The 112,583-nt window shown below is 44.8% G+C and overlaps 2 protein-coding genes across 4 annotated transcripts; one reads left to right on the top strand and one right to left on the bottom strand.

Moving 5' to 3' along the window:
• The first annotated feature begins 11,261 nt into the window (after positions 1 to 11,261).
• On the top strand, positions 11,262 to 58,443 carry Stxbp3 (syntaxin binding protein 3). Its single transcript, XM_038311467.1, has 19 exons — positions 11,262 to 11,404; positions 22,567 to 22,616; positions 23,094 to 23,175; positions 24,254 to 24,330; positions 28,334 to 28,412; positions 29,054 to 29,154; positions 33,404 to 33,558; positions 36,520 to 36,610; positions 39,569 to 39,693; positions 43,688 to 43,783; positions 43,908 to 43,965; positions 47,364 to 47,429; positions 48,461 to 48,541; positions 49,911 to 50,049; positions 50,648 to 50,754; positions 51,900 to 51,992; positions 53,951 to 54,036; positions 56,811 to 56,962; positions 57,767 to 58,443. The coding sequence occupies exons 1-19, from the start codon at positions 11,356 to 11,358 to the stop codon at positions 57,859 to 57,861; spliced, it is 1,782 nt and encodes a 593-aa protein (XP_038167395.1). The 5' UTR covers positions 11,262 to 11,355; the 3' UTR covers positions 57,862 to 58,443.
• Positions 58,444 to 68,552: 10,109 nt separating this feature from the next.
• Positions 68,553 to 103,369, bottom strand: Aknad1 (AKNA domain containing 1). Of its 3 annotated transcripts, none has more exons than XM_038311777.1 (11): positions 102,377 to 103,369; positions 99,082 to 99,121; positions 98,602 to 98,747; positions 98,278 to 98,340; positions 89,020 to 89,147; positions 80,476 to 80,573; positions 76,590 to 76,712; positions 76,393 to 76,500; positions 72,926 to 73,004; positions 69,752 to 69,881; positions 68,553 to 68,927 (listed from the first exon to the last, which is right to left on the bottom strand). In XM_038311777.1, exons 1-11 carry the CDS (start codon positions 103,367 to 103,369, stop codon positions 68,793 to 68,795), a joined length of 2,043 nt encoding a protein of 680 aa, XP_038167705.1. In that variant the 3' UTR covers positions 68,553 to 68,792. The 3 variants fall into 3 exon arrangements, 2 of the variants coding, with proteins under 2 accessions (XP_038167705.1, XP_038167706.1); XM_038311778.1 differs by lacking the exon at positions 68,553 to 68,927 and adding an exon at positions 68,962 to 69,195; XR_005283149.1 differs by lacking the exon at positions 68,553 to 68,927 and adding an exon at positions 74,647 to 74,821 and having other exon boundaries at positions 69,833 to 69,881.
• Positions 103,370 to 112,583: the final 9,214 nt, after the last annotated feature.

The raw sequence follows: 112,583 nt of genomic DNA, 5'->3' as shown, positions 1-112,583 counted from the left end.
TAGTTGGAGTCACACAGCAGTGGTTGCTAGGGCAACGCGGGGTAACAAACGCCCTCGGCACAAGTTCATCTAGTCAGAGCAGCATGTGAGCAGCCATCTGCCTCCAGGAAAGCAGAACTGTAGGCCCGTGGCTGGAAATATCACCATCAGGAGGGAGCGAAGATGTCAGGTAGAGCGGTAGCCAAGGGCAGAGTCTTACTCAGACCGTGGCAGACTGACACACACAGCTTTTCGGGGGCTCAGCGATCTTGTAGTCTGTTTTCTACAGTCCCTCACCTTGTAATGGCTTCTTTCCGGGTTTGGGTAGGAAAAACAGCGGTAGATAACATAAATCTGTTGCATCTGGAACGGTGTGTGTCTGTCTAACGCCAGAACGCTAATTTTAGAGTAGTGTGAATAAGATTTGTGTCACGCATGCGCACGCGGCTGTGGCGCTTACTCCTTAGAGGAGTGGCTGGAGGGTCCAAAGAAATGTCTCAGTGGTTAAGAGAACAGGGCTGCCCTTACAGAGGACCTAGGTTCCATTCCCAGTCCTCACGAGGTACCTCACAACCGTCTCTCACTGTTGGTCGGTGGCGGTGGTGGTCCATACCCTCCTCTGGTCTCTTGAGAGCGCTGGGCCTGTAAGTGATGCATAGACCCACATGCAGGAAAAACACCCACACTTATAAAATAAATAAAAAAAAACCATGGCTCTGGAGTCAAGAATGTATATGTTTGGAAGCAACTCTAAAAGTCTACCCAGAGAACTGGAGCATGAAGTTAGGTACGAGGCGGGGCAAGGAGGAAGGAACCAGTTCCCTTCCTATATCTCCTTTACAAGGAAACCAATCAAAGTCCAACAGAGAGGATGATATTTCTAAGACTGACCAGAAAGCCAAATATGAGGGCACATGCTGGTAATCTCAACACTTAGCAATCTGAGGCAGGAGGATCATGAATTCAAGGTCAGCATGGCACACATACAGAAATATCTCAATAAATCAGAGATGTAAAATGATAAAGAGATCTTTATAATAAATATCCAACCTTTAAAAGACTTATTTTTATTTTATGTGTATGGATGTTTTGCCTGTGCATCACGTGTGTGCCTGTGGAGGCCAGAAGATGGCATCAGATCCCTTGGAACTGGAGTGGTGGTCATGAGCTGCCATACGGGTACTGGGAACTGAACCCAGGTCCTCTACAAGAGCAACAAGTGCTGTTCACCAAGAGCCGTCTCTCTAGCCCATCATTATTATTGTTGTTATTATTTTACAATTTCACACATGTGTACTTTTCCCAACCATCCCTCTCCACTCTCCCCACTTCTCCACAAAATCTTCATCCTGTTCATGTCTGTTTTGTTTAGTGACCCACCAAGATTTGCCAGTGTGACTCTGGGTTGGGTGTTATCTGTTTGGGTGTGGTGGGCTCAGCAGAGGGTACACAACTAAAAACAGCACCCTCCTCTCAGAGGCTCTACTGATAGCCAATGCCCCAGAGGTGAAGGGTGGGGCCCCGGAGCCCCTAGATAAAGAGAAGCCAGGCCTAAAGGTGGAGTTTAAGGCTTCAAGTGCACAAATGGAAGAGTTGAGTTTTGTTCACTTAAAAAAAAATTGCTTTTGCCATCCACGATAGTGCACACCTGTAAGGCTAGCACTCAGGAAGCAGATGTAAGTGGATCTCTGTGAGGTCAAGGCTAGCCTTGTCTACATAGGGGGGTTCCAGATCAGCAAGAGCTAGATAGTTAGACCTTGTCTCAAAAAACAAAAATCATTTTTAACTGGGCATGGTGAGGTACACTTTTAATCCTGGCTCTTACGAGGCAGACGCAGGTGGATTTCTGTTAGTGCCAGGACAGTCAGGGTTACATAGAGACTTCCAGGACAGTCAGAACTGTGTAGCGACACCTATCACAAAACAAAAACAAATATTTGTGTATTTTAATTAGTTTTTGTTAATGAACAACATAAGCGTCATTATGAAAACACATGTATATTATACTTAGCTCACGTTCAGCCCCCAATATCCTCCCTTGTCCCATTCCACAGGGCTCCTTTCTCCTTTTGTTTGAATACCAGGGATACAAAGGCAATCACAGAGTCCCGGCTGTCACTCTAGAGACTTGAATTAATTAGGTATGGGGTCAGGCCCCCAAATAGTTGTTGGGTTTGTCTGTCTCATGCTCACCATGCACTTCTGACATGTAGGAGTTTGGGAGACTTTCTGTCCTTGCCTAGGTGAGTTTCTCGAAGTCAGATTTCAGTGGTTGGACACTGAAACCATGGAGAACGGTGCCTGTGAGGAAACACTGGTGAGACCCACAGTGTTCAGAGGAGGTGTGTCCTGGTGGGGAAGCCTATTCTGGACTGTGGGGTTCGCACCCATGTGAGACTGTGTGGTACACTCAGTTGACAAAAAATGTGTCTTTCAGAATGGCACCTCAGCATCCGGTCGATGGCTGACTGGAAGAGAAACTGATACACCTAATGGAAGGGCAGGATCTCTGCCTTCAAAGATCAGCGCAAGAAAATGGCCACATCCGCTGAGTTATGTGTCTGAGGTTAAGATGCACTGGCCAGAATTCCACAAAAGGCAATGTGGTCCACACTGGGCGGGGCCCAAATGAGTGTTTACTTAATTTTTACTTAGTCTGTATGATGCACACACTGCTAAGAGCTTTCTGCATATTCATTTCGCTTCCACAAGGACCGCACAAGCTAAATAAGAACCTCATCCTCTTTCCACAGATGGAGAAAAGGGGCCCAGAAAAGATTAGACACTCACCCGTGTTCACACAGTTCACTGGTGCAGACACCTCCAGGGGGTCACATCAGGAGTGCAGGGGCTCACACCTGCACATCAATATTTTGTTTGTGCAAAGTCTTTCACTAGATTTTTATGATAACTTCATCATTTGCTGGAGAGAAAGACCAGCACTGGATAAAGGGAAATGAGCTCAAAGGTGGGCAACCTGCTCTAACTCCACTGCCTGAAACTCAAGCTATTTTACCTGTTCAACGGCTTTATGGCCTGTGCAGCTTTTCATCTATGGCCAGTGTCGGTGAGACACTGTCATTTTGCCTTCATTCGGCGGTGTCATATTTGAGAAATACAAACACACTTTTTCATCTGTATAAGGTAGCCAACTAGAGGAGACCTGGAGAAACAGCTCAGGGAGATTATGCAAAACTAGGGAATGTGGGAGGACAGCCGATAGGTTGCAAGAGAAGAGGCCGTTATGATCTTGAAGCCAGACAGCTTCAGGTCCTAGCTCATCCGGAGATTTTTGTTTTGTTTTGTTTTGTTTTTGTTTTTGTTTTTGTTTTGTTTTTCAGGACAGGGTTTCTCTGTGTAGCTTGGAGCCTGTCCTGGAACTCGCTCTTGCAGACCAGACTGACCTTGAACCCACAGAGATCTGCCTGCCTCTGCCTCCTCACCCCAACAGTACCTGGATTAAAGGAGTGTACCACCACCACCCGGCTTGATCCAGAGATCTTACGAGATGTGCTTAACCTTCCTCGGCCTCACTTCTCCCATTTGTAAACCAGCAGTGAAGATTTTCATCTTGCTGGGGTCTACAGGGTTTTAGATATGTATTCAAGAGCTGAGGAGACAGCTCAGTTGGTAAAGTATTTGTGAGTGAACATAGGACCTGAGTTTGGATCAAAACCTGGGAAAAAGTTGGCTATGGTGTTGTGTGCCTGTAATCCCAGTCCTGAGAGGTGGAAACAGGAGGATCACTGAGACTTGCTCACCAGCCTGGCTGTTCCAAATAGGTGAGCTACAGACTTGAAGGGACTCAGCCCACTTGAGCGTGTGGCTCTGGCAGGCCTTGCCCTTCTCCCCCAATTCTCTTTGCCTTGCCAAAAACCATTAGATTACATCTCTGAAGCTAGCCCCTAAAATGTCTAATCCCATTTTGGGTCAGAGCCGCCTCCTAAAGTTGACTACCAAGGTCCAGCTATCAAATTATTGAGACCCAGCAATCAAAAGCTCCCTTGGCTGACCTAATGAACATGCCCAATTCAAACTGAATACCTCACTATACCTCACTCTAACACAGGGTTTGCCCTTGTGCGGTGTTCCTGCCAAGTCTGTCTCCACTCTATCCAGAGGCAGTCCTTTGTCCTGCCCCCTTTCCTGTGTTCCCTTTCCCTTCTCCTCCTTCACCTTTCTTCCTCTGTCTTTGTCCCTTATCCCTGCCCTCTGTCCCTCTGGGGCAAATAAATCTCCTTCATGCTGAGAACTTGGTCTTGGGGATCCTGAGCCAATACTTTCCTTTCAAGGTTTAGCAAAATCCTACCTTAAAAATCAAAGGCAGAGAAGTAACTGAGGAAGGCACCTGACATCGGCCTCTGGCTTCTGCACACACATGCTCCCACACACATGCTCCCCCAACACACAAAGATAATGTATCACACACAACACAACTGTTTTGAATCCACACTGCTAGTAAGAATCAGAGCTAGCAGCCTACAAACCTCAATCCCAGAGAATTTAGACAACAATACGGACACTAAGAGAGACTTACATAAACATAATCTACATGTGAAGTAGAAAGTATAAAAAGACAAGCTCTCCTGAGTAAATTGGGAGCATGGAGACCTTGGGGGAGGGTTGAAGGGAGGAGGGGAGAGGCAGGGAGGGGAGCAGAGAAAAATGTAGAGCTCAATAAATATGAAAAAAAAAAAAAAGAATCAGAGCTAGAGTTTGCACATTGTGAATTTGTGCATGGGTGCACCAGGGCCTCTGCACTGTCCCTGGGCCTTTAGGGACACATGTCATAACCACAGCTCTTGTGACAGTATTCCCAACTCTGAAGGGCATTTTGTGTCACTTCCTGACACCTAGGCTTTTGAAGGGCGGACATGGAGATATCTCACCCGCCCCACTTCCTCTGCTTGACCCCCAGGGTAAGCAACTCCAGAGAGATCTGCTCCGTGAGGGTGTTTCTTAGGGGTTGGGCTCCACCCTACTATACACACTAAGCAGAACTAGATTTAAATTTGAAAAGGGAGTGGGAAAGATGGTGCATATATTAAAAACTGTGAGCAACTGAATCCATTTAGAGGAGGTTTAAGGCTCCAGCTTCTATTGCTACAAAAACCTCAGACGGAAAAAAACACTCTTGACATTGTTTTCTACTCCTGGCCACTCTGTTTTCTGGGTAGCGCAGGCTGATCTTTCTTTCCCCAGTGCAGCACTTGCGGTGAAACCTTGGTCACACACAGCGTCAAGTCAGCCTTCTCCCTTCTGCAGTCGCTTGAGGATAAAAGAGACAATCCACTCTGTCTGATATGTGGTGCACACTCAGCACTCAGTCCAATTTAGACATTATTAGGAATATAGCACTTACTAACCATTTCACTGTGTGACCAGTGTGAATCTTTGAAACTAAACTCCTGTAGGAATGCTTATGTCTGCCAGTGTAAAAACCGCTGTCAGGGCACTCAGTAACTGAGCTGATTAACTGCTTTGCTTTCAGATCTCAAGACTGGTTCTCAAGTCGGCTGCTGCCTAAATTATCTTGGTATGAGCTCAAATCAGTTCCTGTTCATCTGTTTTTTTTTTTTTTTTGTTTGTTTGTTTTTTTTTGTTTTTCGAGACAGGGTTTCCCTGCAGTTTCTAGAGCCTGTCCTGGAACTAGCTCTTGTAGACCAGGCTGGCCTCAAACTCGCAGAGATCCGCCTACCTCTGCCTCCCAAGTGCTGGGATTAAAGGCGTGTGCCCTGTTCATCTGTTTTTGACAATAATTTTAGGTCTCTTAAAAACATCGATAATCTTCTCCATGCATTTTTCTTTTTCTTTTTTTTTTTTTTTTTTTTTTTTTTTTTTTTTTTTTTTTGCACAAACTTGTTAAATAACAGAGGATTGTTTTCTTGGTGATTTTTTTTTTCTGTTCCTATGGCATTCTCTTTTTTAGGGCAGTGTCGGGACCACGATCTCTGCTCTTGGTTGTGTTAATCCCACTGGTAGAGAATAAGATCACTACCACAATTTAAAGTCAAATTTGAAGCAAGCTTTAATTAAACACTGGCCAGGTTGATGGACTCTCTGGCTAGGTCCATCGCTGGGTTTCCAGAAAATGGCTCCTAGTCATGGTTTGCAGGGCTTAAAAAGGCAAACCCCACAATTCACCACATTTCTTATCGGGTCCAATCAGGAGAAAGCTTACATCCTGGCACATTTCCTGCCTATGTATCTCCCGTCTACACGTGACCAAGCACATCCTGTGTAGTTGGATCAAACTCTTTTAGGGAAGTGAAAACTCGCGGCTTGTTATCTCCCCATAAACAAAAGCCTCCGGCATTTCAGGAAGTATTTGTCCTTGGGAAAGGGGCACGTGGGTCAGAGACATTTTTTATTTCATGGATCTCTTAGGCACAGCAATGAGAATGTTAGCTCTCACAGTTAGCCTGAGCTGGGTATGTAGCCAAGGCTGACCTTGGCCTCCTCACCTCCCTGCTTTCATCTTCTGGGTACTAAGATTGCAGATTTGGGTCACCACTTCTGGTTTTAAAGCATTCAATGTTTCAAACCTCTTTTGATGACTACAGGAGGCTGAGGAGCTGCCTCACTCCATTTTGAAAACAGGAGCCATTATAAGTTTCCATTTACTCTAAGGGCTGCGTTTCTGTTTCCTGGATCCTGACCCAAGACCTTGACTTGTTTTTGAGAACACCCTAACCCTTGTAACTAGTGACCACATGGTGATGGCTGTTTCTTGTTTTTGAGATTTTCTGTACATCCTAACTGCCCTATTGCCTATAAACCTGCTATGCAACTACTTGTGATTTTACTCCTTAAAAGGGCCCTGAGAAAAGTACACTCAACACTTCTCTCTCTAACCCAATTTAGGAACCAATCACCGGCCAGCTTTCTGGTACACCCAAATAAAACAAAGTTTGCTTCAAATATGGCTCAAAAATTATGCTAGTGGGCCTGTTCTTACCCAGAGAAGTACCATTTTCTGGAAGCCTCAGTGAGATAAAACCACCCACCCAAATTCTTTTTTTTTTTTTGTTTTTTGTTTTGTTTTGTTTTTGAGACAGGGTTTCTCTGTATAACAGCCCTGGATGTCCTGGAACTAGCTCTGTAGACCAGGCTGGTCTCAAACTCATGAAGATTTGCCTGCCTCTGCCTCCCTAGTACTGGGATTAAAAGCATGCACCACTACTGCCCAGCTCCCACCCAAATTCTAAAGTCAGATTTTCACTCCAGGACCTCAGAGTTGAGGGGCCACCTCAGGAGGTGTACACCTTGAGAAGTTCCAAGGCTTCGAGGCATGCTTTTGGTTTCTAGGACTACCAGAGTGAACTACCATGCTGAGAAAAGCAGCAAGCATCAACGGAGGACTCCCTTGATAAGTCATAGTAATTTTCTGTGACATTTGGTTCTGCTAAGATCCAGATCTAGAATGAGGAGGGTATGGCAAGACCCAGTACTCTTCCATCCAGAACAAAAAGCAGGACATCACACTGCGCACCTGAGGTTCTTGGTCTGGTTTTGTGTCTTGTTTGTCTTGTGTTTGTGTGTCTTATCTTTGGCCTCATTTTACTGTCCAAGTCTAATGTTCTTTCTCTGTCCTGTGTGAATTGATTTATCTTAGACTTGGAATAACTGAACAGATGGACAGTCTGGGTAATAACTAGCAAATCCAAAAGCCCCCTAGCCTGTGTTCTAAAGAATTATAGCAAACTTTACCCCTCCCCGTGAGTCAAGGGAGATTATGATTATCCCATCACTATGAACTACCTCCCAACATCCTGTGAAACTGAATGACCCACATTCAAAGTTGACTGGCCCCTCGATGGCACTTTGATTCTCAGATAGCCTAGGAGGTGGTGAACGTTTCCCTTAGCAAACCCAACCACCCAAATTATATTGAATACATCTTGCCCTGGCCCTATGCAAAAATTTGGGCCCCACATTGGGTGCCATTTATAGTTAGAATTTTCTTTGCGCCACCAAAGAAATATCTGCTCCTTCAAAATCCAATCCATTCTCTGGAAGGGGAATGGAAAAAGCTGTTGGTCCAGGAAATTCCTACAGTTTGGGCAGAGGACAGTCCTCCTGGCTTGGTCAAACATGTGCTGCTCCTTATAGTGCAACTAACACCTGAAGCTATTCCCTTTTGAGTCAAGCAATACCCCATCAATTCAGAAGCCAGTGAAGGGGATTAAGGTTTGCACCGGGTGCCTTCTTGAGATAGGCATACTTACTCCTTGCCATTCAGTCTAGAATACCCGTTGTTTCGTGTTCAAGAGCTTGGAACTAAAGACTACACCAGTATAAGACTTAAGGGAAGTGAAAACATGGGTAGTAATCATTTGCCTGACTATTACAAATCCCCATAGTTTGCCAATTGATTACAACCAGAGCGTAACATTTACACTGTATCAGACTTAAAAGATGCATTCTTCTTCATCCCCCCTCTCAAAATTAAGTCAGCCCATCTTCACATTTGAACTGACCATCCCTAAACTCAGGATTTTGGGGCAGGTAATCTGGACCAGACTGCTTCAAGGATCCAAAACCTCTCCCACCACCTTTGATGAAGCATTCAACCAAGAATTAAAACTCTTTTGTATTAAGTACCCCGAGGTAACTTTGCTTCAATATGTGAATGATTTACTATTGACTGTTAGAGATGAGGAGGACTATTTGACAGCCACCTAAGGACTTTTGGAAACTTTAGCCCAATTAGGCTGTAGAGTTTCTAAAAAGTAAGTCCAAAGTTGCTCACTCCAGGTTACCTACTTGGGATATGAACTGAGAGAAAGGAAAAGACTCCATTTCCCAGGCCGTATAAAGGCTATAATGCAAATCCCAGCTCCAACCACCAAAAATGTTAGGGAGTTTCTGGGAGCTGTTGGATATTTGGATACCTGGGTTTGCTAAAATTGCCAAACCCTTGTACTTTGCCAGGTGGTAACACCCCTTTGGGGGAGGACTGAGAAACATGAACAGGCCTTTAATAAACTTGTACAGGCCCCTGATTTAACTCCTCCTGATGTCTCCAAGCCCTTTCATCTTTACGTCCATGAGAGAAAGAGCATTGCCAAGGGAATACTGATTAGATCCTTGGTCTAAAAGGATAATAGCTTACATCTCAAAGAGACCAGATCCGGCAGACTCTGGATGCCTCCCTTGTTTAAGAGCCTCGGCAGTCACTGTGATTCTTGTAAGAGAAACTGACAAGTTCACATGTTTCTAAATATAACAGCCCCACATGCCACAGAAGTCCTGTGAGAGATGCTACCAATCTGTGGGTTTCTAATGCCTGTCTTGTAGAAAGAACGGCGGAGTTGTTTCCTGCCACCCGCCACCCGCCACCCGGCTAGCTTTACCCAAAATAATTACACGGAAACTGTATTCTTTTAAAACACTGCCTGGCCCATAGTTTCAGCCTCTTATTGGTTAATTCTCACATCTTCCTTTACCCCATATTTAGTACTCTGTGTAGCACCACGAGGTGTGGCTTACCAGGAGAGATCTTAACCTGCGTCCATCTCGGAGAGGAGCAGCATGGAGACTCCTATGGAGACTGCCTGAAGCGTCTCCCCCACTCTACTTCCTTGTTCCCACAATTCTGTTCTGTCTACTCCACCTACCTAATTTTCTCTTAAAGGGCCAAGGCAGTTTTCTTTATTAATTAACCAATGAAAGAAACATAGACAGATAACTCTCCTCCATCACTGTCTGACTCAGTACCAAACCCTTCTTTTACATAAGGACAGATTGATTTTTGATTAATCCTTGGCATCAATCTTGCCACCCTGCTGCCGGGCCACAGACGACTCTGAGGAGCCCATCTATGACTCACTAGAGATGTTAGACATCATCCAAGGTTTGAGTCCCAACCTGACAGACGTTCTTCTCATCACCAGAGATGTGATCTCTACACAGGTGGCTGCAGCTTCATTCAAGAAGGAACCAGGTATTTGGGGATGGCGGTGGTCACAGGTCAGAAGGAGGTCATTTGGGCACAAACCTTGCGCAGGGGCACATCTGCCCAGAGAACAGAAATAATTTCTCTGGCACAGGCTTTAAGATGGACTGAGGGGAATGGAGAGAGATGGCTCAGAGGTTAAGAGCACTGGCTGCTGTTCCAGAGGTCCTGAGTTCAATATCCAACGACCACATGATGGCTCACAACCATCTGTGATGAGATCTGATACTCTCTTCTGGCACGCAGACAGAATACTGCATCCATAATCCATAAATACATATTAAAAAAGGAAGATGGGTTGGAAAAAAAGGTGAACATCTACACAGACAGCAGATTTGCCACAGCTTATGCTCATGGACGGATAAGCAGAGGAAAGACTATTAAAAATAAGCATGAAATTGTCCAGTTGCATCTGTCTGCCAACTGAACTGGCAAGGACATCAAAAAGACCAAAGTCCCCCAAATTTAAGGTAACAACTATGCAGATCAAGTCACCAAAAAGGCTGCTCTGGGGGAACCCAAAGCCCAGGGCACCCTGGAACTATCTGTTGTTCCTCAGCCCCCATTCTGCTTCGATAAAGATGTTCCTGAGTATGACCCAGAAGAGATCTAGTCACGTTCTGACTAGATCGTTGGGGGCTCAAGAGAGTCGCAATGGATGGTGGATCTTGCCTGATGGAGCAATCTGCTTGCCAAAGACAATGGTCCCAAACAGGCAACTGCCTTGCAACATACCATGCACTTGTTACATAAGATCTCAGGACTCACCTCCTCTCATGTCTGGCTACCTGGACACTGAGCAAAACTTCAGAGCATTTCAGACTGATGCCTGACCTGCGCCTAGGTATGTGCAAAGAAATACCTGTTTCCTCAGGACAACAGAGTCCCAAGACTCACACTGTGGAAGATGAGGTCTTCTGACCTTCACGAGCAAGCCTGGGCATGTACACATGTGCACACATACACACAAATAAGGGGCTGGAGAGATGGCTCAGCGGTTAAAAGCACCGACACTGGCTGCTCTTCCGGAGGTCCTGAGTTCAATTCCCAGCAATCACATGGTGGCTCACAAATAATATAATTTTAAAATACAAAAAACCATATATATAAATTCATAGTTGCACAAATCGTGTTAATTCACATCCTTTTGTTTTCCCGATGCCTAGGTGGACACTGAATTTTGGTTTCCGCCAGGGGGCGCCAGCCTGCTCACAGACGTCCGCCCACACTACGCAGCCTCAGTCCAGGCGCAGCCTGGGCACGCCCGTGTTGACGCAGGTGACGTCGCCAGAGGGCGCGGTCCGCGGAGGGGCGGAGCCTTCCCCGCCGCGAGGGGAAGGGCCCGCCCCCGAGCGCAGGTTCCAGGGCCGAAGTAGGTTGCGAGTGGCAGGCGGTGACTGCGGCTCCACTTGGGGAAGATGGCGCCACCAGTGACGGAGCGGGGGCTGAAGAGCGTCGTGTGGCGGAGTGAGTGCGGAGGGGTCAGGGCTGAGACTGGAAGGCCGCGGGTCTGCCGCACCGGGTCTTGTGTTCCCGCTGCAGCCCCTCCGGGAGCCGCACGGGCAACTGTTGCTTTGGGACCAGGTCCCTGGAAGGACTCCTTCCGGCTTGCCCAGCGAGTCGGATTTTGTGCCAGCACCCGGGATGGGCGGGTTGACCACACTCGGCCTTCTCCCCGGCCTTGGCTTCGGCTCGCCCGGGTGAGGCTCAGCGGCGAAGCCCCACCCTCGGCCACTCGGGCCGCCTTTCCCTCCCGTTCCGTGCGCTGTCCGGGGACAGTGTTTCCACTCCCCCTTCGCCCCACCAGGCTGGGATGTCTCTCCTCCCGACACAATCTGACCTCTGTGCTTCTCTATCCTGCCCTCGTCCTTGTGTTTTCAGAGGCCCCTTAGTGTCCACGTTCCTGTTAGCATCAAGGATTGTACTGCCACGCTTTTCAGGGTCTTGTCCTTTAAAAAGTGCAGGCGTTGCTGTTCAAAAGAGCCTTCTGCCACAGTTCCTAGAGAACACGACTTGCTAAACAAACAAACAACAACAACAAAAAGTTTTTGAGACAGGACCATCGGACTGCTCAAGTCTGTCTAGCGTCAGCTCCCTGCATAGTCTGCTCTTTCACGGTTGTAAGTGGTCTATTTGTTGGTTCCTGGTTTTCTGCCGCATCAACCACAGCTTTTATTAAAATTACACCAAACCTAGGCCTGCCAGGTTAGAGGAGCAATGAAAGCCTCAAACCGGAAGGACCTTCCTTGTTTGGCATCTCTGGCTTCGAAGTAATTATAGTTTAGTAGTGGAAAAGGAGTCTTATTAGAGTTTCTTACTCCACCTTGGTGAGCAAGAAACAGAATAGAAATTAGTTAACAGAATTCTGTCTTATAGAAGTCTTGGTATAAAAATTAAAATCCAAATCAGAAAGTACAGGCATATACTGTTTTATAGTGTTTACCTTCTAGAACTGCTATAAAGAGATTTTGTGAAAAACAAAATTATCCTTTAAACATTTAGTTCGGGGACCGGTGAGGTGGCTTAGTGGGCAAAGAGAGGTGTTTGCTGCCAAGCCAGAGAACCTGAATTGGATACCCTGGGACCCATGTAGTGTAAGGAGAGAACTAGCTTAGGCAGCTTGTCTGTATTGACTCTCAAACAAAAATGGGTGACATTTTTGAAAACTGGGTTGTATAAATTATTTCTGAGTTATAATGGTACGTTATATCAGGGCTCATGAGAAAAAGATACCATAATGCTAGTGATGCCAGTGTCAATAGTGTGAGGGGGGGACTAGGAGATGACAGAATTTCCCTCTTACTGTTAACTTGGGGTAACTGTACAGACAGGCTGAATGGGAAGAAAACGATGTGAGGCTGTAAAATATTCTCTTAAACTTGTGTAACTAGAAATACAACCAAAAGACAAGGTAATAATAACCCAGTGTTTATTGTACAAAGTGTGTATATATATTGAGGGGCTGGAGAAATAACTAAAATATGAAAATAGCTCACATTTCCACAGGCCGATGCATACATAAACAGATACATATCTTTTTTCAATAAATATAAGTAAAGTGCCAATATAGTTTATGCTGTTGCATCTTGGAAACATGCTAAGTAAAGAGCCAGTCATGAAGGATCACATGGCATGACACCATTCATGTGAAAAATGTCCAGGACAAGCAACTCTAAAGAGACAGCAAGGAGACTAATGTGTTCCAGTCTGGAGAGATGAGATTACAGGGATGGGGTTCTGTGTTGGCTTTTGTTACAGTTATTCTTTTGCTTTGGTTTTAGTTGTTTGAAACAGGTTTCCACTGTGTGTCCCCTGGCTGTCCTGAAGCTCACTGTGTAGTCTGGGCTGGCCTTGAACTCATAGAGCTCCACCTGCCTCTGTGTCCTGAGCACTGAAGTTAAAGGTGTGCACCACCACACAGGGTTTCGTTTTGTTTTTGAAACATGGTCTCATGTCCCCTAGGCTGGCCTCAAACTCAACTTTGTAGCTAAGGATGACCTTAAACTTCTGATTTTCCTGCCCTCACCTACTGAGTGCTAGCTTTACGGGTGAATCCCACCCTAACTGTTTTTATGCAGGACTGGAGATTGAACTCAAGGCCTTTTGCATACTAGGTGAGCAGTCTACTGACTGAGCTACACATATCCCAACCCCAAAGAATGAAGTTTCTTTTTAGAGTAGTGTAAATGTTCTCACAACACTTGTGGTCATGCAGTAATGGATGCATGACCGTGAGCATGCTGAAAACCGGTAGGGTGTTCACTTTTGAGTGAGTCAATTCTGTAGTTTGCGGTTTATATCTTTTTTTTTTTTTTAAAATATTTATTTATTTATTTATTATGTATACAATATTCTGTCTGTGTGTATACCTACAGGCCAGAAGAGGGCACCAGACCTCATTACAGATGGTTGTGAGCCACCATGTGGTTGCTGGGAATTGAACTCAGGACCTTTGGAAGAGCAGGCAATGCTCTTAACCTCTGAGCCATCTCTCCAGCCCCCATGCGGTTTATATCTTGATAATTCTATTAAAATGAGTCTGACCAGCTGTTAAATCTAGACCCAAGAGTCAGGCATAGTGGCGCATGCCAGTAATCTGAACACTTAGAGGTGGAGGTGCGTATCAGTTCACCCGTAGAGCGAGTTTGAAGCCAGTCTGAACTTTGAGACCTTGTCTCAAATAAATAATAAGTAAAATCTACACCTAAGATTTACGCCTAGGTCTTTTGACTACAGTCAGTGTTAATGTTTGACACAGCTATGGCTTCTGTAATACTTAAACCTTAGTTTAGGATCTTATTTTATACACAGACTATTGCTTTAGTCTCTTAACCAAGCTTCAGAGTTCTTGCTTTTGTTTCTTGCCAGTCCATCCAGCAAATACTTGCCAGAGTAGTTTCTTTTACTAATGCTGACTTGAAGACCCGCAGAGGCTCCCAGTTGCCTAATGTTCATCCCAGCCCACATTAGACTCTTCCTAGCTCAGTCACTGTAGACTCTTCCCTAGCTCCAGTCTCCCTTGTGTTACAATATTGATTTCCTCCGTGGCCATACTGTTTCTTCTCATTGCATTATTTTATCTTCCTGTCTTATCTTGGTGGTCCACTCCTCTCTTTTGTTCGCTTTCCCTTATTTACCTACTCACATTTTAGCCTCCAAGTCCTAACTTCGGATGGGCTTCTACTTGCGTTAGTGGCTTTTGTTCCCCCCACCTTCCTCTGCTTTAGCAGTTAGTTTGCCTTCCCACAGCTGCCGAGGGGGCCTCTTTTGTTTTACTTTGCTTTGTTTTTGTCTTTTCCTTTTGTTTTATTTCCAGACAGGTCTCTGTAGCCCAGGCTGGCCTGGGATTCTCAGTAGCCCTCCTCCCTGCTGAATGCTGAGGTTGCAGGCATGGGCCACCATTTGCAGTTAGGAGTCTCTTGAAAAGCTTTTTCAGAGGGTAGGCTCACTCTTTTGTCTTACAGCCCTTTAAGTTTGTGTGTGTGTGTGTGTGCACGCGCCTGTGCAAATTCCAGTGCCCATGTGCATGCTTGCAGAGGCCAGAGGTCGATGTCACATGTCTCCATCTAATGCTCTCTACCTTAGGAGACAAAGTCTCACGGAACTGGAGCTTCCTCGGCTAGGCTGACTGGTGATCTCTGAGGATCCTGTTTCTGCCTCTCCAGAACTGAGCTTACAGAAATGCTCACCATGCTGACTTTTGTGTGTGCTCGGTGGGTCTGAACTCAGGTCCCCAGGCTTTGGATAGGCACTTTACCAGCTGAGCCCGCTCACCAGCCGCCTAGGGCTGTAAGTTTTTAACAGTCCTCTGACCCGCTCACCAGCCTCCTGTAAGTTTTTAACATCCCCAGCAGAATGTGGTGGGTAGTGTCTATTTTTGTTTTAAATAAATGACCTGCTTTCTTAAATTTTCCCATGTTCCCTACCTCAAAGACCCCATTAAAGCAGCATTGAATCCCTGTGGGAAAGTTCCCAGTGCTCTTAAAGCTTTTGTTAAGGTGGGGATTAATAGGACATGCAGAGGAAGACTCAGGGTGAACATGATTATCTCGGTTTGTGACACACAGGGAGAGGGGCTGCATGAAATCGGTGCATCAGGAAAAGTTGATCTGACGAGGTGACATTTCTCGGACCTAAAACACAAGACAGAATCAGCCATTAGGAACTACCTTAAAACTCCTTTAAAAGATGAGGGCGTGAGGTGATGGTTCAGTTGATAGGTGCCGCCTTGCAAGCACGAGGACCTGCTTTTGAACCCCCAGCACTCACGTAAAAGTCAGGCGCGGCAGCGTCGGCAGCTCGTCTAGTCGTATTGATGAGCGTGTTCGGTGAGAGGGCGGAGCAAGGCTCTGCGGACCTCCAGCCTCCTGCATGTGTGCACACACCCACTTGGGTTCTTCCGGACACCACACACAGTGCAAGGCATTTGTTACAAAGGTTGGGGGCATGTGGAAGAAAAGGTGGGTTGGAGCCAGTTGTTGAATGCTTTAGGCATGCTCTGGGTAATGGAGAATCATTGAAGATGACTTTTCCCCTTCTTCGCAAATAGCAGACAGTGGCGTTTTTGGCGTCTGTTAATGCCAAAAGGAAGCCATTTCATGTTCCTATTTCTGAGGGGAAATGACATTTAAATTTTAATTAAGTGTAATAAGCTATACTAATGTTAAGTGTACAATTAGGTAAGTTTTTGCTCATGTAACTCCCACCTAAATCAATCTGTAGAATGTCTCTAAGCATTCAGGAGAAGATAGCCCCTCCCCCACCCCCCAGTGAACACCGTTCTAACTTTTGTTATCATCCAGTAATTTATAATATAGTCTGTTTTTCTCTTGACACTCATGTTTAAGAGCGAATCCTTCATACTCTGCATTAGAGAGTGTGTGTGTGTGCGTGTGGCAAGCAAGGACTCTGCCACTGGGCTACATCCGGGCCCTGCCTTTGTATTTAGTTCTTGCAGTAGACTTTGTTTTCATAGGTTCTAGTTTCATATACTTTTTGAATTAAATATATAAGATTGAAGAAATTATCAACTAGACTTACTGTATTGATGAATAAAATAATGGCCCAATAGAAAAATGAGCAGAGGAAATAAAAAGAAGCAACCTACAGATGACATAGTCTTCTTTTGACTTGGAGAAATCCAAATTAAGACCAGATACCCCTTTTAACCCATCACATTGGCAGAATCAGGTGATTGATGTCATGTAGCAATTGGAAAGCTTGCTGGTGGGGGCATGATTAATTACAGCCTGTTGAGAAAGCGGCTAGTGACAGTTTAATGAGACAGAATACAGTACTGTGTGATTTCAGCAATCCCACCATGAACCTTTTCATAGTAAAAGTGATAATAATACACATGCAGACTTAAAATTTCTTTTCTCAAAGGACTTTTAAATTAGATTTTAAAATGTTTTCTGTACATGCATGTACGCCTGTGTATACACTGTGGCACATGTGTGGAGGTCAGAAGACACCCTGCCGGACGTGTGGGTCGCAGGGATTACACTCAGGTCACAGGTGTGCAGCAGGTGTCCTTACCCACTGAGCATCTGACCCACCCATACTTAAGTTCTTTTTTTTAACATTTATTTTTAAGTATGTGTGTGTTTGCCTGCGTACATGTAAGTGCACTGCATGTTTGCCCAGTGCCTGCGGAGGTGAGAAGAGGGTGCTGGGTTCCCTGGAACTGGAGTTACGGATGGTTATAAACCTCCATGTAGGTGCTAGGAACTACTGAACATGGGTCCTCAAAGAGCAGTAAGCATTCTTAACCGCTAAGGCATCTCACTAGCCCCATTTAAAGATCCTAAGGCAATTGTATAGTACCAAAAAAATGGGAAAATATAGCAACCTGGTGCATAAGAGAATAAGTAAGATATGTCAATATTCTTTTTAGTCACTTAAGTTACTGACATTAGAAAAAGAATAAGTTATCTTTGTTCGTTATTTATATGACAGCTATCCATGATGCATCTTTAGCAGAGAGGATAATAACAGAATAATATGTATATGACGAATCTTTTTTGTGATAATTTGATTTTTCAAACCAGGACAAAGTTATAAAAGGAAAGGGGATATGCATTGGAGAAGTTAATCAGAGTAGGATCCAGTAGGGCTGTGTTAGGTCGTGTTGTTGGAGAGAAGGTTGGGACTGTGAAAAGGTGGTGAGGAAGGCGGATGAGCTGGAGAATCTGACTGACATTCCGGTCCAGGAGACTAGGTAGTGATGCTGTTTACTGATGAAGAGAAGGAAGGGGTGAGGCTGTGGGGGAAACACAGTTCTGAGTTATAATACAGTGATTTTCCGTGCTGGTAGGCATTTGCAGATGTAAAGGTCTGCAGATCTTAGATAAAGGAGCTGGACTAAGATCAGGGCTCAGGTTATAGCCCGAGTAGTACTGAAGCCGTGGGTTACAATGAGGCGGAGCAATTAGAAACTAGTTACCTCTTCCCAGCCGAAGTAGAGATCTTTTAGAGGGAGCAGGTTTTTTCACTCTTATTCCCTTGATTATGATTTCCACATTGCTTAGGTTTTAAATGTCATTCTTTTAAAATTCTAGCTATCCATAGGTTATTTCCTGTTTCTTATATATTATCATGTTCTCAGAAACTCCTTTGTGCCTTAAGGTCATATGCAAGCGTTGCTCGTGTTGTTCTCTAACAGTTCTTGCACTCTGCCTTCCCTGTGGCCGCCTTTGCCCTTTGCACTACAGTTGCACAGATTTCCTTTGTACCTCAGAGGACCCAAGAGAGAGCAGGTGGGAGTTGGTTTTCGTGGGTCACTGTTGGGATAGTGGCTGGGCTAATGGAGGCTGAGCCTAGAGGGTAGATAGAAGCCAGGCAGTGGAGTGTCTTGAATGTAGGGTTTAGATTTTCCTCAGTGGGCAGGTGAGCGTTTCAGCACTTTTCGGGGTAGATATTGTTATAACTGTGGGTTATGTTTCAGGAAGGTGACTAGCAGGACGTGAAAAAGGAAGACAAAGGGATTAGAGGGAGAAAACAGCTAAGTCAGCTAGGAGACTATTGCCCCAGCTCAGTGAAGATGTTCGAAGTCAGGGTGGTGTTGATGGCAGTGGCCAGCTGCCAGAGGACAAGCCATAATTCCTGCTGATTGAATGTGGGGGAGGAGAAAATAACCGAAGGCTGTGACTAAGAAAATGTCCATAAAACAACAGCCATGAAGTCTAGAGCAGTTCTCGTGGAAGACTGTCTCCTTGAGGTGTGTAAGTGCCTAAACCTATTGTGTGTGGTTATGAAGTCCAGGAAAGTGTTCCGTGTGATTGTTGAGAACCTATGGACTGGGACTGACCGATGGCTGAAACTCAGCAGGGAGCATAGTCTCTGGGGGTGAGTATGGACCAGCAAGAGCACGAGGACTCAGTCTCGGGGCCATGTTAGTTGCCGAAGGACAGATGGGATGTGTTTCACTGGTCAGGTGTATAAAGGCAGTACTTAAGTCTGTAGTGCAGCTGCTGAGAGTTCCTTAGCCTCTGCTCTCAGCCTCTGTTACCTGGGACCGGTCACTTCTTATCTGTGCTCCCATTCTCTCCGTCCACAGCTCACGACACCGACCGTGGAGCTATCTATAGCATCTCGGGCTGTGCTGTCTGTACAGTGAAACTAATGTGAGCTAGGTGAGGTAGCTTAAAATTTTGTGATAGCCATATTAAAAAATAATAGAAATAGATGAAATTAATTGTAATTTACTTAACCTGACATAATCAAAAGTATTTAATATAAGAATTAATAAGGTAGGGAAAAGGAATTCATAGGATATTTTGTATTCCCCTACCCCCTTTTTAAGCCTTAAAGTCTTTCTCTGTTTCTCTTGTTTTGGTGGCGCCAGGGATGGAACCCAGGCTTCACCGACGCTTGTCTTCTGCTGCTGAGCCACATCCCAGCTCTCTCTTTTGTGTTATTTTGTATCTCGTGATTTTTTTTGAAGTCAGGTTTACTCTGTAGTCCAGGAAGACTTGGAGCTCACAGCAGCCCTTCTCATCCTCCCGTGTGCCAGAATTTTCCAAGTACGAACCACTGTGCCTGTGCTCTGTTTCCAGGGCTCCTGGTCACATGTCCTAGCTCCTGTCGTCTAGGGAGGGCAGTCCAGGTATAAGGTTCGGAGACTAGTGACGTCCCCCTGCTCCAGCAGCATTTGTTTCTGAAAGTAGTATAACTGTCGGGACCTGCATTGTCTTCCTTGCTCAGCTTGTGGTATATGCAGTGAAGGATTCTCAGTGTCTGAGTTCTGCCTTAAAACAGCCTTCATGTTTGCCTGGCGTGTGCCATAGAAACTCTTACTTTTGGTTTAATTATAGTTAAATACTTCAGAGTTTTTTATTGTTATTCCCCTATAACATAATCTACCTAGTAAGCAATATAATTGCCTTTACTGACTTCTTTCTATTTTTTGGGGGGGGGAGGGGCGGGTGTGTATATACCTGGTGATGGATAGAGCCCAGAGGTTGGCAGCAGGTGTGCTCCTCTGTGGCTCTCCACCTTAGTCTCTCCCTGAACCTGGAGCTCATCGTTCATCTAGGCTGGCCAGTGAGCTTCGTCTGCTCCCCACCCCATTCCCAGAGCTTGGGTGCAGACGCTTGCGCACAGCTGACTTCCCACATGAATGCTTGGAGTCAGGGTCCGTTCCTTGTGCTTGCACAGCCCGCACTCCTTGGCCTCCACTGGTTTTGCTTTGTTTGGGTTTGATTTGAGATGGATTTCGTGGAGCCCAGCTGGCCTCCACCTCTATGTAGCTGATGATAATCTTGAATTCTTCTGCCTTTGTCCTCCTGTTACTGGGGATTTGGGTACCATGCCTCCTCCACACTCAACTTTTGGCTGATGTTTCTTAACCCTTCAAAAATCTTCCTGATTACAAAATCAGATGAAAGGTTGTAAAATCCATGTGGGGTGTGTGTAAGATAGTGCGGGCTCGCACAGGCCACAGTGTGCCAGTGGAGGTCGGAGGATAACCTAAAGGAGTTGGTTCTCTCATTCTGTCATGGAGTCTGGGATCAAGCTCAGATGGTCCGGCTTGCTGGACAAGCATTTTTACCCACTAAGTCATCTCACCAGCCCTAGAGCACGACTTTTTTTTTTTTTTTTGGTTTTTCGAGACAGGGTTTCTCTGTGGCTTTGGAGCCTGTCCTGGAACTAGCTCTTGTAGACCAGGCTGGTCTCGAACTCACAGAGATCTGCCTGCCTCTGCCTCCCGAGTGCTGGGATTAAAGGCGTGCACCACCACCGCCCGGCAGAGCACGACTTTTGAATACTGCTTTTTCTCGGAACACTTCTAACAGCAAATATGTTATTTTCCTTCTTGCTAACTAGTTCTCCAGCTCTTCACTGCTGATGGGGTATCCTGCCATTCAGTTCAATTCTGACTCTACTCAGGGCCAGCTTTGGCACGGTTAAGGATTCAGACCCATAAGACTGCCCCAGTTCAGATGACAATAGCAAGCAGTTTCCCACACTGCCCGGCTTTGGTGTGCAGTCGGGGCTTCCTAGACTCTGACTTCCCTCTCAGGTTCAGTAACTCGGGCCTTCTAACTCTAGTAAACTACTTCTGTTACCAGGGTTTTTGTTGTTCGGTTGTTCTTTGTTGTTTTTCTAAAGCATTCAAATCCACACCCAGCTGAAGTCTGTTGGTGGAGGTCCAGAAGGGGTTTCCCTCCCTGTGAGCTGGGCGTGTCTCCATTGCTACACATGACTGCGTTCAATGACTCAGAAAGTGGGTGGGTAATGGGAGTTTCATTGTGTAGGTCTTACTGATGAAATCAGTGGCCACTGGTCATTGAACGCAATTTCTAGCCCCTGTTGTCTCCTTAGAAGTCATAGCTTGGTCTTCTGGTGAAGACTGCTTGCTGCTTGCTGCAGCTGAAAGAGTCAGGTCTCCAGCCTGCCATAGATTCTCTGTCACATAAGAAATTTCAAGGACTTTTAGATTTATGCCAGGATCTAGAAAGAACGTATTTTTTTTTGAAAGATGTATTTTTACTTTTAATTATGTGTATGCTTATATGGGTATGCATACAGAAGCATAGTTGTCTGTGGAGGTTAGAGGAGGGCTCAAGTTACAGGTGGATATGAGCCACCCGGTGTGGTGCTGGGAACCGAACTCCAGTCCTCCGCAGGGACAGCACTCGCTCTTAACCGCTCATCTCCCAGCCCCCCCCCCCGATATTTTTTATTATGTCACAGTAACGCTTACTCATTAGAGTGTTAGAATTGTCTTTCTTTAGAAAACATGGTGTCAAAAACTTGGTGGTAAACTTCCAAAAAGTATTTACTGAAGACATATTAATTTAAAAATAGAAAAGTTTAGGGGCCCGGAGAGATAGCGCAGTGGTGAAGAGCACTGGCTCCTCTTCCAGAGGACCCGGGTTCGATTCCCAGCACCCACACAGCAGCTCACAGCTGTCTGTAACTCCGTTTCCAGGAGATCCAACAGTGTCACACAGAAAGGCAAAAGAAACGCCGACATACAAATAAATCTTTAAAAAATAGGAAAGTTTAAACAAATTAAGAGGCATGGTGGTGCTTGTCTATAATCCAAACATTTGGGAGGTAGAGGCTGGAGGGGAATTGGTTCAAGGTCATCCTTGAAAGATGTCAGATGCCCTGAAACCGAAGTTACAGGTGATTATGATCTTTCTGATGTGGATGCTGCCACCCAACCCAGGTCCTCTGTAGCCAGGCGTTCTTAACCACCGAGCCATTTTCCCAGCCCCAGCCTGCATGTATTTTTTAACAGGAAAGTAATTGAGGATGAAAAACGCGTATGCAGATTTGCTTGTCAGATATAATTTACCTTGAGCCAGTGAAGGATCTTCCTATGGGTTATTATTTTTTTTCTTAAGATTTAAGAAAGAAGGAAAACCTAAGTCAGATAATAGTTTCAGAACTATTTTCTGGACATGTTTATACACATGTTTGAAAATCTATCACAGTTTAAATATGCAGGTTAGGTGTTGAATGTGTGGTATTTTTACTTAGAGCTTACTCTGCAGTGTTTCTTTAGCTCCTCCACACATTCCAGGTTGCAGTTGTTCTCAGCCGTTTTGAACCTTTAACACAGTCCTACATTCTAATTGTTGCTGTAGATTACTAACCCTTTTTTTTTTTATTAACAGAAATAAAAACAGCAGTGTTCGATGACTGCCGGAAAGAAGGCGAATGGAAGGTAGGAGTTGTGTAATTTGCTCTTCTGTGGAGGGCGGGCTTCGGAACATTGTACTTAGGGTGTTTCCATAAGGCCATAGGCCTAGAATGTCACTTTCAGACTTCATTGCCTCTGAGCACCTTGGACAAGTCGCCTAACATTTCCCTGTGTCCTTGTCCAGAGGCCGGGGATGGTGATACATCGTACTGTAGTCGCAGATACTAAATGTCTGAACAGTACTTCTTGGCAATAATTCTGTAAATGACAATTACATTTTTGGAAAATTTGGTGTTAATATTAGATATATTTAAAATGAACAAGTGCTGATTCGAAATAGAAATATTTCTATTTCTTTACTTGTATGTAATATTTACATGTATGTGTATTGAGAAAGTAAACCACCAAATTATGCAGCTGAAGAGGAATTACTAAAATCCTGTTTGTTAATTGTTCATTCTTGACAGCAGCTGCTTATGCTCTCTCTTGCTTTGTTTTAAGATAATGCTCCTAGACGAGTTTACCACCAAGCTTCTGTCATCGTGCTGCAAGATGACAGACCTTCTAGAAGAGGGGGTGACTGGTAAGTGTTGCCCTGCTCCTGAAGACTTTAGCCTCCAAGTGTGAGTTCCGAGTGTGAAGGCTTTTGGCTAGTGATACTCCTTCCGAGGATGGTATGTTTTCGTTCTTAGAGCTCTAGCCATACAGACATGTCGGTCCTCAGTTATGAGATGTGGAGGTCAGTCCAGTATTCCTCGGAAATCCTGAATATATAATATTTATGCTTTGATATTTATGAATAAGGTGATTGGTTACCTATTGCATATTCAATTTGCATTTGCTATTACAATAGCATGTTTTTTTAAAAAGGAATAAAAATTTTTACTTTTAAATTTCATCACATTTTGTTGAGTGTGTATGTGTGTGTGTTGTACGTGTGGCGGTCACAGGACAACCTTCAAGAGTCAGTTCTTTCTATCGACTGTGGAGTTCTGGGGACTGAACTCAGGCCATCAGTCAGACTTGGCAGTAGGTACCTTGACTTGCTGAGTCATCTCACTGGCCCCGAGAATTCCTAATGAAGCCGGGTAACTTGTCTAAATCCCTAGAGGCTGCTCTGGTAGAAACTAGAGCGAGACCCATTTGATAAACATGTAGAGTACTGTGGAACCACAGAGTTAATATGCGTACTGGGGGCTTTGATTCTTTTATAGACTGTTGTTTCTTATTGTCCATCCAATGTTAGTAGGAGAGGAGGAGAGAGAGAGAGAGAGAGAGAGAGAGAGAGAGAGAGAGAGAGAGAGAGAGAGAGAGAGAGAGAGAGAGATCACATCAGCCCTAGCAGTAGGTTCCTTTACTTCTGAGCCACCACACCGAGACAAGAATTATTTTACTTTTTGATGCATTTCTTGTTTCTTCTGGCACATTGATGCTTGTTCAGTACTCTGGTACCCACCTGTAAAAGGTCTACTCTGTCCCTCGGATAGTCTCAAAGAAAAGAAGATACCTTTTATTTTTTTTAAAGGATTTATTCATGAAAAAAGGTTCAATATATAAAATGTGTTTCTTTATTATTATTATAAATGTAAAATACAATGAAGTTTATTTTAAAATATCTTAAACTTTGGTTCTATCAAATGACTTTTTTTTGTTGTTATCAGTTGTAGAGAATATTTATAAGAATCGTGAACCTGTCAGACAAATGAAGGCTCTTTATTTTATCTCTCCAACATCAAAAGTGAGTATTTCCAGTCTCGAGAGTGAGGTTTGGGGCTGGGGTGTGCTCTCACATGTGCAAGACCTTGAACTTAAGACTTGTTAATTGATTTTTATTCTGTATGTATGGTAGTGTTTCTGCTTTCTTACGTGTGCACACATGTGTGCAGGTACCCACGGAGGCCGGAAGGGAGTATTAGATCCCCTCTAATGGGGACTTCAGGCAAGCGTCACTGCTGAGCGCCTCTCCTGCCCCCAGCCCTTCGTAGTGACACTCAAACAATGATCAGTTTCTTCACTAAGTAGTAAATATGCCTTAGTAGAAGATTATTTCTATTAACTGCTTTATTTATGAAAGTTTTTCTGTATTATGTTTTATCTGTATTCCTCCTAGTAGAATGTATAAGGAAAGATTTCCTTTCTTCTGTCATAAATAAAAGCAGAATTAATGCTATAAAATGGTAGTTTCTTTTACAGCATTTGAGATTCACATAGCTCCTTATTGACCCTTAATTTTGGAAGAAATGGAAATGTAGACAAATAAGTCTTTTAAAAGATAATTTTAAAAAGACATATTTATCTATATTTTATGTGTATGAGTGTTTTGCCTACATGTATATATGTGCATCATGCATGTGCTTGGTGCCCATGAAAGCCAGAAAAGGGCATCAGATCCCTGGAACTGGAGTTACAGGCCATTGTAAGCCCCTCCCCTCCCCTGTGGTGCTGGGTCCTCATGAAGAACTGTAAGCACTCTTAGCCTCTTGAGCCACCTCCCCATCCTTGAGCAATGCCTTTATCTTATTGATTTTCCTATAGTATACATGTATATATATAGATCTATGTGTGTATATGTGTGTTTTATGTCAAAGAAATTTCTTCAGTTTTTCTTTTGACAAATATGGCTTGACTTGCTTCTTGAGCCAAACTTGAAGTATGGAATTGGATTCATGTTTTTTTTCCATGCAATATCTTCTTGGTTTTTTTGGTTTTTTTTTTTGAGACAAATTCTCACTATGTGTTTTTGACTGGCCTGGAAGTCACTATTTAAAGTGACTTCAGGCTGGTCTCAAACTCATAGACTCCTGGTTCAGCCTCCTAAATGCTAGGGTTACAGGCCTAAGCCACCGTGCCCAGCTCTCTGTAATGTCTGAGAAGGCGTTTTTCCAGCACCTTTTTTCACCCCACTTCTAACTCTTAGATATTAGAGAAGTGAGCGAACAGAAAAACAATGCACAAAAAATACATCTGCATATTGGCTGCTAGGAACACAGTGGGTTTTTTTAAATAATATTTTATAGTTTATCCATGAAGTAATATAGTACAACAAGAAAAAAAATTATGACTAGAAAAAAACGCAACCTAAAAACACCATGTTTAGCTCTGCGTGTGGCTCATGCCTTTAATTCCAGATCTTGGAATGCAGGAGGAGATGGAGCTCTGTGAATTTGGGGCCTACCTGGTCTATAGAGCAAGTTCTAGGCCAGGCAGGGCTGCACAGTAAGACCCTGCCTTAGAAAAGAAGAAACGCATACTGCTTTTCACCTAGCAAATTGTCAGAAGGATTGTGTGTGTGGTCCTGCGCTCTCTCTCACACTCTTAGTTATTCTAGTTATCCACGGTAAGTGAAGCAAAACAACATATACTCTTGTGGTTTTTCGAGACAGGGTTTCCTCTATAGCTTTGGAACCTGTCCTGGAACTAGCTCTTGTAGGCCAGGCTGGACTCGCACTCACAGAGATCTGTCTGCCTCTGCCTCCCGAGTGCTGGGATTAAAGACGTGTTCCACCACAGCCCGGCTCTTAACATACACTCTTTTTTTTTTTTTTAAATATTTATTTATTTATTATGTATACAACATTCTGTCTGTGTGTATGCCTGCAGGCCAGAAGAGGGCACCAGACCCCATTATAGATGGTTGTGAGCCACCATGTGGTTGCTGGGAATTGAACTCAGGACCTTTGGAAGAGCAGGCAATGCTCTTAACCTCTGAGCCATCTCTCCAGCCCTTAACATACACTCTTATACTGATAGTAAGACTCTCTGTATAAGGAACTGGGTTCGTCATTTTCAAGATGTTTTTTAAAATATTTTTTAAATATTCAGTAAGGAATATTTAAATGGTTAAATTAAGATGATAGAAATAAATTGATTAAATTCTGAGAATTGATAAATTGTATAAAAGACCATGTGGTCATTAAAAATAAGATTTATATAGATTTAATTACTTGGAAATTAATGTTCAGTGACAAAAGAATGCACAATTACATATTCAGTAAAGTAGCAATTTAGAGAAGGCAGTACCTGACATGGCTCCAGTACTACCCACAACCAACTCCACATCTCTTCTCACCTTGAATGGGTGGCCTGCAAGTCTTTATAGGCCTCTGGGCAGGTGAGCGAGGCCTCGGAGTCTTTGGGAGCACTGTGAAGATTGTGAAATTTGCTTCCCGGGGCTGGGAGAGCCAGAGACCCGGGTCAGGGTTCCCAGGTGAGAATCATAGACAGACTCCAGGAGGTTGGCTGGAGAGGAGGCAAGGGAGGTGAGCTGGTACCAGGAGGGCCTTAGTAGTTTGTGTCCTTGGCTTTGGTGGTTTGCCCTTGGGAAGGAAAACGTCTTTGCCTTCCTGCTCCTATGGAAGTGGCAGTATTTAGGATAGTCCCAGAGTTGAGCCTAATTCATTCCTGAGGAGGTCCAGTGAGATGAAGAGAACATCCAGCTAGGGACATCAGTGCTTGAGGAGTTTGCTGTCGTGAACAGGAAAGTAGCACAGCGTGGAGAGACCCACGCAGTTTCTGAAGCCCAGAGGAGGATTGCTGGTTTAAACAGCTGGTGGAAGGAAAGGGTGCTCCCCAGAAATTTGAATTAGTGGTCTCTAAGATCAAAATGGATACCTGTAAGGCAAAAGGAAAAGCTAATCATCAGAGACTTAGACCTGTGTAGTGTTACAGAGAGGTAGTTTTGCAAGAGAAGAAGCATCAGATGGAAGGGAGAGAGCATTAATTTGTTGTTTTCATTTTCCCATTCAAATCATTATCATTTTTTTAAAGAATTTAATGATAAAATGGTAGTTTCTTTGTAGAATCTGTGGTTCACAAAGCAGTTGGTCTATAATTTTCAAGGAGCAGATAAACAGGTCTAACAGTGGGAGCAGGGGCTGTCTCTGACTCCTTTGCTGGCTTTGGGGACCCTACTAATACTGGGTCACCTTCCCCAGCCTTAACACAGGGAGAAGTGCTTAGTCTTACTGCAACTTGATATGCCATGTTTTGTTGATACCCATGCGAGGCCTGACCTTTTCTGAACAGAAAGGAAGGAGAAGTGGATTGGGGATGGGGCAGAAGGGAGGTGGGGGGGAGGGATGAGAAACTGCCTTCAGGATGTAAAATAAGTATATTTTTTAAATTTACTTTTATTTTACATACATGTATGTTTTGCCTGCATGTATGTCTACATACCACATGTGTTCATGGGTGCCTGCAGATCTAGAAAAAGGCATCAAATACCCTGGCACTGGGGATAAGGACAGCTGGGAGCTCTGCTCAGGTGCTCTACAAAAGCAGTCTCTCCAGCCCCGCTTCTCTCTCTCTTTCCGTCTGTCACATTACGGCATCACCTGCTCCCTTCCTCCTTGAGGCGCCCACCACACTCGCGGTCTCAGCAGTTTTAGTTTTCAGCTCTTCCGCAGTGATCGGTCTTGGTGATCGCACAGTCGGGTGCCACTGCCAGTGCCTTGATCTGTTGTCATCCAGTAATCTTACCCTCTGTTGTGTGTGTCCTAGACAGCCTCTTTGCGCATAACACGATTCATGTATTCATGTCACCTTCTCGCGTGTGACCTTATTCTGTGGTCTTAGCTGACACTGACTGAGAAGTGGTCAGCTTTAAAAATCCGTTCGCAGGTTAGACTTTTAGCCAGTAAGGGGTTATTTTATTGAGATATAATAAACTTGGTTACTTCAAAGCTAGCATATTGAAATTAGTATTTAATAAAATATGTGTTAACATCTCACTTCTTTTTAAGTCTGTAGATTGTTTCTTGCGAGATTTTGGAAGTAAATCTGAGAACAAATATAAAGCCGCGTATCTGTACTTCACTGACTGTAAGTGCCTTACCTCGTCGTTCAACGTCCTGTTAGCCTTAGAGTCTCTGCTTTGTAGTTAAGGTGTATGAGCATTAGGAATCTTAACCAAAATTCAAATTATCAGAAAGCAGCCTGTTGGAAGGTACCAAAGAAAATACTTGTTTGGCATATTTTATTGGAAAAAAATCTACCATATTTTCCCCATTGAGTGTGTGTGTGTGTGTGTGTGTATGGAATATATATATATACATGGAATATATATATACATGGAAAGCGGAAGAGAGGACAGAAGTCTCGAGACATTTATGTTTTATGTTCTGTTATGTGACTATATGTAAACAAGAAGTCTGAAGCCGAGTGGTGCTGGCACATGCCTTTAATTCCAACACTTGGGAGGCAGGGGCAGGAGGATCTCTGAGTTCAAGGCCAGCCTAGTCTACAGAGCAGTTCCAGGACAGCCAGGGCTACACAGAGAAACCTTGTCTTGAAAAACAACAACAAAAGAAGCCTGTTACTTCCCTGTCTGTGTCGTGCCTTGTATTGACTGTCTGTCTGCAGGGCAGTCTGCTCTATAAATCCAGCTGCTGTGCATAAGACTATGATTGCATGTTAGGATGATTTATTCAAAAGGTTTATGGATTTGTGCTTCCCCCCCGCAGTTTGCCCTGACAGCCTCTTTAACAAGATTAAGGCATCTTGCTCCAAGTCAATAAGAAGATGTAAAGAAATAAACATTTCATTTATCCCACATGAGTCTCAGGTACTGGTAATTTTTATTTTATTTTTTTATATTTATTTATTTATTATGTACACAATATTCTGTTTGTGTATATGCCTGCAGGCCAGAAGAGGGCACCAGACCTCATTACAGGTGAGCCACCATGTGGTTGCTGGGAATTGAACTCAGGACCTTTGGAAGAGCAGGCAATGCTCTTAACCACTGAGCCATCTCTCCAGCTCCTAATTTTTATTTTTTAATTTTTGCTCATAATGGATTTTCAGAATTAGTTTTATAAGCTTGTTGCTATATCGAGATCTGAGAATGTTTGATGTATTTATTTGGTGTTGGTAAATGTTGTGCCTAATCTACAAATAAATGAAGAAATATGAACAAATATTGGAATACAACATTAATAATGAAAAGAGGGGCTTAAATTTCTTATCTGGTACCACATGCCATGTCTGTTAAGATTCATCACCAGTCATTAGATTATGAAATTCAGATTTTTCTTTAGCTTTTATAATCCTTTATGATATTTAAACAAAACTTTTAAATAAATATTTGATACCATATAACTGTGAAATAAAGACTGTTCATTTGTTTTATATTTGACACAGTTAACAAGCTTGGTTAATGATGGTAATGAGGATAATAATAGTCACCAATAGAGTATTTACTGTCAAATCATTTTCTTGGTTGCTTTCCATAAATTTAGTCATTTCAGCTTTTCACCAGTTCTGCAGATACTTCTATTCCCATGTTTTGTCTCGTGGGTTTTTTTGTTTTGTTTTTGTTTTTTTAAGAGAAGGCCTCATTATGTAGCCAAAGCTGTCCTGGAACTCACTATGTAGACCAGGATGGCCAGGAACTCATAGAGAGTCACTTACCTCTGCCTCCTGAGTGCTGGGATTAAAGGCGTGTACCCATGCCTGGCTTTCTATACCCATTTTAAAGGCTGGAAATTTAGGAGGTTAAAAACTTACCCCGCAGCCAGTGAGTAGACAGGCGTTCTACTCAGTTCTCTGTTTAGATTTTAGATTACGTAGAGGACTATTTGAGATCTTTGCAACTGCCAGGTCAGTATTGGGAATAGAAAGATCCTAGAGACAGCGTTCCTCCTTCAGCTTTGCTAGTATGACAAACCCTGCAGTCCACATATAAGATTTTAAGACTCTATATAAGTTTTCTTAAAATTCATCCTTTAATACAATATATAAGTGTAGTGTAGGATGAAACTAGGCTTCCTGAAGTCATGTGTGCTATAAACAGTAGTGTAGAAAATGCTGTGGGTATTTCCAGAACATTACTTCCCAAAAGATAATAAATAGGTTTAGCCCCAGAATTCTTTCAAATCCTATGGTTGCTGTGTTTGCAGGAAGGAATTTTATAGCAACGTGACTTAAGTTGATGGCTTATGGCAAAAAATATCTGTGCATAGAAAGAAGACCCCTGAGGAAGTTTACTACCAGTCTATGAAATATGATCATTAAGGTCCTCTTTGTGTATTTTTTCCATGTTTTCTCTCCTAATTTACTTCCTTGATATACATCTTATGAGAATTTACTTACAAAAATTATTTTGAGGTAGTGTCTGATTGTACCTAATAAGTAGTAGGATTAGAAATGTCCAGTACCATGCCTGGCTTTACCTAATAAGTTTAGTTGCTATGGAAAAATTGTGATGAGACTAAAAACATATTGGAAATACATGTGACATACTGAAATGCTCTAAGCTAGGAACAGAGGCTCATCTGAGATGTAATCATAATGTTATTTCAGGGCAGGTGTCATAGTGCATGCCTCAGATACCAGCACTGAGGAGGCAAAGGCAATAGGATCCCAAGGCCAGCCTGGTCCACAGAGAGAGACTATCCCAACTAGAGATGGCTAGATTCAAGGCAGTTCTGTGAAGTGATGAGCTAATAGCTAGTTTAGTCTCATTCGAGAACAATGACAGCAATACAAAGTATTCAAAAGTTGTATCAGTTAGGATTAGGTTGAACTAAGTAGGAAAATACAAGCTTTCAGTGGCCAAAATAGTGTGAAAATGTCCTCCTTTCTGTATAAAAAGCCAGGAAATGGGCTTTATAACACTTACACAGCCTAGAGAATTGTCGGAAGCCTATTCTCTTATTATTCCCTTCATGAGCCAGAAGACTATAAAATTATTATATTCTTATTTGAGGTAGCAGGATAACAGGGTATATAATAAGTAGAGCACAATAAAATAAGAACCTTCATTTATACTGTATTTGCTAAAATTTAGTTCCATGACTACGCTAAGCACATGGGAAGCTGAAAATGTCTTTGATTGGCGTGTCTAACTGTGCTTCCCAGTGAACTGGAGTCGTCCCTGTAAAGTAAGGACATACATATGTCACAGTCAGCCACAAAAGGAATATTTACTAGGAGACTAGGGAAACATTTGAAAAATAAATACAGTTTTTCATGGTAGCAGTTAAGAGGCACATTCTACAAGGTAAGAATGACTTGAATTTTGCAAAAATGCAGAAGCAGAAATAGGTGGGGACAGCAGGAATCTGGGTCACAAGGAGTGTGGGTATAGTAGATAGGTCTTTCCGTAAGCTGGCTGTGAGTGTAGTCTGCAGGAGGCTCCAGCATCCTCAAGATAGTAGTATGGATGAGGAAGCTTTGGCCCAATCCTCAAGTCTTTAAGGAAAAGTGGAGTCTTGGACGTCACTATGAAGTCATTGTGATTGGCTGGGGTTTTATTTAACATCTTCTGTATTCTGGGACCTAAGCTGAAGAAAACAATGGAGATATGACTAGGAAAAGAAAAAAAAATGTCACTATAGTGACAGCCGCTGGGTGGTGGTAGCACACGCTTTTAATCCCAGCACTCGGGAGGCAGAGGCAAGCAGATCTTTGTAAGTTCGAGGCCAGCCTGGCCTACAAGAGCTAGTTCCAGGACAGGCTCCAAAGCTACAGAGAAACCCTGTCTCGAAAAAAACAACAACAACAACAACAAAAAAAAAAACCCAAAAAAATGTTGAAGCCAAACAATTGCTTTTGTTACTAGTCATTTTTGTTGTTGGGGATCAAGTCCAGGGCCTTGAACATGCCAGACAAGCATTCCACCACTAAGCTATTTAATCCCATCACACTCGTGTACACACACACACACACACACACACACACACACACACACGAGTGGTTCTTAGAGCTTCTTGCATGATACCTGTCTGTTCTAACATTCCATAGTCAAGACATCAGTGGGTGGGAAATACGTTCCTATAGGGCAGTGTTCTCAATCTCCCTAATGCTGCAACCCTTTAATACAGTTCTCGTGGTAACCACAACCATAACATTATTTTTGCCACGTAAGTGTAATTTTGCTACTGTTATGAAAAGTAATCTAAATACCTGTGTTTTCCAGTGGTCATAGGCAACCCTTGTGAAAGGGTCATTCAACCCCCCCACCAAAGGTTGGGAGCAGCTGCCATGGAGAGCAGTCTTTGAGGCACAGATACGGGATAGTGACATTTCTAACAAGTACAACTACCTGCTACAGTGGGATCGTATGCTATGCGGTGACAGTTCATGCGCAGAGTGCCTGTTGGTTGGTAGTTAACACAGCCGCTGAGCCTTTGAGAGCAGAGACCCTGGGTTGGCACAGCTGAACTTCAGTCTATGGTCAGGCTGCTGCTGTTGGTAGTTGATAATGTTCAGAGAGTAAAGAAAGGAAAAGCAAGGAAGTTTATTCATAACTTGTTACATAACCTATATTTGTTTTCTATCTGTTCCTACACCCAATGCCTTATCTACGTGAGAGGGATTACTCTCACTAATTTTGAAAACCCCAAACTTAGGTTACTGAACTCTCAACTCCTCTCTGCCCATCCCTCAAATAACACAGTAATGGGCTGCTAGCCCGGTTCTTTGATAACTTTCATCTGAGATTTCATTGTATTTATGTTAAGTCTTATCTTTCACAGTGACTTATGATTTGGGGAAGAAAATCTTTTAAGGATGTGATTCTGAACTAGGTTAAGATTTCTTAATTTTCTTTCTGCCAGGCATTAGATATTTTCAGTTTGATACCTCCTACTTCAGACTCCTTTTTCTGTTGCACAGGTTGTAAAACGCAGTCAGTACAATCTGTGTTTGAAACAAGAATTGAAGGCGTGAGGCAGAATAAAGAATAAAGAGAGCTGCCGGGAGTCAGCCTGCGAGCGCTCGTCCTCCCACTTCCCGCCACAGCTCTGTTTTCTTTGGACTCTGTAGTCAAGGCTCTAGACTGACAGTCTAACTTTTCTGACCTACCTTAGGTTTATACTCTTGACGTGCCAGACGCCTTCTATTACTGTTACAGTCCAGACCCTAGTAACGCCGGCAGGAAGGAGGCCGTCATGGCGGCGATGGCTGAGCAGATAGTGACGGTGTGTGCCACTCTGGATGAGAACCCTGGCGTGCGGTATAAGAGGTAAGGCTCGAGTGTGCGTGTTGTATCGCTTTGCAGAGTAGCGCTCCCTTGTGTGGTCTCCAGGCTCTGCGTAAAGAAAACTGAGAGTTGAGGCTTCAGATCGCCCAGTAACTCACAGCCTCTGTAGCTGAGCCTCAGAACTTAGGTTTGCTTTTGTTTACTTATAGAAAGTTTTGTTTGTTTGATCAGTTTATGGACTGCTTCAAGGGTTGTTTTATTGGCTGTAATCTTGGCATTTAATAATCTATCGTTACATTTACACCAGATTTAAATGGCTGTGTTATCTGAACACTTGTTTACAGTACCTAAGCATTTGTAGTATTTGTTCCCAGTGGGCATTTTAAATACATTTTAGAATTTTTTAAAAAAGGCAAAGTTCAACTTTTATACTACATACCTTTATTTACTTTTTTCTTGATAAAAACAAAGTTTGGTATAAAGTGCATTCATTTTCTGTATCAGGTTTGTGAGTTCATTTCAGTATGAACAGTATGAACCCTCATGTGAAGAACAGCTCTGCAGTATCCCACAGCCCCCTGGTTCCCCTGGCCACCTCCCCTCTCCCTCCCCAGAGCAAACTGCTGCTCACCGTTGAGGTGCGGCTTAGTTTTGCCTCATTTTGAACTGCTATAGATGAGGTCATAGGATTTTATCTGTTTCATAGTGTTTTGTTCAATGTTACTTTCTAAGAGACAGCATTGTGTGTGTTGTCGGTCACTTGGGTTGTAATCCTGGGTCTGCTGCCGGCTGTGTTTAATCTGGTTTTAGAATGTATAGTTATAAAATGGGAATGATGGCAATGGCCTTCTCATGGGGTTGCTAGAATGAAAGCCGTTCACCTGTAAATTCCTAAGAAAGGCAATGCCTCCACTCCACTGCTGCGTGTAGCAAGTGTGCCATTGACTTCCCGAGCAGGTTCTGTGTCTCAACAGTGGCCTCTGTCCAGTTGACTGGTAAACTGTTTAATTGCACATTTATGCATTGCTGCATGCTTCATCACTCTTAATGTAGGCATTTTAAAATCCGCCGTTGGTAGCTGGCAAGATGACTCAGCAGGTAAAGGGCTTGCTACCAAGGGTCTGATACTCTGAGTTTGAGCCACAGGACCTCCCTGGTGGAAGAAGGGAACTGATTGTCACAAGCTGTCCTCTGACCTCTATACCTGCACTACTCCATGCTAGAGTCCACAAGTAAACGAATGTAGAAAACAGTAAAATCCACTGCTAGTAGATCAGTAGAGCAGTATAATAAATCTCTTTAACTCAGACATCACCAAACAAGCTTTTTACGTTGGGAATTAGGAAACCTATAAATAATATGCTAATGATAATCTGGGCCTAGTGGGACTAAGCCAAGTGGTTTGGTCTTCCCGGAGTTTAGTGTCTTAAGCTTCTACTGTTGATGGTTGGTTAGACTCAGAAAAGTGAGTGAACATAAGCCTTTATAATCTAGTAGTTTGTTTACAGATATGCTTTGATTAGCTTTAAAATTTCTGGGGCTGGGAGACAGCTGCATTGGTAAACTACTAGTTGTGCAGATCCCAGTAGTCACACAGAGGCTGGTCACATGTCTCCTGCGCCCGTCTAGCTGAGAGGGTAAGTTCCAGGTTCAGTGAGAGACCCTGTCCCCTCTGGCCTCCACACACACACATCATAAATACACAAATTCTACCTGTTCTTTAACAGAATACTCCTTTATGCTATAGAAACTTTTGAGGTAAATTCTAAAATAAAATGACTTTTTTTAAAAAAAATTTTCAGCAAAAATATAAAAATCACTCTTTGTGCCTTTATTTTTAAAACCAAAAGATTCTTAAACACCTTTAAAAGCCTCATGAGAGCCCTTCCCCATTTTGCAGGTTAGTGTGCTGGCTGAAGAGCTTTTCCAACATTTTTCTTGTAGGTTTAGAAAATATACTAATACCACTAATCATGAAGTTACAATTTAAAGAGTGATGCTTCATTCTTATTTTTATTATTAAATATTTAGTTACTTTTGTTTATATGAATGTGTTTGTGCCTGCATGAATTTATGTGCACCACATGTGTACAGCTGCCCTAGAGGCCGGAAGAGGAACAGGAGTAAGAGGCTCTAGGAACAAAAACTAGGCTCCCTGCAAGAACATTAAGTGTGTTAAACCACCGAGCCGTATCTCCACCCACAGAGCATACAAGGTTTTAATCTGTAACTGTCTTAGAAAACAGTAAGAGAGGATGTGAGGAAACGGCACGTGCTACTGGGGGAGAATTGTCACTTCTTTGGAATTTGGGTTTGTTTGTTTGGGTTTTTTTGTTTTGTTTTTTTATTTATTATTATTTATTTGGTTTTTTGTTTTGTTTTTTGATTTGTTGTTGTTGTTTTTGGGTTTCTCTGTAGCTTTTGGGGCCTGTTCTGGAACTCGCTTTTTTTTTTTTTTTTTTTTTTTTTAGACCAGGCTGGTCTCGAACTCACAGAGATCTGCCTGCCTTTGCCTTCCACGTACTGGGATTAAAGGCGTGCGCCACCGCCGCCCGGCTTTTGGAAAGCAGTTTGGTAACATTTAGAATGCATATACCCTATGGTCCAGGATTCTTACCTTCATTTGCAGTGCACCTAGAGAAATGTGTACGTGGAGAAATGTGCCAGGCATGTTTGTTTCTGTGTAGTTTATAATGGTATGAAATTGAGAATGATTTCAGTGTCCCTCCACTTTCAGGGGAATGAATATATAGACTCCAGTGTAGTGATAGGAGGGATACGGGAATGGCATCTTTATATTTAATATTTACTACTCCTACATATTAAAATTTCTGAAGCACATGCTAAGGCTATGGCATATGTGACATGTTTGATAGTTTTCTATGTTTGTAAATGTTTGCATTTTATAAACAAAGTTGTAAAGTCTTCTTTTAGAATTTACCTTTATAATATTGTAAAGTATGTCCTGAAAGATAATTGTTAAAACATTTTTTCCATTTCTAGTAAACCTCTAGATAACGCCAGTAAGCTTGCACAAATGGTTGAGAAAAAGCTTGAAGATTACTACAAGACGGACGAGAAAGGCCTGATAAAGGTAACTAAGCAGCAAGCAGCAGCTCTGCGGAAGCTCTGCTGCTTCCCTGACCAGAGCAGCCTGTGCTCATCAGTTTTCTAGTGCTGATTTGGGGATCACTAAGATGGATCTTCAGTTCTGACTTGAGAGTCCTCAGCGGAAACTTTAGTAGATCGTGTGGTTTGACAGTTCTGTCTTGAGGGAGGCTGGAGGCTTTGAAGTCAGCAGTGTGTCCACATCTTGGCTCTGCCATTTAATGAATAATTATTTTAATTAAGGCATCTTTGAACTAAATTTTTGCCTCGATAAAGTGGAACTAATAATGCCTATTTTTAAGCTAATGAAAGGATTAGATGAGTTAAATTGTATGAAGTCTTTAGAATAATGCCTTCCACTGAGTTAGTATTTAATAAAGGCTGGGATTCCTGCTATTACTAGCTCTGCAGTGAATGATAACGTGTGCCTTGCTTGGTTGGTATGAAAATTAGATGAGGTAACATCTAAGTATTTTGTACATGTAAGAGGAATACATAGCCACTTTTGTTATTGTCTGCTTAAAACAATGTAATGTAATCAAAGCCTAAAGTTGGAACCTAGGGAATGCCAGCATGTAGGCGTGGCTAGAGAAGGAAGAGCTTGAGGAAGGAGATGGACGAGTGGTGTCAGAGGCTGGGAAGCCACAGAATAGCTAGAGCATAAAGGCAGGAACTGCCCTAGTCAGAAGAGGAGAAGGCCAAGGACAGTGATTGGCCGTGCTGTGCAGTGGGCGGCTTGAGAGGAATGCACAGAATACAGTGCAGCACAGGCTGGAACTTATCTTACTCTAAACCTGGCTCAGAGGGTATCCTGCAGGAGGAGGCCCTGAGCTTCAAGAATGACTAGAGCATAATAAAGATAGTAATACCTTACTGCAAGAGTAACAGAGTTCTTTGGGTGGAGACAAAAAAGGATAAAATTCAGTGTTAAACATGAATGGAAGATGTCAATTTAGAAGTTACGCTGGTTACTTGAAAAGTTAGTGGCTCTGGGCATAGAGGTCTAGTGAAAGCTGTGATTCTACAAGGGTGGAGTGGCTTAATAACCATGGTAGGCAGTGATGAAAGTGTTTGTTATGGCAAGGAAGTATAGTGGATGTCTCTTTAGTCCCATAGAGGTTCAGTGGGAAAAAGGCAGATGCTCACTCTCTCCTTCCCTCTCCTTTTACTCTCTCTCCTGGAGAACTGCACATCCTTCAGGTGGCACCGTCCTTTATTCAAGCACCTATGAGGCTTACCTTGCTTTGAAATCTTTCTTGGTTCTTCAAGCCAAGTGATACCATGGTCTTTCAAATATTTCTATAAATGCCCAGGATTGCCTTTTCGTTTGTGTGTTTCTGCAAACTCTCAGCTCAAGTATGTTGTATTTCATTGTAAATACATTTAACCTTCACAACAGTCTCCCAAGGGAGAGGTCCTGCCATTTTATATAATTTTTACCAAGTGAATACTAATGTAAGAAAGATTGAGAAACTTAATCGAGGTCACACAAGAAACCAATCAGCTGAACTCCGCCCCATATTGGGTCCCACAGTAATTCTCACTGCCCTACTGCTTCACCTTTATCGGGAGAGGCGGTGATTCACACGTCTTCTCAAGTCTAGCTACGTGATTTACCTGTCTGCTCTGTGCAAATACATAGGAAATGTTGTCTGAATTGTAGCTAGTTACCTCTTACTTATGTCTTTGACTAATAAGCTAAAGAGTTAGCTACTTCTAGGAGTGGAGTACGAACCAGGATTGGTACCACAGGGCTGTAATCCCAGTTACTCTGGAGACTAAGGAAGATCAAAGTTCAGGGCCTGCCTGTGGTACAAAGTGAGCTCAAAATCAGAAGTGAATAATAGCTTAGGGGGAGAGCACCTGCCTAGCATGAAAGTCTGGGTTTGGGTCTCACTACCACACTCCTCACCCTCTCCAAAGAGAGAACTGGAGAAGATTCAAACAAACATTAGCAGTGGAATTTCAAACACTGCTCCTCGCCCACTGTTTAGTGGTTGATATTGTTTTTGAATTAATGTTAACAGGGTTTTTTATTACAATTTATAGTCTTGGTTGTCATTAATATAATCTCTACTTTTTTGTTTTGTTTTTGCTTTGTTTTTTTCAAGACAGGATTTCTCTGTGTAGTCCTGGCTGCCTTGGAACTCACTCTGTAGATCAGGCTGGCTTTGAACTCACAGAGATCCTCCTGCCTCTGCCTCCCAAGTGCTGGAATTAAAGGCATGTGCTACCACTGCCTGGCTAATGTAATCTCTACTCTTAAAATAGCTAATTTAATGCTGAACATTAATGGCCTCTTTGTCATGTGGATATGATAATGTCTGTCTCAAGGGCACCATAAGAACTGTGAGGTGGTATCTCTGTGAAATAAAATATGCCTTTCTTGACTAGCAAATATCTAACACAAAGAACTCAGGTAGTAGCTGCTGTTCACAGTTTGTGTCAGCCTTATCATTTGTAGAACTGAATGCACGAGAAGCTAACTTCGGCCAGGTGTTGTAGTAGTGTTTGTCTGTAGGCGCAGCATAGGGGAAACTGAGGAAGGATGGGGAGTCCAAAACTAGCCTGGCTTAGCCACATAGTGAGATCCCATCCTAGAGAAAGAGAAAAGGAAGAAGGAGTATTTAGGGAAAGGTAGATGTTACTTCTTCAAAGAAAATTAGGGAGTCTTAAATTGATGTATATAGCCTCAATCTGATTATGAAAATGTTAGTTGCATAGCCTTGTTTTTCCCTACTGTGCACTCATGCTTTTGTTTGTTGTAATATAATTTCACATCTTAGGACATTCATTTGTTTTGTTGTGTTGTTATGTTTTTGTTGAGGGACAAGATTAAACTTTTATTAGATACCAAAATGATTATTAAAAGTTTTAAATATTAAAAATGTGTTCACATAAAGATACTGAAATTTCTCAAGATACTTTTATCTTGTTATTCTAGGGTAAAACTCATTCCCAGCTCTTAATAATTGACCGTGGCTTTGATCCTGTGTCCACTGTCCTGCATGAACTGACCTTTCAGGCAATGGCATATGATCTACTACCAATTGAGAATGATACATACAAGCAAGTATAACTGGAAGGGCTTTAAAGGGCTTGTAGACAGACTATCTGATGAAACCTGAAAGACCTGCAACCTGTTTATCCAGAGACCTTCTCTCTCTCTCCCTCTCCTGTAACTGTAACCTGACAAGATGTTCACTTTGTAAGCTAATGTGCAGCTTGCTTCAGAGCTTTGAAATGGATTTGCCTCCTTACCTGTTCTACAGTGGAGGTGCTATTCAACAAGTTGGCAGGGGTTTTCACTCATTCAGAGTAATGTCAGGCTCATTATTATCATATTTCTTTTTTTAATTTACTTTTATTTTGTGTACTTGATGTTTCACCTACATGTATGTCTGCATGAGGGTGTCGGATCCCTGTATCTGGAGTTACAGACAATGGTGAGCTGCCATGTGGGTGCTGGGAATTGAGCCCAGGTCCTCTGGGAGAGCAGCCAGTGCTCTTAACTGCTGAGTCATCTCTCCAGCTTCCCATTATTATATTTCATGTGTGTTATATTGAAAATGAGTAGGCTGTGTTAATTCTAAATCATATACCCAAAAGTGTTTTGTCGATGTAATTTATTTTAAGACACCCAAAACCCAGTATAACGCTGCTGAGAATGGGCACAGTTTTACTGTTTCCATAGTTACTGATGTAATCTCTAAGCAAGGATATTAGGACAAGTGAGTGACATGAGACAGCTCTTCTCAAGAAGCCATTTTACTTCTCATCACTTAATTTACACGTATACAAACACACTCACTGTGCTTTATGATACCATGATATCTAAATCCAAGTAGTAATTTTTCAGACAAGATTTGCTGAATGTTTCTAGCATTTGCAAACGTTTAGCAGAAAAATCATGAATTTGATGCTAGCCTGGGGTGCATGGCAGGTTTAAAGCCAGACAGATTTACTACTTGAACACAACAGTAATTTTTTTATGAAATTTTGTTTATATTAATTTAGTAGAACTGGATCCAGTGGTTCAGACCTATAATCCAGCTGCTTAGATGGCTTAAGGAGGTTTAGGCAGGAGAGTCACGTGTTCAAGGCTAGCCTAGGCAGTGTAGTAGGCCCCTTACACAAAAAAAATTTTTTTTATTCCTTTAAATAAGTAAATAAAGAGGACTTAGTTATTGAGCACTTGCCTAGTGTATATGGGGCCGTACATTAAATCCATTGAACCACAAAGATAATTAGTAGTAGTTTTATTAAAATACTGCAACTTTTGATAATTATGATACTTTGCAATTTTCTTAAATTGTGTATTTTCTATTGTGTTTTTATTTGCATTCCAGTTAAATCCTAATTTTTTTTCTGTCTTGTTTATATCAATTTTAGCCAGGAAATCAACAGAGCCATTATCTACACTCCTGTTACTCTATAGGTCTCCAAGCTGCATTGTTCAGTAGATTTGAAAAGAATCTACTATCAGACAATAGAGAATTTTGTTCTAGACTTGCCAGAAGTTTAGAGAGTACTGACCTAGTATTAAAATATGCTCTTTCCAGATTTGCTGGCAAACAAAGGCAGGTTTAATTGCTTGGGGGAAAGAAGGCAGTTAGTTTTCACAAAGAGCGATACCCTCTTTCTCCAAGCCCCAGAAGTTGAGAGAGAAGACTGATGTGGGAGTATAAACTACCCGTGCTCCGTCGGTCTTTACATGGGCATGACTTCTTATTGAAAATAGTATTGTAGTATTTGCTCTGTGTGTGTGTGTGTGTGTGTGTGCTCGTGCACATGTGCATACACGTGAGCACAAGCACACACATGCCTCAGCATGCATGTGGAGTTCTGAGGACAGTTATGCAGAGTGGGTTCTCTCCTTCCTTCGTGGGTCCCAGTGGTCGACCCCAAAACTTCAGCCTGCCATGCTTCTACTGCGAGTACTTTCATCCACTGAGCCAGCCCAGAACCTCTACCCCTCTGTCGCTAAATCCAAAAGTCTGGTCTCACTGCTTCCTTCTTAACCCCTGCTTCCTAGGGTTGGAATGTTCTAGTGCTCAGTTTGTGGACTCTTTATATACTTTTGGAAGCACAGTTAGTCTCAAGGTTTGTCTGTCATTGGCGAGCCTTCTGCTTTAACTTCAGATTCACACCAACTCCCTAGTGAATATCTTTATTTGTAATGGCTGGTGAGCATCTTCAGTGTGTATGTCCACACCTGAGTTGCTGGTAGCCCCCTTGAAAGTGCACAGTGCTCCCCATAGTAAATGCAGCTCCTATCTCATAGCTACTTCCTCAGGCCCAAATTTCAGTCGTGGCCAGTCAAGTTCAAAAACACTCAATTCAATAGTAAATCTTTATAACTACATTTTAAAGAAAGACCCAGTTTTCCAGCTTGCTTATGACACCAGACTCAGCCTGAAGCTCACGATGTTAGCCCTCTGACCTCCCCATCGCTGTCTTCCTGCAGACTTCTCACTGACCTCTCATGCTCTGCTTCTGTCTTCGGGCCCCGCCCCCGTCAGCTTTTCCCAACTCGGAGAAGGAGAATCTTAGTAAGAGTCAGGTCAGCACGCCTCACTTCACTCAGAACCTTTAAATGGCTTCCCATTATCCTCAGAGAAAAAGGAAAAGTAGGTACAGCAGTCCCCAAGCCACACATTACCTGTGTCCCCCCATTTTAGTTTGATTTGACTGCCTGTTCTTCACCCCTGTGTTCAACACACTGTGGAGGGACTCCCCTCCCTGCTAATCTCCATCACATATATCCTCCCAAGGTCTCATTATGTACACCAGGCTGGCCTTGAACTCTCAGAGGTCCAAGTGCCTCTGTCTACCAAGTGCTGGAATTAAAGGCATGTGTCACCCTGCCTGGCCTCCATCACAAGTTTTGCTGGAACCAGCAATTTTTCTGCTTACTCAGACTGTACTTTCCATCGTAGAGACTGTAACTGTACTCTAATGGACTATTGTGTCTTGGAGTGTTGCCCTCACGCTACTGGTTTGCTTATAAGCCACTTAATGGCAAAGGTATTACATAAGTTCACACTGGTATTTTGCATAACAAAGGACTTCCATCCTTAGGTTAGCCTTGTAATTAAACACAGCCATTTATCTTTGGGTATCTCAGACCACATTGTTTTGTAAATGAAGCCTATAATTTTGGGGTTATAGAAACTACTGTATTTATATAACAGAAATCAACATGTATTGCCCATAGTTCAGAACTAAGAAAATGCTATGTAGTCCCTATCTGCACGAGGAAATTGACATTCCCAAGGACAGCTGAGTCTTTCCTACCTCCACAAGGAAAAGGGTATCTGCATTAAAAAAGGAAATTACGTTGAGGAACTCAGTTAAAAAAGCCAATATCGTGGTCCCGTGAACCTCCTGAATTGCTACTTACTCCAGTAGATCTTGGTAAAGCTGTCACAATATTTTTACAGCCATATTAGTTTTCCTCATTTCTTTCTATTCTTTAAAGGAGATGTGACTTTAGGCCTGGTTAGGAGCGAAGCTGCAGATGCTGTGTTTGTGACTCTACACAAACACTGAGCAGGCTAACTAGCGCGACGGCTCTTGACAGGTGTGTGGTGGCTGCGCTGTGGATCGCTAGCGTATCATGATGATTTTAAGTGATTAAAGACGCAGCTGCTTGTGTATTCAGCTTTGCTGCTTGATTGGTCTTTGTAGTCTTTGTATTTGAGACCGGGTCTCCTGTGACCCAGGCTGGCCCTGAACACCGTTGTTGGGGTGACCTTGACTCCGGTCCTTCTAACTCTGCCTTCCAAGTGCCAGTCCACCTAGCTGCTTCTGTTCTTAAAGCTCACTGTGGGATATTGAATTTTTGCTTTGTAAGATGGCATTCTGCCAAGACTATAAACCTAACATTTGAGATGAAAAAGATGTTTTTCCTAAATTTCTATTAGAAGGGTTCTAATCTGCTTTAGGTTTTGACCCCCTTAAGTAACAGGCTGAGTCTACTTTTCAGTGCTATTGTTTAGAAAAATGTTTTTTCTACTTACTGAGGAAGATATTCCAAAAATGTTCTCCCCGGCCTATTTAGATACAGAACCGACGGGAAGGACAAGGAGGCAGTTCTCGAAGAGGACGACGACCTGTGGGTCCGGGTCCGGCACCGGCACATCGCGCTTGTGTTGGAGTATGTGAGCCTGTTCTAACTTTGTTCTGTAGTTTTTAGGTACTAAATTATTAAAGTCTATTTTATAACTTTAAAAGAGTTTTGTAAAAAAGTAACTTAGAAAATTCTCTAATATATCTGACAGGGAAATTCCAAAACTTATGAAGGAAATTTCATCAACAAAGAAAGCTACAGAGGGGAAGGTAAGATGATAGCAAAGGTGCATTTTGACTTTAAAGACAAAGTCTCATGAGTTGAACTCAGGTTGATGGCAAACTCACTGTGTAGCTGGGCATGACCTTGAACAGGAGGTCCTGCTCCATCACTCAGGTGCTAGGATTGCAGTTGTGTGCTGCACAGGTCACTTCATAATTGTGTGTTGGGGGGTATATCTGCTTGTTTGTGTCTGTGTGTGTGTGCCTGTGCAATGTGTGTGTGTGTAGTGTGTAATATGTGTCTGTGTGTGGTGTGTTACATGTGTGGTGTATGTGCAGTGTGTAATGTATATGTGTGTGGTGTGTGAGTGATGTGTATTTGTGTGTGGTGTGTTCTTGTGGTGTGTGTTTATGTAGTGTGATATGTGTGTGGTGTGTATGTCTGTGTATCTGTGTGTGATGTGTATGGTGTGTGTATGTGATATGTGTTTGGTATGTGTGATGCATGTCTGGTGTATGTGTATATAGTGTGTGATATGTGTGTATGATGTGATGTATGTGGTGTGTGTATGTAGTATGTGATGTGAGTGTAGTGTGTGATATATGGGTGTGGTGTGTGTAGTGTGGTGTGTGTGATGTATGTAATGTGTTGTGTGTGGGTGTGTGTGATGTGTATGTATGATGTAGTGGTCACAACTTTTGGGAGTTGATCTCTCTCCCACCTTTACATGGTTCCAGGACTCAAACTCCGGTTGTCAGGCTTGCTCAGCAAGTGCTTTTACCCACTCAGCCTTCTTGTCGGCCCTGCAAAGGCAAATTATAAACAAAGTTGAAAGGAAAAGGATGAAAATTACTGGTAACTTTCTATTTGGGGCTATTCTAACACAGAGAGAGAAATAGAGAGGTGCCTCTGTGCCTGTTACCTCATTTTTATCTGTGCTACTGCCGTTAAAATTTAGTTTTTAAAGACCATTTAGTCATTTTCATCAGCACATAGATGAGGGGTTTTGTTTTGTTTTGTAAGAATCTCACTATGTTGCCCTTGCTTGTTTGTAGACCAGGCTGGCCTTGAACTCACAGAGATCCTCCTGCCTCTGCCTGCTGAACTCTGGGATTAAAGGCATAAGCCACCACCAACAAAAAAGATTGAATTTTTTCATAATACTTTGTATAATAATATAACCAGTAAATAAAGAAAATTTAGTCTCTTTTTGCCCAGCTTAACTTTCATAGACTTGAAACTATTTTTCTTACTAGTTAATACCTCCTGGCTCTGGCTAATCTCCAGGACCCGAGGACATAGCCGTCTCAGGCTGGGGAGCGTGCTCACCCTTTGTCATCGAGCGTTGTATTCTTTGTGGGCTATTTAGTCACATCCTTAATGAGATTCATGCAGCTCTGTTTTTTCTGTTCCACCAGCAGACCTTTAAATGTTTTGTTTTTCTTCATTTTTGTAGAGGTGAGGATCAAACAGAGATAGTGCTAGGCAAGCACTTATGCATCCTACCTCAGTGGTAGTTTGTTTCTCTTTGAGAAAACATTGTACTTCATCATCTACTACTTCAGTATTATGTTGCTTTCTCTTTTACTCTTTTTGTTTTTGTTTTTGAGACAGTTTCTCTGTGTAATATCCCTGGCTGTCCTGAAACTCACTCTGTAGACCACATACCACGTTAGCCTTGAACTCACAGAGATCCACCTGCCTCTGCTTCCCTACTGCTGGGATTAAAAGTATGCACTACCACGCCCGGCTTCTTTCTGCATTATTCTATTAACGTAATGAATTATATTCACTCTTTTTCTGATGTTAAACCAGCTGTCTTTCTAAAATGAACTCCACTTGGTCATGATGCCCTATTCCGAGGCTGATGGATTCTGTCTGCTGAGCACTTGGTTTGCTTGTTTCCTGTCTATGAGAAGTATTTCCCACAACATGACTCTTTTGTAACAGTCTTGTGCAATTTTCATATAAAAATTATGTTAATCTTATAAAATGAGTTGTGCTTCTCTCATTTTACCCTGAAAGAATTTGTGTAACTTAATTGCTCTATTGTGATTTGAACTCACCATTGAGGATAGAGTATCCTTCACAAAGAAGTCTTTAGTTATAATTAATGTAAATTTGTTAGAATATATATATGTTACATGGAACACAAACATTGCATGCATGTGTGCCTTTACCAAATTTTTGCTTGTGTCAGTTTAGAAAGACTATTTTTCAAAGAATATGTCTACTATCCTTAACTTTTGAATTTTTTTCTTAGCCTCTCTGTGAATAGAAGCCATGCTAATGTTCCGGTTATTAATCTTGATTACTGATTTGTTCTTCACACGATTTTTAATGCTCCTACACTTAATATCTTTAATATTTCAAAGAGCCATGGATATAGCTTAGTGGGCAAACGCCTGTCTAACATAAATGATTGCCTGGATTCAAACCCTAGTAGTGCAAGTATATGTATTTTGATTTTGTTGATTTTTCTCAGCTATAGGTTTATTTTGTCTGTTACCATGTGTTTGATGTCCGTGTGATGCGTGAGTGTCGTGGTGCGCATGTGGAGGCCAGAAGACCTTAGTAAAGTCACCTCTCCTTCCGTCTTCCAGTGGGCTCTGGGACCAAACCAGATGGTCGAGCCCTCACAGCCAGCAGTTTACCTGCTGAGACATCTAGCTGGCTCTTTGTCAGCTAGTTTTAGATTTAGTTCATTTATACACAGTTTTAATGTCTTTCAGTTTTGTTTTCTTTAACTTTTTTCTAGGTCCTTTTCTAGTTGTACATTTGGAGTACTAACTTTTAACTTCTCTCCTATTGGGTCTATTTAGAGTTATTTCCTTCTCAGCATTAGCTAAATCCCAGGGGATTTGAAATAGCTTTTTACCTCTTTTGGTTTTAGTTTTAGTTATTTGAGATGTGGTCTGGATGTCTGCAGTGTTTACTTAAATCTTTTTGTTTTGTCTGTATCAGAGAATGCTACCATGTTCTTAGCACTGAGACTCTTCTGAAATCTCTGTCTGAGCTTAACTACCACGTTAGTTTTCTCTGCCGGATCCTTGAGCAGTGTAGGGGCTAAGGACACCCACCGCACATGGTTATATTTCCGTTGGTTCCTTCCTCTCCATACATCTTAGCTTCAGAAGCCGGCCTAGGCAGCCAGCAGTAACTGTGCCTGGGGACAGGAGGCTGAGCTCAGTGATCACCTGCTCTGCGTCCGCCGTCTCGCTGGTTGTCCGCTGCCCAGAAGGACTGTTTCTTCTGTCCACAGGGAAGAGTGTGACAGAGTCAGAGGTCTCCTAACATTGTTTTAAAACTTTGCTCATTTATTAAATTAGCTGGGTTTATTAGGACTTAAAAGCTCTGGATTGGAAGCTATAATGTAGAGTAACTGAATCATGGGCTTGCTTAAGTTTATTTGTCTTTTGTGTGTTTGTTTGTTTGTTTTTCTTAGACATCACTTAGCGCTCTCACCCAGCTGATGAAAAAGATGCCCCACTTCCGAAAACAGATGACGAAGGTAAGCAATGGCCTGTGTGAGACTCTGCCTTTGACTGCTTGTCCACTCCTGTGGTTGGGCTTAGCCATGCCCTGGAATAGTTAGTTGTTGGTAGTTGTCCTCCCAGTCTTTCCTGTAGAGGTGAGAAATTCCCAATTAACCAAACTAGCCTCTGACTTTTCTAGCTACATCATCTGTATTGTAAATCTTTTTTAAAAAAATTTGTCTTAAACAGCTAAACAATAATTTTAATATTTCTCAACCTCAAAGAAAAAGTCAGTATGAGATTATCTAGTGGCTGTTTCGTTTGTTTCCTGTGTTGGGCACCAACCCATGCATTTCCTTAAATTAATAGTAACAAATTAGATTTAAAATCATTTAAATCCAGACAAACTCACTTGCTTTCTTTCCATTCTTTTTTCTCTGTCCCTCTGTCTCTCCTTCCATCTGTCTGTCCATTTATCCACTGGCACATCCATCTCTGGTAGAGCTGGGTTAAGACTCATTCTAGTTCCCACTGAACTGGAACTCCCCTAACTCAGGCTTGTGTAAGACTTGAGGCAACCCTCTGACCTCATCCTTGAGATTGCTGGTACTGTAAGTGTGAGCCACAGCCACAGCTAGCCCAGCCTTTCCTAGAATAGCTATCTTTTCACATATTTATAATGTTGGAGCCCAGTTAAGAACCAGTAATGTAAAAGAAACCTTTTGTTTTGTTTTGTTTTTTTTGAGTCAGGGTTTCTCTGGCTCTGTAGGCCAGGTTGTCCTCGAAGTCACAGGGATCCACCAGCCTGTCTCCCGAGTGCTGGGATTAAAGGCGTGCACCACCACTATCCGGTTTAAAAGACACCTTTTGTTGTTCTTCAGGAGTTGACTTTCCCCCTTATCCAAGTTTTAGTTACTCTACAGACTCCACACGGATTCAGCACTGTGTTGTTTTTGCTGTCTGCAGGCAAAAAAACCATAGACAAAATTTTTTTAAAGAAGTTGAATATCAGTTACACAAAAAGTAATTAAAATGTTATAAATAATTACTTTCCTCTGTTTTTCAGCAAGTTGTCCATCTTAACTTGGCTGAAGATTGCATGAATAAGTTTAAGCTGAGTATCGAGAAACTCTGCAAAACTGAGCAGGTATGTGCAGGGCCAGGACACCCACTTCTGCGGTAGAGTTCCAGAGCAGCTGTAAGCCAGCGTGCAGCCTCCGCTCAGTGCAGCAGCTGAGCTCCACATGGTCACGGAGTCTTAGACAGGGACTGACCTAGGCAGTATTGATGCCTGCTTCCCCGCTTCCTTACTCAGCTTTGTGTCACTTTAACAAATACCTGAAATGATAAACTTATTTTAGCTCACGGTTTTGGTTGGTTGTGTTTGTTTTAGATGTTGGGGGCACACTTGTTTGAGAATACTTGAGATTTACAGGGTTTTGTTCTTTTTTTTTTTTTTTTTTTTTTTTTTTTTTTTTTGCTTTTCGTTTTTCGAGACAGGGTTTCTCTGTAGCTTTGGGGCCTGTCTGGAACTAGCTCTTGGAGACCAGGCTGGCCCTGCTTCCCATTGCTGGGATTAAAGGCGTGCGCCAGCACCGCCCGGCAAGATTTACAGTTTTATGATCAATTCACTTCACTGGTTTGGGCGTGTGGCACATTATAGCAGAGATGTGTGCTACAAAGAAGCCAAGAGATAGACACACATAGATAGGCAGTTTTATTGTCCCCTTCAAAGGACAACCCAAAGACCTGACGACCTCCTTTAGCTCCCTGCTCTTAATTCCCTCCACCTCTCAAAAGCACCAGAGGACAAAATCCTTACCACGTGGCCCTTTGGGGCCATTCCAGGTCCAAACTGTAGACGCACCAACATTGACAAGTTGGTCCTCCTGCTCTGTGGTCTTGCAGTGTGCGTTGTGGAGTGCTTTAAATTACTGGAGCATCTTTTCACGGCTCTGTCAGGGTTCAGGGCAAGTGCGCTGTCCTGCAGCAGTCTCCACAGCGGCACACTACACAGCTCCTCAGCCGTGCAGAGCATCGCGCTAACAGAAATCGAATGCGAGTTGCATGCACTGTTAACTATCCTAGTAGCCACATTACAAAGGAAAAAAGTGGAGTTAAATTTGGTAATAAATTTGACTTAATCTAATATGTTTGCCCTATTGTTTCAGCATGTAATTAATATAAAAGCTGTTAACAAGATATTTTCTGTTCTTTCACAAGTGTTCAGACATCCATTGTTTGGCGCCCAGAGCACATCCTGACTAGACAAGCACATCAGAAGTGCTCACACCCTCATTTGTGGTGGCTGCCGCAGTGCCCAGCTCGGGTTGTCATGACTGTCTTCCCCTCTGATTTGCTTTATGGCCGTCTATGTTTTGTGCGATAAATAGTTTGCAGCTAACGTTCACATTTCCTGTATTACGTCATCAGGGTTCCAAAACTAATGGTAGATACTTTTGCCCAGAAGGTAAATTTGGGTTGTGGAGCACTGTCTGCATTTTACTGTCCTTCAGGACCTGGCACTGGGAACAGATGCGGAGGGGCAGCGGGTGAAGGACTCCATGCTGGTGCTCCTCCCTGTGCTGCTCAACAAAAACCATGACAACTGCGACAAGATCCGCGCAGTCCTGCTCTATATCTTTGGTATCAATGGTAACGGACGCCTGCTCACCCCTGTGACTCTGTTAATGTAGTTGCTCCGAAATCACTTAGATTCTTTGTACATTTAGCTACTGTATATTATTTCTGTGTGTGTGGTGGGGATCGTAATGTCATGGCCTATGACTAGAGATCATTTTATATCAAGGTTTTAGCACCCACCAGTACTGACCATTACTTAAGTGGTATCTACTCTGTGGTCTTGCAGGTTGGGTACACTCTGAAGTCCTGCTTTCTCCTTCCACCATGTGGGTTCCAGGGACCAAACCCAGGTTGTCAGTCTTAGCAGCAAGCATCACAAGCACCTTTACCGACTGAGCCATCTCCTTAGCCCCCAACACATTTTTAAAATAGTTGTTACTCGCAGTGAGGGGGTCTTAGGAAACCCGGAAGTAAATGCTAGTTAAGGTGACTAAAAAGAAGATAGGAAACTGAGAGAAGACTAGAAGGGACATAAGTTCGGGTGTGTATGTGTGTGTGTGTGTGTGTGTGTGTGTGTGTTTTAAGCTTTAGTCCTCATACTAATTACTCCAAACCTAGAATTAGTTACAGTAGCAGTTATCTGACTGCACTGTGCTTTCCCTTCCTTAAGGAACGACTGAAGAAAATTTGGACAGACTGATCCACAATGTGAAGATAGAAGACGATAGTGATATGATTCGGAACTGGAGTCACCTTGGCGTTCCCATCGTTCCCCCAGTAAGGGAGTGTGCACGGAAGTGTGTGCACACGCTTGCACACGCGAGTATCTGTGTGTCTGAAGGGGAACGCACCAGATGAAGGGGAATGTGAATAAAGTAATCCCACACTAGCTCCGGATAGGGTATAATAAGGGGTTCTTTATTTAAGAGGGGACGCACAGATCACAACAGGAAACAGGAACAGAATCCAGCATCCAGGTGTGAGAGCAGAGAGAGTGGGGGGGGGGGGAAGCCCGTGGGCCTGGGTCTTTTTGGTACCCAAGGCCACGCCCAACCTGGTCCAGCCTCTCAAAGGCCATTGGCTGAAGGAGGTTCACCGTGTATCTGTGTGTGTATGCATGCATGAACTAATTTTGGACTGTGTGTACGTGCATGTGTACGCGTGCATTAAAGACTTTTGGGCTTAGGCACACTGCCATTGCACCATCAGGTCCTTACATTAACTGTTTTTGTTTATGGGAATCTTACAGATGTTCTTGACTTCATCTTATAGAATTTGATTATTAAATAAGCAGTTGGGATTTTTGTTTTGTTTTTGTTTTCATTTTCTGTGTCAAGGTCTCATGTAGTCCAGGCTGGTCTCAAACTTACTAACCTTTCTAGCGCTGGGTTACAGTTGCGCCTACCACACCGTCGTATGTGGTGCTGGGACTGCTAGGCGAGCGCTCTGGCCACCTGAGCTGCGCACCCACCCTGGTGTTCTTTTCTGAACACTTTTCTCTCTTCTCTGTGCCAGTAGCGCAGAGAGAAATCACATCCTCCGGAAACAGTTTAGGCTCAGACTGGGCACGCAGCTTGCTGGTGTGGCACTTGCCTAGTATACCCGAGACCCTTGGTTCAGTCTGCAGTACTACAAATAAATGATAAATAAGCAAAAATAAGGCTCAGAGTCAAATTTGAAAGATCTCCACTTAGAACACTCTTTCCCACCAAGCTTTATGATACTTTTATGTAAATTAACCCTTATGACACTCTCAAATTTACTGCCAAGGTGCGGATACTGTTAAGTGACCTCACATGCACCAAGTTGGTGTGATTTCTTTCTTTTTTTTTTTTAAAGTAGGTAGAGTTGTTGGTAATTAAACCTTCTTTAGAAAATGTAAGTGACCTTACTGAAATGATCTGTCCCTTTAATTCTGTCAGTCCCAGCAAGCCAAGCCAGTAAGGAAAGACCGGTCTGCAGAAGAGACCTTCCAGCTCTCCCGGTGGACACCCTTCATCAAGGACATCATGGAGGTAAGATGGCAGCCCCCACTAACCTGAGCGCCGCCTGTGGCTACTACGCCCTACTCTTGTCGACTGTCATTGTGAGCATAGCTCGCGTGCAGGGGTGTCTGGAGCGCTTGGGGGGGGTCACAAAAGGAAGTTTATCTACTAGGATTTCATAGGCAGAGAAGCTTTGAAGTCTTAGGGTCCTCGGGAAATTCGTTACTATCTATAAAAAAAATAAGCACAAGCATTTCATGAAAAACATTGCTGTTCCTTTAAATAACTATGTAGCATAAGTTAATTTGAATGACAGTTGGACACAATGACATTTTGATATTACTTAGTTAATGTTAAGCTGGGCAGTAGAGGCGCATGCCTTTAATCCCAGCACTCAGGAGGCAGAGGCAGGCAGATCTCTGTGACAGCCAGGGTAAATAGAGAAACCCTGTCTCGAAACAAAAAGGAAAAAAAAGTATGTAATTAAACTGTAGTTTGTTGTTAGAGTCATCAGGTGGATGTGCTTTTTTAGTGCTGTTTGCTCTTAGAAAATATTAATTTATAGGAATTATAAACTAATTTTAAAATTGCCGTAGGAGCTCAACAAAAGGCATTCCTCCAGCTCTCCTTGGACTAATCATAGCTCTGATGTCTGCTGTCCTTCCAGTGCTAACGCTTCTTACTACTACTCTGCTTTTCACAACTAATGTTACGTCACTTGTAAATGCATGAAGACATCCGAAAAGTAGAAGACTTTTAGACTTTGTCTTCTGCTGTGTAAGTTGCCGTCTACCCAACAGTGATTATCCAGGAACAGTTTCTTCATAATCGTCTTGGTTGTAACTCTTTAACAGGTTTTCATGCTAAATCCAGAACCTGCACATTGGCTCTGTGTCTGTCTTTGGCTTCTAGGGTTTCTCCTAACTTAAAACATGATTTCTTCCTCTCTGGCAGTCTTGTTTGTTTGTTTGTTTTGTTGCTTTTGTTGTGAGATAGGGTTTTGCTGTGTAGCTTTGGAGCCTGTCCTGGAACTCACTCTGTAGCCCAGGCTGGCCTCGAAACTCACAGAGTTCTGCCTGTCTTTGCCTCCCGAGCACTGGGATTAAAGGCGTGCACCACCACTGCCCAACTCTCTAGCAGTCTTATTAAAATCCCCTTGAATTGCTTTGTCCTTCTGGGTCCACTTTTCTTTGCCATCATCTGTAAAGCAAATTATATTGACTAATAAAAAATGGAACCATAATAAATTCTAAAATATGAGCATGAACTTGTTAGTTGACCGAATATATACTGCTGTATTAATAAAGCATTCATAATCTGATTATATAATATAAACATATACATAGTATATCATAAAATGTAGCATTGAGAAAAGGGGGAGTTTTTTGTTTTGTTTTGTTTTTTTAAAAAAACAGTGAACAGAAACCCATTCCATAGCCACTGGATTGTCTTCAGTGTCTCAGGGTTAGGTCTGTGCATTCTGTTTCAGAGGTACTGCCATGAGGGACAGTGGCCTGGGTACCACTTAGGAACTCCAGTATCCCTAGAGCTGAGGTTCTCAGACCACTGCAGACCCCCCAGTAAAGAAAGGCAGATCTGAAGTGTATGTTGGTTTATTATGTGAGTAAACTAGTACATTCATTTTTTTAAGTTTACTTTTATTAATTTAATTGTGTTTGTATATGTTTGTATATGTGCACGTGAGTACAGGTGCCCATGGAAGCCAGAGGCATGGGATCCCTGGAGCTAGAGTTACAGGCAGTGTGAGCTGATGTGGGTGCTGGGAACTAAATTTCAGTCTCCAGAAGAGCAGTAAGTGCACTTTCCCACCGAGCCATCTCTCCAGCCCCAATCCAGTATATTGATTTTTACTGCAAGACTTACGGGTGTAAACAAGGGCTGTGCATCTTTAATGTGCATTAGAGCTGTGTACAGAACAAATTTCTGGAACTACTTTTTCTTGATTGTGTTAATGGTTTTCTTCCTAGGATGCCATCGATAATAGATTGGATTCCAAAGAATGGCCATATTGTTCCCGGTGCCCAGCAGTATGGAATGGCTCTGGAGCCGTGAGGTAAACCTATAAACAACGTCACAAAAATGTTTGTGCTAGGAGGCTACAGTCAGTGATTGAAGATGGTGCACAGTGTTCTCTCTGAAGCATGTAGTAATGTAAAAGGTAGTTTTCTTCAACTATAACCTAATCAGATGAATTCGGGAAAGCATAAATTATGATACAGAATACTTTCATCATGAAATTGGCACCTCCCACACATCTGCCTCCTTTTATAGCATAGTTCCCTCCCTCTCTTCATCCCTTTCTCTCTCCCTCCTTCCCTCTCTCCCTCCATTCTGTTTTATGCTCTGATTTATTTTCCTATTTTTCTTGTCTTCTGAGTTTAGTCACTTACCCGTATGTCTATTCTTCTTTTCTAACTGTATTTCTTCCTATGTAACTTACTGAATTCTGCTTTGCAGGGCTTTGGGTTTGGGTATTTTTACTACTGTATGTGGATGCAGAAATGACACAGCACATGTGCAGAGGTCAAAAGACAAGTTAGGAGAAAGTTCTCCCTGCTACCATGTGGGTCCTGAAAACTGAACCCAGGCCATTAGGCCTGGCAGCAAGCTTAGGGACTAAGGAGCCTAAGGAGCCATCTCATAGCCTGTGTAGGGTTTTCTCTTGATATTTGGCTGCTTTCAATTTAACTGTGTTATGTCGACATGCAGTTCTCTCTTCTTTATTCTCCCTCAGGGTTTGTTGTGTTCCTTTTGTCTTTATCAAGTTTGGGGGTTTTCAGTATTGTATTTTTGAGTGTTCTGTTGTTGTTCCCTGATCCCTTCCCCTCTCATGCACTCTGAAGACTGGCGTTGTCCTGCTGGATCTCTGCTTTCCCTTGGTTCTGCAGTTGTCTCCCTGTTTACCTTTAGTTCCTTTGAGAGTCATGGATGCTTTCTGTGTGTCTGTTGACTGTATTTCATTGTGCGGCATGTCTGCAGTTTCCGCTTCTGACGTTTGTTTCGTTAGTCTGTGGTGCTGAAGGTGAAACCTAGGGCTAGCTAGGCGAGCGCTTCAGGGCTAAGTCACTGCCTGTCAGCTCTCGCGTCATTTCTGCTGAGCCTGCATTGGTTACGACATCTTTACAGTCTTACCTTCAGACAGTTTGTAGATGTGATGTAGATATAATCTGCTTTGAAGACTTTGCTCAGTACAACCTCTGCTTTTACTAAACGCATTTTCTGCCAAAGTATGGACCACACCACATTGTGTGTCTTTGTGTATTCACTACCTTTTATTGAAAATGGACCTTTTAGATAATGTAGAAGAGCAACTCCTGAGTTGCTTTCTGTGGTGACCTTTTTTTTTTTTTGGTTTTTCGAGACAGAGTTTCTCTGTGGCTTTGGAGCCTGTCCTGGAACTAGCTCTTGTAGACCAGGCTGGCCTTGAACTCACAGAGATCCGTCTGCCTCTGCCTCCCGAGTGCTGGGATTAAAGGCGTGCGCCACCACCGCCCGGCTGTGGTGACCTTTTGAAGATTTATTTTAGTTATGTGTATATTTGGGAAAGTGTGTACAGATGTCCACACATCCCAGATATATTGGATCCATCTCCTGGAGCTGGAGTCACAGGCAGATGTGAACCAAACTTGAGTCCTGCGAGAGTAATACCCACCTTCGGAGCCTCTCTCCAGCCCCTTTTGGTATAATTGTGTAGACTTAAACTGTAGACTTTTTCTCTCTTGCTGTGTAGAGTCGCATAGGCCTTTTGAGTTTATTTTCAGCTGACTTTAGCGGTTGTTTCTGTCTGTGTAGTTTAGTGATCAGCAGTTGTCTGGGCAGACATTGTCATTACTTCAGGTATGTGCCTTCCATCCCCCATAGATCACACTGAGGCCTGAAGAATGGCCAAGCTCTCAGGCCCGCTCTTTTCCTTCCCATCTTTTCCCAGGTGGTCTTGAGTCTCTCTGCGCATAAGTGGTTGAGCAGTTAGCTAGCACAGCCTACAGAGCATGTCCTTGGGTTTTGTTTTGCTGTTGTTTTTTCGATTTTTGGTTACTCAGGACATTCCTGTTCCACTTCTGACAGATGTGGTGAACATAGCAGCTGTCCTTGCTTGGGTCCAAACAGTGTTTGGCCATCATCCTGCTATGGAATTCCAGTGGTTGTCCCAGTACCACTAGGTCCTCTCCCACTTCTTGTCTTCAGATCTCACTCTTGCAGGGTTACACCCCTGATTTCCTAAAAATTTCAGCACATAGACTTTTCAGGGATAATAGGTTCTCATATTAAATAAAAGAGGAAGCTGGAAGGATGGCTCAGAGGTTAGGAGCTCTGGCTGCTCTTCCAGAGGATCCAGGTTCAATTCCCAGCACACACGTGACAGTTCACAATTGTCTGTAACTCCAGTTCCAGGGGATCCAATACCCTTCTCTGCATACATGTGGTGCACAGACTTGCATGTAGGCAAAACAGCCATGCACACAAAATGAAAATTTAAAAATATTTTAAACATTAAAATAAAATAACATTAGCCTTATAAGTAAAAATGCTGAGCTAGACTTAATGGTTTTTATTTTAGCTTTTGGAATTAAGGTGTTATATATCTATATATATATATATCCATCCATCTCCTAGGCCAGCCTTGAGTTCTCTGTCCTACTATCTTATCCTCCCAAGTAAAACTGTAAGTGATTTATTCAAATTGAAATCTGGAGTGAGGCGGGTTGCCTTTGCCTACTGTGGTGAAATTGCACCGTGATTCCTTACTTCATTAAGATCAAGATAGCTGGTTCCAAAGGTAAGTTTGAGAATGGTTATAATATGTTTGCTTTATTTTTTACTTTCTAGTGCTCGCCAGAAACCCAGAACTAACTATTTAGAGCTGGACCGGAAAAATGGGTCGAGGCTGATCATCTTTGTGATTGGAGGAATTACGTACTCTGAGATGCGCTGCGCTTATGAAGTTTCTCAGGCACATAAGTCCTGTGAGGTTGTTATTGGTAAGACTTCTGTCTCTTCTGTTTATTAAATGTTTAAGGCAATGTTTTGTAAAATTCCTGAAGTTTTTTCTTCCTAGTTTGTATTTTGATAATTTTATTTTAAAATATCCTCTTTTTAGGGGCTTGAGCTTGTTGTTTTAAACTGTGTCTTCTGATATTATTTGCTGTGGTCATTAAGTACTTTTGTGACATGTTAATGGTCATTAAGTACTTTTCAGAAGTGTTTGTTTTCACATATATGGATCTAACATGAGGCCTGTGTGGGAATGAGTCTGAAAACCAGCCTGGGCTAGCGGTGGGTAAAAAATGCTTGCCGAGCGAGTCTGGCAGCCTCCAGGCCCAGAGCCCGTGGTATTGGGAGAGAACACTCTCCTGAGAGTCATCCTCTGGCCTCCACGCCGTGCCACAGCACACATGTGACTGCATGTATGCATGCGTGTGCATACACACTAATAGTGAAGCCACTCATAGGCAAAGTCTCCTAACCCAGAGCGCTGCAGGGCTGAGTGCCGGGCTTCTCTGCGTGCAGACGACAGCTGCTACAGTTCTGTGCCGAGGACGGAGAATCCCCGTTTTTCTGTTTTCTGGACACCAGTCTGTAGCACAAATCAGACAACACTATGAAGGGAGGGGATGTTTCTGAAGAGTCACTGAGCATGCTCGATGACAAGGTTGGTGCGGCTTCTGTAAAAAACGCTGTAGGAGGTGTTGTTCAAACGCACCAGGCATTGGTGTATGGGAAGGACAAGATTTTAAGCCAAAGAAATTTTTCTAATTCTGAAAATTTACAATTTCTTCCACCAGGTTCTACACATATTTTAACACCCAGAAAACTGCTGAATGATATAAAAATGCTGAATAAATCCAAGGACAAAGTTTCTTTTCTTAAGGAAGAGTAGCTTTTTACTGCTGTCTAAAGGTCTTGTTAATATGTTCAACTAAAACAGAATATGTGGCTGTTATAATTTAAACAATGTAAATATTTTATGGAATAATGTGCTTTTCAAGTATACTTCTTAAGGGACTTTATGTATTATTGAATTTACCATTTCTAATAATTTAAATACTGTTGCTGCTTTGTACAAGATACAACATTTAAGTGCTTTCTAATCAGGAAGTTTTCACCTCTGGAGCAGAATCTGTTAGAGATATGGGTGGTTTTTACAGCCCCCTATATACATACTAATTACTTACTGGATACTTATGCTGAAATACAGTGTTTTGGGGCAAAATAATTTTGAATGAAGAGATTATAAAACTAAAAACTGTAAATGTATGTATGATAGAATTATTTCCTATAAGTGCAGTTTCTTAAAACTGAAATAATTTTTTAATGTGTAAAATAATTCCAATTATTAATATGGTTTTACTGTGTATATTACCTGCAAGATATTTCTAAAGAATACAGATCATGTCTGCTCAAGTTAGAAACCAAAAATAATCATGAACATTCTAAGAAAATAAATATATAGTTATCAGAATTTTCTGAGTTTTTTTCTCTTTTTTGACTCTGAATTGGAGCCAGAAAGAAGAAAAAGAAGAGCCTGTAATACTTCCATCAACTCAATACCTAATGGTTTTCAAAACCAGTATATTGTCTGTGTGAAGCTCATGATGCAGGTAGGTGCAGGTGTGTGCTCCATAAGGGAGCATCTTTTTCAGATCTCTGCCTGACTGTGGAGCATTCTAACTTTGAATTGCTCCTATTTGGGTTTTGTTTTTATAAGTAATGCTGCACTATCTGCCAACTTGCATAAATATCTGCATAATGCAAATACCAGCATGGTGTGCTTAGACCTTTGGTGGGTCTCACTGCATTGTTATTGTCTCCGCCAGTGCTGGGGTCAGACACAAGTGCTCCGCCGCTGAGCTGCGTCCCAGCACCTTTATAACTGTTGTAGTCGGGGTTCTCTAGAGTAACAGCTCGTAGACTGGATCTTGATCCCCCACTCTCCTCTATCCAGCTGCTCTAACACCCACTGCCTATAAACAGAAAGTCGGCGGGAGAAGGGGACGGAGGGGAACTGGGGTTACTATGTAAAATGAAAGTGAAATTTTTCAAAAATATAAAAAAAATATATAAAAAAAAAGATAAACAGAAAGCCCAGCAATCCAGCAGCTGTTCAGTCCACGAGGCTGAATGTCTCAGCTGGTCTTCAGTATTCGCCAGACCTGAAATAGGAAGGCCAGTGAAGGAGGGACTTGCTGGTGAGGGCGAGAGCAAGCCGGCACAGGGCACAGAGAAAGCTTCCTTCTCCTGTGTCTGTATAGGCTGACAGCAGAGCATGCGGCCAGATGAGAGGTGGGTCTTCCCACCTCAAAGATCAGTTAGAAGTGGGGCTTCCCACTTTGAGTGATTTAATTTAGCAAAAATCCCTCACAGGTGTGCCCACCAGCCATCTCTGGGTGTTAGTTAATCCCACATATAGTCAAGTTGACAGCAAGAACAGCCATCACAATTGTTATGCAAGCGTTTGTAACTTTTCTCTCTGGGCTCCAGAACTTCACTGTAGGAGTATAAGTTCAGTTTCTCCCAGACCATTTGACTCCCCACAGTTGCTTCCATCCGACTGAACAGACGTTCACGTATGAACGTGCTTGTTCAGTGTTGGCTCCCAGCCGTCGGCACTGTTTTTTACCCCCCTCCCCCCAATACCACTGAGAGGAAAACCTGGAAGTGAGGTTTTATAGGTTCTGAAGTGGAGGTCTGTCATTCATAAGCATCTATTTTGTCAAAATTTGGAAGGCAGGAAGAAGGCAGAGGCCATCTTGGGCAGCTGCGCTGGTGCGGCACGCCCAGTCTTAGTGCCTCAGTACCTGCTTCCTGTCTGCCTCCGTGGTCATACTGATAGTGGCCTTAATTCCTATTTTCTATATCTGTGGACTGTTCAGTGGTTTTGTAAGGATCTAATTCTATTTTCTTTTGAGATTATAATTACAACATTCTTCCCTTCCCTCCAAACCCTCCCTGCTCGCCTTCAAATTCATGGCTTCTTTTTTCACTGATTATTTTTATATGCATATTTATTCCTAAATATAACCTGCTCAGTTCATATAATGCTAATTTTCTCTTAAACCCCTTTCTCTTTAAAATAGATGTGGCCTATGCTACCACTGGGGCCTTGGTAGCAGCCCAGCCCAAGTGCTGCTGAGGGACATATCTGGTCTGTTGTCCTGCTGCAGCGGGGGGGGGGGTCTGTGATGACGGTCATGGCCTGTGTTGGCCCAGAGGTCATTGGAACCATGCTGTACTGAGCCAGTCCCGCCCTTCACTGGGTACCACAGGGGTGACCTCCCCCCCCACACCCCTTGCCACAGGCATGCACTTCACCCGGCTGCACAGGAGAGCTGACCCTGTGGTAGCCATGCAGCCAAGCCAACCCTGAGGGAGTGAGAATGGGAGAGCTGACCCTGCTCCCATCCCACCTACCCCCTATAGCAATCAGGAAAGAGGGCCCTGCACCCTGCCTGGGCAAAACAGCTGGCCCTGGTGATGTGCGAGTAGGGACCCAGATCTGAGGACCCGAAAGCAGAGAACAGGCCTTGCTCCTTGCTGCAGGCTGCAGAGGGTGAGGTGGCCGAGAGAGCGCGGGAGAGCTCACCCGGTAGTGATTCAGGCAATCACTGACAACCTAGCTACCAGCCGGGCCAGAACCAGGGCTGTGAGGTGGCCCACCCCAGCATCCACGGAATCTATGAACTTTTGGAGCACGTGAAGGGGATGAAAACAACAGGATCTCTGTGACACAGGACAGGGTATCCGGAAGAAGCCCCAGTGAGAGCAGAAACCAAAGGCCTCCAGCCAGACCAATGATATTTACAAGTAAATATGAGCGGACTAAAGGGTAAACTGTGTCTCAGTGGGCCATACTACAGCTTCCGTGACAAGGCTTTGAGTGTGTGTGTGTGTGTGTGTGTGTGTGTGTGTGTGTGTGTGGTTTTGTTGTTGTTTGGTGGTGGTGGGCGGTGATGGCAGTGGTCCTGGTGGTGGTGATGGCCGTGGTGCTGGTGGTGGAGTGAGGTAAGTAGGATCAGACCGGAGTGCATGATGGGAAATTCACAATCAATAAAAGTTTGTTGGTTTTTTTTTTTTAAAGATTATTTACCTTCCAGACAACCAGGGTTCAATTCCAGTATCCACATAAGTAGCTGCCACAGGCATATGGTACACTTATATACGAAGGTGCAAAACCTTCATATACATAATGTTCATAAATCTTTGAAAAGAAAAAAAGATATCTAGAAGAGTTTGTTTATTTCCTGTAGGCTTTGTGATCCCCCTTCACTGTTAAGGATGCCCTGGAGGAGTCTGGAGCTGAGTTCACTGCACCCCCACCTTCAGGCAGGAGAGAGCCCGGACTCAGTGTCAGGAGTACAGTTCTACACAACTAGCTGGGTTTGCTAGTGTGCTAGCAGAACAGAATTAGAAGAAAGGACATCCCTGAGCTGGGAGACAGGAGAGCACAGGTTCAGACCGAGCAAGTCTGCCACGGACCGGCTCAGGAGAGCCACTCAGACCGTGGGAGAAGCAGGGTCTTGGTAACAGGAAGGCACAAGTTCAGCGAATGACAGACACAACACAACACACAAGAGAGTGGTTGGAATCTGCTGCGATTTTACTGAATTCATGTTTTCATTATATAGTATTCAAACAAAGAACAAACCAGAAGGTCATGTGTCATCAGTTGGCACAGTATGAAAGCTTCTCTTAGTCACATTATCAGGGACAGGTGTTAGACATAAAACATCCTTAGAAAAGGAAATCTTGTCCTTGGGAACGTAAACCTCAGTCAAGTGGTTTCATCTTAAGAATAGAAAGTTTCTGTCTCATTATCGCTATCATGGCCTTTCCTCTAGTGACCAAATATGCCTAATCAGTTCTCTGCACCTGTGGAGATAGACTTTTTAGTACCTTCTTATGCAGCAGACACAATGGGGGTTGGGATGTAGCAAGACTATTCATAAAGTTCAAAGTATAATATAACAGTCTTTGTCCATCAACATTAACCCATCTATTCCCTTGCTCATCATACACCCTGTGTATGACAAGGGTTCTGCTGTAGTCTTATCGTTCCCATACTGTGCTTCCCTATCTCAAAGCTGTTCCTGAAGAGAATGATCCTTGTCTTGTGTATATAAAGCCTATCATTATTATGAAAGAAATTGTGCAAAGCTCATATCCCGCATAGCCAGCTAATCGAGAAACCTGTCTATGCCCCAAGGGCAGCCAATACCAGGCTGTCTGCCATTGACCTCCAGGAAGCCTAGTCCCATGGGACACGTTGCTCCCATCCGGCATAATGACATATGTCATGTCACACAGACGACACTGGAGTTGGTGTGGCACAAGTCCCCTTGCAGATCAGAACTTGCTGGGGTGGTTGTTTGTTTGTTTTGGAGACTGGTCTCACTGTGTAGCCTTGACTGTCTTTAATGCCTCTGCCCATTCCTTTATTTCTTGAACTAGTTGTGTTTCAGTGAGTACTCATAATGATCCAGACATTGGGGAGATGAAAGATTACACTTAGAATATGGTTTAATAAGACAAAGGTAGGATGTATTTTATTTTTTTAAAAAAAATCAAATTTGTAGGATCTAGGATTCCATGGACTTGTTTCAAGGAATCCATGTTTTTTTTTATTTATTAATATCTATGTTTACTTCGGTTGTTTCTGTTTCACCTTTGCACCACATGAGTGCGGTACCTGTGGAGACAGGAACAGGGTGTCAGATCCCCTGGGTGTCAGGTCCACTGGAACAGCAATTACAGACTACTCTGAGCTGCCATGTTGGTCCTGGAAATCAAATCTGGACACTCTGGAAAAGCAGCTGCTGAACCATCCCTCCAGCCCATATCCATAAATGCTTTAAAAATGTGCATAATTGTGTAAGTGCAAATATCCCTTCTTATAGGAGGACAGAGCACGAGGAAGGCTTGGTGACTTTATCTGGGTCTCAGGGACGATCCCCAATGTGCAGAACTGGTGGGCTGCATAAGAAAGTTTAAACAGCCAGAGACATGTACAATTAAAAATTTATTTCAACTATTTGTATATTTTGTGTGTATGTGTGACTGTGCACCATGTGCATGCAGTGTACCCACAGAGGCCAAAGAGGGCATCGGATCCCCTGGAACTGGAGATACAGACAGTTGTGATCTGCCGTGTGGGTGCTGGGAATTGAACCCATGTCCCTGGAAGAGTGGCCACTGCTCTTGACTGCTGCTGAGCCATCTCCAGCACAAAGTGTATTTCTTTGCATTCTCAGCTGTTATTTCTTGTGGAGGGCCAGTGTGAGGGAAGGGCCAAGACCACTGCAGGGTCAGCCCTCTCCACCCTGTGGATTCTGGGGACCCAGCTCAGTTGCCAGCCCTGGAGAAGGTACCCTTTCTAGCCATTTCAGCAGCCCAGGAGGGTGCAGATTTAAACCTAGGGATGAGATAATGAATCTTGGCATCCAAGATGGATCGTCAAGTTAAATTTAAATGCACTTATGCTCCAAGGAGAGACAGCCCAAGAATCATCAAGTACCCCTTTTAGTCGGAGCCTGGCCCTTGTCCAGAACCTTTTATGGTATTGCCTGTGTTACAGTCTCCTTGTAAAGTGCTCCCATAGATTATGATTTAAATACTCGTTCCCTAGTTGCTGAGGAACCTTTAAGGGGTAGGGCCAATCTGACAGGAGCAGGCTGCTGGGACCAGTGGGCCTTGAAGCTGACCCTTGGCCTGAGGTCCCTCCCTGCTGTGCGCTTTGCTTCCCAGGCCACCATGACAGAACAGCCTCTGCCACACTCATCCCTCCCCAGCTGTGACGCTCTGTAAGCCTCAGAAGCCATGGGCCAGAACAGCTCCTTCCTTGAGTTGTTGCTGTCAAATACTTTGGTCATAGCACTGAAGAACATAACTAACACAATTGTATCAAAAAATTTTTCCCATAAATTGAGTTTGACAATGACCCCATTGGCTTCAGTGCTTTCATGAATTGGGTAGCATTGAAAGCACAGGAATGCTGAGTAGAGCAAGTGAGCCTTACAGTCAGAAAGCAAGGAACAAAAAGGCCAGTTGGTCCTCTCCTGGTTAGGTAAGTCCCTTGCTGTAGAAGGAGCAGCGGGCTGCGTCCCACTGCCCAGCTCCCAGCCTGGCTGGCTGATGCCCCGAAATAACAGCACACAAATTGTATTCATTTAAGCACTGCCTGGCCCATTAGTTTCAGCCTCTTATTGGCTCATTCTCACATCTTGCTTTAACCCATATTCAGTAATCTGTGTAGCAGCACCACGAGGTGGTGGCTTACCAGGAAAGATCTTAACCTAGAGGAGAGTCATGGCGACTGACTCACTTCCCTTCTTCCCAGCATTCTGTTCGGTCTACTCCACCTACCTAATTTTCTGTCCTATCAATGGGCCAAGGCAGTTTCTTTATTACCCAATGAAAGTAACACATAGACAAATGATCATCCTCCATCACCTTGCAAAGGATAAAGCAGAGCTCTCTTTGACACGCTAGCACAGATTGACAAACCCTCTTCTAACTGATGGCTGCGAATCCCCTGGTTTAAAAAATAGATAATAACTGGCCACTTTTAAAGTTCAGTTTGACTGCTTGTCACATAGCGCTAGTGGCTTCGTTCTAGTTTGGTCCTTTGAAGTCTAATATAGGAGCTCAGTTTAAAAAAAAAGGGGGGTTGGTCAATTCCCAGAACCCGTGTAAAGGTGGAAGGAGAAAACTCCACAGAGTTGTCCTCTGACCTTCACATGTGTGCTGTGGTGTAGGTGCACCAACATATGCACAATACACAACGCATGCGCATACACACACACATACACACGTACACACACTAATAACAGCAACAATAAAATATTTAAATGATAACTCAAAAGCTTTTCTGGTATTCTGTGAGTCATGTTACAAATTTTCATAAGCCCTGTGATAGCTATTCTTGGCTGTCAACTTGACTACATCTGGAATTAACTGAAACTCAAGCGTCTGGGTACACCTCTGGGTTTGGGTTTTTTTGTTTTTTTCTTAAGTCATTTGAAGTGAGAAGATCCACTTTTAATCTGGATCTTTTGGAGTGGGAAGAGCCACCTTAAATCTGGGCCACATATACTTGGAGCCCATATAAAGGACATGGAAGAAGGAAGCTCTCACACTTGGATGCTTGCTCTAGCTCTCACTAGCAAGACCATCCTTCCCTGGCATTTGAGCCTATTTCTTTGGGATTCTGGTGTATACTGAAGACCACCTGAACATCCAGCCTCATGGACCAGCAGCCACTAGGTTCTTGGTCCTTTTGTTGATAGACAATCATTGTTGGACAGGGTGGATCCCAGCCTATAAGCCATTCTAATAAATCCTGTGTGTGTGTTCATTTGATAAATACTCTTCCTCTCAAGACTCCGACTAATACATGTGCTGATAAGCAGTTTAATGAGTTGTCTTCTAAGATGTTAGTTAGGACTGTCGCTTTATATGGTCTTGAGGTCAAGAAATCATTAAGCAACTATACTATACACATACTTCTGGTTAGTTTTCGTTAACTTGACACAAAATAGAGTCACCCAACATGTAGGCCCCAACACCAGCCGAAATAGGAACAAAGACCCAATCCATCAAAGACCCGGGCTGTGGTCCCAGGATCCAGGAAAGTCCCTAACTGTACTAACCTTGCTATTTGGCTTCTGTAATTCTGCTTCTTGCTAACTGCTCTTGCTAACAGAAGTGTGCCAAACAGGAAGTAGATGATGTGTATAAAAGACAAATAACTGTGGGACCAGGGCTCTATGAATTGGGCAAGTTCCCTGTGCAGCTGCCAGCAGGCGATACAGACTTCTTTTCAGCTTTTAGAATGTCTGTATGTGTTCTCTGGTGGACTTACCTCAGACCACAATTGCTGTGATAGACACCATGACCAAAGCACCTTGGGGAAGAAAGGACTTCATTGGCCTACAGTCGGCCCTCAAGGGAAGTCGCGACAGGAGCTGAGACAGATACCACGGAGGAGTGCTGCTTACTGACTTGCTCCCCATGGCTTGTTCAGCCTGCTTCCTTACACAAGGACCACCTGCCCAGGGGCAGTGCTGCCCACAGTGGGCCCTCCCACATGAATCATTAATCAAGAAAATGTCCCGTAGATGTTCCCACAGGCCAATCTGATGGAGGCAGTTCTTCAACTAAGCCTCCTCACTGGTGACTCTAGTTTGGGGACGTTTAGGAATGGACTAAATGCATTTTTGCATTATATGAACATAAGACGTTAGGGACCAGAAGTGGAATTTCATGCTTTAAAAAGAGTGTGTTTGGGTGTCAAGTTGTCAAGGGAGGATTTATGACAGGGTTGATCTTGGTCGTCAACCTAACAGGACTGAGATTGTTTAGGAAACTGTGGGTGTGTCTGTGAGGGTGTTTCTAGAGAGTTTAACTGAGTTGGCTCAGGCGGGAGTTCTAGAGGGCGAGACGTACTGGAGTCTGGCATGAGAGCGCCCTCCCCACCCAGTCAACAGCACAGGACAGCTAACCACTGTCCGGTGTGTTTCTGTGCCTTAATTCCACCTCACCGGTGTTCTTAGGGTACGGGAAGAAAGACTGTAGCCGGATTCCTGACCAGAATGTGCCAGTTCCCAACAGAGTCCTCGCTCCCCTCTGAAACACCCCCCCCGGCCTCCCCCCCGGCCCCCCCCCCCGGTCCACGTTTCTCTCAGCGTTCTGAGATTCTTCCTCACCCACCGGCAGCGCCAGACTCCTCCACATTCTGCCCTCAAACCAGTTCCAAAGCTCTGTCAGTCCCAGGGTCAGGTTTGTCTCAGCAATGGCTCCACCTCTTGGTTCCTGGTTTCTGTGTTAGTTATTTTTTCTCATTGCTCTGACAAAAGCAAATTCTAGAACGAAGGTTTAGTCTGCTTCGTGGTGTGAGAAGGGCTGCAGCCCTTCGTGCAAGAGAACGGCAGACAGCGGGAGTGCCAGGTAGCGGGTCACGCTAATCACAGGCAAGAAGCTATGAGGCTGTGGGAGCTCCGAATCCTGGCTCCTGCTACTCAGACAGGACCCCAGCCCAGTGGAAGCGCCATGCATCCAGGGAGGTTCATCCCGCCCCAGTTAAACATCGCTGAAAATGCCTTCCTAAACCCGCCCAGGTGACTCAGCCCCATCAGATTTGCATACCTCCCCACCACAGCTGACTCTCATAGCTCTCCATCTCCTTCGTTCCCGCGTGTGCAGACCATGCCTCGTTACCTACTGTGGGAAAAGGAAAATGTACTGTTTCCTCTGTTAAAGGATTCAAAGACGTTTCACCTTCATTGAAATGCGTAGAGACACCATGTGGAGCAAATCCCCGCCACTTTGATGTGTTCAAAGTTGCTTCCTAATCTCAAAACACTTTGCCTAGCACCTGCTTTCTTCTTTTGGGCTAGCCTTACACTTTGGTTTTCAGCTGAGCCCCCTTTGAGTTAAACATCAGCAAGTGGGGGCTGAGCTCTGGCTGCTGAGAGTGGCCTTCGCCTTAGGAATAGTGGAATGAGAGCCTGCTTCACTTGTGGCTGTACAGCTTTCTGCATAAGTACCGGAAGTACGGCTTGTCGTGTTGCCCAAGATGATGTGGCCATTCTCCTGAGACCCCACGACTCCCAGTCATCATGCAGGACATCGAGTGACCCAGTGGCCCTTCCTGTGTTTGGTAGCATGCTGTGAGCTGTCTGTGAATTTTCTAAAAGCTCTTAGCAGAAGAACTGCTGGTCAGGTAGGTGCTTTTTGGAATTTGGTAAACACAGCAATGGTTGAACTTACTTTTTTTTCCCAACTAAATGGCAGTGTAAAACTGGTGTGCATTCCGTTGAAGCTACTCCTTTCTTTTGTTTTGTTTCTTCGAGACAGGTTTTCTCTGTGTAGCTTTAGAACCTGTCCTGGAACTCACTCTGTAGACCAGGCTTCAAAACTCACAGAGATTCACCTGCCTCTGCCTCCCCAGTGCTGGGATTAAAGGCATGTGCCACCACTGCCTAGCTCTCTAATTTGAATGTTTAAAATCTTTATTTATTCTCTCTCTCTCTCTCTTTCTCTCTCTCTCTCTCTCTCTCTCTCTCTCTCTCTCTCTCTCTCTCTCTCTCTCTCTCTGTGTGTGTGTGTGTGTGTGTGTGTGTGTAGCATGCACAGGCCAGAAACAACCAGGAACTGGCTCCGTCCTTCCACTTGGTGGGTCCCAGGGATCTAACTCGGATGGTCACATCTTGCAGCCAATGCCTTTACCCAACGAGCCTTCTCACCAGCCCTCAAGTGTGGATCCCCCCCACCCCCCAGGCCAATGATAAAACAGCACAGTACTCTCGGGCTCCTGACAGCCAGCAGCAGGCCTGCAATTCCAAGGCAGCTGCGCAGTCACGAGAGACTATTTTACGTTAGGTCACTAAGCAATTATGTTCTGTAAGCAGGCTGGCATATTTCAAGCACTTTTTATTTAAAATCCTTTGACTTTACCGTGGGTTTGTCAGGAAGCGAGCCGCTGTGCGCTGAGGAATGGAGTCACGTTGCCTTACAGCAGCGGTGACAGGGTCTGTTCCCCATCTCACTGACACAGTTTTATGAAGCGTTCCGGACTAATGGATAAAAGTATTTGTTTTATTGTTTTTATTGTGAAATAGGAAGAATATAGATTTATTTTCACATAAATACCAGAGGGCTGTTTGGTTTGGTTCTGTTTCATTTAAGCACTTCGTGTGTCCATTTCTTACGGTTCTAGTGTCTTCTTCAGAAGACCATCCTTCTACACCGTGTCATAAGAAAAATACTTTGGAGAAGAATACCAAAAATGTTAACCCTTGGTTGCCTTGGCCGGCGCTAGTAGTGTTTGAGTTGGTGCCTCCATCGCTGCGCTTTGGCGAGGTCTTCGGCAATGGATTTAATCATTTGGTCAGTGGTCTTTTTCAAAATGGTTGCTGTCTTTAAAGCATGATCCAAAGCCGAGTTTAAAATCTACAGAGGGAAAGTCCACATATTTTTGTTATAAAAACTTACTAATGTCTCTGATAATTGGACTCACTCATTATTAAACATTCCGAGACGGACTTTTTGGAGCTTTCTGTTTCCACACAGTTTATTTCTGTTTTGGAGGATTTGGTCTCCTAGGAAACCAGTCTGGGATGGAATGTATTTGTCAAGGGAAGGGAGAGAAAAAAGATCAGCACGTGACTGATGAACGTGAATCAGAGGGTGAGGTCAGCAGCCTGCTGGCCTGTTCCTGCTGCAGAGAAAAAGAGGAGCTTAGGGACCAGCAGAGGGGACTGAGGATGGACACCCCTGGATACCGCACATGCGCATGGAGGGGACTGAGCGCGGACACCCCTGGATACCACACATGCGCATGAAAGTAACCCACGGGCTGGTGTTCCCAGACTGAACATAGGAAACATTGGTACCCCTAACCAGGGTCTCGGGAGCAGACTGCTGCCTTCAAGCCTGGGCCAGGGGAATCCTGCCACAGCGGCACCACCCACCAACCACTTTCTTCAGGAAGTTTCCTTCCGATCCAGTGTAGTCCTAATGCAAACCAGGTGGCTGTCGAAGCCCTGTGTTTTTAGTTAGTGCTGAGCAAAAATTGTTTCTAGCAGAACATTTTCTGAAGGCCCATACTATAGTAGCTTGAAAGCTAGCTGTTCTGTGCTTTTTTTTTTTTTTTTGGTTTTTCTGGTTTTTGTTTGTTTGTTTTGGTTTTTTCAAGATAGGGTTTCTCTGTAGCTTTGATGTTCTGTGCTTTTAAGACCACACGTCTGAACTACAAGGATCTTCTCCATCCTCACCTTAGATTCCGTTTCTTCCATGTTATTACCATCACGTAAGGATTGGATTCCAGGAATCATGAGGAAGCGGAGGTGGGATAAGGGTGTTGCAGGGTCTGCGTTGCAGGTCAGGTAAATCTTGGTATGTTTTCTAGAAGACAAAAGCACATTATTACCTGTGAATGGCACCACCGACATGTGTGCTCTCCCACTAGGCCCAGTGAAGGTTTTGTGTGTGCACACGTGCATGCGTGCACACGCAGTGTGCCCCCCATTGCCTCTGTGTGTGTGCGCATGAGTGTGTGTGTGCTTGTGTGCCTGTGTATGTGTACGCGTGCGTGTTTGTAGCACTCATGGTCCGAGGGGCCAACCACAGCTGAGCTTCAGGAAAAAGCAGTTGCTACAGCCAATGAGGCACGTCCTTTCAGAGCTGCTTTGTTGTTGTTGTTGTTGTTGTTGTTTTCTCCAGAACAGAGAGCCAAGACTCCGAAGAGATTCTTCTCTTGTCATTCTGCCTTGCATAATCATAAAACAAAGACACGCACACACACAAAATTGCCAGTACGATGCCTAGGCTTGAGTTCATTCAAGCACCAGGGACCGCGCCTGGCAAGGTAGCCAAAGCAGTGGTAAAATGAAAGCAAGGTCTCTTTAAGTCCGTGGGTCCCCACATTACCTTCTGTCCTCTGAGGAGCCATACTAAGTCTGCGCGTGAGGGATGTGGTGCCGGACCCCTGGCGTGTTCAGGTTGTCTGTTGCGTAGCTGAGGGGCTCGTGCCCTTAGCCTATGTGAAGAGCTGCGGCCACAAGCGCTCGCCTGTAGACAGGTCTGTTGTGGCGCCTCCTGCATTTGTCCCTCTGCTAAGTCTTTTTTGGGGACGGACACTTGTGAGCGATATCATCTCCAGGAGATCACTACAAATGCTTGTTGCCCCAGAGCCTCTCGGTCTCTCTGCCCCTGTTACTTTCACGTTTGTCTGTTCTGCAGTTCACTTAGTACATTGGAGCCATGCCATCCTCCGGATGAGAAGCAGTCTGTTTCAGGGGCTCTTGACTAATTAAAAACACCGGGCAGAGTGTGGCAGTACGGTATAGCCGGGAGTGCAAGAGCTTTGGAGTCCTCCCCCCCACCCCCGTTCGGAATCACCCAGTGCCTTGAACAGGACTGACAGCATTGCTGAGTACTCCACTTGTTTTAAGTCTTTTAAAATTCACTGACGACTTCATACATGTATGTAACACATCTGTACACCGCATTCGGCTCACAGTTACCCTTTCCCTCCCGTTCCCATCAGCTCCCTCCTGTCCAACCACCAAGTCCTCCTTCCACTTTAATTTTATTTTGTTCTACTTTGAGACCCACTAAACTTTCCCTATCATTTCCATTTTATATCCAGGAAAGTAAAGGCTCAGGAAGGGTAAGAAACTTTTCCAAGGAAAGAGATATGACATAAACCCAATCCAAGGAGTGTCCAAAGGCTACATTCTTTTGTTGGTTTGGTTTTCTTTTTTAATGATTTATTTTTATTTTGTGTGTGTGCACACATGTGCACAAGAGTGTTAGTGTGTGTGTATTCACAGAAGCCAGAAGAGGACCCTAGAGCTGAAGTTCCAGGCATTTCTGGGCTGGGCATTTCTGGGCTGCCTGGTGTGGGTGCTGGAAACCAAACTTCAGTAACTTGTTTTGCTGAGTTTTTTTCTTTTGTTTTTTGTTTTTTTTTTAATATTTATTTATTTATTTATACAATATTCTGTATATGTGTGTATGCCTGCAGGCCAGAAGAGGGCACCAGACCTCATTACAGATGGTTGTGAGCCACCATGTGGTTGCTGGGAATTGAACTCAGGACCTTTGGAAGACGAGGCAATGCTCTTAACCACTGAGCCATCTCTCCAGCCCCTGTTCGTTTGTTTCTTAAGACAGTCTCATTATGTAGCCCTATCTGTCCTGGTACTTGCTCTGTAGCCCAGGCTTGTCTCAAACTCCCCCATGCCCTTGCCTTCCTCTGAGCAGTGGTTACAGGCGAGCCCCACCATGTCTGACGTCAAATACTGTATTTTAAATGACTGTGCTTTTCTGGATAGCAGGCTCAGGCTTGAGGTTGAGGCGAGAAGGCTGAATTGTTGCCTCCCTGTCCTGCTGTTAATTTTGCTTTAAAGGGTTCTCAACCCCAGCTTCTGTTTCCATCACCCAAGTCAAGCTACTGGGAACCCGTGAACTCTCTTCTTGCTGCTTCCCTTGGCCTCTGTGCTCCGGTTTCTGCTCCTCTAACCCACTGCTCATTCCTCACTAGTGACAGCGACCGGTGTTGTTGGTGGTGTTGTTTTGTTTTGTTTTATGAGATGGTCTCCAGCTAGCCTGGAACTCCTTGTTACCCAGGTTAGCCAGATCCTCTCCCTAGGCCTTCTAAGTGCTGGGATTGCAGGCCACTCTACCCGACTACTTTAGGGGCCTTGTACAGTTCTCCAAATTTTCCAGTTTTAAAAGTCCCTCCTTTTCCATTGTTCTGAAGACTCTGAAGAAGCCTGTCTCCACCTGCTTCATCTTGCCCCCGCCACTCCCTTCGGGCTCCTGAAAGACACACGGACAGGTTCCTGAACTTGCCCAAGGACCTTTTCTCCTCACAAAGCCTTAGTCTAGAATGTTCTTCATGTCTATCCTGATGTCCTCTGATAGTTCATTCACACTTTCCTTTGAGCTCAGGTTCCCAAACCCCCAAATTCGGTCAGTAGCACTGTGCATGTTCCTTTCTGGCTTGCACAGCTCCTCTCGAAGGCAGATACCGCTGTTGTCTCGGCCTTGGCACCGAGCACAGTGTCCTGCGTCTGACTGTTAAATATTGACTGAATGAACACGTAGAAGACTGAAGTACCACCAGAAAGGTGTAGGCTTGAATCCCAGCTCTACAGTGACAGCGTAGGACAGGCAATCTTGTCTAGGTAGTTAACGGTACAGTGCGTGCACCTGAATAACGAAACTCGAGTGTGTGTGTGCACGCGCATGCATGCAGCATGTGTGTGTGTGTTTCTAGAGTCTTACTTTGCACTCCACACTGGCCTCAAACTCACCACAGAGCCCAGATTAGACTTTGGCTTTTTTAAGCCTCCTGCCTTGACCTCTCAAGTTTAGAGATGCTGGACCCGAGCCTCTACATCTGGCTCTGCTTTTGTTATTAGTAATAATAAACTACTCACCCTGTGCTGGAATCATGCACATCTTGAAAGGGTCCTGAATTTACTCTCTGGGAGCAGATCCATTTTGATGCTGAACAAGCTGAAAAATGTTAGCTGGGATTAAATTCAGAGTATCAAAAATGGCCTCCACAGATCTTTTGAGTTAGAGGCCAGCCTGGTATTCACTGCCAGTTCTAGGGCAGCCAGAGACACAGTGAGAGCTTACAAAACAAAAAACAAAAAACAAACAAACAAAAAAACAACCAGAAAGCTCCAAATGGTGAGAATGTATCACTTCCTCTTCCTCAGCTTTGCAGTATGGATAAAATAGTTCATAAAAATTTAACTACTAGGGCTGGAGAGATGGCTCAGAGATTAAGAGCACTGGCTGCTCTTCCAAAGGTCCTGAATTCAATTCCCAGCAACCACATGGTGGTTCAAAACCATCTATAATGAGATCTGGTGCCCTCTTCTGGCCTGTAGGCACACATGCTGGCAGAACAATACATAATGAATGAATGAATGAATAAATAAATAAATAATTAACTACTATATAAGGAACACCGTAAGCAGAATTTTCTTCGAAGAACTCTGAATTTATGAAACTTTACTTTTTAAATTTTTAAATAAAACTTATTGACTTATATACTTTAAGCAGGTGCATGCCTGCCACTGTACCCACACAGAGGTCAGGGACAGTCAATCCTCGCCACCATATGAGTCCCTGGGATAGAACTCACATCGGCAGGCTTGGCAGCAGGCACCTTTACCAGCTGAGTCACCGTGCTGGCCCTATTTCTGGTTTGTGGATAGAGTCTCACTCTCTATCCCAGGCTGGCCTTGATCTCAGAACTCACAGCAGTCTTCTTGAGTGCTGGTGTTCCACGTGTGAACCATGACAACCAACACAAAACTCTGACCTAAAACTCTAATGGAGCTCAGGAGACTGGGGCGGGAGGGTTGTCACAAGCCTAAGGCCAGCCAGGGCTACAAAGTGAGACCCTGCCTCAAAACACTGAATTTATCTGTCTATCTATCCATCTATTGGTCTGTCTGTCTGTCTATCCATTCATCCATTATTTATTAGTAGTAATTAATTAGGGATTTCTATTCCTTGGGTGTTCACTATGAACTGGCATTGTTCCCAACTGTGAGCTAATATTTCAACTAATAAGCGTCGGGAGGTACAGTTTCCTAAAGGTGCAAAGAGTTTAGGAGTCAGAAACATACCATTGTATTAGTAAGGTAATTCCAGAAGAGAAACTAAATGATGAAGAGAAGCATGGGAAGTCAATATGGAAACCAAGGAGACAGCCAGAAAGGGACAAGTCAGTGGGAAAAAAAAAAACTGCACTGTCTATTACAATGATTATATAAGATGCACTTCTGCCCCCACCCTAACCTGTTACAGTGTGTATATGAGACACACTTCCACCCCACCCCTACCCTGCTACAGTGTGTATATGAGATGCACTTCCACCCCACCCCTACCCTGCTACAGTGTGTATATGAGATGCACTTCCGCCCCCACCCCACTTGGTTGCCAGTTGCGGGGATGTTTTAGGAGGACCTTTAGGTGGTGGTAGGAACTGGCTAGAGGAAGTAGCTCACTGGAGGGTGGATGCTATGGAGTGAGCATAGGCTGACTCTGCTTCCAGCCAGGGTTCTGTTTTCTGACCACTAAAGCTGCCATTGGCGTCCTCCCACCCTCTCCACATGCTTTCTCTGCTGTGGCAGTCTACCCCTTCAGCCCATGAGCCACAGCGAGGCCTCCCTCAAGGTGTCAGGAAGAACAGGACTGCAGTGAGAAAATCCCTCCCCCCCCCACTTTCTCCTTCCTCTTCCTTCTTCCTCTTCATTCCTGTCTTAGTCACTGGTGTCTCATAGTGAAGCTCTGCTCCCTTCCAGAGGGTCCACCTGACAAAGAAAATCAGCAGAGACTGTTCCTCAAACACGGGAGACAGGGTGATGCCTGAAAGCTTGCGTTTAGGCAGCTGGACCACCCAGTGCTGGGTCATGAACACAGGTGCTTATGACGCCAGCCTCAATTGCTAGTCGTCTGTAAATGTAGCCTTGGAGTTTTCTGGAAACAGGATTTGAAATGAGCTCACTGTTGCGGGATTCAGTTCTAGAGCAGTCTGCAGTTCGACAGAGGACCTCTCAGATGCGGTACCCGACAGCTACTTCCTTCAGCTCCTTTTACTGAAGGAAAGCTGCCCTCCCGTGCTGTCTCCCGCTGAGAGAGTTCAGCATCCCATTTCAGGAATTCTGTGGCCTTTCAGTATGTGGATCAGAAGGAAAAGTCCAGGACTGGGATGTTCAGTAGCAGAGCACTCGACTTACATGTGTGAAGCTAACAGATTCCAGCCCCCACATTACAGAAGAGGAAGGAGAAAGGGGGCAAGCGGAACATGGGGTGGGAGGAGGCGGGGGAAGAGACAGAGGAGGAGAGCCCCAAAGACCAAGAAGACAGAGAAGAAATCCACTATGTGGCTTCTGTAGGATCATAGCGACTCCCTTTGAAAGAATATGTCCAATTGGAGGATTTGTCAGTGGAGACAGCCGGAGAGGAGCTGCTGATTAAGTCAGGTAAAGTCAGTCTTTGGTCTTGGGCATTGGCAGTTGTGAGAAGCAAGAGCTGTTCTCCCTGGTGCTTGCCTCAGAGAGGAAGCATTCTAAAGGCAAGGAGGAGCGAATGTGCCTCAAAGAAGCCATGGCTGGCTGCTGGAGTAGAATGAGATGCATCTTCTTCCTTGCTCCCTGTCTGCACAGCATCTTCTGGCCTTGCTTTGGTACCTACTGTGTTTGCCTTGAGCTTTCCTTACTTGGCCAAGTCCCTTTCAGTTAGGAACTTCTTGGGAGGTGGGTGCTAGGCCTTACTCATCTTTATAAATAAATGTGGGGTTTCAATTGTTTTCCAAGATCGCAAATGTTTGCATTGGAAATGAACGATAGTATGTCTAAGGAGTATGGAACCTCTGGACACACTGAGTAGGTAGTGACAGTAGGGTCACTCATTGGGTCAGAGTTTCTGCTTGCTACTGACTTGACTGAGTGCGCTAACTTCACAGCCCTCACCACCAGCCTTTCCCAGTTCCCAGCCCCGGCTCAGCCTCTGTCACCATCATACAGATCTGAATTTAGAGGTGTCAAGTAAGTGCAGGAGACCTAGGCAGCATCTATAGGGGCCTGGGAGACTCAGTTATTAGCACAGATAGGGTCACACAGAGATGTCACAGATAGGGTTGTACAGGATACATCACAGACAGGGTCATACAAAGATGTCACAGGATCATACAGAGATGTCACAGATAGAGTCATACAGAGACTTCACCGATAGGGTCACACAGAGACGTCATACATAGGGTCATACAGAGATGTCATGGATAGGGTCACACAGAGATGTCACGGATAGGGTCATACAGGAGACATCACAGATAGAGTCATACAGAGACATCACAGATAGGGTCATACAGAGATGTACTTACAAGATGAAGGCATTTTATTGCCAGGTAAGAAGTGTGACTGGGAAGCAGCACATCCTCCACTGTGGTGTAAATCATCTTGCCCTGGAGTGTTGTATCTGTAATGAAATTCTAAAAGGAGAAGGTTGAAAACACAGCCCTTTGCCTGGGATGATGACTGTCCCTGCCCACCTGCTCTGGGGTCCCCAGGTCGGTCTCACCTTTTGGTGGTTCTTCGCTTCTGACTCCCTGGGAGTTCCGATTCTTGCTGCCACTGTCCTCACCTTTATTGCACTGCAGTCCAGCGTCCGAATCAGGGCGGCAGCTGGGCCCTGGATCAGAACCTAAAAGGGTACGCAGAGCGGAGATTTGTTGAGTATAGTCAAGAGGTGTGGATGTAAATGCTGATTGCACAGTGAGCCTCAGGCACCATAGGGTGCTTTTCTCAATGATGCTCCCAAGGGGGAGCTGCCAACCAAGGGACAACAGAGACCTGATATGAAAGTCCCCAGATACACCCAGATCATGTAGACACACAGGAAAGGTCTGATCCACTGTGGGAGTTTGGTCTACTGAGTTACTGGATCCTCTTGTGTTTGTAGCTGGTTTGGGTTATTGGATCCTCTTGTTTTTTCCAGATTTGCCCCCACTGTACCCAAGTTCTTCATCTCAGATCCTCTTAGGGTCAGGACTTTTGTTCTGTCATTCAGGTGACTGTAAAGATTGTTCCCTCCTGTGTAATATTCATGAACTCGCAGGAGGATCCAAGTGGTCAGTTTGCCTAGCATGAGGCGTTAGGGACAGAGGGCATGTGGAGCTGGCACTGATCTAGAACCTGCTGGGCACACTGTGGCCTGTGGAGATGCCAGGGAAGGCCATGCTCCTTAGTACAGGCCCAGGCAGGGAAGCTTGTAAGTATAAATCACAAACTAAAGACCTGGGGTAGAATCCTGGCTCTGCCACTTATTAGCTGTAGTGACAGAAAATATCTATATTAATTCTTTTCACTTGCTCTGTCTGTCATCTATCTATCTATCTATCTATCTATCTATCTATCTATCTATCTATCTATCTATCTATCTATCTATCTATCTATTGAGGCAGGATCTCCCTACATAGTTGTGGCTGTCCTGAAACTCACTCTGTAGACCAGGCTGGCCTCAGACTCACAGAGATCCACCTGCCTCTGCCTCCCCAGTGCTGGGATCAAAGGCGTGTGCCACCACACCTGGCCGATACTTGCTTTGAGAGGCGGCACTTGGGCTAGGGGGCATTTGTCTGGCATGCACAGCGCACAACAGAGGGAAAGGAAGATCTTGGGTCCGATTCTTCTCTTTCATTATGGGTTCATCGCTAACAAAATAAAGCAGGAACAATGGTCCAATAACACCTCTCTTTCCTAGGTCCCTTGCTCATAAGGAAGCAGGCTGTCATAGCTCAGTGACAAGCACAATGGCCTATTGGAGGCTTCAGGAAGTCTCCCTGTCAAGGAGCTTGTGAGTGAGCCACTCTGGGCCCCTAATCAAGCCTTCAGGCAATCTCAGCCCTGACAGGCATGCTCCTAGGGGACGCTGGCCTGAACCATCCAGCTCACTTGCTCCCAATGCCAGGCCCACAGAAACTGTCAGGTAACAGTGTTCACTGTTTTGAAGCACTAGGTTCTGGGATACCTTGTTATGAAGTGGAATATAACTAATATACTGGGCCTTTGATGCGGGGGAGATAATTTCTTTGAGCTGTATTTCCTTATCTGTAAAATAAAGTGCTCTTTACATTAAAATCAAGGACCCAAAGGGCTGGAGAGACTCTGCTCTTGCAGAAGACCCAGGTTCGGTTCCCAGCACCCACATGGTAGCTCACAACTGCTACTCCAGTTCCAGGGGATCTGATGCCCTCTTCTGGCTTCCACAGTGCTAGAGGCTTGGTGTGCGTATATCCACATAGCCAAACACGCATCACATAAAAACAAGTCAGGCATAGTGGCGCATGCTTTTAATCACAGCGCTTGGGGGCAGAGGCAGGTGGATCTCTGCCAGTGGGAGGCCAGCCTTGTCTATATACTGAGTTCCAGGACAGCCACGGCTGCGTAGAGAAACCCTGCCTCAAATAAATAAATACATCTTTTTTTTTTTTTTTTTTGGTTTTTCGAGACAGGGTTTCCCTGTAGTTTCTAGAGCCTGTCCTGGAACTAGCTCTTGTAGACCAGGCTGGCCTCGAACTCAGAGATCCGCCTGCCTCTGCCTCCCGAGTGCTGGGATTAAAGGCGTGCGCCACCACCGCCCGGCCATAAATACATCTTTTTAAAAGGGGGATTATAAATAACGTGTTCATATGATTTTTACCTACTATATATGAGGACATAAACCATTTTTTATGCCATAAAAAAAATTCTCCCCAAGGCAGGCAATGGTTGGGAGGCAGAGGCAGAAGGATCAGGAGACCAAGGCCAACCTCAGCTACAGGAAGTTTGGGGACAGCCTGGGTCACATGAGATCATGTTTCAAAAATCAAAAAAGCCTCCCCAGTGAGAAATCACCGTAGATATTTAGTCCCCCAGCTGCAGACAGACTTGCAAAGGTGTCTCGCTATAGAATGTGTAACATATTTCAGTACCAGATCATCCTAAGGCTAAATGGACAGTTCTAAGGATTTTTTTTAAAGTTTAAACTGAGACTTTACAAATCTGTCATTGTTGTATTTGATAATAACAGGGCTGGGATGTGGGTCAGCGGCAGAGTTCTTGCTTAGCATGTATGAAGCCCTGGGCACAACCCTCTACACCATCAATGATAGCAACAAGAAGAGGGCACAGGGCCACGTTCCTGTCATCCTCACCGCCTAACTGAAGCAGGAGTGTCCGGGAGTCTGGGGACAGCATAGGCAACACAGCAATACTTTGAAAAAAAAAATAAATAAAAGTAACGAATTCATCTTTTATTAACAAAGAAATATATTTTAAGTAAAAAAATATTTTATTCCAAAAATGAAAGTCAAAGCGAATGAGAAGAGTGTCATTGTTTTATGCTTTAGTAACTATCTTTGGCTTCGGAGCTGGGAACTGGGTTCCAAGACAGCATCCCTATTGATATGTTACAATACTGGCCTTATATCCCTACAGTGCAGTGCTGTTTCCCAACGGAAGGACCTCCTTCAGAGGGCTTTGAAAACTCCTGGTAGAAGCATTGAGTTTAGCAAGTGTTCAGTCCATGAAGTCAACTATTTGAGGATTTATTTATCTATGTGAGAGTGTGTGTATGCACACGCACATGCAAATGAACATATGCACATGTATGCTCAGGTGCCCATGGAGACCAGAAGAAGGCATTAGATTTCTTGTGAGCCTTCCAAACTTGAGTGTGGGGAACTGAATTCTAATCCTCTCTGCAAGAGCAGCAAGCATTCTTCACCGCTGAACCACCTCTTCAAAGCTGTTATCTGAAAACACACCATCCTTTGAGAGGCCAATTCAGAACCATGTGGGACCTACCAGAATGCTGAGTGGGCAGGCAAGGCTCTGGGAACAGGGAGCATGCTCACAACCATGCTGTGTCAGCTCTCTGGCTTGCCCTTCCAGCTCAGCCGTGAGGGTGGTTGGTTCTATTGATGGGCAGTCCAGGAGCTGCCTGAGAAGGCAGGCGTCTTGGTCACCTCTCTCACCCTCAGCAGTTTGACCAGAGTATGTTTCTCCACTGTCTTTGGAGCAAGGCTCTTATGACTAGAGTCATTAAGTCCCACGTACACACGCCCTCTTAACTGCTCTCGCCCCCAGCTTTCTTCGCTTCTGTGAAATGCTGATGAGTGAATCAGCAACCCCTCCCACGGGGCTGGTAACCTTACCAGTGCAGTTGTGGGTCGTGCCCAGAGCCTGACGAGAGGCAGAGGGTCCATCTAAGGCACGGATTGGCACTCCGCTCTGCTTAGCCACTTCTTAGTTAAATGGCCCATTACCAGTTCTTCATGTTTTGAAAAAAGGAAAACAAAACAAACACCATCCTAGTCAAATGCCAGGCTATGACGACGGCAGGTGGCGAGCTGGTACTCGCTGTGGGCAGACCTCATGTAGAGAGACCTTTAATGACGACGCACACCCTAGTTCCTCCAACTTACTGAGAGGCGAATCTTGGTGCAGTGTTTTTTCCTGGGTGGTACTGGAAATTTTTCCACAGTTGGCTCTTCTGTGGCCCCCTTTCTCCATTTTCTGTTTCCTAGAAAGAAAGAAGGAAAGAAAGAAAGAGAGAGAGAGAGAGAGAGAGAGAGAGAGAGAGAGAGAGAGAGAGAGAGAGAGAGAAAGAAAGAAAGAAAGAAAGAAAGAAATCTCAAAATTATAGTACTGATATGGGTAAACCAAAGTGTTGAATTTCTCTGATATCCCCAGGCTGAAGAGATAGTTCAGTGGATAAGGTCACATGCCACCAAGCGTGATCCCCACATCATGGAAAGAGGGAACTGACAGTCAGGAATTGACCCCTGACCTCCATATATATGCCATGGCACATACCTACACATACACACACACACACACACACACACACACACACACACACACCTTTAAAATGTAAATACATAATTTAAGAAGAAATTTGCAGTATAGAATCATAAGAATTGGTGTTTTCTTCATAATACTATGTCAAAATCAATTTTGGGGTTTTGGGATTTTTATTTATTTATTTTTTTCCAGACAAGATCCAGACATTACTAGTCCTGATTGGCCAGTAGCAGTAATTCTGCCTCTGACCTCCAGAGTACTGGGATTTAGGCCAAGCCACCATACCTGTCTGAGAGCAGTTCCTGTCTGTAGAAAAGGCGTGTTTACATCACTACCAGGTAACATAGCTCTGACCCTCTAAGTCCAAGCTAAACAGACTCCATCAAAGTGTATTTTGTGTACCTTGAGGGTCGTTCACTTTAATAGCGTATGGCCACCAGGGGGCGTCAGAAAGACACAAGTAAAATCAGTATTACTCTGGCCGGGATAGTTTCAACCTCCTTTCACAGGGATTCTACCGCCTCCAGAAGACTTTTAATTACTAACAGCTCCTAACAGCGTGCATGCTCAGCCGGGGATACAGTAACAAGCCTTGGAGGAAAGTGTGTGTTCTAGTGTGAAGGCGTGGCGTCCAGGACATCCTGGTGCAGATGGGACAGGATGGCCCAGGGCTGGTTAAAGAACTTGAAACGTTGTGGAACAAACACATGTCCGTCCTAAGCCTGCTAGTAGTGAAGAGGGGACCCCATTTGGGGTTCCTGAGGTTTGGACCGGAAAGCCAGGCCCTTTCCAAGCCTTTCCTCCACTCGGAAAAACATGCTCTCCTCCTGAGTCATGTATTTTCTCACACCTCATTTTCTGTCTCCACCCTCTGCCTCTGGGGCCTGTGAACATCTGCTCTCCGGCTGGAAAACTTGGACGCGGTTCAAGCGAGTACAGTCCAACACATCGATCGCATTTCTGTTGCTCTTAGACTCCTTTCTGCACTACAATCTTCGGGCTAAGCAGAGCGGCCAAGAGCAAGTCTGCTGGAGAAGGCAGTTTCTCAGCCAGACAAAGCGGCTAACACATGCTCTCCAATCCCATATCCTGCATCAGAAATAGCACACGGATCTAATCCACATGGGAAGCAGAAAAAGACAAGGGCTCCTGAGTAAATTGGGAGCGTGGGGATCATGGGAGAGGGCTGAAGAGGAGGGGCAAGGAGGGGAGGGGGAGAATGTACAGCTCAATAAAACAAACAAACAAACAAACGAAACAGCACACAGGGATGTGAATTCATAGGTCACACCAGCGTATTTATATTTAGGCAATTTACTATTTGTGCTTCATCAAACTTCAGAAAGAACACAACCCACTGATAACAGTAAATTGAGACTTTTAACGAAGAGTGTGCAGCCTTAAGTGAATAATTCCTCGGGACTATCAGGGAGGTTACCCAGATAGATTCCTCGGGACTATCAGGGAGGTTACCCAGATAGATTCTTCGGGACTATCAGGGAGGTTACCCAGATAGATAGATTCCTCGGGACTATCACGGAGGTTACCCAGATAGATTCCTCGGGACTATCACAGAGATTACTCAGATGATAGATTCCTCGGGACTATCACAGAGATTACCCAGATGATAGATTCCTCGGGACTATCACGGAGGTTACCCAGATGATAGATTCCTCGGGACTGTCAGGGAGGTTACCCAGATAGATTCCTCGGGACTATCACGGAGGTTACCCAGATAGATTCCTCAGTCACTGTATTGTCACCTCCCACAGAGGAGTCACTTTTGTGATTTTACAAGCGCTGGGCTTTTTTCCCTAGCTTCTCCGTTTTAAATGCTCACTCTGGAGCACTGGTCCCGGTCAAAGCTGATATGTTTTTGTAGGCCTTAGATTAGAATTTGGGAAAGAAACAATTGGTACTTTAACACTTAATCAAAAAAAAAATTTTTTTTGAGTCAGTGTCTCACGATGGAACTAGGTAGACCAGGCTGACCTCTAACTAAGAGATCTCCCTGCCTCTCCTAAGATTAAAGGTGTATCAACCAGGCCCAGCGATCAAAATATCTTATAAACGTCAAAATATTTCATTAGACCTAATAAAAACCTTTTTTTTTTTTTTTTTTTTTAAGGATTCCCACATCTGGATTGCTATTTAATTCAATACACTAACGATCTCAAGCCTGTTCTAGCCAGGTGAGCTAGCTTCGGTGGTGGCGCCCTGTGCTTAGAGAGCTCAGAGGAGCAGCCCATCCCAGGCAACGAAGGGGCCTCTGCAGCCCAACCCCACGCTGTTTCTTTTTCTAGGGGCGGAAACTTAATAAAGCAGGTGGCTACCGCGAGGAGCGCTTTCTAACAGGAAGCTACAGGCCTCCGGACCTTGTCAGCTGCTCTTTTTGGAGCTCATTATGGACTCAAATAGTGGTTGCAAAACAGCCCCTCCCTCCTTGACTCTTGACCTTTCCAGGTAAATCAGCTGAGCTTTGCACTGGGGCGGAGGCGGCGCCTCTCTTAACTGATGAGCTATGGACAAACAACCTGAAACCACACAGGCCGGCTGCTGCCCCATGGCTGTTCCAAAGCGATACCGACTTTCCTCTAGGGTTTTGTAGCTTGCAGCTTGTTAATGCTGGATTTCTTCCTTAGGAATTCAAAGGTCCTGCACTGAGATTAGGAACGATTAGGAACGCGGCTTGTTTCCCAGGAGACTGGGGTGGGGAGAGCTCAAGTGAGACCCAATAAAAAAAGACTCTGTGTGTGTGTGTGTGTGTGTGTGTGTGTGTGTTGTAGTCACAGGAATGCGTGTGTCAATGCACTTAGAGGCCACTGCTTTCCACCTGAATCAGACAGGGTCTCCTACTAAATCAGAAGGGGGCTTTCCAGTACACATGTACCTGCTAATGCTAGGGATACAGAGATCCAAAGCCATGTCACGCTTTTCACGGAGGTTGGGGATTCGAACTCAGATCTGCATGCTTGTATAGTAAGTATTCTTACCCACTGAGCCTTCTCCACAGCCCCAGGAAAGATTTTTGCTCACCCCAGATAGCCTGCAAATGAGAGCTACTCTTTCGTGTGGATCGTAATGCCCCAGCCAGGCAATGTTCAGTCTGCAGACCATGGTGCGCATGCTCTACCTTGTTCTTCCTTAGGAACGCTCACCAGAATAGCCTGGGAAGCTAAAACGAATGGCTCCTACCAGACCACCCCTCCCAGCGATGCCCGCACAGTAGGTGGAGTGGGGGGGCGTGTTCATTATTTTAAAAACTCCCTCAAGGATTTTGATGTTCTCTGCATCTAAGAACCGGCAATGGCAGATATTCAAGGTAGGGAGAGCCCATCCCTGAGCTCCAGGCTTCTGTAGCTAGCCAGCGGCTTAGTTTAGCTATCATAGTTATCATCCATGCTCACTGGAGTTTTGAAGCCATCTTCAAGAAGCCCTCGCCCACCAAGGAGCGGGCAGCAGAAAGCACAGTGCAGATGGTGCACCGTGATGTCTGCACATGCCTGCCTTCCGCAGGCACTGCTGGGATTCTCCCGAGCCACAAAGCACAGCCCAGCACACACATAACTCAGACCTGGATAACCTCACCACATCAGGACGAGAGACAACTGCCAGGCAACTCTTACAGACAGGAAGTGGGCCCGGGGGACCGGAGGAAGGAGCGCACCCTTAGCTCTGATGTCTTACACTGTAGACAGAGCCTCTCGTGCCTGGTTTGGGGAAGGGAAGCTTCAGTCTCGGTTGCGCTTCTTTCTTCCTCCAAACATATTTTAAAGTCTGAGTACACATAAGATAGAACACTTTTCCATCCCCCCCACCTTATTTTCAAAGGCCCCCACCCTCCACCCCAAGATGAACAGATTTGGGAAGTTGTTGGGGTTTTCTTTTGTTGCAAGGATGGAGTGAACCTAGGCCAAGCAAGTCATCCGCAGCCCTACCCCAGAAGATGCTTTTAACTATTTATTTGGAATGTACATGTATGTGTGTGTGTGCATGTATGTGACATGCCACAGTGTATGTGTGGAGGTCAGAAGACAAGTTTCAAGAGTCACTAAGAGTGACATTCCACCTTGATGAGATGGCTCTCTCTCTCTCTCTCTCTCTCTCTCTCTCTCTCTGTTCTTTTTGTTCTGTTTGTTTGGTTTTTTGAGGCAGGGTTTCTCTGTGTAGACCAGGCTGGCCTAGAACTTGCTCTATAGACCAGTCTAGCCTCAAAAACTGATCTCTCTTCTTTCTGTGGATGCCCTGTGTAGTCCAGGCTAGCCAGCCTGCCCGGGCAACTGTCTCCACCTCCCATCTCTCTGTAGGAAAGCCACCCCATCCGTCTTTACACATGAGTTCCATGGATCAAATTTGAGCCTGCAGGCTCAGACAGCTAGCACTTTTACCCACTGAGCTATTGCCCAGCCTCTAGAAGAGAATTTTAAAACCAGTTTGACCACTGAGTCCTTCAGCTCAAAGTAGTATTTTGGGTTTGGTTTTTGTTGTCCAAAGCAATCATGAATTAAGCCAAGATCTGGGGACTGCTGATAGCCGGAGCGATGGGAACACACGTAAACTCCTTAAACACATGTGATCACACAACTTAGCTACAAAGGCCGACAGCACCTGCCGTGTAGTGTGCCTGTGGTCTCAGCCTTCATGAAAACAGATCATAAACGTCCCCTTTCCACCCTTATAAACAATACTGGTGCAAGCATTACTGCACACGTGGGTTTTTCCACCTTTTGAATTACTTCCTGGGGAAACATCTGGGCCAAAGGTTTTGCGCGTGCTTGTGTGATGACACACACATTTGTCAGACTGCTTTCTGCAAGTTTTGCGATTGGGTTACGCAGCTGCCAACAATGTGGGTGGCTCAGCTTGACCACACCTTTCTCGCTACCAAAAATTATCCCCTGCAAATGTTTTGGCTAGCTGAAAGTTGGGGGAGCGAGTTGTGTGCACTAGCCTCTTCCTCAGCATCACAGGAGGTGAACGCATCTCTTGCGGGTTCTTTAGCTCTCTGTCCTATTCACAGCTTTTTTATTCACGGCTTTTCAGTTCACATCCTATTTGCTCGTTATATTTTTGAAGGGCTTCGGTATTTTTTCTTCGTGGAGAGAAGCAACCACAGTACCTGCAGTTTTCCTGTTGTGTCCCAGAAGCCCCTCGAGCACCCTTGTCTGCGACTAGCTCTGCCATCTCCACCTTTATGATGGACTGTTTATGATACAGGGAGAACTTAACAAGGCCCCAGAGAGTAAGCTGTTGAGCTACGATTTACCTTCCTGGTGTGACTCATGGGTGTGTGTTCTTAACCCCTATTCTGCTTCCTTGTCAGAGTCCTGGACAGAACAAAGATTTCCCCACCGACAATATACACTCTTCCCATTTTCCCAACTGGCTGACTTAAAAAAAAAATAACTGAGGTTTTGGCATTAGATACAGGGTTGGTGTCTCAGAAACTGAGTAACCAATAAATAAAGGAACACTGGTGAATATCACAGAGGGTCAAACAGAAGCAAACAGGGAGATAGCAGTTTTTACTTCCAGAAAAGACTGTCTGAAGTGGGCTGGAGGAGGAGAGCCTGGCATTCCCATGGAGGGGTGGGTCCTGCACACTGGAACACACCTGCTTCATGAGAAGGTTCACTGTGCACCGTATGATCCATTCCCTGCAGTGCTGGGATGTGGTTCAAGAAACTAGTCCGCTCTGGACAAAAGCCGGCAAGCCAGATGATGCTACCGACAACAGATGTGTGAACAGTCCTATGCAGAGGACAGAGACTGGAAGGCTACACACTACATGCTACAGAGATGATCTTTCTCGGGGAAACTTCTTTTTGACAAAGTGTCTTGCAATGTATCTCTGGCTGGCCCAGAACTCATTATGTAGACCAGACTGGCCTCAAACTTGTAGCAATCCTCCTGCCTCTGCTTTCCAAGTACTAGAATTACAGAAATGTGTTACCATTCATGGCTGGGAACTTTTCTCTATACTTTTACCATTTTCTGAGTACTTTTGTATTAAGTACATTACTTGTTTGTTGTTTTTTGAGACAGGGTTTCATATAGCCCAGGCTAGCTCCTGGTGCCTGTGCTTCTGCCTCCCACATGTTGGGATTGCGGACATGCACTGCCACACCTGGCTCTCATATTTACAGTTCCCCTGCCATTTCCCTCTTGTTTTCTTTTATTATCTTTTTATTTTTATTATATTTATTACCACTAAGATCACAGAGTCGTCCCCGCACTTAACATTTAAACTCCATTTACAGTGGCAGGACAGAGACGTCCTCAAACATTTTGGGAGACCTGGGTTTTATTATCTTTCTTGTCATTTGTTTCATGCATGTCCTACCTTTCTAAAGTATTCCTCCTTCGTAGAAGTCTTTATAAACCAGTAGAATTATTGTATTATTATTTTCTGCCTATTACAATTAGTAATGGTTGATTTCCGTCAACTTAACACCAAGTTACAGTCATATGGAAAGAGGAAATCTAAATCGAGAAAATGCCTCCATCAGATTGTCTGTAGGTAATCCTATAGGTCATTTTTTTGATTAATGATTGATGTGGGAGGGCCCAGCCACTTGGGATGGTGCCATCCCTGGGCAGGTGGTCCTGGGTTATAAAAGAAGTAGGTTGGGTAGGCCATGAGGAGAAAGCCAGTAAGCAGCCTTCGCCCGTGGTCTCTGCTTCAGTTCCTGCTCTGACTTCCCTCAATAATGGACCGTGTCCTGTGAGGTCAAACAAACTCCGTCCTCCTCCTCACACACACACATTGCTTCTGGTCATGGTCTTTATCACGAAAATAGAAACCCAATCATGATATAGATCTGGAATATTTAATCCAAGTATTTCCCACTCGTCCACAGTGAAATAATCTCTAGATCCTGGTTCCTCAAATGCTCACTTCCAGATGGGAACTGGCACCGCTGGTACCCGCTGGAGCTTGCTCTAACTCCAGAAGCACCGGCTCATATCAGGCCAACTGAGCCAATGCCTACCTTTCAGTAAGATGCAAGGATGACTCCTAGGTACAGAGAAGCCCTGATCTAGGTCCAGGTATCCCAAGTCTCTCCAGGACCGGAAAGGTGGGAAGCACTAACTCCAGCAGCGTCACTAGCTCTAACATCAGGCTGCCCAGGAGGTACAGAGCCTGGAGCTGAGGTAGAGCTCGTTGCTAAGTGGGTTGAGGATGCTGGGGCCCTGGGGACAAGGAAAGGAAGAGATGGGAGAGAGAGAAAGGGAAAGGGATAAAGAGGAGCGTGAAGGAAGAAGGAGAGGGAAAAGCACGTGAGCCAGCTCATCTTAACAATCCCAAGGTCCATCAGATTCGACAACAGGGTTTCAGAATTTGGAAGTTTGGGCTCTGTGCATCCTAAACCTGTACTCGCCTCCTGAACCACATCCCCAGTCTTTTCCAAACATTTAAAGGTTTGTTTGTTGTTGTCGTTGGTTTGGTTTTTCGAGACAGGGTTTCTCTGCGGCTTTGGAGCCTGTCCTGGAACTAGCTCTTGTAGACCAGGCTGGTCTCGAACTCACAGAGATCCGCCTGCCTCTGCCTCCCGAGTGCTGGGATTAAAGGCGTGCGCCACCACCGCCCGACCAAACATTTAAAAGTTTGAGGCAGCTCATGAAGCTGCCCTAGCCCAGAACTCACTCAGCAACCTGGGCAGGTGAGTAGTTAGAATCGCAGGTTTGTACCACAGGCCTGGCAACAGGAATTTTAACTAAGGAGCCAACAGGGTGAGCAGCGCGGAACCGGGTGATGCTCATAGGATCAGAGCAGCCTGGTGGCCGTTCGATCCGTTTAGTCCCAGGCAGCTGTAGCCATACTTGGTCTCCTTAGGTAAGTAGGTTTGTTGATGTTTGCTTTCTAAATAAAAAGGAAGAAGAGGCAGTGTGCACCTTCACGTTAATTTCTGAACTTCCTTCTCCAGCTGGTGAAGGGCCCGTGGGAATTTAGCTCAGTGCTCCTGAGCCTGTAGAAGGAGCCACCTATGGGACAATGTTCTGTGGATGTCCTTCCTGCAGCTACTCAACTTGTATCATTCTTTGCTGTGTGGGGCCCTTGCTCTCTGCCCCTGGGCTGTGTGGCTGGATGCAGGCAGAGCCCCCAACCCACCCACTTCTGACTTGATACCGGGTGGTGGAGAGGCATCCGGGAGAGGACTCACATCTTTGGGGCCAGCTCTCTGAGCTCCTTGGAGGTGACCTCCTGTGGCCCTGCCCTTGGCAGTTCTGTCACCTCACTTCTCCGTGAGCTCCGGGATCCCGGAAGACAGCCAGCGTGCTCCTTGGTCATCTGCAGGAACACACACAGAAGGAGCCATTAGGACTGCAGGCTATAGGAAGTGACTCAGTCAGCTCAGCACCCAGACATCCCGAGGTGCCTGTACCTCCTGTCCTTTGCTCCAGTCTCTTCACCTCGCTGGGATCTCATGTTAGGACTTAGTTCAAATGCCCCTGGCCACCATCCGTCCCTTGGGATGCTGGCCTCTCACGCTTCACTTCGGTCATTCCCATTATTTAATAGGCCTGGCAGGCCAACACCCAGGCCATAGGCTGACTCTGCTCCCTGCCCTGTTTTAAGTACCTTACATACATTAACTCATCTAAACGTGCTAACCACCCTGCCAAACAGACACTGTTATGCCCATTTTCCAGAGGAGGGAACTGAAGCCCGGAGAGGTTGCATAACTGTCCCAAGATCACAAATCTGATAAATGACAGAATCCATATTCGAACCGAGGTGGCCTGGTTTCGGAGTCACGCAGAATGTTTTATTACCCCTCAAAGCTCTCTTATCATTCTGTAATCATTCTGATTCAATTTGCGAAGTACGACTCTTCCTCAGAGAGGCGTAAGCGCATCCGTGGCAGGTGATTTTCTGTTCTATACTATATTCCTAGAAAAGCGTCTGGAGTTTCCCAATAACTGCCGTAAGAATGAATGAGTTACCGACGGAATGGTCCTCTAAGTAGACTCTCTCAGGACTACTTGGAGTGTACAGATGCTGTCACTTCATTAACCATGGCTGTGAACTTAGGACCAAATAAAGAGCAAATGCAGACTTGTTGGGCCATGGCTGGGCTTACTCAGGCTCCACCCACTGCTAACTCAGGTTCAGCCTCAGCGGGGTACCATGCCACCAGCAGTGGATTGCTGGGCAGCACTGAGACTGTTGTTAAATCCAAAGGGCTCTGGGCTTCCGATATGGAACCCCCACTCCGTGTCAGATATTTAGGGTGCCAGGGCACAAAACAAGTCAGACTCAGGCTAAGATTGCACAAAGGCTGGAGCAAGGAATCCTGCTTGGGAAGGGGTGTGGGGGGCAGTATGACGCACAGAATACAGATGATGCCTCTAAAGCTGGCCTTGAATGAGTGAGAGGTGGCCAGGACGCAGGTGCCTGGAGGAGGCAGACACACATCTTTGGAAGAGTTTGCACTTATATAAATAATATCTTGGCTTTAGCTGACAAACGCTTCATTCAGATTTTGAATATCTGCTTCAGGCTGGGTCTTCAATGCTTGCATGAAATCAAAGAGTCTATGGAAGGCGATTATTTAGGTGACTCAGTTTCTCAGAATTTTGATGTCGTCTGAATTGTTCTGAAAATCGAGGCCACGGAAACAAAAGGTTGAGTCGGGTGTGGTGGCTGACACACGCAATCCCCGCACTCTGGGAGGCAGAGGCAGGAGCAGCACGGCAAGTTTGAGGCTAGCCTGGTCTTTGTGACAAGTTCTAGGGTAGCCTGGACCACATAGCAAGACCTGGTCATAAAAAAAAATTAAACACAAGGGCTGGGAGGACACTCAGCTGCTAAAGAGCCTGTGGGGCAAACACTGAAAACCGAAAGGCATAGGAAGCCACGGGGGGGGGGGGGGGGGGGGGGGGGGTGTTGATTCCCAGGCTGCATGAATAGCTAATCTGAAAGATTTTAATTTGTAAGAGAGAATACAGAAGAGGACTTAGAGGAAATCATTAGTTTACTGAACTTGGTTTCTCTTTTGTTTTTGTTTTGTTTTCTCATTTAAAGAGAAACTATAGGGAACTAGAGAGAAGGTTCAGCAGTTAAGAGCACTTGCTGCTCTTCCAGAGAACCTAGGATCAATGCCCAGCACCCACACCAGCTGCCTCATCTTAACTCTAGTTTCAAAGTGATCCTATGCCTCTGACCTCCCCCAGTGCCTACACTTGGGTATATATACTCACACACAGACGTGTGCACATAAGTAAAAATATTTAAAGAGGCAGCATAAAATTATGAGGAGGAATAAAAACTTTATCCAGGCATGATCCACAGAAGTTTTTTTTTTATTCCCAGAAGAGTTAGTGGCTTGTCATTTTCAAGAGAGGCGTTGAATCCTAAAGTAATAGTGTCTCAAACATGAACACTTGAAATAGCTTCCAATCATGAAAAGCTGGCTCCATTTTAAACAAAATGACTCATGAGGCTTTGGCAAGTCAAGGATTAAAACAGAATCCAGCAAGCCCATGAATTGGGAGCCTACATGTACGTAAACGGCGTTTCTCCTGGCGCCACGTCAGGCTGTTGTGTTAGCTCATCAGAGGTTGAACATGCCACATCCAGGATGACTGGAGAGCGCCGGGGAGGAGAGGGGCCAAGCGCACTGGCATGAATCAGCTCTCCCCTTCATGTCCTCAAGCAGCACCTCCAAGTTGAAGATTACACCGTCCACTTCTTGAGTAGAGACTGATAAACCGGCGTCTTCTGGGCTGTATCAGGCTAGGGACAACAGCTCATAAAGAGGACCCTGGGCCATGTTATTCAAGTTGTCTGTCTTCAGGCAGGAAGGGAAATGCACATCTGCCCCGAGTAGCATCCTTTTGGAGCAGTCCAGCAGTCCAGGCTCCAGTCCTCATCACAGCTTCTAACATTCCTACTCTACCCTGGCAGGATTAGCCTTGCTTCTCTGGACTTGATGGTGCCAAGGCCACCCACGTTTGCTTTTCTTCTATGATCATTACTCGGTATGTGTGTGTTTCTATGTCTCTGTGCAAGTGGGCCACAGCACTTGGGTGGAGGTCCAAGGAGTGGACTTATCTCTCTCCTATCTGTGAGTCTCAGATAGAAACCCAGGTCACCAGGCTTGACAACGTAAGCCTTTACCTGCTGAGCTGTCTGGCCAGCTGCTAGAGAAGATCCCCGTTTCTCACAAGCTAGGTGAGAAGCTAGGTCTTTCTGCAGAGCTGTGGAAAGGGACCTCAGTTTTGCACTAGGATCAAACCTAAGGGAGCATGAGAAGCCAGTGCTTTCTCAGTGAGCCACATCCCTGCCCCAACTCTCACCCTGATTCTGAGGAAATAGTTGTCAAGTGAATTTATAGGAGGGGAAATAAAAAGCTGCACCCATTCCAACAAACTTGTTATGAATATATGTACATATTTATATAAGAACACACTTTCTCCAACACTCGCCTAAATAGCTTCAGATTAAATAGGGAATTTTAAAAATGGGGGGGGGGGTGGAATCAGGGCTGGTAAGATGGCTCAGTAGGTGAAAGCACTTGTTCTGCGAGCTCGACCTGAGACATCATTGGAAATGTCAGACGCATGCTGGGCACACAGCTGTAACCTCAAAACACCTGTGGTGGCAAGGGATGGGGGGGGGACAGAAGAATCATCTAGAACCTTCAGACCTGCCGGGCGGTGGTGTCACAGACCTTTAATCCCAGCACTCGGGAGGCAGAGGCAGGTGGATCTCTGTGAGTTCAAGGCCAGCCTGGTCTACAAGAGCTCCAAAGCTACAGAGAAACCCTGTCCTGAAAAACCAAAAAAAAAAAAAAAAAAAAAAAAAAAAAAAAAAAAAAAAAGAGCCTTCTGACCAACTGGCCTGGACAGTTGAGGAAGCATGAGGAAGGAGAGAATCAACACCCAAAAGTTGTCCTCTGATCTCCACATGCATAGCATGACATTCATGTATACATTCATACAGAAGCACATGTACATGCACATGTGCACACGCGCACATGTGTACACGCACACTCATGCAATTAAACTCATAGAAATTGGGGACAAGGAAAGGAGAGACCATACCTTAAGACAAAGAAGTGAGGGCTGGAGACACAGGTCAGAAGCTGAGTGCTTGCCTAGGCTATCAGTGACTTTTCTGATGCTAAGATAAAACACTATGACCAAGACGACTAACAGGAGGAAGGACTTATTTGGGCTAACAGTTCCAGAGTGACAGAGTCCATCACAGCAGCAAGCATGGCAGCTGGCACTGAGAGCTCACATCTTCAAATGCAAGCATGAAGCAACAACAACAAAAAAGTGACCGGGAAATGACTCAAGTCTTTAAACTCTCTCAAAACCTGCTTCCAGTGACGTGCTTCCTCCAACAAAGCTGCACCTCCTTAATCTCCACAGACAGAGTTATCATTGGGGAACCAAGTGTTCAGCTCCATGAGCCTACAGGGGACATTCCCATTCAGATCACCAGGCCTAGCGTACACAAGGCCCCAATTCAAGATCCAGTGGGAAGGAAAAGTTAGCTGAGAGCAAGCCTGCCAGGTGGTATAATGTGGGCTCAAGGACATGCCTGGAGGCAACAGATGGTAACCGAAGAAAAAAAAGACGGAGTATAGGAAGGATATTTGGGGGGAATTTATGATCTTTTCTGTAAAATGGAAAGTAAGATTGTATTCTGGAAATATCAGGGGGAAGGGATTGAAGGGGGCAAGCTAATTTCTTGATTACAGATTCTTCCATTAAAGTATAAAAAACAAGCCGGGCAGTGGTGGCGCACGCCTTTAATCCCAGCACTCGGGAGGCAGAGGCAGGCGGATCTCTGAGTTCGAGGCCAGCCTGGTCTACAAGAGCTAGTTCCAGGACAGGCTCTAGAAACTACAGGGAAACCCTGTCTCGAAAAACCAAAAAAAAAAAAAAAGTATAAAAAACAAATACCTATAGGATTTATCCTCATGAGCAAGATGTCAGATCCAAAATTATTTTTGCATATTAGTGTGTATGTGTGTTGCTAGTTAAGGACACTGTCACTGAGATACATCCTGTGTTTAAAATCTATTTATCCACTTCTTGACTTGGATGGAACCTCAAGTAGCCCAGGCTGGCCTGGAATGCACAGAATAGTTGAGAATGACCTTGAACTGCTAACCCTTTCGTCTCCACCTCCCAGGAGATGTGGGTGTGTGCAACTGTACAGCTTTATTTTGATTTTGATTTTGAGATAGGATGTACATAACCCCGCCTAGCCTTGAACTCGCTATGTAGCCAAAGCTGGCTTTGAACTCCTGATCCTCTCATTTCCACCTCTTGAGTGCTGAGATCACAGGCAGGCAGCACCACACCTGGCTTCCAAAGCTAATACGGTTTTAATAACAGCACAGCTGCTGAAGAAGCAAGCAAGTACGCAACAAATTTGCCAAATTCTTGCCCCTGTGGAGAGACATTATCTATATTAGCTATTGGGTGGACCTCTGCTAAGGTTCTGCATTCTGCAAGATCCTGACGTTGCATGGGGTGCTACCCATTGCCTTGTTAGCCCACTTGAGGCTGAAGCTCCTGGCATTGCATGGGGTGCTACCCATTGCCGTGTTAGCCCACATGAGGCTGAGAGCCCAGTTTGAGCTATCGGCCCTTGGTTGTCCTGATGTGGCTTCAAATAAGTGTAGGGAAAGGCTGGGTGCCTCCCTTTTCCCAGTGTAGAGAACTTCTCCCATATATGGGATATAATTGCAGTTCAAATCCTTTTGATTTATATTCATACCAGACGCAGTGTGGTTGTAGCTAGGATATAAATAAACATTGTATAACTTTGGTCTCAATGTGGACAGAGGCCTGTCTTGAAAATGGCTGCCAAAATGAGAGATTCCTTGGGAAACAAATGCACGTACTCTATCAATTTCCTTGTAAAAGCAGAAACATGTGGCAAATATCCCCTCCAGGAACAAAAATAAAAAACAAGCCTCTCGGGAGAAAACCAGTATTGAACCCATCGCCGCTGGCTAATTACACAGCATTGACATAAGGTAGACAGCTTTCATTTATTTTTCTAAAAAGTAAAATTGTGCCTCAGGGAAAAATACCTCAGGACGCTGTTTCCAAACATCAATCGTTAAAATATTTCTGCATCCAGAGGCCCTGTTAAAATGCTATGAGTGGAAAGTGCTGAACTTGACAGATATTAAGTCTACTCAATGGAGTCTTTCAACTCATACCAGGAAATTAGTGAAAACAAGCCTAGCCTGGAGTTCTGGAATGAGTTTTAAAATTATTTAGAGCAGAGAGAGAAGAGAATGACTCCACAGAAAAAGTGGAAAGTTCAATAGGAGGGTGAATCCAAGGGTCTAATGTGACAACAAAGGCCTTTGTCTGACTTTAAGCTTCAGCGTTTTCCCTGTCTCGGGATCTATGGCGGGTCACCCGCAATCGAAGCCATCTGCGGAATGGGTATCGTGTTTACGTCACGGAGAGTTGGAAACCCGTGAAGTCAAACTACCTTAAGTCGGTCCCATCTGTGCACACCCCCATAGACTGTAGCCGCTGTTGGTGCTCATTCCCATCCAGATAGAAATGACTAAGCATGGGGGGCATGCACCAGGGCTTTGGAGGCAGAAGCAGATGGATCTCTGTGAGTTCGAGGCCAGCTTGGTTTGTGCAGCAAGTTTCAAGCCAGCCCGAGCTATATGAGACCCTGTCTTATAAAAAAAAAATGCTGAAAATGAATAAACATGACCCTGGAAACTATTGACTATTGAGTGTACAGATGGCTGACCTGGTGGTTGTTTTCCCTTCTTCCTCCAGCCACTGTCTGCCTTTCTCTGCAGGAGGCTGTCCCCCCTCCCCCGGCTCCACTGCATTATCAGGGCCCTCTGCCCTGGCTTCTGTGGATTTTAGCCAAAGGAAGACAGCAGCAGGAGAAAGGAGTTGGCTAAAGGTGAGATGGGAGCCCCGATTTCTCCCATTGTTGCGCCATCACATACAGATTGGCTGTCTCTTTCTACCAAAAGCCACGGAATATCTCAGCTACTCCTACAACTGCATCTGCTCCCTTTGGCCCCAGGGCATGCATTTCCTCTGCTCCTTCAGGCCTGGGGGTGAAGTAGTTCCCCATATCCTTCACGGGCTTCCCTTAGCCTTGCCCAGGCTGTTGTAAAGCAAAGCTTTTATACGCTCTCCTCAGTTACCCCATCTGGTCCCTGCCAGGAAGTGACTGATACTGTGAGTCTCACAGACGTCCCTGGGAGGTGGAAGGGATGGGACAGCTCTGACCAAGGTGAGGAATCAGGGGAGGCTAACAACTCTGAGGGGAGAGTATCAACGTGGGGTAAGATAGAGTTCACAGTGCACATCAGTGTCCAGGAGATAAACAGACACTGACAGCCACAGGCAAAAAGTGAGGGCTAGCCCCACTAGACACTCTGAGAGAGGAAACCAGCAGCGTAAGCTGTGGGAGGGGGTGAGGTAGTGAAAATAAAGAGGGTATGAAGGGAAGAGATGCAGGGCATAGTGGTGCGTACCCATGAGTCTTTGTGTGTGGGAGTCAGAGACAGCAGAAGCATCTCAAGTTCAAGGAGTACCTGCCTGGTCTACACAGTGAGTTCTAGGTTAATTGGGGCTATCTATATAACAAGGCTCGGTCTAAAAGATCAAAAGGATTTTGGTATTTAAATCGTATTCCAGAAGACGGCATGGTTTTTCTCATTTAATTTGCTGAGAGTAAGGACATGCTACAATATGTCTAAAATCATACACTCAAACTCCAAATGCCTTGCACCATGTCCTACTAAGAAGCCTGGTCACTTGGAACTCTGTCCTCGGCCCTTTCCACTTAGTACCCCATGACTCTTCGCTGGCTGGGGGCATCTCACCCATGCTGTAACTTCAACTATTCCGCCAAAGCATCTCTTCCGGTCCAGGTACCACTGAGGGTCGGATCTATTGCTCTGCCTTCGCGCCGCTGAGTCTCCTCACTTGAGAGTCCTTAAGGGGACCACAAACCTCCTAAGTTACACTCGATCTTGATTCCTGACCTGCTTGCCACACCCTTCCACTTTGATTTCTGACTTCGGTTGTCTAAACCAGGGCTCGCTAACTATCCATATTTCTTCTTTTTCTTGATTCCCCACCCCACCCTTTAAATCTGCCACCCACTCTTCATCCTCATTGCCAGCCTCGGTTCAGACCCTTCTAAGTTGCCCAGTGTTGGCTTTCCTGACCAGCCCCTCCCTACAGTCTCACCCCCGTGGTGCCTGCTATGCCCTGATGTCAATGCCTTCTCCAGCACTCCATCATCAATCAAAGTCAGGACGCAATCCACGCTCCTTTCATGATACGGTCCTCATCTGTCCCACTAGTCTTCCCGTGCACTCTGAGCTCACACCAGTTGCGTGCGGTATTCCATTTGCCGTTCTCGTTCCCTGTTCTGCCACTCTGCCACTCTGTTCCTCTTGTAATCCCCAAAGGAGCAGTCCCTTTGTGGACCACCGAGTGTCTCCCCTCGATGGCAAAGGACGAACTTCCGCTAGGCTGCAATACGATGCTGTCACAGCCCTCAAACTGCATTTCACGATCTCTCCACCAAACTGTCCCTAGTAGAATAAAAGATACTAGCAAAGGAGGTGTTTCTCTAACTCCCTAGTGCTTGGGACATTTAAAAAAAAAGTGCTTGATAAGTGTTTTCTGAATGACAGAGCAGTTAATGACGGTGATGAGTGAATGATGAATGAATGAATGGATCAGTTATTAATATGTTGATTAAACAATCACGGATCCCTTCCTGGGTTTGGCCCTAGCGTGTGGTTTCTGCAGAAGTTTGTCCTGAAGCTTGCTCATGCCTACATTAGGTCTGCTGGCTGTTCCTGGTGCTCACCCGGGGGCCTAAACTCCATCTTCCACATCGTGGGCTCCTGTGCTCTGCCCCCCTCGCTACACCTCCATTCCCTACGACAGCAAAGCTGCCGCGGCGACCCCACATATTAGTCATTTGATGGGCTGTGATGACAGGCAAGGGTATGGAAGCGTGTCGAAGGTCCTGATCTGAAAGTCCTGCGTTGAGTTTCACGTCCAAGTGTTTTCAGAGGCTTACATGTCGCGTTGCCAGATACCAGCTACTTTCACAATGAGAATTTACTAGGGCCCGACCACAATGGGCAGGTTCACCCTTTATAGTGAGGTTCATAGTCCCCTCTGGAACATTCCATGGCCTCAGGTTTATCACAAGGTCACTAGTGAGAGAAGCATAGCTTCCTTAGGAAGAAAAGAAGGATAAATACACAGAGAAATAGAACTCTAGGCCATGTATCTCCAGAAGCTAAGATGGTTCATTTTCCTTCTCTCTTCCTCCTCCTACCGCTGTACAGACGATGCAGGACTGGGGAAGCCTCCGCATGTACCCACCACCATTCCCAAATAAAGATGAAAAAAATCTGGATAAGGTTCATTACCAGTCTTATGTCTTGCAAATGGCAGAAAGAGTCCTGTTTTACTCTTTTGGAAAATTCTTGTACCTGCAGTTTAAAAAAAAATTCAATATTTCATTCACAGCATGGCTTATTCTGTTTGATGTTCATTGTTTCTATTGCTATGGACAAACTCTGAAGGTGTTTGGGGCTAGTGAGATGTCTCAGTGAGCACAGGTAATTTCAGCTAAACCTGACAACCTGAGTTTGGTCCCCGGAACCCACAGAGTGGACAGGGAGAATCAGCTCCTGCAAGTTGTACTCTGACCTAGCATGCGTAAGCGCACACATGCATTCTGAATAAGTTACCTTAGTCTTCAGTAGGTCAGTCTGTTCTTTCAGTTTCTGGCACATCTGTTTTCCTTGGGAGATCTTTTGAAATATGTAAGAATTTGGGGGAGGCTCTTTCTGAGTGGTTGGTGTCAGCGTCCAGTGATGTTTCTCAGATTCAACTCCTACGCAGAAAAGGCTAGGTTTGGCTACTGTTCATTTCAGTTTACCACAGGTTTACTAAATATTGCCACTAGGAGTCTGTAACAGTGAGCACCATATTTTTAAGGTTTAAAAATGCTTCTTGAGGGCTGGAGAGATGGCTCAGAGGTTAAGAGCACTGCCTGCTCTTCCAAAGGTCCTGAGTTCAATTCCCAGCAACCACATGGTGGCTCACAACATCTGTAATGGGGTCTGCAGGTATGCACACAGACAGAATATTGTATACATAATAAATAAATATTTAAAAAAATATAAATAAATAAAAATGCTTCTTGAAATAATAGTTCAAGACACTACCTGTGAGGGCTTCTTGGCGGGTGTGGATGGCGGGCTCCACCTGCAAAATTAAAGAGGAAGAAGGCATCGGCTGTGGGGATGACCAATGACACCGTTGTTCAGAATGCCTTGCATCCTGGTCCTTGAGGGGGCAGCACAGTGCTATGATCCCGGCTGTGATCGCCATGTGGAGGCTGAATTTCACCATGACACTGTGACTGGGTGACATAGGCAATCGCTCGTAAGCCTCAAACTTCTTGGTGGTAGAGTGGGGTCTGCTATCCGGATTAATGGGGGTACACATTCGGTTGACATTCATGTGTTTGACTCTAGCATGTAAAATACTCCAACACTTCCCGTAGACATAGACGTAGGCTCCACAGGGGCAAGGACCCCTGTCAGTCTTGTCACAGGTCTGACGCTGATGCTCTTGTTAACACCAAGCCCGACAGCCAGACTCTAGGAATCGTACAACACGCACTGAATGTTAAACATGCCAAGATGGTGGTGGTGCCTATTGCTGCAGGCTGACTGTACAGGGGTTTAAACGCTTGATTAACTCGTCTTTAGGATCTTGAGAAACATATATATGCCAGAGAGATAAATGACTGTTCAAAGTTGACTCTGACCATTATGGATATATCCAGTAAAGAAAACTGCTAGCCCCAGTTCTCCAATTGAAGCTGTTAGGACTGATGGGGGGAAAACCAGCCCAGTCAAGCTCACTGACATTCAAGCCTTGCTGAGGAGAGATGAGTGAACAACTATCCTGACCCCACAAACCGCAGGCCACTAAGAACTGGCCATGCGTGAATGCTCTCTGTGTAAAGACAGAGCCCCAAGGCTTCCCAATATAACAGGAATGTAGGTTTCTCTAAGACAGAAAACAGCCCAGTCAGGCCAGATGGGCTGCTGGCTCCAGGTGTGTGTGTGTGCGCGTGTGTGTGTGCGTGTGCGTGCGTGTGTATGTATGTGCGCACGTGTGTGTGCGTGTACGTATTGTGTGTGTGTGTACGTATGTGTGTGCGTGTGTGTGTGCGTGCGTGCACACATGTGCATGTGTGGTGTGTGTGTGTGTGGTGCTGGATAGAAGCGGGTATCTGCACAAACCTTCAGGGTGTTCAGCTGAACTGGAAGGGTGTTTGGATGAGAGATGTGGGGTGTAATGGAGGGTGTTACAGAGCGAGGCCGATGGTGCGTCTCTATTCAGAAGAAGTTTCTATTTTAAGTCCTTCATACAAGGCTTAAAAGGAAGATGATCCAGGAAGGAAGAATTAAAATTTTTCCTGTCAGTTTTTTAAAAGATGAATTTACCTATTAACTTTAAATAATCAGTGAGATCCTGAACCTCATCAAGAAGGGAAATTAGGTAGAGATGAGAAGACAGGTTAAGGAAAAGGAAAAATAGTATAGATTAGCTATTAACCAAATTTTATAGTAAATAGGCATTAATAAAATATTTGAATTATAGTATTAAAAATCTTAGCTTTATTTCATTTGACTTTAATAACAATGGAAATCTGAAGATAAGGTCCTTCAGAATTTGTAGATCTTCCGGAAGAAACGGATCCCTCCAGGCTATTATGATCCAAAGCAGCTGAGATGAACTGAGAACAGAATTCCCATCCAACCCTGCCATACCATCCTGGTACGAATTCACCTCAAAACTCCTAGCCAGTGTCTCATAGAATACTCGCTTATCGATGCTTATTGCTATTCTGTTCGCAATGGCTAGGTCACGGAACTAGCGTCCAGCAACAGGAATTAATGAAGAAAACACTCCTCACATAGAAGATGGACTTTCAGCCATAAAGAAGGATAAGTTACGTCATTTGCAGGAAGATGGATGTAACCAGAAATAATATCAAGCAAGCTCAGTCTCCGAAGGACACATATTGCCTGTTTCCTCTCAGTTGTGGGCTCTAGATTTTATACAAATACAGAAGATCATGCAAATACAGATGACAGAAAGGAGAAGTGGAGTAGTCTGGGGGGGCAATGGGAAGGAAGAGTGGGTAGAAAGAGAAGTGAGTGGGGGTGGGCAAGCTCAAAATGCATTCTGTATCTGCATGACTGAGGCCTTGTGTTTCCTGCAGTGACCTCTGTGAACGGTGATAAAGCAGCAGCAAGTGAGAGTCGTGGGTAGATCTCGGACCGACATGGCTTGAGGGAGACTCGAAGGAAGCTGTGTAAACGGATATTCTTTGGTAAATCACGTTAGTACAGTCTAAGACGTGTGTGGTGGTTCACTCCTGTAATCCCAATATTGGGTGGTTGAGACAGGAAGATCAGAGGTTCAATGCCAGCCTGGGCTACATGAGACACTGTTTTAAAAAACAAACAAATAAACAAACAAAACAGAGAAGTTCCCTGTGAAAAAGGAATTTGGAGAACTTGGGGCCTGAGAAGAGCCAGCTCGTGGTCACGTCTCTCAGGGAAGGACTAAGTTTAGAAGTCTAAATAAGGGCTGGAGAGATGGCGCAGTGGTTGGAGCGCTGGCTGCTCTTCCAGAGGACCCAGGTTCAATTCCCAGCAACTACATCATGTCTCACAACCATCTGCAACTCTAGTTCCAGAAGATCCAGTGCACTCTGCAGGCACTAGACACGCAAGTGGTGTATATACATACATGCAGTCAACACCTATACATATGCAATAATAAAATTTAACATTGAAAAGGGAACATAGTGGGGAATATAAGGGAAGAACTAAGAAATGAAATTAGGGTGGATTTTATTTATATGTATGTACACAACTTTCAAGCAATGAAATTGTTTTCAAGTTTTAGATGAAGAAATATAATGGAGGCTGGGCATGGTGGCACGTACCTTTAATCCCAGCACTCTAGAGGCAAAGACAAGAGGATATCTGTAAGTTCAGAGCCAACCTGGTCTACATTTTGATCTCCAGAATAGCCAGGACCATAGAGGGTCTCTGCCTCAAGTAAACCAAAAACCCAAAATACAAAAAAAAAAAAAAAAAAAAAAAACCCTTGACAACAAATACTAATAATAGCAACAAAGGAAAAAAGAAAGAAAGATGACATTGGGAAGGCTTTGAGGAATTTGAATTTCATCTTCCTCTATATTTTTATGAATCCAGCTTCTGATTCTTTCCATGAGGTCACCACTGAGCTTCTGAGAGCCCTGCTCATTTGTCCCAGATAACTCAGAGGCCCAATGAAACCTCAGAACTGCAGCAACTAAGCTCTATGTACAAGTCCAGCCTGGGATGACCACCTGGAGATGGCCACCCTGGGACATCTACCTGGGATGGCCACCCTGGATCAGTTTTGATAGGGACCATTCTCATTTACCTGGGTTCGTGGCGAAGGTTCAGTAAATTTCCATTTTTGCTCTGGTTGCTGTTTTCCAACACAATTTGGCCCAGACATGGTTCCTAAATTATCTTGCACAATTGTTGATTTATTTCTCAACCTAGGAGAAAAGCTGGCCTGGTTAGCTATTGTAAGTGGTTTATTAGTTACCGTATTTCTAGGGATTTTCGCTTTGGGAGAAACTTTAGAAAAATCTGGAAGCTGGTAATGCACTTGACCTTGGCTGTATTTGAACCAGCTGCCTGAACTTGCTTTTTCAGTCAGCTGTCTCTGGGGTATCTGCCCTTGGCAGTTTTTATGTTTATCACCTGGGCCTTTAGGTCTGCTTAGAAAGCTTGGATCTTGGTGGTTGCTCTGCCCAGCAGCCACTGGCTTTTCTAAGGGAGAGGTTCTTCCTCCCGCTGTGTCTGGAGAACGACTGGGCTTATTGCTATTTTCCACACCACTTTTGGGACTGGGTCGGTCAGCGAATGCTGGGATATGATCTTTGGGGCAATAACTCTTCGCATAACGTGAGATGACATCTGTCAGAATAGCTGCATCATCGAGGCTGTCGGCAGTTGAGGTCTCTGGGAGAGGGTCGCAGCCAGTGCCTTGTCCCCTTAAGAACTGCTCCCTGGAGAGATGATGGAGTAAAATATCCGAAGGGCGTGACTTTGAGTGATCGCTTTCATTAGCCAGAACACAAGAAGCCAAGCACTGCTTATCTTTATCGTGCCTGTCGGGGACAGCATTTTCAGCGATCTTATCCCAAGTCACGGCCACAGCTGTGTTCCCGTACACCTCACAGCATGCGGCCTTTTCCTCGGGGCCTTTTCCAGACAGAACAACTTCTTCTGAGACAGCAAGGGTGTAGTTTGCTGAGGGCAAGTCGTCAGCACCGCACACCTTCATCTGAGAGAAGTCCCCATCGTAAGGCAAGTCCTCCTGTTCTCTATAGGTCGTGTCTTCCGAAAAGTCAGCTTCGTCCATGATGATGTGGGCTGATGTCTCTGGTCCTCAGCTGCCTGGCCTTGGCGTTCCTAGTGGTCACAATATGTCGCCTGGGTTTCACTGAATGTCTGCACTGTGTGTTCTGTGCTGTCAGAAGAGAAAACAGCTTCATTAGCAAATACATCAGACTAACGTACAGAGCTATGCCGATCCTGGTTCTATGGAGGAGCAGACATAGACGGTTTCCATTTAGAGAAGTCGCAAACCTGACAGCAGAAATCTCAGCCAAAGGATAACTCATCCTGAACACCACTGGGAAAAAAAGAGTCACGGGAGCGTTATAATTTTAATCCACTCCATTTGAGGAGGTGTGGGCTTCACCTAACCACCACATCTTCATCTCTCTCTCCTGGGAGGTACCACTTGGCGTTTGTTCCCATCACTCCTCAGCTTTGCCGTGAAGATCATATGTGGATTTGTTCTCTCAGAATGAGAGCTGGAAACGCAGATGAAGGTCGTTTTAAGGATGTTGCGCATTGTCTGCGCGTCCCGGATGTCTTCGTGTCCTGGATGTCTTCGTGTGGGATGCGAGAAGCTGGCTCAGCTCAGACATACCCACACAAGTTCTCTGTTCTGTTGCTCTTTGTAAAGTGGTATTGTATTTTCTAATTTCACACAGTAATTGTAAATATCTGGGGCACAAAATGTGATGTTTCGATATATGTATAGGAAGTAGTAGCATTAAAAAAGGTGCAGGGTTTCTTTGTTTAACTGTGACTGCCCTGGAACTCACAATGTTAACCAGGTTGACCTCAGATTCAGGTCGGTCTGCCTCTGCCTCCCAAGTGGTGGAATTAAAGGCAAGCACCATCACCCTGAGCCTAAGAGGAACTTATTTATCACCTTGAACATGTATAATTTTTCATAGTGAAATATTAAAAATTCTTTCTTCTACCTATTTTGAAATATTTTTAAAGGTTTATTTATTTTATGTATATGAGTACTTTATCTGCATCTACACCTTTATTCCAGAAGAGGGCATCAGACCCCCATTATAGATGGTTGTGAGCCTCCATGTGGTTGCTGGGAATTGAACTCAGGACCTCTGGAAGAGCAGTCAGTGTGCTTAACCACGGAGCCATTTCACCAGCCCTATTTTGAAATATTTATCATTGTTAAGTATCTCATTGTGCAAAAGAGTATCAGGACTTATTCTTTCCAGACTAACTTTGTAGCCACTGATCAGGTCGTCCCTATCCCTGCTACAACTCTGCTAACCATTGCTTCGCTCTCTGCTTCTATGGGATCTTTATGCATGCATGCATATGTGTATATGTGTGTGCGCGCGTGCGCACGTGCGTGTATGCACTGACTGAATGAGTATCTGCTTGTGTGTGGTATGTTTACACAAATGTGAATGCGAGGGGAGACCAGTGGCCAACAACAGCTGTCTTCCTTAACCACTCTGGATCTTGCTTTTTGAGACAGGGTCTCTCATTGAGCCTGGCACTTACAGTTTGACTAGACAGACTGACCAACAAGCCCCCAGGATCCTCCCGTCCTATCTCTGCTTCCTCAGTACTGGCAGTCCAGCCAGACCACAGGATGCTTGGCTTCTTACATGGGTGTTGGGGCTCAAATTCAAATTCGCATGCAATGCAGGAGGTACTTTATAGACTGAGCCATCTCCCAGCTTAGCTTCTCTGGATTCTGCACATGAATGAGATCAAGTACTTGTCTTCCGTGCCTGGCTTATTTCACCTCACATATGATCCAGTGTTCTTTGCCCTGGGCTGTCTTCCAACGGTTTCCCCTTGTTGTGTCTTAGCAAAGCATAGAACAGTGCTTCTCCAGCTGTGGATCACGTCCGCTTTGGGAGTCACGTATCAGATCTCCTGCATATCAGATATTTACATTAAGATTCATAAAACTAGTAAAATTAGTTATGAAGTAGCAATGAAAATCATTTTAGAATTGAGGTCACCACAACATGAGGAACCGTATTAAAGGGTCTTAGGAAGGTCAGGAACTGCTGGCATTGAAGGACTGACAGAAAGATGTCCAGGGGAGGTCTTTTGAACACCTGGAAGACAGGTTCTACTGGGACCCAGGCAGGAGGCTTGCCAGTGATGCTTTATCTCAACAAGGCCTTAGCAGCTGCCATAACCCAGACGGTAGGGTAGTGGAGGCCAAGAGTCTCGGGGACATTTCTGGGAAAAGGTCAGGGTATAGTTGGCTGCCACTAGGTACAAATCCTTTTTGCTAAAGAAAACCTATGACAACCAGTTAGAAGACAGCTCCTCTTGATTGGCGAACAACACCTTAGAAGCAGTAAAACCACCTCAGCTTTTAGGGGACTCTTGCTCCCTAAGAGAACCAGTCATGTCCTGAGCTCAGCATAACCACAGGGAGACCATAACCACTGGCTGGCCCCTCCCATCTGATGATGGGGTTAGGTGAACAGATCTTTGATGAGGTCCTTCCTCATCCAGATTTTTATGTCCAAGAACTTATGATTTATTAGTTAACCTCAAAGGCTGAAATAATATGTTTGACAAAGAAAACCATCAAACTAAGTTCCCCCAAAAAGAGGAGCGCAAACTTAAGGCATCTGGGAAACATCAAACAAAAATCACAGTTTATAGTTGCACGCCAGCGTTAGAGCCCAGATATTAAAAAGCAAAATTGCTTTGGGGAGGGGATGCAGAGGAAATGGCCACAGGATTAATTTGTCATTTATATAGAGGCAGATGCTTACTGCAGAGCAGAGAAGGCACATCTGTGTAGGCAGAATCACTGGTTTCTCCAGCCCAAGCTGAAGGCAGGAGGAAATGTTTCCCAGGAGAAACGAAGACACAGCGGAAAAGCTGGAGTCAGCTCCGGATTTGGTGCTTATGCTTCCACTCATTAGCTGTATGGCATCTACTGGTGTTTAGCTCCTCCCCTTCCTCCTCGGCTACCTTGTCTGTTGTCCTGTGATAAGAACTTATCTTTATCCAGCTGCTCTCAAACTCCTGGGCTGAATTGGTCCTTCTGCTTCAGCCGGGCCCATAGGCATGCGTCTCTCTGCTTGGTTTTTATTTAACTTTTTCTGAGTCTGTTTTTCTTCTGAAAAGACAAAAAGGAAGAATGGGAATGCCTGGTTCCCAGGACTTCCAGACGATGGCAGGACGTAAGGCATGTGAGGCGTGTGGCTCAGAGGGAGAATGCAGCAAGCCTGGGTTTAGAAATAAAAGACCGCTGGACGTGATGGTGCACACCTTCAATCCCAGGACTCAAGGCAGAGTTCAAGGGCAGACAGAGCAACGTAGAAACCCTGCCAATAGATAGATAGATAGTAGATAGATAGATAGATGATAGATAGATAGATAGATAGATAGATAGATAGATAGATAGATCAGGAAGATAAAGGGCTGACAAGATGATCACCAAGCCCCATGTTCAAACCCTGGGAACCATGTGGAGGAGGACAAAACCAACTCCTGAAATTTGTCCTCTGACCTCCACACACATGATGTGGTACAACATAGTCACAGTACATAGATCTCTCTCTCTCTCCTTCTCTCTCTCTCTCTGACACACACACACACACACACACACACACACACACACACACAAATTGTTTAAAACAAAAAGGAAAGACCTCACAAAGATGAGTCAGAAGCCCAAGGAATTCCCTCCTTACACAGAAGAAAGCCAGCTTCAGAACAGCTACCATTTCCCTGAGTGAACATCTAAAACACTGCCATGCCTTTTTCTGGAATCCTTTGCTTTAGCATCACAACAAGCCCCTTACAGGCAGCTGGAAAGAACTGGAATATCTCCCCGATACCACGCAGCTCAGTCTTGGAATCTGAAGGAGTCTTCTGAGAGATTCTGATCAGAACCCGACAGAACTTTTGGCACCACAACTGCCCCACAGATGACCTGAGCATTGTGAGCTCAGCGGTGGCTCATAATCACTCTGCGGAACAGAGGACCCCAGTGCCCCTCAGCCTGAGGACACCTTAGTCCAGCCCTGAGCTGAGGTGCACAAACCCACCGTGCTGACGGCTCTTCTGAGTGTGGCTTCATCATCACAACATCTGAGCGGGATGCTGAAGTGCAGGCCTAAGCTCACTAACTTACCTATGGAAGAGAGGATGGCAGGAAGAGCTGGGAAATCAACGGTATCTTCAGTTTGGGGGCAGGGCAAATGTCGGTTAGCTGACCATTGTTTCCGGCTGGTAGGTGGTGTTTCTCCTGTTTACTCGGTCGGTTTCATGATGCCACAGCTTCACATCCCGGGAGGAGTTTTTATCACTGGGTCACAAGTTGGGTTTGTTGTTGTTTTTGTTTGTTTTGTATTGTAGTATCTGGGGTTTGAACCAAGGGCCTCGTGCATGTTAGGCAAATATCCTACCACTGAGCTACACCCCAGCCTTCATAGCTGAGGATGATTTTGAACTTCTGATTCTTCTGTCTCTGTTAGAATTTCTATTACAAGGGTAAAATGTCATGACCAGAAGCAACTTGGGAGGGGGAAGAAAGGATTTATTTCACCTTACAGTTCCCAGGCCACATGCCATCACTGAGCGAATTCAGGCCAGAACCTGGAGGCAGGAACTGAAACAGAGGCCATGGAGGACCACTGCTTACTGTCTTGCTCCTCATGGCTTGTTCAACCTGCCTTTTAACCAGAACCACCACAGTCCTCCCCCAGACATGGTCAGGTCTGTCAGCAATACTCCATTCCTGGCACTGACTTCTGTTGAAGAGTTTCTATTGCTGTGATAAAACACCATGACAAAAACCAACTTGAGGAAGTAAGGGTTTATTTTATACTACAGTTCCTTGGTCACACTTCGGCATTGAGGGAAGTCAGGACAGGAACTCAAGGCAGGAACCTGGAGGCAGGAACTCCTGAGACCACAGAGAAGTGTTGCTTATCAGCTTGTTCCCCATGCTTGTTCAGCCTGTTTTCTTAAAGGACCTAGCACCACTATCCCAGGGGTGGCACTGCCAATTGTGGTGCCCCCTTTGGTTCATGTCTTTGAATGCTTGATCCCTAGTTGATGGACTAGTTTAAGAAGGATTAGGACGTGTGGCCTTGTTGAAAGAGGTTTGTCACTGAGGGTGGATTTTGATGTTTCAAAAGTTCATGCCAGGCCCAGTCTCTCTCTCTCTCTCTCTCTCTCTCTCTCTCTCTCTCTCTCTCTCTCTCTCTCTCTCTCTCTCTCTTTCTCTCTCTCTGACTTTTATCTTCTTTGTCTCCTTTCCCCTTCTCTTTTATTTTACTTTCAATTATGTGTATGTGTGGTTGTGTACACACTGATGTGTGTGCTTGAAGAGGGCAGAGTCATAAGATTCTCTTGGTGCCTCTCTCTCTCTCTCTCTCTCTCTCTCTCTGTGTGTGTGTGTGTGTGTGTGCTTGTGTGTGTCTTCTCTCTCCCTCTCTCCCTCTCTTCCTCTCTCCCTCCCTCCCTCCCTCCCTCCCTCCCTCCCTCCCTCCCTCCTCTTCATTCTGCTTGTGGATCATATATAAGCTCCCAGCTACTGTTCCTGAACCCTGTCTGCCAGTCTGTAGTCATGCTTCCCACCATGATGGTCATTGATTTAACCTCAATTAAGCAAGCCCCCAATTAAATGCTTTCTTTTAGAAGTTGCCTTGATCATGGTGTCTCTTCATGGCAATAGAACAGTAACTAAGACACCAACAATGAGCTGGGCCCTTCTACATCAATTGTCAATCATGAAAACATGCCACAGGATTGCCCATAGGGCATCCTAGTGGGGGCATTTTCTCAGTCGAGGTTCCCTCTTCCAAATAACTTTAGCTTTTAGCAAGTTAACATAAAACTAGCCAGTACATCCTGTGTCCACACCCTTGAGGGAGGACTCCAAGTTGTGGGAACACAGTGTGCCTCATCATGACAAACTGATGCTGGGAATGGAATCCCGGGGTTCACGCATGCCCAGCCAGCTCTTTACGGATGAAGCTTCAGCATGAGCCCTTCATTTAGTTTTTTGAGACAGGGTCTCAGCTGATAAGAATAAGAGCAGCTCCACCGGCGCAAGAAATCCAATTAGGTCAAATCAAACCAAATCAAAAATGCCCATCATTTTATTAAGAATGATGCTCTCAGGTGGCCAAGAGCATGGCAGGGAGACAGAACAGCAGAAAGCCCATGCTACCTGAAAAGCGCGTGTTTCTCCTCTAGGAGGCCACTTAAATACTCTGTGGGAGTGGTCCTGACCCTCCCCCCCCCCGGGAGGGGTCAAGACCTGGCATGCTGAGATTTGGAGTCCAGAGCAAAGCAACTCCCAGGCCAGGGGCTGGGGCTATGCTCCCAACTTAACATCGGTAAGTTGTCCAGCTGACCTGGGACTCATTTTACTGCCTACAACCATCTGAATTTGAGGCCCTCCTGTTCAGCTTCCCATCACAGCTGGAAATATAGGCCTATACCACCAGGTACAGTTCCATAGCCATCTTTTGGTCTCAGTAGCCCCTATTCTCTGCTCTGTGAGCCAGGTAGAGGAAGATGTCTGTGGCCCAGTTGTGGAAGGGAAAGGCAGAAGAACTTCTATTTAAACCTCCTCTCCCTCCTCCCCTCCCCATAAGGTACCCTCTAGCTCAGCCACCTCCCCCTCGTGATCCTAAACCCACACTTCTGAGATCACTTCTGAGATCGACTCAGCTATCGGAGGCAGGGATGGAGCCCGCACCCCATCCCTATGCTGTCATTTAGACTATGACTGACTTAGAATCAGGAGCCTTGAGCATCACATTTGTTCCACACAAAGTGACTTGCCGCCCCGTCCTCAGAGGAAGCAATGTGACAATCACCACCAAGAGGTGAAACAAGGGTGACAGCAAGAGAAACTCACCTGCATCTTGGGGTCCCGACATCACACAGCGAAGTGTCTTGCAATGCAGATGAGCCAGCCTCAGAACCGTATTCTATTTTTGTTCAATTACTGGAAGTTGGTTGCAATTGAACGACAGAACAAAAGTATCCCCTCAAAACTGTGGTGTGTCGCTTCCCCTAGGTCCTTTCAAGCAAGAGATTGCTCTTAGAAGTCACAGGGAACTTCCGACACAATGTAAACTTTTTGCCTTTGTTTTAAGTGCAGTCAGAAAAACACTTGGTTTCGCTCATAATGTTTGCTAGCTGCGGATTTCTATTTATCCATGAGGGAAAAAGAGGCAGCGGCTCAAAATAAGTCCCAAGCCACACCCAGGGGTCAGACAGTCAGGGATTTTTGTATCCAGTCATTGGTGTTTCTAGATTAAAATATTTGCAGAGGTAACGTGATAAGAGCCCCTCCGTGGGGGCCGCATCAGATTCCGAGCTGGTCATCCGATCAGCTAACTGGAGCGCAGCCCTATGGCTGCCCACGAATGCAGTGTCTATACCTGTAACTGTATCTCATTCTGATGTAGCCCAGCTCCATCTTGTCATTGTGGCGTGACAGCGGGGAAGCTGTGATGGGGCAACAGATCCATCCAATCCTCCCTCGAGAGCCAGGTGGATGTATTATTTATAGTCAGGCTTAGGCCACGCTTCTTCCAGGACTGGGCATGGATGTGGTGACCAGCTGCGATAGAGTATTTGTCTAGAGACGGCTTTGGAAGTCTTTGAGCAAGCCAGCGTTTGGAGAAACACCTTGTCTTCACTGGCTTTTCATCTAGTTTTCCTGCTCACATAGCCCCATTGCCATCATAGACGGTCTAACCTGCACCATCACCCATGGTCCTCGACCATGAACACGTGGAAAGCAACAGATTTTCTGAAAATAACTCTCACGATAAACTTTTGTGTGTATGGGGTGTCTGTGCGTTCGTGTGAGGGGATGTGCATGGGGGCCCAGGTGTGTGTGTGGAAGTCACGGGACAGCCAACAGTGCAGGTCGTCAGGTGCCTACCCTGGCTGGAGACAGAGTCTGTACTGGCCTGGCACTTCGCCACATAGGCAGGCTCTGCATCCTGCCTCACCGTCACCGGGATCAGGGGTGTGGGCCCCTGTGCTTGGCTTTCCGCATGGGTCCAGCGGATCTGAATTTAGGGTCTCAGACTTGCAAAGGAGGTGCTTGAACAGAGCCATCTCCTCAGCCCTCATAAGGTTTTAAGCACACTAGATTTTAAAGGCGTATTACACTAACAACTTGTGGGCCGGTAAGATGGTTCCGTGGGTAAAGGTACTTTCTGCATAAACTGGAGACATGAGTTTGGTCCTTGAGAACTATTACAGTCTTGATGCAAGCATCTTTACCTGTTGAGCCATCTCAGGCTCAGGAAACGGACATAAAACTGCAATTCCAGCACTTAGGAGGCAGAGGCAGGAGGATCACAAGTTAGAAACTAGCCTATTCCACATTGCAAGTTCCAGGCCAGCCAGGGCTACATAGTGAAAGCCCATCTCAAAAAACAAAACCCAGTCATTCACTCAGTCAACACATATGTGCTAGGGGTATAGGTAGAGTGCTTGCCTAGCTTTCATGAAGCCTTGGGTTTGATCCCCAGCATAAGCATGGACCTGTAGTGTTAACGCTCAAGAGGAGAAGTCAAGACGCTCAAGAGGAGAAGTCAAGACGATCGAGAGTTTAAGATCCCCATGGGCTGCTAGGCAGTGGTGGCGCACACCTTTAATCCCAACACTCGGGAGGCAGAGGCAGGTGGATCTCTGTGAATCTGAGGCCAGCCTGGTCTACAGAGTGAGTTCCAGGACAACCTGTTACTCAAAGAAATCCTGTCTCAAAAAAACACCAACCAACCAACAAACAACAACAAACCAGGAAAAGAGAGAGAGAGAGAAAAGGATTATTCTGAGCTATGTAGAGAGGGGTTTCAGATCAGCCTGGAGCACATTGAACCCCATTTTTGAAAAATGAACAAACAAAAAAACAAAATAACTAACCAACCAAATCTCTTTCCATATGACTATGTGCCTGATACCTTTGTGATCAGTTTACAGCATCCATTATTACATGTGATGTTTAGAATGCTGTATGTTAATGTGAATGGTGGCCAGAGCTGTAGGGAAGAGGTCGGGAAAAGAGTACAAGAGAAACAACGTTAGAACGAGAGAAAAGGTTTCCCTGTGCCTGGTGAGGCAAGAAAGAGTTATTGGAGGACATGCATTTCCTGTCCTGAGGAACTGGAGAGACCCAAAGTCAGCTATGTGAAGAGACAGAATGTTCCGGGCTGAGGTGGCAAGTATGCACGACCTGAGAGTGAGAAGAGATTCAAGTGCCGGCACGTTGAAAGCCG

The sequence above is a fragment of the Arvicola amphibius genome, chromosome 14, assembly GCF_903992535.2.
Source record: "Arvicola amphibius chromosome 14, mArvAmp1.2, whole genome shotgun sequence".
Classification (NCBI taxonomy): Eukaryota; Metazoa; Chordata; class Mammalia; order Rodentia; family Cricetidae; genus Arvicola; species Arvicola amphibius.
Note: the sequence above shows the minus strand (reverse complement) of the source record. Positions and strands in the feature narration are given on the sequence as shown.

Excerpts from the sequence above, each read along its gene's own strand:
- Aknad1 (XM_038311777.1), bottom strand. The coding sequence starts at position 103,369 with ATGGACGAAGCTGACTTTTCGGAAGACACGACCTATAGAGAACAGGAG. Across the intron at positions 99,122-102,376 it reads AACCTTCGCCACGAACCCAG|GTGGAGCCCGCCATCCACAC; the intron begins GTAAATGAGAAT and ends TTAATTTTGCAG. Across the intron at positions 73,005-76,392 it reads CAATAAAATGCCTTCATCTT|CTTGTTCAGCATCAAAATGG; the intron begins GTAAGTACATCT and ends AACATTTTTCAG.
- Stxbp3 (XM_038311467.1), top strand. The coding sequence starts at position 11,356 with ATGGCGCCACCAGTGACGGAGCGGGGGCTGAAGAGCGTCGTGTGGCGG. Across the intron at positions 43,966-47,363 it reads AGAAAGCTACAGAGGGGAAG|ACATCACTTAGCGCTCTCAC; the intron begins GTAAGATGATAG and ends TGTTTTTCTTAG. Across the intron at positions 56,963-57,766 it reads GTCCTGTGAGGTTGTTATTG|GTTCTACACATATTTTAACA; the intron begins GTAAGACTTCTG and ends TTCTTCCACCAG.